General features: G+C 40.2%; 3 protein-coding genes and 2 long non-coding RNA genes across 5 annotated transcripts; 1 reads left to right on the top strand and 4 right to left on the bottom strand.

The window, feature by feature from the left end:
* Window positions 1–25793: 25793 nt before the first annotated feature.
* LOC308610317 lies at window positions 25794–55881 on the top strand. Its single transcript, XR_014014508.1, has 3 exons — window positions 25794–26341; window positions 39640–39723; window positions 55486–55881. It is a non-coding gene; the product is annotated as an uncharacterized lncRNA (long non-coding RNA).
* LOC308610316 (spermatogenesis-associated protein 31A6-like) lies at window positions 46726–65288 on the bottom strand. The gene is made up of 4 exons (XM_081259497.1): window positions 65277–65288; window positions 50108–50165; window positions 49705–49765; window positions 46726–49476 (listed from the first exon to the last, which is right to left on the bottom strand). The coding sequence occupies exon 4, from the start codon at window positions 49344–49346 to the stop codon at window positions 47457–47459; it is 1890 nt and encodes a 629-aa protein (XP_081115623.1). The 5' UTR covers window positions 49347–49476; window positions 49705–49765; window positions 50108–50165; window positions 65277–65288; the 3' UTR covers window positions 46726–47456.
* Window positions 65289–73377: 8089 nt separating this feature from the next.
* Window positions 73378–80881, bottom strand: LOC308610318. The gene is made up of 3 exons (XR_014014509.1): window positions 80438–80881; window positions 77345–77389; window positions 73378–73442 (listed from the first exon to the last, which is right to left on the bottom strand). It is a non-coding gene; the product is annotated as an uncharacterized lncRNA (long non-coding RNA).
* A 6240-nt stretch (window positions 80882–87121) lies between these two features.
* LOC308610313 (uncharacterized protein) lies at window positions 87122–120516 on the bottom strand (the record flags this gene model as incomplete). Its single annotated transcript, XM_081259495.1, has 3 exons — window positions 87122–87207; window positions 119779–120310; window positions 120421–120516. 2 exons carry the CDS (start codon window positions 120514–120516, stop codon window positions 119957–119959), a joined length of 450 nt encoding a protein of 149 aa, XP_081115621.1. The 3' UTR covers window positions 87122–87207; window positions 119779–119956.
* On the bottom strand, window positions 104858–129010 carry LOC308610314 (uncharacterized protein; the record flags this gene model as incomplete). The annotated part of the gene is made up of 4 exons (XM_081259496.1): window positions 104858–104968; window positions 105435–105512; window positions 121234–122155; window positions 128970–129010. The coding sequence occupies 3 exons, from the start codon at window positions 129008–129010 to the stop codon at window positions 105453–105455; spliced, it is 1023 nt and encodes a 340-aa protein (XP_081115622.1). The 3' UTR covers window positions 104858–104968; window positions 105435–105452.
* Between the last annotated feature and the right edge of the window lie 15169 nt (window positions 129011–144179).

Genomic DNA, 144179 nt, shown 5'->3' with positions numbered 1-144179 from the left:
CTTCTCAGAAAATAGTCCTTAGGGAGAATTAGAAAGAACATACTGTAAGTCAGAGCAATATTTCCAGTCTTGAAAATCCATTTGAAGTTGGTGATTATTAATTTATTGGAATACCAATTTGCCCTGCCACATGATTTTCTCCAGCTACCTGGATATAAGTTACACAGAGGCAGAAAAGAGTGAGAGATAACAATCGAGGGAAAATACAATTAGTATTTTTTTTACATTTTTCCACTTCCCTGCTCCAAATCTGGGGAGCCTTCATGGACATGGCTGCCCTCCCAGCCTCCAGCAGCACTCTGTTATCAAAGAATTCAAAGAAATGGAACATAAGTTTCCAACTTATTAATTTAGCAAAATCAAAAATTATATATAATGTCTTCTGTTGGCAAAGATTTTTGCAACATAATTTGGTTCCATCTTTTGACAAGTAATTTGGCAATGTCTAGCAAGATAAAAATGTTAATAGCTTTTTACACATTAATTCTAATCCTGGAAGCTTATGCCAATATATAATCCAGAAAATTATTATATAAAGATGGTCATTGTCATGTCATTTGTAATAACAAAAAATTGGAAACACCTTTAATTGTTAACAATAGGAAAATATTTAAGGAAATTATATCCACTTAGTAGAAAGCTACACAGTTACTATATTATAATTACAAGATTATGGAGCAAAATAGAATAATGCTTAATAAAGAAAGAATGAAGAAAGCTGACCTAAAATTGTGTCTTCCTTATGACAGTAATTATGTAAACATATAAATATTTGTTAAAACTTAAAACCAAAATAAGGTTTTAAAAGCTCTGTACCAGTAATGGGGATTTTATGTTTGTTTCAAAATATTTTTTAACATAACTCTTATAATTTTGTTTTTTCTACTCCTTTTCTTAAGAATTTCTTATTATTACCTCATTTTTCATTTCATAGTTTCAAATAAAGTCAGCATTTTTATCATCAGAGGAGATTAGACTTATTTGACAGTTCATAATTCCAAGTATTTTGGTATAAAAAGACCATATACACTTGTAGGTGCTTTCAAAATAAAATTTCGAGAATTTTTTTTTTTTTGCTTAGTCTTTCCTAGTATGGAGATTAAGCAAACTACCTAAAATTGCTAGCCATCCTTTTTTCATTTTTCTCATTTTATTCATTTATCTTGCCCTTCACAGGAATGATAACAAATGAGTCTGCAGTTGCATCTGCCAATTTCTTAAATCCTCTATTATCCACAATATGAAACCATACTAATATGAATGTTTCCAATATTTTCAGAGCTCTTTAGTTATTATACTTTAGCATTCTGTATGAAGTATCTTATGTAAGTGTAAAATTTAGACTCAACTTCTGGAAGCCTTTGATTTCTTAGTTCAAAAGTGAGAGATCCTTAGTTCAGCCATATGATTAACAATTACTTGTATAGTAGGAAGCTCCTAAATTATTGTCTTATGGATACCTGGTAGTTTTCTTTCCATTTCTCAGAAGTTCTCTATTAAACACATTCTCCCTCTCTCTCTCTCTCTCTCTCTCTCTCTCTCTCACACACACACACACACACACACACACACACACATTGTGATTAAAAGCACAGACTTTGGCATTATGAAGTCTAAGGTTCAATTTCCAGTTCTTTGATTTCTGGGCCACCTCACTTTAAGCAAGTAACCTAATGTCTCTGAACCTTGTTATTTTCATCTGTAAAATGGAGATTACAATTATATCAGATAATCCTCAAAACATCCATAATGATTTTAGAGTTTCAGAGTCAGGTACAAGCAGGCACTCAGTAAATGGCTAGTGCTTTTATTACTTTATTATTATTTAGGTTTTGGTTTTCCTTGAGTCTGTGAGTCCCCATAATGAAATGTAATTTCCAGTAGATTGAGTAACACCTGTTTTCACCAAAAATTGTAACTGAGTTCATTACTTTCTGTGCAACCCAGATTAGTTTTCTGCCTTCTTTTCTGTGCCATATGTAGGTGTTCAATAGATTTATTTAATAAATGTATGAATGCATGAGTGCGTAGATGAATTTTTAAATGCTTCTTTTTGAGAAGGTAGAACAAATGTGACACAGTAGAACAGATAAGAAAATAGTGCATGGAAAAAATGGCAAAGTCACGTATGTGCCCAGGGCCAGCCTAAAGAGAATTACTTTTTTTTTTAAGGGGAAATGTGTTGAATAGCTTATTTTAATTATTTTTAAAAGTTAAGTACAGGGACTTCCCTGGCGGTCCAGTGGTTAAGACTTCGCCTTCCAATGCAGTGAGTGTGGGTTCAATCTCTAGTCAGGGAGCTATGGTCCCACATGCCTCACAGCCAAAAAACCAAAACATAAAACAGAAGCACTATTGTAACAAATTCAACAAAGACTTTAAAAAGTGGTCCACATCAAAGAAAAAAAGTTAAGTACAAAAATTTGCTGATGATTTACATATTTAGCACCAATAAGATAATGTGAGATTAGCTGTACTAAAACAGAATGTTGAGCTACATTCACATTAAGTGACATTATATAGTCTAAATTTGTGGAAAACTTCTGAGATGGCTGATAAAAAGTAAGGTGGTGAGTGACCTTTGAGCAGAAAAAGACAGAAAGAGAAATGGCCTTTTCTACATCCTATTGCGCCTCTAAGTAAAATGCTTGGTAATCTAGCTACAAAGCTATATGTTATTTGGCTTTAGGCACCTACTGTGATTTACCTTGTGAAGATCAGATTTTGCCATGGAGAGGATTTGTAAAAGTGTCACACATTCCAGTACCATTGGCAACCACAGCTACCAAAAACTCCAATTTAAATTGATGAACCTAATATCAGATGATAGTATCATTTCCTTGTGGGTGTTTTGGGAAAAGGCGGGTAGGAAATGTATAAAAGTGAATACTTTATCAACTGAAAAAACAATTCATCATTTTGAAAACATCAAATACGTTAAAGTTGTTATAGCATCAGGCATTAATATTTCACTGTACTTTAGTCATTGCCTACACTCAACATTTTCTGCCCTTGGAAACAGAATCATGCTTGTGGTATGCATTAATCATATAAAAGATTAAGCACTGAAAAGAAATTCAGCCTTTAAAGACAATTTGCTTTGATTTATTCAGTGGGTTCTTCCAAAAAGTTAATACCAAGAATTATTGCTTGTTGAATTGGAGTTACAAATTCTTTCAGAGTTACTTAGTATTTTCTGTAATATCAGTATCAAGGAAGGTAAAGCAAATTTACATATTTATTAGGAAATACAGGCACATAATCATAAAACAAGAAAACACCTCGTTTTTATAGACTTTATTTTTTAGAAGTGTTTTAATTTTACAGAAAAATTGAGGAGATAGTATAAAGTGTTTCCATATACACTATACCCATTTCCCTCTATGATGATCCACTTACATTAGTATGTTACATTGTTACAATCAATTAACAAATATTGATACATTATCATTTACTATAGTCCAGTTCCTTAGTTTTTACCTATTGTCCTTTTTCTATTCCAGGATTTCATCCAAAACATCACATTACATTTAGTTGCCGTGTTTCCTTAGGCTCCTCTTGGGTTTGATAGCTTCTCAGATTTTCCTTGGATGACCTTGACAATTTTGAGTAGTTAGGTTTTTGTAGGATGCCCACTACTAGAATTTGTTTGATGCATTTTTCATGATAATATTGGGATTATGTGTTTTGGGGAGGAAGACCACAGAGTGGAAGGGTTATCTTGTCAGATCACATCAAGTGTATAAAGTATCAATATGCATTATGAATGCTGAGGTGGACCTTGATCACCAGGCTGAGGTAGTGTTTTTCAGGTTTCTGCATCGTAAGATTACTGTTTTCCCTTTTTCATACTGTACTTGTTTGGAAGGAAGTCAATATGCTCAGCCCACAACTAAGGAATAGGGAGTTATGCTTAAGATGGAGTACTACATAAACTATTTGGAATTCCTTTGCACTGGAGATTTATCTATTCTCCTGCATTTATGTATCCAATTATTTATTTATATCAGAAGAACTCATGGATTTTTATTTTATACTTTGGGTTATAATCGAATTCTACTTTAGTTACTTTGTTCCTCAAATTGCTCTAGTCCTGACCCTTGTGAACTCTTTTCAGTTGGCTCTTGTCCCACTCTGAGGTATCCCCATCCTATATATTTTTTGGAACTTCCTTAGTTTCTGACACTATAAGATGGTCTTGTATATAAATCTTGTATATTTACTGCCCCAGTCCTAGAATCAGCTATTTCTTCAAGGATAACTAGGTCTTTTTAGTGGAGAACGGTATTAGACAGCAGGATCTGGGTGTGGGGTGTGCTAATTGCTGCTAGGATGTCATTGCTTCTAGATCTTTTCAGCTGACAGAGCAAAGAGATAATATGTGTGTACATTACCCATGTATATGCACATATCTCTAAGTATCTCTCTACATGACCATGTGTATTAAGGTAATATGAAGCAATATTAAGCTAAACATGAATGTATATTGATGTTTCCAACTTTAATCTGTTACCACATAGATCATCTTAGCCTCATCTCTTGCTTATCTTTAAATTTCAACTCCAGCAAAACACTTGGCTTCTAGAAGTATGAAAATCAAATTGTAGCAACTTTGGGAATTCCGCCACATCATCTAGCAGAATAATTCTTAAAGGGCAAGGTGTGTATCATCAAATTTTAATTTACAGTCAGCAGTACTTTTTAACATCAAAAGGCCTCCAGACCTCTGCTTCCAAGAAGATGAAGTAGCCCATTTCTCCCAGGTTCTCCCACTTAAAACTAAAACCCTGAACATAACAACAAACAAACATAGGAAGACGCTGAAAGGTGGAAATGAGAAGGCAGACTTAACTAAGGACTTTGGGACTTGAGGAATGACATGGTGATGAGTCCCCTGTGTTTCCTGTTGCTTCCCATACATCCTGGAGAGGGTATTACAGGACCCCCAATCAATAACCACCAACAGAACAACAGACAAAAAAGCTTCAAAGAAAAACCCTACAAAACCCTGTTCCCCCTAGCCAAAGTATGAGGAAAGGGGTTGCTAAAGACAGAAGACCATTTGGGCAATAATATACACACCACTCGAGCCAAGTGCCAGTGGAATATACACACTACTCGAGCCAAGTGCCAGTGGAATATTGCACCCATCCCCTATGTCCTGTCGTTTCAGTTGGGCCAAGGTAGGATTTGATCTTCCACACCACCCCACTCCTGCCCTCAAGAAGAGCCAGCGCTCTGATTCCCCACCAGGGTTGTTTCAGTGTGGTCCAGTGGTGAGCTGAGCCTCCAACCCTTTCCATGAGCAAACAGACTTTAAAAGGTGGTGCCTGACAGGCTAGTTAACACTGGGCTGCCCTCACACAGTCGTGGGGTCCACTGGTGGGACTTAGCCTCCATCTCTCCCTGACATCAATAAGAATAGGGTGTTACAGATTGGAGGGAGTAGGCACCCCACTAACCCCCAACACATGATGTCAGTGAGACCCACTGGGATGCTGAATCCCCATAACCATCCTGAGGCAGTAAGACAGAATGAGATGGCACAAGCAGGGCTAGTTGGCACTTCTCTTCCTCTTACCCTGGTGTCAGTGGGGCCAGCAGGTACCTGACCCTCTACCCACACCCGGCATCAACAAGAAGGAATGAAGTGGGAGGAAGGACAGCAAACAGTTCACTTCTCCCCTCCCCTGGTGTCAAGAAAACTACTGGGGAGATGAACTTCCACTCCTACTAAAAGGCAACACAATGATATTAATGTTCCCACTTTTGGGGGGAAGGTGTCAGAAGGGCCATAGGCTAGCTGAACTTCTACTTGATCTGTCTGCAGTGAGACAATGTAAGTGCCCACTTTTGCTGGGGTATTGTCAGTAGGGCCCAATGGAAATCTGTACGTCACCCCCCAGTCCTCATACTACGCCTCAAATAGGATGACTTCCTTCTAAAAAGTAATAATAAAATTAAATGGGATACAGAGTCATATAATAACTCCCAATGTTTAGAATACAATGGAAAAATACTCATGACACCAAGAACCAGGAAATCACAGAATAAATGAGAAAAGACAATAAACATACACCAACACTGAGATAAAACATCTATTGATATGATCAGACAAGGATTTTAAATAAGCTGTCACTTAAATGCTTCAATTAGCAATTATGCGTTCCTTGACAGAAATGGGAAAAATAGAAAATGTAAACAAAAAACTAGAAGTTATAACAATAAAAACAAATGAGAACAGTAGAACTGAAAAATAAAACAATGAAAAAACTTTGCTCAAGAGTAGAGTGGAGATTACAAAGCATAGAATCATGAACTTAGAAGAGATCAGTACAATGTACCATATGTACAGAGAAAAATAGACTGAGCGGTAGAGATGGGAGAAAGAACAGGATCTCAAGAATGTGTAAACAGTAACAAAACCACTAACATTTATATCATCAAAGTTCCAGAATGAAAAAAGAGAGCAAGTAGGACTGACAAAGTATTCAAAGAAATCATGACTAAAAAGTTCCCAGTTTTTTAGAAGACATAAACACAAATTCAAGAATCTGAACAAACCCAAAGAGGAAAAACGCAAAGATAGCCTTGCCAAGACGCATCATAATTAAACTTCTGAAAAGTGGAGACAAAAAAATCTCGCAAGTGGACAGGCAGAAACAATGCATCACTTATTGAGAAACACCAATTCCAACGACAGCATATTTCTTGTCTAAAACTCTGGAGTCAGAAGCATTGACATAACATTTTTCAAGTGCTCACAGAAAAGAACGCTCAGCCACAAATTCACACTTTTATCTCCACTTTCCTGTTTGACTTACATTAATGGACTACTAACTCATCTTTCTATATCCGGGACTGCCGTCACCCTTCTCCAAAAATCTAGTCACAGTATTTCCAGAGTGATCGTTCTGAAAATGAAACAAAAGTTTCTTATAAAAATACCTGATTGTGTTATGAAACTTGTCTCTCTTCTAAGTTACCAGTTAAAATCCTTCAGTGGATTCCCATCTTTCTTGGAGTAAAATCTCACATCCAAACTCTCTTTGTCCTTTTGGGCTGCTGTAAGATTATACTGCAGGTTGGGTGGCTCATAAACAACAGGCATTTTTTTCTCACAGTTCTGGAGGCTGCAAGTGCAAGAATAGGGTGCCAGTACGGTCAGATGAGGGCCCTCTTGAGTTCCAGACTTCTCACTGCAACCTCACACGGCAGAAGAGCTTCAGGAGCTCTGTGGGGTCTCCTGTGTAAGAGCACTAATACCGTAATCATTTCCCAAAGGCCCCACCTGCTAATACTATCACCTCCGGAAATTAAGATTGCAACGTATACATTTGGAGGGGAACACAAAGACTAGACCGTAGCACTTAGTGTACATGCATGGACCATTCATGGTCTGGCTTCTACCACCCTCTCCATTGTCTTCTTTTCTTACACTCCAGTGAGCATTTCTTTTTTTTTTTTTTTGCGGTACGCGGGCCTCTCACTGTTGGGGCCTCTCCCGTTGCGGAGCACAGGCTCCGAACGCGCAGGCTCAGCGGCCGTGGCTCACGGGCCCAGCCACTCTGTGGCATGTGGGATCTTCCCAGACCGGGGCACGAACCCGTGTCCCCTGCATCGGCAGGCGGACTCTCAACCACTGCGCCACCAGGGAAGCCCCAGTGAGCATTTCTTATACTGATTATGAATGGAACTCCTTTCTGGACTGATCCTTAACCATTCATTTTCTGGCAAACATGAATTTATCTTCTCTTTTCCTCAAAAATTCACCCTTCCTTCATGTTACATATCCATTTCAATTGCCTTCTACAGGAAGCCCTACTGATATCCCCCATATACTACTCTCCACAGAATGCATTAAGGTCTTACCATGTCTTCCTATAGCATTCTTTAATAATTTTTATGGTAACTATGGATTTTCTTATTTGAGTGTCACAATACATTGACTTCTAGGTGGCACGATAATGATTTTACTAACAATAACACTGGTGCCTACTTTAACCCATGGCATACTTTAGGTGTTCAATAAATGTTTGTTGAATGAGTGAATGAATGAATGAATGGTCAATTTGAAATCTTAATCATGTTACTTTTCAAAAATCTGTTAAAAGATACCCACAGTTTTCCAGAAGATTAGGGACTTAGGATCTTCAACTTGATTTAATAGAAGAATTTTTACTCATACATCATGTTTAAATACCTCAAAGTAAAACCATTATCCCAGGAATTTAAGGTTATCCATTTGGACTTGCAAGCCAATAATTAATATATTCTGCCCCAACTGTATTAGATGGTTTCACTGTTCCACTCATATCTCCCCAGCACTCATCATTCCACTATATGCTGATAGACTCATGCTACCACCTGCAATTATCCACCTTAAGGCAGGCCAGAAATGTACAGGAGTTAATGTATCTGGGTGTAGCTTTCAACCAAGGACAGAGGGGACTGGAAGATAAGTACTTCAAGTTTCTCACCGATTCTTGGGATAACTCTGAGACATGTTCTGTAGAGTTTCGCAGAACTCCCCTGAACTACTGGCAGCAGTTCCCTGCAGGAGTAATTTATTCAGCAATGCACCTCTGTTGTCTTCCTTCCATGCCTCCATTCTCAATTCCCACTCCACTTCTGAGTTTTCTGGAAGCACCACCCAGATGAACAGTTTGCATTCAAATTATTGCCTCAGGTTCTGCTTCTAGGGGAATTCAATTTATAGCCTCCTAACAATCCGGTGCTCCTTACAGAGCCATCACTGGTACAGGTACCAAGGCATGGCACATTATGTATCACTCCTCCTAAATCCTAATATTTTTAAACAGATAGGAAAGAGCATGACCTTGAAGAGAAAAATCGTTTATGAGAATGGCCAATGGATAAAGGGAAGGAGAGACAGTGCCATTTGTTTTCCATTAATGATAGTGTGAAATTTATGGGCAGATGGTCTAACAGGTGTGACTATAATTTGAGGAGCCTGCTCCCTTGGTTACAGAAGACTGCTATTGTTATTATTATGGAGGCACAACCTCATGACTTTATTGCTTCGCTTGATGTAGCCTTTTCCTTTACCCTTAAATCTTTCTACATCACTGAATTGCAGCCAATAGCTTTATTTTCTCCCTATGGCTCCATCACAAAAAAAGACGCACATGTGCGCACACACACACACACACACACACACACAGAGTTTTGTGTATGCCAGTGCTTGAAAAGACAGGCTAATGGTGCATGTATGCAATGGATATTGTACATTACAGGTCTCTGTGAAATAGTCTTCTGCAGGTTCCTATGTTTATTTTATGAATAATTAACTTTAGTAAAGTTAATTTCCTGAAGATCTTGATGAAGACTGAAGAAAGGAAGTAAATTTTAAAGAAAAAGACTTAGAAACTTGCCCTTTTTGCCCTCTCTTTGTATCTTAATGAACAAAGGATAACTGGGCCTTTTTTGAAGTCTTTGCTTGAGTTGAAGACACAAAATGCAACCTGTACTCTTATCATAATATGTACAGTTTATGAGTACACAAACTTATAAACCGTGAATTTCCCTAAAGTTATTATACCATTTAGAAGATGTTTGCTTGGACGTTTACTTAAAACCAAACAATTGAGGTCTATATGTCCAAATAATTTCCTTCTCTCTTGCTGTCTCCATTTCAGTTTCCTGAGTTTCTGGGAAGGCCTGGTTTCCCCAAAGGAACGATTTCTGGTAGAAGTCTGAAGGTCTGACCCAAGAAAAATAATCCAGTATAGCCAATGAACTGAGGACAAGAAGGTTTCCAATCAGGTAGGAACATTTAATCTCTTACATTACAATCACCTTAAGTAAGGTGTGCTGATAGCTGGATATGATTTAACTGCTTGGAAAAAGATGCATATATAACCTACCCCACAAGGAAGCTGTTCTCAATTCCCTTAGTGGTTGTGGTGTTTATCGGAGAGTGCCTTGGGGGAAGATGAATACAATAACAGTATGATGCTTTTTTTTTCATTTTTAGCTCATTGTTGCCAAGTACACATGGTGATCTTGGTGCCTGTGGTTTAATCCCAGGAGGTTAGATATGTGGAACAGCACATTAACCCTTTTTAGTGTTTTCTCCCAAGACAAATCATTTTTATAGGTTGTCTCCATGGTCTTCTAGTTCCTTATCAAAATTAAGCATCAAGTCTTCTAAGTGAGCAATAGCCCCAGTCAGTGTGCGGAAATCAGCTTGGTTCTTACTGGGGCACATCTTCTTGGTCTTGGCACAAAGTGAGTTCACATAGGGAGTTAGAAGGAGGAGAATGGGGCATGCGAAAGGGGAGTTCTCTGTTCTCATTTACCTATGCATGTTGAACCTCCACTAACAGTTTTATTTTCATTAGCAATTTGTGCTAAAAACCTAGGGTAGGGCTTCCCTGGTGGCGCAGTGGTTGAGAGTCCGCCTGCCGATGCAGGGGACACGGGTTCGTGCCCCGGTCTGGGAAGATCCCATATGCCGTGGAGCAGCTGGGCCCGTGAGCCATGGCCGCTGAGCCTGCGTGTCTGGAGCCTGTGCTCCGCAACGGGAGAGGCCATAACTGTGAGAGGCCCGCGTACCGCAAAAAAAAAAAAAAAAAAAACTTAAGGTAAAGGGAATAATGAAGCTGTCCCATTATATGGCAGGACAAAAGATAGTAGTGACATCAAAATCAGGGCCTATCCATCTCATTTGCAGTTATATACTCAGTGTTTAGCATAGCATTTGACCCCTCATCAGTATTCAATAAGAAGATGCGTGTTGAATGACTTAAGGATGAATTAATGAATGAAAAAAGTTAATATGGTAGAAAATGTGTTTTATCCTTGTATTTTCGTGTGTTGACTTCTGTATTTCAAGACCCAGCACTGTAACTGACACATAGAATATAAGCAATAAAATTTGTTGAAAGAATGAATGAGTCCCCACAATTCTAAGAATAATTTTAAGACCAACACAGACCCCATATCTGCCAAGGTCTATGAGAGAAGTATCCAGAGAAGAAAGCCTGATCTCAGCTAGTGGTAGAGCTGACAGAATTTATCTAGTTTTAATAATTTACAGCTCATCCCATTACATTTAGGCATAGTACCTACATGAGCCATACAATTAAATGTTGACTGAAAAAAATGCACAACCTAAAAGTTGAGAATTGTTTTATTTAAAAAAAAAAGAATTATGTTTTATTTGGAGGACATACTGAGGACTTAAGTCAGGAGACAGCCTCTCAGATAGCTCTGAGGGACCGTTCTGAAAAGGTAAGGGAGGGCACAGGATATTTAGGGGGTTTTGCAAAAAAACCCAAAAAACCAGGTAGTTGGAACATCAACATCTAGCTCCCCCAAGGTAGACTGCAGTGTGTTACCCTTTCCTCGGCCTACCTTGGGGCACCCTGAAGGGCCTACGGGTCTGAGTGTGGCCCAGCAAGCCCAGGGGAGCCGGCGGGTCCTCAGAGTTCTTGTCCTGAAACTGGCGCTGACGCGACGGGGCCACGAATCTCTAGACGCTTACTGCCGTTAAACGAATGCAGAACTGCGACTAAGGCCTCAGGGAACCTGCTTCACGCCTGCCCTTCTGGATGGCAAATCAAGACCTTACGTCGAGGCTAGGGCCCACGTTGAGATTCCCCTTAGCTCTAGAGCAGGGCAGGAAGAGCTCCCACCCAGGACCTGGAAGCACCCTCTTTCTTTCGAGAAAACTCTTTTTCTTCTCAGAGCCATGCCTACACGGATGAGCATCCGGGCCACATCAGTGTTTTTCACGTAGCTTCAAGGCCGCATAAATGCAGCTTTCAAGGTGGGAAAACAAGGCCTGTCTCAAACGGCCGACATTTCCAGGTTGACATGGGGCAGAATCTTCAGTGGCTTGTACCAAACCAAAAAGACCAAGCTTCTCACTGAGTCCTTCCACAATCAACTTTTCTAGGCAGCGTGTTCTTCCTGAGGTGAACTGCCTAAACGAAAGAATGCGCTAGGGCTCCTAGGGTCCTGCGAATCTTCCAAAAGCCTGCAGCGTTACAGTAGACACTGTGCTCTAGATGCACTTGGACCGCAAGCCGACTTTCTCCTTGAGGCAGGTTGACTTCAGGTATGAAGTACTGGGAGGAATTGTAAGCAAAGTGTTTTTCTCAGTATAGCTCCGACTGTGGCAACGGGGCCAGCGATGACAATGAAGCAGACTTCCATGGCCTGCTGCAGCTGCTACAGTCATCTTCCTGAGGCTGCTGGTGAGCTGAGGAAATCTAGCTCCCCCGAGGACGTGTGCAACATGCTGCCGTTCACTCGGCACACACACGGGTGCTCCGAAGTGTCTCCGTGTCTGAATGTCGCTCCTCAACTGAGGAGAGCCTGGGGGTACTCAGGGCCCTGGCACGGAAACGGGTGCTTTCGCGAGGAGTCTAGGAGTCCTGAAAATCTTACTACAGTTCGACTAAAGCAGAACGGCGACTACTGCCTAATGGAAACTGCTGCACGCCTTTCATTCAGCATGCAGTTCAGGGCCTTATTTCGGGGCTGCTGCTCAGTTGAATTTCCCTTTAGCTATAGAGCAGGGAGGATGAGCTCCCAACCAGGAACAGGAAGCACTGTGTTTCTTTCTTTAAAACTCTTTTTTTTCTTAGAGCCACGCCTGCAGGGACTAGAAACACGGCAACAACAGTGTTTTTCAGTTTCTTTCTGGCCGCAAGAATGGAACTTTCAAAATGGGAAAACCAGGCTTTTCGCTATAGACGCCATGTCTAGATTGACACACAGCCTAAATACGTGTGTTTTCTAACAAGTAAAAGAGACACAAGCTACCCACTGTGCCCTAAACTGAATCAACTTTTTAAAGCAGGGTGTTCTGCGACTAGCGAACTGCCTCAATGAAGGGATGCCTTCGGTCGGCCGAGGGGCCTGTGTATCTTCCAATATCCGGCAGTGTTACACGAAGAACTGTTGTTTAGTTGAAGTTGCAGTGCAAGCTGAATTTCCCCTTGAGGTATGGTGACTTCATGTATGAGGTCCGAGGAAGAATTGCCTTCCTCCCCTTTGAAGTCCCAAACCACTACACCCAACATCTTTGTCTTTAGTTGAAAGTGGTATTTAAGGTGAGGATTTCAGCCATTTGGGAGATTTACTGAGTTCTCCTGGGTCTCTTCCATGTATACATATTATTAAATTTTGTTTGATTTTCTCCTGTTCATCTTAATCGGTCTCATATCAATTTAATTCCTAGACTAACCAGAAAAACCTAGAAGGGTACAGGAAACTTTCTTCCTGCCCAACAGGCATTATAGCGCAGGGCACATTGCCTGCCTTTGAAAGCATCTGAACTTATACACATTGAGAACCCTCTCCTTTCCATGCCCCTTTACCATAGGCATAAAGATTTCTGTGCACATCGAGGCTGAGCAGAACTCCTGAGTCCATCATTGTTTCTCAAGGCAGTCATGAAGACTGTCAGAGAGGAAGAACTTTTCCTCTGCCCTTCTGTAGGCAAAGGGAGTAGGGGGTCCCCAAAGAAAAAGAATCAAATATAACTTTTTGACATAAGAGAAGCCATTTTAAGCCTAAATCATTTGTGATCTCAGCCTGGTCATGATGCTTGCTCTTGAACAGGTCTCAGTAATTAATGATCTTGTGAAATAAAATTGTCCCTTACCATCTGGTTCTATAAGAACTGTAGTCTCTGACCTTGACAAAAAGTAATCACTTGATCTAAAAGAGAACTGGAAATTTTTCTTTGAGCCAAATTTGAGGATTATAACCTGGGAAGAGCATCTCAGAAAACTCTGAAAACTGTTCTGCCCATTAGAAATCCAGGGAGGTGTATAAGTTTTTTTTTTGAGACAGAGGGCTGTACATCAAATGACATTTTATTGAACGTTTACATAATTCAGATCTAAGTGCCATCCTGCTGGTCATGTAACCCCTTACAAGGTCAAGAAGAAATGTTATCTCTTAAGGAGGGAGTTGTCTTGTTGATGTTAGGAGAATGTTGCTCTTTATGGTTGAGCAAGTGTTCCTGCCTATGGGGGAGTTTTGGTCAATGTGTAATGCAGATGCACATGCACAGTGGAGAGAGGAGACCAAAGGGCAGAGAAGAATTTATGTTTAAATTTCTCTTGTCTTGCCATAAAATATAAATTTTGTTTCACAACCTTCAACACACCCTGAATGGAATTCAGGACAGAGATCAGGAATGAGGCAGTCTATGCTCTGGGAAAACCCGGCAGAACAGGCCTTCAGATAGTTAGATATTTTCAGAAGAATTTTTTTTTTTTTTTTTTTGCGGTATGCAGGCCTCTCACTGTTGTGGCCCCTCCCATTGCGGAGCACAGGCTCCGGACGCGCAGGCCCAGCGGCCATGGCTCACGGGCCCAACCGCTCCACGGCATGTGGGATCTTCCCAGACCGGGGCACGAACCCGTGTCCCCTGCATCGGCAGGCGGACTCTCAACCACTGCGCCACCAGGGAAGCCCCACAGAGAGGATTTTGATCAAATGGGCTTTTCAATGTTCCTCCTGTTCTATCACACCTAGTATTATACTACATTTATCTCTAGTGATAGCTTCTTCCTGGGACAGGCCTCCTGTCTTAAATTATTTTAGGGAATAAGGGGGAAGTTCAAAGGCTCTTCCTGTGTCTTTTGGGCCTTGATTGTTTTCAGCTCAAAATAATCCACATGCCATAGTGGCACATCTTGTGGTGGCCTGCACTTAGACCCATTGGCTCCCACGTGCAAATGAGAACCATGCAATGACTCAGGGAGAGCCCTGAGCACATTATTCAGATAGACACCAACATGATGCAATTTTTCTTCGGTGTGTTCAGTGAGAGAAAGCAATACAATAGGCACTGCCCTTTTACTTTGGGGGAGGTTGAAAGTCCCTTCTTGGAAAGGAAAAATAAGTCCTTTTAGAGCATTTAGAAAACCTAAAACCTGTGACTCAATTTTTTTAAGTGCAGAGTTAATTTTACCCAAATGTGTTTTCTTAAAAATTGCAACCAGTCAAGATCAGTATCTTCAAGGGGTGCACCAGTTGTGATATTTGCTGACTTTACACTGTTCTGAAATTGAGGATACCTTCCCTCTACTCAGTTAATGTTTATTTTTATTAAGTTTTAAAACTGTTTTAAGTAGGAGATCTTTTACTGGAGCCTGCGGTTTGATAATGTTAACCACTGTGACACTGCTCTGTTACCTCACATCAACCAATCAAAGAATGGTGCAGGAGCTGATCACATACCCTGTGATTCCCCTCTCTCACCTGGTATTTAAAAATGCTTTCATGAAACCCATCAGGAAAGGGAGTTCAGGGGTTTTGAGCACTAGCTGACCTGAACTCCCTGCCTGGCACCTGCAGTAAACGCTGCACTTTCCTTTGCCATAACCTGGTGTCAGTAGATTTGCTTTACTGCACATGGGAGAGCAGACCCACGTTTTTTTCATCAGCATATTTATATATATATTATTATATATTGTAGGCAATGGAGATATTTTACTTCTTTCCTATTGTGCTGTTTTATTTTCTAACTGAGTTAACCATGAAAGTCAATTTTTGTTGATAGGAAAGAAAAGGTACAAATTAATTAGCTATAGTTAAAAATTTAAAGCTTTCAAAATGCTTGTTATTTATAATGAGATTTATATAACAGAGAATTAGGAAATAATTCTGTATTTAAATGGTTAGATTGTGATTGTGGAACATGAAATTGGTAGTCCACAGGACATATACTAAATTTTCACGCTTAGTGATACTATACTTGTACTGTCCATGTCAAGCTAAAATGTTGTTTTTCAACAATCTTTAGCAAACATATCTTAGTTTTATTATTCAGAGGGAATATAGGAGCTCAATTTGTTATAGGGAACTTGAGCATTCCATCAACAGGAATTTGAAGAATACACTAAGAATATCTTCTACATTACATTGGAGTAGTGAATTACTGATAATTATTTAGGGAATTCTTTTGAAAAATATAGTCATCAGGGGCCGATAATTGAATTCTATTGAAATATAGAGATAGATATTAATAAGAATGGAAAATCATATTTTCATTTTATATTGCCCATATCTTCATTTTATTTGTAGTTTTTGAAAGTTTGCAAGAGAAAGATATCAGAATTTATACTTCATTCAGCAGAATCCCTTGGACCAAATGATCACACACTCAGAATACATAAGTGGAGACATTGCTGACTGTGGCCCAGGAGACAAGGACAAGACCTAGAAAAGACACAGTAAATAATGGAGGGAAAAAAAGATTGGAATAGACAGGCATTTCTCTTAATGAAAAATGTTAACAGTAGAATCCTTGAGGGAGAATCTTTGAAAACATTGGATTTCTATAACAATAAAAAATTGAGTCCCAAAGTACAATGAGAAATAACAATAATGAATAAATAGGATAAAGAAATTATATGTTAACTGGCATACATTCCAGGAGATTATCAGACTCCTGCAGAAACCAGGGCGTTCTGGCCTTTAATTCCCCTTGGGCAGAACTGCAGCGCCCCTGTCCCCAGCCTTCAGCCATCAACTCCAGGACTACAGAGGCAGAGTCCTAGCCCTCAAGTCAGGCTGCCTCACTGACTTGAATGCCCATGGAAAAGGGAACTTTGATCCTGACCTGAGACACAGCCCTCAGATGTTTGTAAGCTGGAAAGTCTGCGTCAGACTTCCTCCTTGCATCTCTCTAGGGTGAACTAGGGAAAACAAGACATCACAAAACCCTTTCCCACAGAAGAAGTCTGGGAAAAAACACATGACGATGTTGGCCTTGGTGCCAGGTGAGGCTGATATAACTAGAGCACACCTTCTCCTGGGTTTGGTACCAGAATCCAGGGCCCTGGTGGGAGGACCTGGGCTCTGCCCTGGGTTCCATGGACACAGACAAGCAAGTATGATCTCAGCAACCTTCAAGGACCCAGATGTAAGAAAGAGGCAATGAAGACACGATGGTTGCTTCAGGGTGGCTTGGTGTCAGCCTAGAACAGCTGGACTTCATAAGGAGTAACACACTGTGGAGGGAAATAATAAAGAATTTATAATAGGAACAGAAAACAGTTTCATTTGAGCCAAGCTGAGGGCTATAATCTAGGAGGCAGCCCCTCAAAAGGCTCTAAGGAACTTCTCCGCTGAAGCATGGTAGTCTTATACTTTATCAGAACAAAGAACATACATCAAACATGACAGGGGTCTATTCCTTAAAGATTTCAAAAGAGACAGATTGAGGACATATCTAGTGAGACAGTAGGATCCTGGTACCTGGGAAAGGAAGCTCGTCTTCGAGAGGGTGTTAACATGGACATCGTAAGAAGGGAGTCATTTCTCCTTATTTTTGAATCACACATTTCTTTTCCTTAATGGTTAAAGCAGATGTGCTGTGTGTGTTTGACAGGCTCTTTCAGTTCACACAAAGTTTAGACTGAACCATGTATAAGCCTAAATGACTTCCCCATACCTCACTACGTGAAAAATTTCTCCCTCAACACTCTAATTTGGGGCTTGACTAATCTTGGCGATAAACCAGACACATAATACCCTCAGCTCTCTAGGCCTCTCCACCTGCAGATCCTGCTGTCTCCTCCCTCCAGGACCCAGCACCACAAGAGGCTGTCAGGTGAGGGGTTTGGGACTCAGAGAATTGACTCCCGAAAGTGTTTCTGTTTTCCAAGATAAATAACAATACAGTTTGGATTCTAAAAATCATCCAAATAAGTGAAAAAAAAATGCTAGACCAACAGTGAATCACAGCGTTTTTCATAAGATAAATGAATGTTATATAATGAAAGAGTAAATAGAGCCCAGAGGCTTTAATATGTAGAATTAAAATGGAGTTCAGTAGTGTTTAAAACACATCCAAAGGTCATATTTATGAGCTGCAAGTCCAACTGTATTCCACAAGAATTTAGGCAAATGCATGAAAGATGAGTTATGAGTAAAGCAGTATCCCCAAACTGTGGGTGTGGGGAAACTCATCCTAGCACTTTGTGCAGAACTAATACATTGCAACCATATCTGGTTTCAAAATTGATATTTTCTGCAACTAAAAAGGCAGAAATAAGCTAAATAAGCTACCTATCCCCCTCTGTCCTTCAGTTATTAATTAAGACTCCTATTTCTTCCTCTCTTATCTATTTTTTAAATTCCAATTTCAAATGCCAAAATATTCAGCTATTATATCTGTTATTGTTCTCTTAATTTAGTCTCTACACAGCCTGAAATTTCTTTTTAATTTCCCTATTATATAATTAGTGTTATATTCATCAATTATGTGATATTTCCAGCAGGTCCTGAGCTTTTATGCTCCAAATGTATGCCCTTCCATACTTTAATGCACATAAATATACTTTATACTTTTACATCAATTTAAAAAGTAATCTGTTGAGTGCAAATTCTGTCTTCAGCATTTTGTTGGGGTCAGCAGTGGGGAGAGAAAATGTAGAAGAAGGAAAAGACATGGCTTATTGTTCTCAAAAGAAGTTACAGAGAAACCTCTGACTTCCTTATCAAAAGGAGGCCCATTTCTTTTTCAATGTCTTTTCTATTGACTTCAAGTCTATCGGGCTTTAAAATATTTGTGTGTGTGTGCTCATATTCTGACTGTCTCTCCCAGCAGATTGTGAGTTTTGTGAAAGTGAGGCAGGAGATAGATGGGCCCCAGGGTAAGCAGCAGGAGTTCATTCCCTCTGGACAGAAACTCCAAAATATCAATAACAGGACAATCGAGAAAGGAGGCTGTGCCCTGCCCAGATAAGAGATAAAAGACTAGATATTCCTCATTCTCAAGTCAAGGAGACCTTCCCAGCTACACATGTGCAGAAGGGTTCCTTGGAGGTCAAAAAGGGAGAGGGCACCACCCCATAGTAAGTGATGTCAACTACCCATAGGCCTCTTCGCTAGAATCCATCTTGGTTAAGAGATGCACATGAACAGGGGAGGACCCTGAGGTATACCAAATATGAACTCAGAACCAGGCAAAGCAAGATGATTGGGCAAAGGAAACCTGGAAGAAATTCCCCATAAAAGTGATTCAAACTACCATGCGAGCGCAACTCTCTCTCTGAGCCCGCCCATGTGTCTATCCACATGTATTCTTTGTCCTCCTAATAAACACTTTACTTGTTTCACTACTTTCCATCTCTGTGGAAATTCATTTCTACACAGCAGACAGGCCAGGACCTTGTCACTGGCCACTAGTTCCTAGTGGTCTAGTGGCTAGGATTTAGTGCTTTCACTGCCCCGGCCTGACTTCAATCTCTGGTCAGGAACCAAAATCCTGCTTCAAGCAGCTGCAGGCTGAGGCCACCTGAGATGAAAACAGGGGCAATGTTTGTCTTGTTTAAGGTCATGTCTTGTTAAAAAACAAAATTCAACTGAGTCAATTTGAAAATCTGATTGGCCTTATTTGATGCTTTATGAATTGGGCAGCATCCCATCTAGTAAATAGAAGGGCACTTTGAGAAGTTATACAGAATGGAAGGTTTTTATAGAAAGGAGGGTGGGCAAGAAAGTCATTAGCAAAAGAAAAAAGGTTATTTGGGACCAGTACTATCTTCTCTTTGTAGGGAAGGGAAGCCTTGAGTTTTATCATGCAGATTGCCTCTTCTTCTTGGGTTGGGGGAGATGGAGAGGGCCCCTGTGACAGATTACCACATTGGTGCTGACCAGAAAATTCCAGATTTCAGAATTAAGATAACATTTCTGGTGAAGGTCGAAATTGCAAGTAGGTTAAGTATTAAATATATGCGTGGTGTCGTGGGCTTTAGCACAAATGAAACCATTTTGTGTCAGTGGTTTTCCTCCTTAATAGTCCCTAATGTAGAACTAGCAGAAGCACAACAAAGATTTGTGGAAAAGTAAATGAGTGCCTAACTCAATTGATCAACTGGTGTAAAGAATGTGGCATAAGAATAAAAAGATCTAGAGAGCAGATGAAAGAAGCTTTTGTGTATATTTTTAAAAGGAATGTCTTCTGTGTTTTCAAATTACTGCAAACCTAATCAGCAATGTTGATGTGACTATTAAAAATGATGCTTTTTGAAAGGTTAGGGAAAGGAAAAACAAGAAAAAAATAAGGATGTTTGGCATTCTGGATGTTGGCTAAATGGCAATTTAATCACTAAGAACATATTTTATTCTATTGTCATGATATATATGTAATATATGTAAACATTTATTTATATGTCATACATAATATATATTTCTTTTTAATCACCCCTATTGGGGTACAATTTACATACAACTAATAGTACTCATGTTAAGTGTATAGCACAGTTAGATGAATTTTGACAAATATATACAGTTGTGTAATCACTACCACAGTCATGCTACAGAAAATTTCCATTACCCAGAAAGTTTCCTTAGGCTCCTTTGTGGTCAATCCTCACCTTCCTACAAAAGTGATATGATGATTTGCTTCCAGTGACTGTAGTTTTCCCATTCTCAAATTTACATAAATAGAATCTAACAGTATGTATTTGGTTCCTGTTTTCTTTCACTCAGCATGTTTTGAGATTCATCCATGTTATGTATATTAATATTTCATTGCCCTTTACTGCGGTTGTGAATTACTCATTCACTTGATGATGAACATTTGAGCTGTTTACAGTTTGCAGCCTTAACCTTTATGAAACCACTGGGATTTCCATTAGAATTCTTTAATTTCTTACCCAATTCAACAGTATGATTTGAAAGTTATCAGAAACCTGCACTTGTCAGAAAGTCTTTAGTATGAATCTTCCTGAAGATGAAGCATTTTTGCAAAAGCATCTATGAATGATAAAAAGATTTAAAAAGACACAGTTAAAGATCTGGTTAAAATGCAATTGACAAAAAAAAATTTGTTTACTGCTGTAACATACAAATTTGACATATTCAAATTTTAGAAATTTTATTTAATTTCATATAACTTATAAGAATATCTATATTAATGATATTTAGTATAATCTAAGTGTATAACCTAAGAAGGTTGGAGATACATTTATCTCTAATCAATTGACAGTGCCTCCTATAACATACCAAATAATCCTAATTAGTTTAATATCTCTCTTTGAGATGACTTAGGGGTCCTCTGAAACATCCCAAAGCTATCTAGAGGTCAAACTAACTTTAATTAGGATTCTATCCTTGAGAAGTTTATCCAAAATGTTAAAAAGTTTCAAAACACTTGGTCAAATAGGATTACAGATCACTGTGAAACAATGCTTATCCATTTAACCAAAGTGACAATGAAAGATGTTAAAAGCAAATACAGAAAGTTATAACAGATTATTTAAAAGGTAAAGAAAATTTACAATCTGTAATCAAAAGCAAATCAGTACTCCAAGAAAACTTTTTTCTCTTAACAGAGAGAGAAAAAAATTTCAAGTTTTTGTACCACTTTACTTTTAATCTTAAAATTCATTTACTCAATTAAATTCATTCTAATCTTAGTGAGTCCTGACAACACATAGAATTTCTTTCTAAAGATTACTTTTTCCCCAGAAATCTACAACTTTCTATATTCATATTAACTTGCCCTTTATTTTATTTCCTATTTAGAAATAACCAGCATTAAGACAAAATTACTTCCTTTTTCTTTAACAAAATAAATTTCTATTCTTCATACCTTCTTTTAATGAAAACACACATCCTAATACCCTGTATACTAAAATGTTCTCTTTATTTCTAGTAGCTTTAATTACATATTTAATTAGAATTCTCAAGTCTTAAAAACCTAAATTCCTAGTGAAAATTAAGAAGTAAGCAATTATGAGCTGTTCTTTACATTAGCATTCTGTAGATGGGCAAATTTATAAATAAATGCTATTTATAATTTCTAAAAATATGTGCTTTCTTATGGAAAATGTCTCAGTGTGACAGCAAACATATTTATTAATAGTCTTAAATATCTTTACTTCCTCTGTAAAAGGAAGCCAATGTTTAGTAATTAATATTTCAGTATATTATTTTATTTGGAAATGACCTCGATATTCAATGAATTCTCGTCATTTAGCTTAATTTAGTTAAACTCTAAAATTTCAAGTTACTAAAACTTCCAGAAAAGCTATTTTTAAGTAGACATTCCTAAAACATAATTATTCCCAGAGTTCACCTAAAAACTCTTGTCTCATTTACCTCTGTTTTATTCACTTGTTCTCAAAAATTATGTTTAGATTACCCAAGAAAACTTTATGAGACATTAGACCAAGTCAGCCATTATCCCACATTTAATATTGAATATTTTTCAGATCACATGAATCTGAAATTCATTCAAGTTAGTTTCTTTTATATTTCTGAGAATTTCTATAAGTGCTTAATTTCCTTTAAGTCAATTAAATAGAGCTCATTTACAAACTAACTTTAATAATACCATCCAAAGGAAAAGAGACATATTTGTAATGTACACATGGACATACATACATCCAGACAAACAGAGATCTCACAGTTTTCCTGCCTGAGTTTAAAAAGGACTCTTCTCCCCTTTTTTCCCCCCTCAGTCTCAGGAATTGGCGATGGTATAGACAAGAGTGAGTGAGAGTACATTAGAGCCCAGGGTAGAACATTTACATTTCAAAGGCACAGGGAGAAAAATGTAAGTTCCTCCTAGTAAGATTCGTTTCCTTCTGGTCAGAATAGTGAAGAGATACTTTTAACAAGCCAGCTTTTTCATATGCAAAAACAAGTTTTAGAATGTCAAAAAGTGCCCCATCTGGGTCATTATTCTCCAGAGCCTAAAGAATACTGTGACCACATGATTTTAGAAAAATATCACCTTCTCCTTTTCATGGGTATGAGCCCATGAAACGAAGAGCTAAGAATTTCCCAATTCTGCAAAATACACTGTAGGGAATATAAGATGAAACAGAGCTCTGATTACCCATTCTCAGTTGTTTATGGCTGGTAATCTTAAAATCTCAAACAAACAAACAAATGTAGTCTCTCAGTGTTGCAAACTCCTCAGCCCAAAAGGGAAAATCCCAAAAATGTTTAGCCACTGACAGACCCAAATGGCTAAGAGAATGAATACCCTGGTATTATCACACACAAGTTCCACTACTTACTAGAGAAATCTCAACCAGCAAAGCATGTGTCTTTTTCCCTTTACCACAGAAATGAAAAGTGCCATGGGCCAATGATGCCTGGTCAGTGGCAAGTGTTCAGGGCCATCTCTGAGACAAAGGTGCTCAAGCAGCTGCTGAGTAGTATCCATGAGCTGCCACTGGTCAGGGGCCAGTGTGCTATGGTTGAGATGCCCACTAGGGATGGTGGCCCCTTCATGGTTGCCAAAATTATTGCCAAACCAAACACAGATTCACTCACCCAATACAGAGCAAAGCCAATCTACTGATGCCAGTTGTGGTGAAGGGTTTTATTTGCAGGATGCCAAGCAAGGATAACAAGCAGCTAATGCTCAAAAGACCCAAACTCCCTGAAGACTTTTGGGCAAGTGTTTCTAAAGGCAACATTAGGAGTGAGGGTCTCAGGGTGAATTATCAGTTCATGGACATTCTTTTGATTAGTTGGTGGAGAGGTGACAGGGTGATGTTTTGGGAACCTTAACCATCAGCCTTCTTGTTCCAACCAGTCTGGGACCTACATGCTTGTGATCAGCATGTAGTCAAATCCTCCATCAGGTGGAGAGCCTTAGTGTCTACAAAAAACGCTCAAGTGTCGTGGTCCAAACGTGGGTTGGAAAAGAATTTCCAGACACAAGGCAGAATGTAAAGAAGATAGAATTTATTAGAGGAAAGTGTCTCTGCCAGAACAGCAGGCTGACTTCCTAGTAGTCTGGGGGAGTCGACCCCAAACATGTGCTATTGATCAGTTTTTATAGCCAGAAAACAAAGGAATGGTCCAAGGGGAAAATTTTGTTTACTAATTGGTGGAGGCACATATACTTTCCTTCTGTAGGGTGGCAGTGGGACAGGGAAGATGCCTTTTCTTATTTGGGACAGGTCTCATGGCCCAGCTGGGCTCAGGAATTTCATAACCATCACAACATGGTGGGGAGGGCAATTAAGGGTCTGATAAGGGGTGTAACGCTGACACTTTTTCAGAGAGGGTTGTCCTTTGTCCTTGAAGCACCATTGTCCTTGGAGCACCACATCAAGGATATGTGTCAGACTGTTATCTATATCCCTTGAGGAGAAAGGGATATAAATAACACTGTTTTTCAATCTATTGTTACTTTTCTTGCTTGACTGCTTTTCCTTTGTTTCTGAGTTTTGTCAGTTCTATAATCATTAACTGCTCTTTGGAAATCAAGGGAGGCCTAGGAGACTAAAGCTTTTTTCTACAAACAAGAAGCAGGGAACACTGGGAGTCTGTCACTGGGAAGGCCCCACAGGATTCTACTCAGTTTCACAATCATGAATAAAGTTGTTTCTATGAACGTTCATGTACAAATTTTGTGTGGACATATTTTTCTCATTTAAATTCCTAGGGGGTGAAATTAGGGGGTTGTATTAATGCTAAACTGTTTTCGAAAATAGTACATTATTTCACGTTTTCTTCAGGAACGTATGGGACTTCTGGTTGTTCTCCATCCTTACTAACATTTGATGCTATCAATCTTTTTAATTTTAGTCATTCTAGTAGATGTGAAGTTATTTGCATTGTGGTTTTAATTTTTCTTTGATGACTAATAATGCTGAACATTTAAAAAAGTTGCTTATTTACCATTCATGTATCTTCTTTGGTTAAGTGTCTTATTAAATTTTTTGCCCAATTTAAATTAAATTGTTTGTCTACTAAGTAGTGTTTTAGTGAAAGCTGGAGAAGAAGCAAGTTTGGCTGGATTACAGAAAACAAGGGGGAGAGTGGTAGGAATGAGGCCAAGAGAGACATGGGAGAAGGGGAGAACAGATCAAAAAGGACTTTGAGGCCTTGGTGCGAACTTTGGATTTATTGTAATTAAATTGAATTCACTAGATGATTTTGAGTATAGAGTGGCACAATCAGGCTTAAATTTTAAGGGACCACTTTGGCAGCTCTGTGAACAGGCCAGAGGAATGGGAGTAAACACAGGATAGACTAGGAGGTTATTGCAGCAGTCAGAAAGAGAGAAACTGGTTAGTTGCAGTTCTGAATGACCTTTCCCCTCACTCTTGTTCCTGACATTCCAAACTGTATAATTTCAGATGTGGAAGACTGAGAAATTTCCTGGATTTTCTCAACAGAATATTGACTTACTCAAGGCCTTTAAGTGGAACACACTCTACTGAGGGTTGCGAGAAAGCTGACAATAGTGGCTTGCTTAGCTTAACTCAGTGGTTATGGTTGTTAGTTGTGGTTGCAATATTATGGTTGTGTGACTCTTTGGTTAGTATTCACTTTCTCCATCTTGGAATATAAGTTTGATGAGGATGGAAAAATTATCTCTTTTTTTAACTCACCACTGTAGCCTCAGTTTGAGCACAGTGCCTGCCAATTAGCATTTAGTCAATGGGTTTTTTTGTAGGGGAGTGAATGTGTGTATGTGTGAGGGAGAGAGAGAAGAGGGGCAGAAACAGAGAGGGGAAGAGACAGACATAGGGACAGGGGAACAAGTCCATATTGCAAAAGAACAGGACAATATTTTCTGTGAGTAGAATGCTCAGAGCCTGTGTACTGTGTTCTTTTCTACTTTCTCAGGTTAGATTTATCACTTCATAAATTTTCTTTATCTTATCCAAAATGAATCTACATTTTTTTTTCTTATAAGTATAAAGAAAAAGATTTTTTGGGGGGAAATTTTTAATGTCTCACTACAATTCAAGTACCATAGATGTCTCTTTCTATTATTTGTATATCCTGAAAATATACCAGCATTATTGTCTAACACAAAGGAAGTTGGTACTATAAATTATAAGAGACAGGAGCTATGTTTTCACAGCTCTGTTTCTTGAGCACCCAGCCCAATGGTATTGTGGAGATGGAATAACAATCACCATGAGCACAGGTCACTGCTGACATAGGGACTTGCTTTCTCTCTAAACCATTTGACTTTGTTGGTGCCCAGGGCAGGATGCTCCAAAGTATGCCTCAGTGGAATATTACTTTGAATTAAAGTTACTGAAGAAATGACTGATGCAAGAGAGACACACTGACCTTCCTATCTGTCTCCATGAAAGCAGGAAATTAATATCTCATGTGAATGGTGCCCTCCCTGTACCAGGAGGTAGAAAGACATCATTAGCACCAGAGATAGGGAATGCAGGGTCAAGAAGACTGTATAAACCTTGTTACTTCTTTAACTCAAGAAGGTTGGCAGGGACATTTCTTCCTCCTCAACAGCTGACAAGACAACCAGAAGGCTGGCTAAACCCTGCTTCCCACCACAAGACTGCTGCAGCTGAGAGATCCTAGGACACATGACAAAGGCCAGCAGAAGGTAAAATTTCTTATCTCCTCAACTTCCCAGGCCTTTAAGGTCTGGTGGGAGGGAAAGTGCTTAAGAGTCTCCTTTTCTCTATCTCTAAATTTAGATTAGCAGAAGAAAATACTTATGGAGCAAGATCCTTGTGACATAGAAAATCTGGTATTTGGAAGTGAGTAATCTCATCTCAGTTTTTCTTAATCCTTTCCTCCCAGAGACAGTCACTGTTTTTCTTTGTCTCTGTCTCCTGAGTCATGTTTCATAAGAAGAAAGAACCATAGGGCAGAAGACAGGCATAGGCCCTATAAGCCTGCTGTTTGAGACAGCCTCACAGACTGGTGAGTTAACAGTTCTCTCCAGTCCAGTGCCTATTAAGACAAACTTTGCTGTCAGTCCTCTGTATAAAAACTGGATGAGATTTTTCCTTCTGTATTTTTCTATGTCCTGAGAGTTTGGCTTTTTGTCCAGTGAGAATATTATCTCTGGTCTCCACCATCTGGATGGTGTATTTACTGGGGTGCATCTGGTAACCCGTTGAATTGACTGGGGTTCTGAGACACAAAGTCATAAACAGCACACTCTAGTCTTGTTGTGCCAGCTGTCAGAGGAGTTTGTCCTAAGGGGACCCAGTCCATAAGGGGCCTTTGTTGTTTCAACCTTCATTGCCTTGTTAGTGTTGGAAAAGTCCCATTCCAGTAGCATATGCCTGATGTCACAGATTAGTAGGTTTGGGATCAGAGGTGCCTCAAATTCCCAGGAGAGACCAGGGACACAGTTTGCATTATACCACCCTTACTGCCTGTGCAATGAAGGCCTTTGCTTTCTTAGATTATCCTTGGAAATGAATTTTCACATTATAGGGGCTATATCATCTGTGCCCTCTCCATCTGAAAGTCTGCTTATTTTATCCATGGTAAGGATTTATTCTAAGCCTGAAAAGTTACCTCTGGGTCGTTCCATAAAAAGGCTTACTGATTTGAGTCACTATTTGAAATTAATGTAAGGTCTTACTCCTCAATGGCCAGATGATGGATCCTTTAAATTTGCTGTATTTAAAAGATTGCCTTTTTGAGAGCTCTCATCATAAACAGCTGTCATATTGATATTTATGGAAGGATCAAATTGAAAGGAAAAATAATGTATAACAGCTAGCCTTAGGGAATCGTTATTAAGATGAAATAACAGAAATTAGACTTAAAGATCCAACATGAATTCCTCTTTTTAAGAAAAATTTTAAAAATTGCCCCATCTCCTCAGCAATTCCTTAGGTCCTCCTACAAATAATTAGGAAAAGATCAGTTGGAAGCCAATATTCAAGAGCTAATAGAAACAATTATCTTTGTCTTCCAAATCTCTACAAAACCAGAAATGCAACTTAGGAACGAGTCAAGGCCCATTTATCTTCACCAACCCTGAAACCTATTCCTCTCAAATTCTTGTAGATATTATAAAAGTTGAGGATAATTGGAACAAAATTGTCCTGTACTTAAGAAGAAAAAGTTTTTTAAGTAATAATTACCCTGAGACTTATGATAATAGAAAAATACACTCCAAAACTCATAGAAGAAAATTTGCATTTTTTTCCTCTGTCCCTTAAAGTTATAAATCTTACCATGTCTTTGAAATGTAAACACAGCCACATTGCCTGAGACTGAGCCCAGATTAGCTCAATTGTTAGAACCTGAAACTAAAATTTAAAGAAAAAAAGAAAGAGGTTTTTTTTTTAAACAAAAACCCTCTCTTGCTCAAACTCTAAATGACAGTCTCCTTAAAATTGTTTATCAAGGGCAAGTACACTTAAAGGGCAAGAAGACTTAAAAGTCTTCTCCATAAATAATAAAAGACTGTAGCTATCTGAGTGAGTAAACTTAATTTATTCCAACAAGCAATATAAAAATTCTCAAAAATATAACAAAAACAAATACAAATATTTTTCAAATTCACATGATCTAGGATAATTTTTGGTAAGTAAAATCTAGTTCAGGTTTAGGTTTAATTAATATAGACATATCTTAAGAGTTATCAGCATTAAGTATAATAGCTTTATTCTATGTAGTTTTACTAAAAGTCAAATAAGCTCATGTTATCTCTTTTACAAAATTTCTCAGAAAAAAGTAATAATAATAATAATTTAAGATGATGGCTAACACTACTTTAACATCTTATGAAATTGTCATGAGTAATCTGAGTGATTGTTAAGAACAAATTAATTAAATAGACATAAGATAAGAATTCTTTTAGGTAAACTTTTTTTAGCAATAATTGTTTTTGCTATGTCAACTTAAATAGTTTTCTAAATGTCTTTGATAAATTGTACCCTTAGAGTTTTGCTAAGTTAAATTAAATGAATTGAATGTCTAGATCATTTCCAACTAAGACAAAATACTGAAATATTAATTGCTGAACGAGTCTAAGTTTACCTACTTTTGACCTCTTATTACACACTAAATATGTTTGGTTCTATTAGTAAACATGTCTTGTGCTTCATTAAAAGCTTGTACTATGAAGTAGAATATGTTTCTAGAAATTATGAAATGTATTTATAAGTTTGCCAAGCCACAAAATACTTACACAGTTAATAATTTTAACTTTATCTTTACAAAAAAATTAAAGCTTCAAAGGATTAAGAATTGTAAATAATATATGTGGTTCAAGCTGCTAGGAATTATAAGGAAATTAGAATGTGTTTTGGGGTAAGAAAAAGTGTAAGGTATGGAGATGTTTTTGTTAATGTAAAAACTTTGTTAAGTGATTTTTGTCCTAAAGCCGGTTACTTCTAAATGGGAAAGAGAACAAGGGACAAACCAAAATGGACATAGAAAGTTGTAAGAGGTTTGTTAAAAAGGAATCTTTAGAAAGGAATTTTATGTGTAGTCAGGTCTAAGATTGGAATGAATTTAATAAAGTGATTGATTGAGTTTTAATATCCAATGTAAGCTGGTAGAAAATTAAAATTTGTTTTTTCTCTCTTTTTGCAAAATTTTCTTAATTATTAGTCTGCTCTTAATGAGAAATTGTAAACAAAGACTTTTTTTTACATTTAATGTAATCTGTCTAGCAAAACAAATATTGTTCATTTTGTCTTTATGAGTCTTTGATAATTTTGAAGAAAAACTGAGTGCTTTCAATATTAAAAGAGCTAAGTCTTTGTACAACTATTTAACTATCTGTATTTACATGTGAATCTTTGTCACTTTGATTAAATTGATAACTAAATATTAATTCACAGTGACATATGATCGTATTTGACAAAGTGTTTTAAAACATTTTTATTTTTGAAAAAGTAGATTTTCCCCCAAACCAAATTCTAAATGAAATCTTATTGACCTGGAAATAACGTTCAGGTTTTCCAGAGGCCCCCTGGAACACCTTAAAAGATTTGTTTTGGGCTTCCCTGGTGGCGCAGTGGTTGAGAGTCCGCCTGCCGATGCAGGGGACACGGGTTCGTGCCCCTGTCCCGGAGGATCCCACATGCCGCGCAGCGGCTGGGCCTGCGAGCCATGGCCGCGGAGCCTGTGTGTCCGGAGCCTGTGCTCCGCAACGGGAGAGGCCACAGCAGTGAGAGGCCCGCGTACAGCAAAAAAAAAAAAAAAAAAAGATTTGTTTTATCTTATTAGAAAAGAGAGCTATGAAACTCATTAGGCTTATTTGGTATGTTACTTACATGGGAAGCATTGCTAAATAAATGATCATAAACTCTAGGTTATATCATAAGGGTGAATGTTATTAATATAAATGTTCTAGAAAGTATATGAAATTCCTAAAATTGGATATGTCCTAGTATAATGTTATCAGTCATAATTCTAGTTATTATCTTAAATGTTTTGTGTCACAGATAAATTTTCTTGTCAATTCCATTAGAATGAATCAAATTTTTAGTAATGGATATTTGTCTTTTATTACTTAGACAATGGTTTCACTCAGATGCTTTTACAAAAGCTTCCTGAAAATGTGTTTCATGTTCAGAGAAATTCTTGGAAAAGGATCTAACAAGTATTCTAGAGCACAAGTTTCTGATGAATTTCAAATCATTACACTGAACTGAGTAAGAATTTACAAAACCCTAACGGAGAAATTGATGGTTTCATAAAACTTCTAACAAAAGATCAAACAAAACAAGAATTAATTACATGGGACTAAGTAAACTGAAGAAGATGGTTATAATGTTTTATGATTTTAAAAATAAATTTATTTATTTTATTTATCTTTGGTTGCGTTGGGTCTTTGTTGCTGTGTGTGGGCTTTCTCTAGTTGCGGCGAACGGCAGCTACTCTTCGTTGTGGTGCGTGGCCTTCTCATGTTGTGGAGCGTGGGCTCTACGTGCATGGGCTTCAGTAGTTGTGGCTCGTGGACTTCAGTAGTTGTGGCTCATGGGCTCTAGAACACAGGCTCAGTAGTTGTGGCGTGTGGGCTTAGTTGCTCTGGGGCTTGTGGGATCTTCCTGGACCATGGCTCGAACCCATGTCCCCTGCACTGGCAGGCAGATTCTTAACCACTGTGCCACCAGGAAAGCCCCATTTTATGATTTCTTTTTCGTAGTACACGGGCCTCTCACTGTTGTGGCCTCTCCTGTTGCGGAGCATAGGCTCTGCACGAGCAGGCTCAGCGGCCATGGCTCACGGGCCCAGCCACTCAGCGGCATGTGGGATCTTCCCGGACCAGGGCACGAACCCGTGTCCCCTGCACCAGCAGGCAGACTCTCAACCACTGCACCACCAGGGAAGCCCTATGATTTTTAAATTTGAAACATTGCTGGTTCTTTTTTTTTAAGTTTTGTTTCTCCAAATTTAGGAAAATTTGTTTTTCTCTTTTTTTTTTTTTTTTTTTTTTTTGCGGTATGTGGGCCTCTCACTGTTGTGGCCTCTCCTGTTGCGGAGCACAGGCTCCGGACACGCAGGCTCAGCAGCCATGGCTCACAGGCCTAGCCACTCCGCGGCATGTGGGATCTTCCTGGACCGGGGCACGAACCCGTGTCCCCTTCATCAGCAGGTGGACTCTCCACCAGTGCGCCACAAGGGAAGCCCTGTTTTTCTCTCGGAAGCTTAGAGCAATTTGGTAAATTATACCCTTGTAAGCAAAATTGAATCATTTGTCTTTTTCTCCCTACCCGATTCCTCCAGAATTCAGAGGCTTTCAGTGAACATTCTTATTTTCTTGGCAATATAGTTATTTGCATAATTTCAATAAGAATCTGTTCTCCTTATAATAGCACATAATTGCAAACATTGATTATATTACTAAAGTTTTGCCTAGAATGTCATATTTGAGAGAGATATACATAAACTTAGATTTGACCAAACAGCTTTAAGAAACTAAGGTTGACTTCATGGAGCCAATAAAGCCCCTTGGGAAAATAGTGTGGTACCTTGCTTACAGAGTTCCCAGCAGCCTTACTAGCTGAGTAAGGAAGGTCACTTCCTGGCAAATGCAAGAACCTCAGAATATTTGGGGGACATTGAGGAGAAAAATTCCCCCAAATCTATGGATGTCAAATGATTGGCTTGGCTTCTTAGCCTCAAGGGACTATTAAAAGTTTAATCTGGAGATTCCTTATAAAAAGTTCCAGCAAAGCAGATTTAAAAGAGCCTATATGGGAGATTTCCCTCTAACCCTGGAGATATTCTGCATAGACAGTGGTTGACCAGAGGTCAAGCCTGAAGTCCTTCATGAATTTCAATCAAAATTGGACTTTAAGAAGCCAGAACTCCTCACAGTGACATTCAGGAGAGAGGGTAGAGACAAAGATGGCAGAGTAGAAGGACGTGAGCTCACCTCCTCTCATGAAACCACCCAAATCACAACTAACTGCTGAACAACCATCAACAAAAAAGACTTGAACATACAAAAAAGACATTCTACATCCAAAGACAAAGAAGAAGCTACAACTAGATGGTAGGAGGGGTGCTTTCGTGATATAATCAAATCTCATACCTACTGGGTGGGCGACCCAGAAAGTGGAAAATAATCATCATATCACAGAGGTTCTCCCACAGGAGTGAGAGTTCTGAGACCCACGTGAGGCTCCTCAGCCTGGGGACATGGCAATGAGAGGAGGAGATCCCAGAGCATTTGATCTTGAAGGCCAGTGGGACTTGAGGGCAGGAGCTCCACAGGATTGGGGGAAACAGAGACTCCACTTTCGGAGGGTGCACACAAGGTTTCATGTGTACTGGGACCCAGGGCAAAGCAGTAACTCTGTAAAAGCCTGGGTCAGACCTACCTGAGGGTCTTGGAGGGTCTCCTGGGGAGGAAGAAGTTGGCTGTGGCTCACTGTGGGGGCAAGGACACTGGTGGCAGAGGACCCAGGGAATATTTTTTGTTGTGAGCTCTCCTGGAGGTCACCATTTGGGCACTGAGACCCGGCCCCACCCAATAGCCTGCAGTCTCCAGTTCTGGGATGCCTCAGGGCAAACAACCAACAGGGTGGGAACACAGACCCTCCCATGAGCAGACAGGCTGCCTAAAGTTATTCTGATCCCACAGCCGCCTCTAAACACCACTTGACACAGCCCTGCCCACAAGAGGGAGAAGACCCAGCTCCACCCACCAGTGGGCAGGCACCAGTCCCTACCACCAGGAAGACTTCACAAGCTCCTGAACCAACCTCACCCATCAGGGGGCAGGCACCAGAAGTGAGAGGAGCCATGATCCTGCAGCCTGAGGAAAGGAGGCTACAAACACGGAAGGCAGAGAAATGTGTTCCAGATGAAGGAACATCATCAAACTCCAGAAGAACAACTAAGTGGAGTGGAGATAGGCAATCTTCCAGAAAAAGAATTCAGAGTAATGATAGTAAAGATGATACAAGTAACTGGAAAAAGAATGGAGGCACAGACCAAGAACATAGATGAAATTTTTAACAAAGAGCTAGAAGTTTTAAAAAACAGAGATAAACAATAACTGAAATGAAAAATAGCCTACAAGTAATCAACAGCAGAATAAATGAGGCAGAAGAATAAATAAGTGAGCTGGTAGACAGATTGGTGAAAATCACTGCTTTGGAACTGAATAAAGAAAAAAAATGAAAACAAATGAGGACAGTCTAAGAGACCTCTGGGACAACATTAAATGTGCCAACATTCACATTATAGGGGTCCCAGAAGGAGAAGAGAGAGACAGAGGGGCTGAAAAAATATTTGAAGAGATAATAGCCATAAACTTCCCTAACATGGAAAAGGAACAGTCACTCAAGTCCAGGAAGCACCGAGAGTCAAATACAGGACAAACCCAAAGAGGAACATGCCAACACACATGAATCAAATTGACAAAAATTAAAGACAAAGAAAACATTAAAAGCAACAAGAGAGAAACAACAAATAACATACAAGGAAACCCCAGTAAGGTTATCAGCTGATTTTTTCAGCAGAAACTCTGCAGGCCAGAAGGGAGTGGCCCACTATATTTACAGTGATGAAAGGCAAAAACCTACGACCAAAAATACTCTACCCAGCAAGGCTCTTATTCAGACCTGACAGAGAAATCAAAAGCTTTATAGACAAACAAAAGCTAAGAGAATTCAGCACCATCAAACCAGCTTTACAACAAATGCTAAAGGAACTTCTCTAGATGAAAAAGAAAATGCCACAACTAGAAAAAAAGAAAATTATGAATGGGAAAGCTCACCATTAAAGGCAAACATACAGTAAAGGTAGGAAATCATCTACTCACAAATATGATATCAAAACAAGCAATCATGAGAAGAGGAGAGTACAAATGCAGGATATTGGAAATGCATTTGAAATTAAGAGACCAGCAGCTTAAAACAACTTTTCGTGTGTGTATATATATATATATATATATATATATATATATATATATATATATACTCTGCTATATCAAAACCTCATGGGAAATGCAAACCAGATATCTACAATAGATACACAAAGAAAAAGCAACCCAAATGCAACACTAAAGATGGTCATCAAACCACAAGGGAAGAGAACAAAAGAGGAAGGGAAGAAAAAAGAGCTACAAAAACAAACCCAAAACAATGAACAAAATAACAATAAGAACATGCATATTGATAATTACATTAAAAGTAAATAGACTAAATGCTCCAACCAAAAGACATAGACTGGCTGAATAGATACAAAAGCAAGAACCATATATATGCTGCCTACTAGAAACTCACTTTAGATCTAGACACCCACACAGACTGAAAGTGGGAGGGTAAAAGAAAGGTATTCCATACAAATGGAAATCAAAGGAAAGCCAGAGTAGCAATAGTCATATCAGACAAAATAGACTCTAAAATAAAGACTGTAACAAGGACCAAGAAGGACACTGCATAATGATCAAGGAATCAATCCAAGAAGAAGATACAACAATTGTAAATATATATTCACCCAACACAGGAACGCCTCAATATATAAGGCTAATGCTAATAGCCATAAAAGGAGAAATTGACAGTAACACAATAGTATTGGGGGATGTTAACACCCCACTTTCATCAATGGACGGATCATCCAGACAGAAAATCAATATGAAAACACAGGCCTTGAATGACACATTAGACCAGAAGGACTTAATTGATATTTATAGAGCATTCCATCTGAAAGCAGCAGAATACACATTCTTCTCAAGTGCACACGAAACATTCTCCAGGATAGATCACACACTGGGCCACAAAGTGAGCCTTGGTAAATTTAAGAAAATTGAAATCATATGAAGCACCTATTCCAAACACAATGCTATGAGATTAGAAATCAACTACAAGAAAAAAACTGTAAAAAACACAAATACATGGAGGCTAAACAATATGCTATAAGCAACCAATGTATCACTGAAGAAATCAAAGCAAAAATGAAAAATATACCTACAAATGAAAACAAAAACACGAAGATCCAAAACCTATGGGATGCAGCAGAAGCATTTCTAAAAGGGAAGTTTATAGTGATAAAATCTTACCTCAGGAAACAAGAAAAATCTCAAATAAACAACCTAACCTTATAAGTAAAGCAACTAGAGAAAGGAGAACAAACAAAACCCAAATTTAGTAGAAGGAAAGAAATCATATAGATCAGAGCAGAAATAAATGAGAGACAAAGAAAACAGTAGGAAAGATCAATGAAACTAGTAGCTGGTTCTTTGAAAAGATAAAATTGATAAACCATTAGCCAGCATCATCAAGAAAAAAATGGGGAGAGCTCAAATCAATAAAATTAGAAATAAAAAAGAAGTTACAATGGACACCACAGAAATACAAAAGCTCATAAGAGACTACTACAAGAAACTATATGCCTGTAAAATGCACAACCTAGAAGAAATGGACAAATTCTTAGAAAGGTACAAGCTTCGAAGACTGAAGCAGGAAGAAATAGAAAATATGAACAGACAAATCACAAGTACTGAAATTGAAACTGTGATTAAGAAACTCCAACAGGGCATCCCTGGTGGCGCAGTTGTTAAGAAACCACCTGCCAAGGCAGGGGACATGGGTTTGAACCCTGGTCCAGGAAGATCCCACATGTCACAGAGCAACTAAGCCCATGGGTCACAACTACTAAGCCTGCTCTCTAGAGCCCACGAACCACAGCTGCTGAGCCTGCATGCCACAACTACTGAAGCTCACGTGCCTAGATCCCATGCTCTGCAACAAGAGAAGCCACCGCAATGAGAAGCCCATGCACCGCAATGAAGAGTAGCCCCCGCTTGCCACAACTAAAAAAAGAAAGCCTACATACAGCAACAAACACCCAATGCAGCCAAAAATAAAATAAATAAATAAATTTATTTTTAAAAAATTATTTAAAAAAAAGAAACTCCCAACAAACAGAAGTCCAAGATCAGATGGCTTCCCAGGTGAATTCTCTCAAGCATTTAGAGAACACTAAACACCTGTTCTTCTGAAACTATTCCATAAAATTTCAGAAGAAGAAACATTCCCAAACTCATCCTATGAGGCCATAATCACCCTGATACCAAAACCAAACAAAGGTACTGCAAAAAAAGAAAAAGAAGTCAATATCACTGATGAACATAGACTCAAAAATCATTTACAAAATACTAGCAAAGTGAATCCAACAACACATTAAAAGGATCAGACACCATGATCAAGTGGGATTCATCCCAAGGATGCAAGGATTTTTCAATATCCACATATCAATCAGTGTGATACACCACATCAATGAATTCAGTAAAGTCACAGAATACAAAATTAATACACAGAAATCTCTTTCATTCCTATACACTAAAAACAAAAGATCAGAAAGAGAAATTATGGAAGGAATCCCATTTACCATCACATCAAAAAGAAAAAAATACCTATGAATAAATCTACCTAAGGAGACAAAAGACCTGTACTCTGAAAACTCTAAGATGCTGATGAAAGAAATCGAAAGTGACACAAACAGATGGAGAGATATACCATGTGCTTGGATTGGAAGAATCAATACTGTCAAAATGACTATACTACTTAAGGCAATCTACAGATTCAATGCAATCCCTGTTAAATTACCAGTGGAATTTTTTTTTTAGACTTTTTTCATGTGGACCATTTTTAAAGTCTTTATTGAATTTGTTACAATATTGCTTCTGTTTTATGCTTTGATTTTTGGTTTTTGTTTTTTGGTTTTTTTTGTTTTTTTTTTTGGTTGCATGGCATGTGGGATCCCAACTCCCTGACCAGGGATCGAAGCCGCATCCTCCTCATTGGAAGGTGAAGTCCCAAACACCGGACCGCCAGGGAAGCCCCCACCAATGGCATTTTTCACAGAACTAGAACAGAAAAATTTAAAATTTGTATAGAAACACAAACCGCCAAATAGCCAAAGCATACTATGAAAGCAAAATGGAGCTGGAGGAATCAGGCTCACTGTCTTCAGACTATATTACAAAGCTACAGTAATCAGTATGGTACTTGCACAAAAACAGAAATATAGATCAATGGAACAGAATAGAGAGCCCAGAAATAAACCCACACAACTATGGTCAATTAATCTATGACAAAGGAGGCAAGAATATACAATGTAGAAAAGACAGTCTCTTCAATAAGTGGTGCTGGGAAAACTGGACAGCTACATGTAAAAAAAATGAAATTAGAACAATTTTCTAACACCACAGACAAAAATAAACTCAAAATGCATTAAAGACCTAAATGTAAGATGGGATATTATAAAACTCTTAGAGGAAAATCCAAGCAGAACACTCTTTCACAGCAGCAATATCTTTTTGGATCCACCTCCTAGAGGAAAGAAAACAAAAACTAAAATAAACAAATGGGACCTAATAAAACTTAAAAGCTTTTGCCCAGCAAAGGAAACCATAAACAAAACAAAAAGACAACCTACAGAATGGGAGAAAATATTTGCAAATGATGGGACTGACAATGGAATAATCTCCAAAGTATACAAATAGCTTATGCAGCTCAATATCAAAAAAGCAAACAACCCAATCAAAAAATGGACAGAAGATCTAAACAGACATTTCTCCAAAGAAGACATACTGATGGGCAAAAAGCACATGAAAATCTGCTCAACATCGCTAATTATTAGAGAAATGCAAATCAAAACTACAATGAGGTATCACCTCACACCAGTCAGGGTAACCATCATCAAAAAGTCTACAAACTGTAGACTACAAAAATGTTGGAGAGGGTGTGGAGAAAAGGAGTCCTCCTACACTGTTGGTGGGAATGTAAATTGATTCAACCACTATGGAGAATATTATGGGATTCCTTAAAAAACTAAAAATAGAACTACCATATGATCTAGCAATCCTACTCTTAGGCATGTATCTGGAGAAAATTATACTTCCAAAAGATACATGCACCCCAGTGTTCAGTGCAGCACTATTCACAATAACCAGGATATGAAAGCAATTTAAATGTCCACTGACAGATGAATGGATAAAGAAGACGTGGAACATATATACAATGGAATATTACTCAGCCATAAAAATGAATGAAATCATGCCATTTGCAGTAACATGAGTTGATGTAGAGATTATCATACTAAGTGAAGTAATTCAGAGAAAGACAAATATCATATGATATCACTTATCTGTGGAATCTAAACAAATGATACAAATGAACTTAATTACAAAAGAGAAACAGACTCACAGACTTAAAAAACAAACTTATGGTTACTAAAGGGAAAAGGTATGGGGAGGGATAAATTAGGAGTTTGGATTCACATATACACACTACTATATATAAAATAGATAATCCACAAGACCCTACTGTATAGCAAAGGGAACTCTACTCAATATTCTGTAATAACCTATATGGCAAAAGAATCTGAAAAAGAATGGATATATGTATATGTATAACTGAATCATTTTGCTGTACACCTGAAACTAATTCAACATTGTAAATCAACTATACTTCAATATAAAATAAAAATTAAATTTAAAAAAGAGATTAAAAAAAGAAGTGTCTTCCAATGCAAGGATCAGATCAAAGAACATGAATGGAATATTCCTACTGGGACGATTAGGAGGATAACACATCCTTGGTAGGTGCAGAGCCTGTTCACTTATCCTCTGACTTTCCTTGCCTTTCTCCACTACATCCAATTAAGCAGATAAAAACTTCGAGAAAGCTGCCTCTTCCTTCACCAGTGCCAAGAAGGACAAACTCAAAGAGCCATTTGTCTGTCTGTCTTCCTCTGATGTTGCTTCTTCACGTTTGAGCTATTGGGAGGAGAGAGAGGCAATAAATTCTCTTAATAAAAGCAAAAAATAAAAATAAAAAACAAGCCTATATGGTCAGTCACAATCCTTGCTATACTTATATAAATAAGACCAAGTTTATTGAATCTAGACTTATTTTGCAAACAAATTTGTCTTAATTTGGCTATCTTTGATAGAAATGAGGGTGATTTTAGAGGGAAAAATTATCTTTCAATAGAAACCAAAATACGTATTGTGGATATTAGATTCTAGTGCTATTAATTTTCCTTGAAGTTTTGTTAATTACCTGAAAACTGAACTGTATCCTGAATTTTTCTAGTTTCCTCCACTACCTGACTACAACTCTCCAAACTAGTGTTTCCAAATTTTCTCCCACCCTTTTGACTTGGAATCATTGCAACTAAAACTGCCTTTTTTTCTGAAGTCCTGCATACTGAAGGTAGTTACCGTTAATATAAACTTCAGAGAAATCTCCACAGCAGCTCATGTTTAGACAATCTTCTTCGTTCCTGTTGCTATATGGACCACTCAGAAAGTTTACCTGAACATCTGATGGACATTCAAACTACAAAAGATGCTTTAACCCTGACATTTAGAGATCTTCTCAACTGTCTACCCTCAGAACTCAAAAACTGATCCAAAATTTGCCTCAATTATTAACCATTGTTTTTTTGTCTCCATAGCAATGCCTCTTATTAAATACCTGATTGCTTGTACAGTAAGCTTAACTTCTACTTGGAAATACTGCTTTGGAAGAGAAAATTAAGGTAAAATGATCATATGGATGGACTCTAATCCAATATGACTTGTATCTTTATAAGGGGGGAATTTTAGAACACAGACATGCACAGACTGAGGGGCAACCATGTGAGGACACAGCGAGAAGGTAGCCATCAAAGGAGAGAGACCTCAAGGAAACTAAACTTGATACTTTGATCTTGGACTTCTAGCCTCTAGAACTATGAGAAAATATACTTTTGTTGTTTAAGCCACCTAGTAGCCAGTGTGGTATTTTGTTATGGCAGCCCTAGCAAACAAATACAATCACTATTAGGGGAAAAAAATCATGTGCTTTGTTATTCCAGTAGAATGATTTTAACACTGATTACTTCTTACCTTGAGATTATAAAAGACAGGGATAAACATTACTGTAGAGTATATATGAGTTGTGTCCTATGAAACAAAGCTAGTTAACAAACACCTCTCAGCTGTAGATGATGCCATGTGTTCATCTGATCAGCAAGAGGACATGAGTGGAAGGGAGAACCTTTTCTGCTTCAGACAAGCAACTTCCTGGGTTACCCTGAGTATGACAAAGAGGGCCATTGCTTGGGGACCAGGTCTCCAAGCAGTCACAACAGGCCTCAGGAACCCACAAGAAAATTGTGAAGGAAGAATATTACTAGCCAGGCCCATATGTATCTTTTCCTCCCATCACTGCTCTTCTGTGAAAAATTCTTCCAAATACATATTTTTGTCCCAAAATATCATGTTGGACGCTCGCTACTAGGAGCAAAATTTTCTAGCATCTCTGTTGGATGAATTTTCACACTTGCAAAATCACTCAGAAAAGAGTTCATCCTCCCAACACCTCCCCTGCACCAGTGTCCCCCTAAACAGCATCTGACCACAATATGAAGGAACTTACCTCCCAGGTAAACAGATGCTTGAATGTGATTTAATTATCTCTGCATCCTCTCCCTGGTCTCCCTGTGAAATCTAGTCACCTCTTTGCATTAAAGCATTTCTGTGAGAAGCCCTGTAAGGTGCTGGATATTCTCAATTCTGTCCTGCTGGTTTCTCTGAAGTGCCTAGAAGCTGTCCTCTCCACACACAAACTATTCTGACAAACTTCATTTGAATGAGTTGGATTTTAATTCTCAATTTGCTTCTGTTCCTAAGCTCTTAAGGCTTTTTTTTTTTTAACAATTCAGAAAAAAACATTAAAAAAAAGACAAGGTTGGGCTTCCCTGGTGGGACAGTGGTTGAGAGTCCGCCTGCCGATGCAGGGGACACGGGTTCGTGCCGCGGTCCGGGAAGATCCCACGTGCCGCAGAGTGGCTGGGCCCATGAGCCATGGCCGCTGAGCCTGTGCGTCCGGAGCCTGTGCTCCGCAACGGGAGAGGCCACAACAGTGAGAGGCCCACGTACTGCAAAAAAAAAAAAAAAAAAGGCAAGGCTACTCGCAGATCTAACATGCTAAGCTTTAACTTAGTACGTTCTTAAGACTGATGTTTTCCAAGGAACAAACTTTCATGTTTCCTGTGCAATAATAAAGGTTTGTTATAAAAGTTAAGTACGAAAAGTGAAAAAAAATAAAAATAGTGGTATCTTCACAGTTGAGTTCTTAACATATTTTCTGATATATGTAAAAAGAGAAAAATTGGCAAAATGAGTACCAACATTTTTAAAAATAATAATTAAGCCTAAATCCCTAGATTTACCAATTTTATAAAATAAGAAAATAACATTTTATAAAATACAATTTTATGAAATATGATTTTATAAAATTTGTTTAGGTAAGTAACAAATGATTTGCCCAAAAAACAGATTTAGCAGGTGGAGTCCAGGGGGCACATTCTACAAAATAAGTTTATTGACACTGTAAAGGGTTACTAGCATAAAATTGTGGTGGGAATAAAAAGGGCAGTGACCTTCCTCCTGAAGTTTAGGAGTGATCCCTGATTTGAGAGATATCTGAGTTGAAGTGGTCATTGGAAACAAATGGTAGAGAGAAATCACAGAGAGCAGACTGTATCAATTCCAGCTTCTGGACTCAGAGAAGGAAGGAAGAGCTTCAGATTTCACTGCAGAGAATGAGGCTGAGAAACTTTAAAATCAGATGCTGTTTCCCAGATCCAGGGGGCCAGCTAATGCACAAAAATGCTTAAAGCCACATAGGTATGTCACCTTTATTTCCTAGAGAAGATGTTAGCATTTTCTAAATCCTCATCTACCATGCCTGGCATGCATTATTTTATAGCTTTCTGGAAGTTTCATCAGCACCACTTGTATATTTGTAGTACGATGTGTCTGTGGAGAGTACAGAATGCAGGTCCGGGGTGGGGGCAACGGACTCTTCTAGCTACCACAGTGAGTGGTGCCCCTGCAAACCTGAGTAAGGAAGACAACTTGCCTTTGGGTGGGTAGTGTTACAATCTGCATGTCTAGGGGCACAAATGTAAAGACCGACCCTGTTCTGGGAATGATTGTGATTCTGACTGACCTCAAAGGGGTAATTATGAAACCCCTGGATCATCAGGATCTGGATGTTCCCTACTTTTTCCATGGTGTGATCATGACAGAAAGTGTGGCTGTAGATATCTGGGAACATTTCCAGAAATGTCCTCCTGTAGGAGTTAATTATAAAGTAAATGTGTATAAAACAGAAAATAATATTGAAACCTATCAAGGGGAGTAGATCTTAAGGGTTAATATTGTAGATGGACTACTTTGGAAAAACTCTTTTTCCCTTGGAGTATTAAAAAGTCATCGCATAATTGCCATCTCCACATTTTGTTCTAGAGTGCCTGGTTTATTGATATCAGTGTGAGACCTGTTTTAAATAAAAATCTATTTGTAAAAATCCAGATCTGTAATATGTTCTAAATATCATTAGAGTGTCTTTTAACTATAGATTAAAAATCACTTCATTTTCAACAAAATATTTTGATGTAAACATCAAATGTTTTGAAAACAAAGGGGATCTGTTTTTGTTGTTTTCTCTTTTATCTAATTTTTGTATCCATTTTGTCTGGGCATATTAAATGGTAAAAATATTTATAAGATTTGCAGTAGGTGAATCTTCTTAAAAAGAAAATACTGAAGGCCACAGAGTCTGGGAATATTAATATCTTTTTAATAGATTGATCCCCCTTGATTTCTTATTCTGGAGTAAAAGTACAAGTTTTTCCATGAAAATTAGACACACAAATCATCTGACACAATGTATGGCAGATGGAAAATGATTGATGGGAATTTTGCTTTAATGCACATTGCTCATTGTGATTTTGCCCAGCTTAATGAACTGTGAATTAATAATGAGGAGAAACACATTCAACGTATTATAGTAATAAAGTGCTTTTATGGACATTTTTCATGTTTCCAGACTTTCTTGGCCACCCTGAACAATTTTAACTCAAAGGATTAAAAAATAATCGCTTATTTAACTGTGTTAAAATAGTCAACTTTGAAAAGGATATTTTCCTGTGTGAACTTTTTCCTAATTGATTCCATTTTGTTCGGATCAGTAAAGTTACCTGAGTAAGCTGCACTATTAAAAAAAAGTGATCTGATAGAGTATTAGATGACATACGTGACCACAGCCCATTGTTTTCTGATTCAACGACGTAAGGGAGTAAAGTGAAAAATTAATACTTATACACTTGTTAATTAGGAGAATAGAAAAACTAAATTTCTTGTAGAAATAAGCCCAAAGAGTCCTCGTGTCAGCCCTGCTCCTCTTAAAAGACCGTGATGCTGTAATACCAATGGAAAATCTGGGAGAGAACCAGCTGTCATTAAAATAGATTTTACCAAGGCAAGGACAATAGGTTGCTTATTAGCAATGAGAAATCAGTAGTCTTTTAGAAGTGTACCCTTTGGAAAGTGTGAGATATATAATAAATGAAAGCCTTTCATTATTCATTGTTATAAGCCAAATGTAGATTAAATGTAGACTACCTTCAATTCAGATATTCAGGTATCCTTCCCTCAGTAATTTTATGAGGTAACATGTATAATGTCAAGCATAGGCTAAGTCATATATTTTATAATCCTTCAAAAATTTTTAAAGCAATGTGTTAACCCTATAATGAATATAAAATGGATCCTAACTGCATGTCTTAGAAAATGTGCATTTCATAGAACTATTTAAGAATGAAGCCTTAATAGCCCATCTTTTTAAGTATGTTAGCTGAACGTTATGATTGTGTAATATCATTTTAGGGCATTACCACATTTTAAGAAATAAAATAATATTCAGAAGCATAATTTTGCCAGAATGTAAAATTTAAAACTAGAAATTTGACTTGTGAAAAATCCTCACATGATTATTGGCCTGTTAAAAAATAAAGCAAACCCCACAAACCTGATGCAAGCTATTATGTGCAAAATAATGTGCTAGTTACACAGCCCTCTGGGAAGTGAATGTGAGTCCGGATGCTTCTTTCTTGGTTTATTTCATTCCTAGAGTACCTTTGTTGCAGGTTTTTCTTATGTTTCCAAAGAAAACAAGTAAGCCATCTCAAGTTTAAGTTTTGTCCTCAATAAAGTAAAAAATGTGCCAGATACCATTTGACTGGATGATAACTAAAACTGGACAAATATTTTCCCTCACTGGAGACTGACAGTGTTCTAGTTGTGCTTAAAATTTGTGATTCTCCTAAAAAAAAAGGGTACAAATGAAAACTTATGGTTACCAGGAGATAAGGGGGGAAGGATAAATTGGGAGATTGGGATTGACATATACACACTACTGTATATAAAATAGATAATAATAACCTACTGTATAGCACAGGGAACTCTACTCAATACTCTGTAATGGCCTATATGGGAAAAGAATCTTTAAAAAAAGTGGACATATGTATATGTATAACTGGCTCACTTTGCTGTACACCTGAAACTAACACAAATTTGTAAATCAACTATACTCCAATAAAAATTTTTAAAAATAAAAAAATAGAGTACTACATGCATTTCTAAGAAATAAACATTATTTTCTTCATTCTTCTAAAATAAATAAAAATAAAAAAATGTAATTTGTGATTTTCAAGCTAATGAACACCTAACAATGAAATTTGCAAATCTACATTTGGAATGTATAATTCTTTTGTTCAGAGGCAGTGACATTACAAAAGAACAAAACTTCTCAAACATTTCCCCATTTAGAGTAATGCTGACAGTGAGTGTCTGGTGGATCTCAGAGGGGCACAACTGATGATATATTTATCATGCTGCCAGTTTGCTAAGTGGTTTCCTATTCACTAAGAAAGACTTGTCAATGGATACTGAAGAATAGATGTGAGGTCTCTGTGAGGTCTTTGTGCCAAGTCTCTGTGTGTTGTCTCTGGGTGAGATCTCTGTGTGAAGTCTCTGTATGAGGTCCCTTTGGAAGGTATCTCTGGGAAATCTGTTAAATCTGTGCTAGGTTTCTGTCTGAGGGTCTGTGAAGCAACATGAGGTCCCTGTGTGAGGTCTCAGTATGTGATCTCTGAGAAAGGTGTTTGCGTGAGAAGTCTCTCTTGAGAGGTGTGTCTGTGAAGTCTTTGTGTATTGTCTCTGGGTCTCTCCATTTCTTTTTTTCTTTTGGTCTCTCAATTTCTTGTCTTACTGTACCTTATGGAAGATGGAGCAGCAAGAGAAGGGCAAAGGGACTTGCTTCTTTCTGTTTTCTTGCTGTTCCATCAGCATCACCTGTCTGTGGCACTCTCCCAGCAGGAGCCGAGGGGTCCAAGTCCAGCTTCCCCATATTCCCAGAACTCACTTCTGGGTGCCCCTGAGAGGACCCAGCAGCAGCCAGGCTCAGGTCCCAGCCCTGTCAACTCTCTCCTCTGGGTACCGACCTCTCCCACAAGTCCTGGCTCCACTCTCACTGCTGTGCCCATTCTGGAGGCTGCCTTGGGAATTGGGGCCCAGAGGTAGGGCCTGGCTCCAGGGAGAAACCAGGGGTGTGAGCAGTCCTGTGCTCACTCTGCCCCCTCCACCCCAGGTCACAGCATTTCCACGTGTTGAGGGGCCTGACAGGGATGGGGGATGGGGTCCATTTCTGTTGTCATCTGGATCAGGGGCATCAGCTGGAACAGAAATCTCCACACTGAGAAAGACACCACCTGGAGCTGTGTCCACCATGCGCCCTGCACATGGCAGAAAGCACCAAATCACTCTAGAGAAATTCTTCCTCATCTCCCTGCTTTTCCATATGGATGGGGGTCAGGAGACAAGAAAAGCTGTGCCAGAAGCAGATCAGTGGAACACTCCTGGATTGCACCCGGCCCCATCCACTTTGCACAGGTCACCCCCACACCACCACAAATCCTGTCTGATTGCTTCTTCACCTGCCAGGCTCTGGGGTGATCAAGGACTGGGAGACAGGCAAGGCTTACTACACAATCACAAGCCAGTCCCCACCTCTCCCCTGGAGCAGTCCTTGGGCCATGTGTTTATGTGAAGGTCACCAGACTAGGAGTCACATCCCAAGTTCCCTAGTCCTGGCTTTTACACCTATTGTTAAGTTATCCTTTCTAAAAGTCAAGAGGAGATGATGTGTAAGCTTATTAAATATAGTATTAAGAGATTAACCTTCCCTGATTTGCTTTACTTCTATAAGTTTGACTTTCTGTTTTGACCTAAAGGTGGTTTCTCTAGGTCTGTGATCTTAGAGTTGGAATAGGGTAGAGACCCTGGGGTGGGGCCATGATGAGCTACTGGACCCTTAACTTTTCCTCCCCTTTAGGCCTTTAGATGGTGGTTGTATGTCAGGGGGCTGCTCTTTCAGAACTGCACATTTATGGGAATCTGGTACCACTTTGCCTCCTTCCTTGGATCCAGTGATTTTTCTACACCTACATCCCACCCTAAATTCACAGTGTTTGACCATCAGGTAGTTACTACCCACAGTCACACCCCTATTCCATTCATCCAAAACTCCTTCTCTGGGGTTAACATAGAGTGGAAGGTAGGTGACCCATGAACATAGCCATTCATTTATATGGGACTGGACTCAACACAGCCCTCAGCAGCCTCCCTGATACTCCCCTCACCTACACACACAGAGCTGGAAATGCCATCCTTGCTGCTGCTCTAAAGTATAGGAAAAACAGAGGTGGGGGAGGGTGATGCTGTACATTTTATTATGGCTAAGCTAAAAGGGGTTCATAGGGCATATCTCAATCCCAGCCTTCATCAGAGAGAGAAGGAACTCTTAAGAGCAGATGTTGTATATTCCCTACCAAGAGATCCAGGGGCAAGCTTTCTCCTGTTTCTGAACTCAGAGCCCATACTCTATTCCCCCCAAACTTCCATCCACTTGGCTCTGACACTTCCTGGAGACTGAATTGGAATCTCCAGCCCTATCGTGTAAACCTATCCACTACAGTTGCATAAAGTTCAAAGTAGCATAGAAGAAGGAGAAAGATTGGTTGAACCAGATCCTTGGGTGTGGGTTTCATAGGTTTTTCCCGTCTCATTGTTAGAGTAATTTTGGTTTGTGTAATGACAGTATTATAAGGTGCAATGAAGGGACACGAGACAAGGAGCAAGCTTGTGATGCTACTGTCCACCTCCCTCCATGCCCATCCCTTCTAGAAGACAAAGTGCACAGCACAGACAGCAGCCATTACACTATGCTTTTATTAGGAAAAAAAAAAAATATATATATATACATGTATTGGGGAACACTAAATATCTTGGATGTGCTAATGAGAAAATCATTTTCTCTACATGGACTGAATTTTTACTTGGAGACATGTTTTCCTACTAAAGGGAAGACTAAAGAAGGATTTTACTGTCGACCAGGCAAGACACCTCCCCAAAGATGACAATGCCTTGGACAGTGTTGATGGCGGGCTGGGGCACCTGGAATCCTTGGCCCATACTGGCAGGTACTAACTGGAAACAAACCCTTCTTGGGGGGCAAGGATGGGAGGCACCTTAGGCCCAGCTGCTCATCTTCGAACCTTACACTTTTCAAACTATGTTGGTGTCTGACTTTCCTTTCCCTCATAGAACAACTCTGGCCCTTGGAGGTGGCTTTATGACTACAGGCTGTATAACCCATCATTCTCCCTTGCTCTGGGTAGGAGGTAAGCCTATGGTAGCAGAAACACCCACATACTGGGACTTGGAATTCCAGTTTGTGTTCATTTAACTTTGTGGCATGAAGTCCATGGTGAATTGCTCTTTTTTCTTCTAGGATCTGTCCAACAGCTGCCATGCGTGCCTGACCCTCAGCAGTCTCACTCTTCAAGATTGATCTGCTTTTGACTGATCCGTGACTCCGGGCAGTGGCTGATATGGGCTTTTTTTTTTGCAGAGCATCTCGACCATTGACTTTTTTCTTGGGGAAAATCCACTTTAAAAATAGCCTCATCCTTTTTCTGAAGAGGCTTTCTGGAGGGCTATGTTTCTTCTCTGGCATGCGCTGGAGACATCTGCTCCCAATAGAGTCCGTTATTCCCCTGACCTGGGCAGGGTGGCGCATACTTCCAGCTTGAGAGGTCCCTAATTCTTTAAACCTTTCTTCATGCTCTCCTGGTTTATGCCCCCTACAGTCCTCTCTTTTGTAAGTAGGGGCAATCATCTTGCTCTGGCTCTTCCGTGAGTCTTGGAGTTTTGAAGTTTTGGGCTCCTGCTGCCCTAGGTTGCTCCTTTGGGCTTCCATAAGGCCACTTGGCTCCTGGGAAGCTAACCTGTCTCTGGTGGGGACTCTCTGGGGATGGCACTGAGGCACCTGAGAAGCCAAGTTGTCTGCAGCAGGGAACCTGTGTTTGGGAAAGTCCTGAAGCTGGTTGTCTGACTGTACCTTTACTTTGGAGTTAAACTCACTAGCAACCTCCATGTTAAGGCATGGCTCACCTGGATGTTGGAAAACAGACATTCTAGGTAGTAGGAAACTTTTACTGGCCCCTGGCACCTCTAAACTCCTCATATGTACATTTGTGGTTTGGGATTTTGTCAACACTTTGGTTTCCAAGATAACACGAGACTGTGGTTGAAGAGCAGGAGACTCCTTGGCCTCCACAGCCTCCCTGGCCTCTTCACCTCTCAAAGACTGGGATCCTAAGTTCACCTCCATCACTGTTACCCTATGGCAGGGGTCTCCTGAGGCCTGACCACCACTCTCCTCTCTTGGCTCATTCCTGACCATTGCTGAACTTGGACCTGGCTCTAGGCTGTCCCTCTTGACCCATTCCACAGTCTCACTCTTCCAGGTTCTGCCCACAAGGCTGAGTGTGAGGGACTGAGAAGGTGGCCTGCCCTCCTGTCCAGTCAGAGAAGCCTTTGAGGGCCCATGGCAGTCACCAGATGGAATCGCTCCCAGGGCACTCTGGATTTCCTTACACACAGTTGAGGGGACAAGGAGAGGCCTCTTCAGGGTAGGAACTGACTCTTCTGTTATCACCTTCTCTCCTGAATGAGCCTGAGGAGGTTTCTCCAGGAACTCAGCAAACTGGACTGTTGAGTGGGACCCAGACACACAGGTAGCTGCAGGGGAAGAGGCAAACTGCAGAACGGTGGAGGGTTGGAACTTTTTCAACTTAAAGACATTTATGGCCTTGAGGACCTTGAGGGGTAGGGTCCACCTGTGCTTTACCCCAAACCGTATAATATGTGCTTCCAGCACCTCTCGAGTGTCTGGATCAAGGAAGGAAACCCTACAGGAGGTGTTCATGCAGGGTTCCCGACCCTTCAAGCAGTGTCTTCCACAGGCTCCAGCAGGCACTGCTTTGCACGCCTCACCAGGAGGGTCTTGACATGAGAGCTGATGAAAGTTGTCCTTGCCAGGAAGCCTCCCCAGGCAGCTGTAGGAGAGCAGATGGGGCCAGGATGGCTGGACAGGACAGGCAGGGGTGGGCACCTGCAGCCCAAGAACCCTCCTCTGCCCCCACACTGACTTCATAAAGCTCCTGCTCTCCCTCACTCTAGGGCCTTAGCCACGCCCTCCCATGGCTCCCCCTCCCAGGGCTGGGGTCACATTATAGGCTCTGGGAGGAAGGACGACCCAGGAGAGAAGGGGAAAGATTCTTTACCTTTGCAGAAGTGAAACCAGGTTGTGAGTCCCCTCCAGTTCTTCCAGGCAATCTCTGCAAGCTGGAAATCAGGAGACTGGGTCATGGTGGTGAAGGCAGAGGCCTAAGAGTCTTTCAGGAGGCTGAGTGCAATGGCCCTTTAAGGGAAATCTTTGGAGGATTAGACTCTGGAGCCCAAGTATCAGTGTCCAAGGCCACATGTCCCTGACAGTGATGGTAAGTCTCACTTGAAAAGGGTTTGTCCTTTGCAAAGTGCTTCCACGTTAATTAGGCTCAGGCTCTGTTTCCTGAGGAATAAGCTCTGCCACTGGCATCCTCAGAGACCGTGAAGCTGGGCCCTCAGGGTTAGGAGAGATGGAAGCTAACTCTCGGGGGCGCGCAGGGCTGAATGGCAAAGGCTTACCTTTCAAAGATCCACTTTTCTTCCTACTCCTGCTCCTCCCCTTCAGCTCTACTTGATGCTGAGAGAGAAGAAAAAATGAGGGGCGAACACCCAACTCTCACTGTCCTCTATCTAGGCAAGCTGTGTTCATGAACAACATGACTTTCTACATTTAACTAAAACTCTGTGGGTTTTCTTCCCCTTTTACTTATTTTTAAAGTGGATAACAATATTTTCAGTTTTTCTTCTTTGAAGCGTGCAAAGGTTTGTTTTTTTTTTTTGCGGTACGCGGGCCTCTCACTGCTGTGGCCTCTCCCGTTGCGGAGCACAGGCTCCGGACGCATAGGCCCAACGGCCATGGCTCACAGACCCAGCCGCTCCGTGGCACGTGGGATCTTCCCGGACCGGGGCACGAACCCGCGTCCCCTGCATTGGCAGGGGGACTCTCAACCACTGCACCACCAGGGAAGCCCAAGAAGGATTTTTTTTTTTTTTTTTTTTTCCATTTTTTTTTAAGTTTATTTATTCATTTTTTTAATTAGTTTCTGCTTTATAACAAAGTGAATCAGTCATACATATACATCTGTTCCCACATCCCTTCCCTCATGCATCTCCCTCCCTCCCACCCTCCCCATCCCACCCCTCCAGGCGGTCACAAAGCACCGAGCTGATCTCCCTGTGCTCTGCGGCTGCTTCCCACTATCTATCTACCTGACGTTTGGTAGTGTATACACGTCCATGCCTCTCTTTCGCCTTGTCACAGCCCACCCTTCCCCCTCCCCATATCCTCAAGTCCATTCTCAAGTAGGTCTGCGTCTTCATTCCCGTTTTGCCCCTAGGTTCCAAGAAGGATTTTTTAAGTTTTAATCACCATAGATTTCTTCTGTCACTGTTCCTCTGATCAAGAAACACACACATTCTCAGACCTAAATGTCCACGTGAGCTTTGTCAGATAGGATTCTGCTTCCCAAGGCCAGACCTCCACTCCAGCCTCTTCTCTCAGGCTCTCAGGGGCTCAGCCCCAACACAGAGGAAGGTCTCACTTGTGACACCCGCTGTGGGTAGGTGGCTGGTGAACCAGGGCTCAGGGGTCAGCCTTCCTGCAGAGATTGAACTCTTAGTAATCCAGTCCTTGACCATTATTAGTCACTGCATTTGGGACTTGCCCTGGAGCCCTCTACCATACCTGAACTCCTGGTCTACGATCTTAGGCTAGAAATCCTCATGCCCACTCTAACCCCTCTCTGGCCTGGCTTTTCCCTAGAAGGATGATGTTCTATACTTTTCTGAGAGTTCCCATCTCAGGAGTCTCTCTAGGTGGTTTAGAAAAGTGGAAACAAGAATAAGAAAAAAAGAGATAATCTCTGCTGGGATTAAGCCAAAGGTTTCTTACCTTCCTGATGTTTCTATGTTTCCCAGGTGGTGCTAAGAATGGATTACTCTGGAAGCAGGGGAGTAACATTAGGAAGAGCACCAGTCCACACAGGAACCCAAGGATGATATTAATCACCCAGGAAGTTGGGCTGCATCTCAGCCAGATAGCAACAATGTTTTTCGAAGAAAAGAGATTCTCCATCTTCTGAATTGCATTGCTGCCCTCAGGCAACAGAGCACTGGGAGTTCACTTGATGGCAGAACCCCAGGCCTGCATCACAGAGCTGTGGCCTTGTCACAAAGGGCTCCTGAGTGTGGGGGAGGGGCAATAAGAGAAACAGGCTGAATCACTGCCCCGCCTTCCCATCCAGACCCACAGACACCTGCACCCTCCTGGGGCTTCCAGATCCCTCCTTCCAACTACTCTCATCCTGTCAGAGAGACCTTAGCCAATTTTCTGTTCATTGCATCTGGAACCTGGTTCCTTCATCCATTAGAGACCTTTACTTGAGGCCCACCAATTTGATAACTCTTGAACATCTTAAGCTGACCCTGGAAGACTGGCTGTTTCACAGACATTTTTACTCAGGATTTCCTTTGTCCTCAGCTCCAACTTTCCCACATCATGTTTGTGTCTTGTGTAAACCCAGGGATAGAACTTGAATTTCTTTTACACTTATTTAGTTTTGTGAATTTTGAATAGTGTATGTTTTGCCTCATTTTCTATCAGAGGGAACTACACACAAAAATTAAAATAATTTATTTTTGAAAATTCATAAGTATGAAAGAATGATAAATAGTTATGTAATAGGGAAGAACAAATCTGACTCCACATTAGATCTTTTTTACTTTAATCTTTATGCTTTGTTGCCGGAGCTAACTCTGTCCATCCCTGTGACCCAGGCTGGCTCTGCACTTTTTGGAAAACAATGTTGCCTATAGCCTGAAATATACAGGATAGCCTATTGCTAAGGCTCTGACTTTTAAGAGCCCATTCATGGAGATAAAAAGTTGCAGAACAGAGAATAATAATTGTTTTGTTGGAGGTTTACAGGAACACGTGACCTGACCAGGATCTGACCCATCTGGCCAGCTGCTAGAACAAAGGATCCAACACCAAGATATTTGCAACAATTAGCCATGCCCCTCCCTCACCTTGCCTTTAAAAAGGCTTTGCTGAAAGCCTTCAGGAAGTTTGGGGTTTTTCCTGGGCATGAGCCACGTGTCTTCTTGCATGGCACTGTGTAAACCTTTCTCTGCTCCAAATTCTGATGTTTCAGTATTTAGCCTCACTGTGCATCAGGCACACAGACTTGCATCTGGTAACAGTTAAACCTTCAAATGATGTTTTTGTAAGTTTATAGTGTTTATAATTCTGGAGTTAGTAAATCTTTAAACTGCACAAAAACTTTTGGGACACACTGCAAACACGCACACACACACGTACTCATTTTCCTTAACCAATCTAGTACTTTCAAATCCAATAATCCATAATTTTCTACTTTAAAAAAAATCTTTCATATGTTGTCTCAACCCAACTTCTTAGTTTGCAACGATAAGACAGTCCCCACTCTCCAGATAAATTTTGAAATATGTGGTCTTAATCCATTAGGGCTGCTATAACAATATACCATAGACTGGGTAGATTAAAAACAACAGACATTTATTATTACAGTTCTGGAGGCTGGGAAGCCCAAGATCAAGTCACCAGTATGGCCACCTCGTAGTGAGAGCTCTCTTCCTGGTTCACAGCTGGAGCCTTCTCTCTGTATCCTCATATGATGGGAGGAGGCTAGAGATATCTCTGGAGTCTCTTTTATAAGGCACTAATCCCATTCATGAAAGCTCATAAGCACTTTTGCATGGCCCCGCCTCCTATCTTTAAGAGGTAGGATTTCAACATGTAAATTTTGAGAGAACATTAACATTCAGACGTGCACTCATTCTATACCCGGAAGCTAGGAATGGGTTAGGGGAGCCAAGGTCCTGACCCTAACGGGCTGTAGGGTGAAGAGTAGGACTAGGAGTCAAACCCTTGGGGCTGAGCCAGGTCTTGAGCAGCCTCTTCAGATATTCCTAGTGTGTTATGTATGTATTCTCTTTTCTGAGTGTGCCTTGCCTTTCCTGCCCCATCCTCCCAGGCCCCTGAAGCTTCAAGTCCAGCCTGAACCATATAGAAAGGGAGCTTTGAGTCTTACACAAAATTCCCTTATGACACCACTTTCTATCCCTTAGCAGTAACACAAGATTCACTGAAGGATTCACATGGTAAATATGTCTTAATGCCCCATGAGGGCTTTACAATAATGTGTATTCTCTGCTTCTTGGTCATAATTTTATACAGTTTTAGTGGGAACGTGAGCATGTGAGTTTATTTGGCTATATTGCCATGAATGTGCACTTTCACAAACATATCTCCTACATCTACTATTTTTCCTACAGTCTTTTCCTCCCATATGATATTCTCACCTTAATTCAACCTTTTATCAAAATTTAGACTTAGGTCTGTCACCATGTGGACATGCTTTGTAACAAAATAGCTTCAACCGAGGAGGTCAGTGGAAGGCCTGGACCAGCTATCTTGGTTCCATGATAGTAAGCAAAGGATCGCAAACTACCATGTTAAGCTTAAGCACAAAGCAAAGTTTATTTAAGCATAGGTACACTCTCAGAGAGGGAGAGAGAGAAGGAGAGAGAAAGAGCAGGCTGTTTCTGAGAACAGGCTATTTCAGCGAAGTGAAGCAGGCCCAAAGCAAAGTATATCGAAGCAAAGGTACACTCTCAGGGTGGGGGGGGGGATGGGTGTACTGTTTCTGCAAATTGAAAGCACATTCCTAGAAAGGCTTACGAGTGCTTTTAAGGAGCATTTTGCAGAGAGGTGGGGGTGAGTGACAAGGATCATTATTTGATTGACAGTCCTGAGCTATGTAACAAGCTTTCTGCTGCACATGCTCTCATCCTTGAATCCCCAAGAGATTCCTACTGGGTGGGGTGAGGGGCAAAACCACATGTAATTTATTGTAATTATGGTATAATGAGTTTGGATTTACTATAGGTTATGCGCCTGTCTGGTCTGGGCATGCACAGCCTGGAGAAGTCCCCTGGTGTTACTGTGCCTCTCTTTATCAGGATAAGCTGCCCACCACCCGACCATAGTTTCTCCCGTTCTGGGTGGAGTCAAGGGAGGGTCCCCAGGTGGCTGCGTGTGACTCAATTTCTTCTTGTCTTTCTCACCACTGTCACCTCCTTGCTGCTAACGTCTCACTAACTACCTAACAGGTCTTCTTTGCATTCATATTTGCTCTCTAAATTTTCTCTATGACTTTATTTTCAATATGTTTTGTTTGATGGGGTTTTTTTTTTGAAATTTAAAAATCTTACGATAACATTTACCTTGATTTATTTAATTATTGTTCTACTGTTATTGATTTCTGCCATCTTATTTTATGCTTTATTTTCTACATTTTCTTTAGTGTTTCTTTTTTCCCCTTCTTTGGCATCTTCCATTTTACAGGTCAAGGGTACTTATGTTTGTTTGACATTTGGGAATTTTTAATATTGTAATGGTTTTATATCTTGAATTATGTTAATTTTCTCCTCAATTTCTTACCCGTGGATGAAAAATATTCCCTGCCATATCCGTAGACAAAGGATGTTGCAGTCATCAAGTCAGACGTCAAAGCAGGAACCCTCAACTGAGCACCTTGAGGGGATTCGGGATGGAGAAAAACAGGGTACTGATTCTAGAGTTAAGGTGCATCTCAAAGGAATGATTTCACGGAGCCCAGATTCTTTCATCTTCTCATACATAGAAAAGTGCTAAAGTCCTTAACTTGAGATGTCTAGTTTTCTTTAATTAATAGTAATCTTTTGATGTTCTGACTACCTGGTTTTTGTTGACTCCTCCCTTAGGTCTTCTGAGCAGTTCCTCAGAGTGATCTGACGGGCTGTGTTCTGGGCTTAAGTCCTCAGAAAATCTGCCAAATAAAACATAATCCTCCTTTTGGGTTGTGCATATTTTTCAGTCAGCAGTCTTGGCAACCAATGAAGGGGCCCAGAGCAGACTTTTCTTCTTTGCCTGAACTCTATGAGGATCCAGAGTCCTGGCGCCAGCAGAGGCTTCTTGGGCCTGTCCGCTTTCTCAGAGTGTCCAGACGAATTTGGGTGAGTATCTCCTGGTTCTTGGATCTCCAGTTTTGGTTGATGATCCTAAGTTTTATTCAGTGGTGTTAAACTCTTCTCTTGAGTAGTAGGTTATCCTTGAAACTTGGTTTCAAGAAGAAGTACCTGGGTCACCCTCAGTGAAAGACACTGGGAAGATTTTTACTCAGTTTAAACACTGAGAGCTTATCCTCAGTAGAAAAACACTGGGAAGACTTTTGCTCAAGTGGGTTAGCCTCACTTAAAAGACACTGGGAAGATCTTGCCCAGTTTAGACACTGTGTGGTTTATCCTCAGTTGAAAGACTGGGGAGACTTTGCTCAGGTGAAAGACACTGAGTAAAGTTGGACTGGGTAATTAGGTGGAAGACTAACCTGTCTTCCTTGAATTGGCTACTTTAATAGAGTTTGTCAAAATAAAAGTGATCTTCACAAATTGAACTCAGAATGGGGAACTTAGCTTTCAATACAAAAGAAAAAGGAACAACAGATTTCCAGCCTCCAACGGATATCCTGGCCAGGTTTATGTACATACAAAATTTACATTTACAAGTGCTTACTTACTTGGGACTTAAAGAAAATCTTGCCCTAAAAATGACTAAGATAGGACTCTTTTATTGCATATGCAGTTAAGTTAGAAAAAGCTGGCTTGATAAAAACATCTTTTCAGAATTCTGACTTCAAAAAAACAAAAGGCTTTCTAGGGGAAACTTGCATTTCTCTTCCTGTGTCTTTGAAATGTAAGTGTTCTGATATTCTTCAGAGTGTGTGTGTGTGTGTGTGTGTGTGTGTGTGTTTTGAGAACTTGGTCACTACCATCCAAAAGTACTTATATGGTGTACATTTGGCAGCCAGTCAAATAGACTGGGATTCTGAGCAGTCTTTTGTCTGACTGTACGACTCTCAGGGGCTTTTTGCCATCTTAACCTTCATTGTGTCAGCCTGTACAACAAAGACCATTACTTTCTTAAACTACTTTTGGGAGTAAACTTTCTGGATCTTATTTAGACAGCATCCTTTACACTCTTTTGTGGGGAAGCCTCTTGCGTCTTATTGGTTTGAGTCACTATTAAGGTATACCTCATTTATGGGCAGATCATGGATCCTTCAAATTGGAGAAACTTCTAAATTGGTAAATTTTTAGAGAGCTCTCATTATAAACAGCTGTTTCATTGGCTCCTATGGGGGGAAATGTGGGAAATTAGACATATAATGGTTAACCTAAAAACTCCTTTAGTTTCAAACAAACCCAAAAAATTGGTTTGGGAAACCTTATTTGTGGTCTCTGCTTCCCCTAAATGGGTCTTACAGATGCTAATAAAAACATTAGAATAATTATTGTTAATTAGGTTAAGTAACAGGGAAAAAACTGAAGGAAAAGTCTAAAAACTTTTTCCCAACAAGGTGAAAATTTTAAAGGGACTTCTAAATGAATAAGAAATCTTTAGATGGTTATTTTAAAGTGGGATAAATAAAACAGACATTAATGAGATAAATCAAAGATTGGATACAATACTACCTAAGATTGGATGGGCCAAAGGGATCTCCTACTTGTCATCAACATTAAAGGGCCAGACCCAAACAAGTCTGCCCTATTTACCCCAGTTTAAAATACGTATATTTTATTACATATAAATTTTATACATGTAAAATTACACTGAGATACCTGACCAACAATTACTTGGGGCAAAAGTTAGACCAATTAATCAAGTTAAAAGATTGACAAAAGTGCCTGAGTCCCTTGGCTCAACCACTCTCTGGGGACCCCAGAGTCTTTATAAAAATTGGTATGTTTAAATGGGCATTGTATAAGATAATTACCTCTCTTTTGCCTAATTATATTGTGTGGGATAGACATGTTTCACTGGCAAATTCTTCCCCTGCTTGATATTACAAGACGGCATATGAAGGAAATATTAATTAAACATACTAAAGGAAACCAGTGGGATTACCTGAGCCTATACAATATAAAGTAAAAACTGACAGCTAATATTTAAGGGATAATAAAAATAAAGAATGGAGACTTTACTCTGGGTCTAATCTGTGCACTCAGAAAGAGGGTCTTTGTTGAATGCCTTATGCAAGTTTTGAAGGTATGATAAATTAAACCATAAAGTTCTAGACTATAGAATTCTGAAATTTCAGTCTAGTTGGAAATCTTCTCACTGATACAGAAAAGCAAATTAAAGAAAACGTAGTTGGGCAAATCAATCTTTCAATATTATTTAGGTGACAGGCCAGTTCTTTGGGGAATTAAAAGCAACTGTCTTTGTCTTGCAAATCGGTACAAATCAGAAATGTAAATACAGACCACAATGACCTGAGACTGAGCCTAATTAGCTAAATTAGGTAGAACCTGAAACCAAGGTTAAAAAAGGGGGAAAAGTGGCCTTTTAAAACTCAAACTGCTGATTAGTCAGTCAAGAAGACGGAGGAGTAGGAAGATGTGGAGTTCATATCTCCCCACAAATGCATCAAGAAAACATCTACAATGGAACAATTCTCCCAGAGCGCCTGATAAACACTAGCAGAGGACCTCAGGCACCTGAAAGGACAAGAAAGATCCCCACGTAACCAGGTAGGACGAAAGAAAGAAGAAGGGAAAAGGAAGAGCAGATGAAGTGGGACGTGACCTGTGACCCTGGGCAGGGGAGCGGAGCTGAAGGTGAGAAGAGGTTCCCGCATCTGGGGAAGCAGCGGGGAGAGAAGCTGGGGCAGAAGGAGAAATTTGGTGGCTCAGAGAACAGTGCAGCAGCCAGTCTGTGGCAGGCAGGAGAGAGTGAGGCCTACACAGATGGTCTGGCCACAGCTCTGCATGCCCCAGCCACTGGTGACCACTGGTGCACACGGGGGCTGAGTGTTGGAATGTGGGGTTTGAAGAGCAGACCCAGGAAGGGGAATGATGTTGGCTGTGAGGAGACAGCTCAAGGGGATAGGAGTGAGGAGCTCCACAACAAGGAATGCTCCTGGAGGAAGCCCAGACCAGCATAGAAGCAAAGTGCCACTGCTGAGTGATGCACAAAGGGCGGGGCCCCCATTGCAGCCTCTCTCCTCACACACCGGCCCCTGCCTCCACAGGCACTAGGAAGGGCTCCTGCCAGAGTGGCTCACATGCCCCCAGCCATCATCACCTCAGCACTCTCCTGCTTGGGTGGCCCATTTGCCCAGCTTGCCACCTTGACTCCCTCCTGCCTGACAGGCTCATACATCCCATAGCCACCCAGCACCCTCTCACCTGGGCAGCCTGCCTGCCCTGATTGCCGCTTCTACATCCTCCTGCCTGACAAGCTCGTGTGCTCCAGCACCCTTGGGAGCAGACGCCAGTGGGTGGCCCACATGCAGAGATGGGGCTGAAACCACAGCTGAGTTCCAGGGAACATGCAACTAAGGAAGAAGAGCTGAAATCTCTCCTCATGGCTGTGCAAATCATGGCATTACACTTCCTCTGATGGCTTCCTAAATTCAGCACTTGGGAACATCCCAATGGACAAGTGCTCCTGCAGCTGAGACAGGTCTGGCTTTAGCAGCTGTGGGTTTTGTGGGCACATACATGCTGGGGTTTGGCCAGGCCAGAGTCTGAGCTGCCTCCATATCTCACATAGTGGGTCCAGGTACATAACTACTGCAGTCCTGGGACCTGACCTCAGTGGATCTGGGCCAGTGGCCTGGTGAAAATGATGCCTGAGTCACCAGGGCCAGTTGCCGGCATAACCATGGTTAAGGTGGGACTGAGAGCAGTACCAACAGCCGTGTACTTTGTAAGCCCACACAATGGGCGAAAGGAGACAAAACAGAGCATACCCACAGGTGAACACCTCCAGAGGAGGAATACTCAATGGCTTCTATCCCAGTGGGAGTGCTCCAGTCCTCCCGACCTCACACCGCAGATCAGAAACACAGCTAAGAAACAGATCTGACGGCCTCTACTCCAACGACTAGGGGTCAGAACCCAACCCTGACAAGGCAGTGACAACCACAGAGGAAAGGGAAATTTCTGCTGAATAAAAATCAAAATTAAGAAAATCAACAGGAAAGATCAAACTTGGAAAATGTTTGCAATATCAATATCTGGCAAAGAACTTATATACAGATTAAAGAATTTTTACACTTCAAAAATAAAAAGACAATCCAATGGGAGAAAATGGCAAAAATATATTTATGGATATGTTATATATATAAATGTAAAGTATATGTATCTATGAATATATGCCTATTGGCTATTTGCATGTCTTCCTTTTATTTTTAAGTGCCTAATTATATTTTTTATATGTATACACACTATTACATATAAAATAGATAACTAATAAGAACCTACTGTATAGCACAGGGAACTCTATTCAGTACTCTGTAATGACCTATATGGGAACAGAAACTAAAAAAGAGTGGATATATGTATAGTATAACAGACTCACTTTGCTGTACAGCAGAAACTAACACAACATTGTAAATCAACTATACTCCAATAAAAATTAATTAAAATATTTACATATATTGTATACAACATATATATTAAGTATATATAATTTATATATATTTAGAGATTGCTCCATCAAAGACGTATAAATTATAATTATAATGAGATACCACTACATACCACTATAATGTCTAAAATTTAAAAAACTGTTAATGTCAAGTTTTGGTGTGGACCTAGAGAAACATGAATACATTGTTAATGGGCTTGTAGCATGAAAGCTTTAAAGTTAAATATACATTTACATATGACCAAGCAATTACCTAATAGTTCATACTTATCCAAGAGATATGAAGTCTTATGTCACACAAATTTGTTCACAAAAATGTGTAACACCATTATTCATAATAGGTAAAACTGGATATGACCAAAATATCCAAGATTTTTTTTTAAACATCTTTATTGGAGTATAATTGCTTTACAGTGGTGTGTTAGTTTCTGCTTTATAACAAAGTGAATCAGTTATACATATACATATGTTCCCATATCTCTTCCCTCTTGCATCTCCCTCCCTCCCACCCTCCCTATCCCACCCCTCTAGGTGGTCACAAAGCACCGAGCTGATTTCCCTGTGCTATGCGGCTGCTTCCCACTAGCTATCTATTTTACGTTTGGTAGTGTATATATGTCCATGCCACTCTCTCAGTTTGTCGCAGCTTCCCCTTCCCCCTCCCCATATCCTCAAGTCCATTCTCTAGTAGGTCTGTGTCTTTATTCCCGTCTTACCCCTAGGTTCTTCATGACCTTTTTTTTTTCTTCTTAGATTCCATATATATGTGTTAGCATACGGTATTTGTTTTTCTCTTTCTGACTTACTTCACTCTGTATGACAGACTCTAGGTCCATCCACCTCACTACAAATACATCAATTTCGTTTCTCTTTATGGCTGAGTAATATTCCATTGTATATATGTGCCAAATCTTCTTTATCCATTCATCCGATGATGGACACTTATGTTGCTTCCATGTCCTGGCTATTGTAAATAGAGCTGCAGTGAACATTTTGGTACATGACTCTTTGAATTATGGTTTTCTCAGGGTATAGGCCCAGTACTGGGATTGTGGGGTCGTATGGTAGTTCTATTTTTAGTTTTTCAAGGAACCTCCATACAGTTCTCCATGGTGGCTGTATCAATTTACATTCCCACCAACAGTGCAATAGGGTTCCCTTTTCTCCACACCCTCTCCAGCATTTATATGGTACTGGCACAAAAACAGAAATATAGATCAATGGAACAGGATAGAAAGCCCAGAGATAACCCCACACACATATGGTCACCTTATCTTTGATAAAGGAGGCAAGAATATACAGTGGAGAAAAGACAGCCTCTTCAATAAGTGGTGCTGGGAAAACTGGACAGGTACATGTAAAAGTATGAAATTAGAACACTCCCTGACACCATACACAAAAATAAACTCTAAATAGATTAAAGTCCTAAATGTAAAGCCAGACACTATCAAACTCCTAGAGGAAAACATAGGCAGAACACTCTATGACATAAATCACAGAAAGATCCTTTTGGACCCACCTCCTAGAGAAATGGAAATGAAAACAAAAATAAACAAATGGGATCTAATGAAACTTAAAAACTTTTGCACAGCAAAGGAAACCATAAACAAGATGAAAAGACAACCCTCAGAATGGGAGAAAATATTTGCAAATGAAGCAACTGACAAAGGGTTTATCTCCCAAATTTAGAAGCAGCTCATGCAGCTCAATATCAAAGAAACAAACAACCCAATCTAAAAATGGACAAAAGACCTAAATAGACATTTCTCCAAAGAAGATATACAGACTGCCAACAAACACATGAAAGGATGCTCAACATAACTAATCATTAGAGAAATGCAAATCAAAACTACATTGAGGTATCACCTCACACCGGTCAGAATGGCCATCATCAGAAAATCTCCAACAAGATTTATATGGGTGAACCAGTTTGGTATATCCATACAATGTCATATCATACAGCAGTAGAAGGATAGAATTATGAGGAATGCAACAAGGATGAATCTCAGAAACGCTATGCTGAGAAAAAAGCTAGACACACAAGAGTATGTACTTTATGTTTCTGTTTATATGACTTTCTAGAAAAGGAAAAATGAATCTATGGTGACAGAAAACATATCAGCAGTTGCCTGTATCAAAGATGGAGTAGAGAGTGACTGCAAAGAGGAAAGGGAAAACTGCAAAGGGGGGTAATAGGAAAATTGTCTACCTTGATGGAAACAGAGTTACAAAATATTTACATTTGTCAAAATTCATTAAAGTGTACATTCAAGTTAGTATATTTTTTATATTATACCACAATATATTTCTTTTAATAAAAATAATTATGAAGAGTAGGTAAGTGGGCAAAGGACCTGAACGCCAGCTTTAGCTATGTTAGAGCTGTAAAATCAAAAAAAGATCAAGTTGCCCCTAATTTAAAAACCAAGAAAATGCATAGAAGTTGAGGAATAGAGATTTTAACTTATTTTAAGAGTGAGTTTTCTAACAATTAGAGCTTCCTAAAAATGAAATAAACTTATTTTGAGTTGCAATTTCTTTCTCAGTGAGGACACTCAAGTACAAGATGACGATCATTTTTCAGGTATGTTGTAGAAGTGCCTTAGAGATTGAAATTTGCATTAACCAATACTTAAGATGATTCAATAACATCAGAAAATATGCTATATTTATATATGCTCTTTTATGGTAGAGTTCTGTCTATAATGTTTTCTAAAATATCCTTTGAATTAATATTTCCATAGTAGTCTCCAGTGCTGCAAATATAGGCCAGAAAGTTAGATCTGTGCACAGTCTATTTTTTAAGAAGCTTGTAATCTGGAAGAGAAGATAGATAAAAATGTTGTAGCAAAATGCAGTAAGTTTCATAAGAGATATCCTCATGCTCTTATACGACATGGAAGCAGTGTCACATTCTTAATATGTCATCTTTTTCTGAAATACTTCAGTATTAATTTCTAACAATGATAATAATTAATTAAGGCATGAATTATTTACGGAGAGATACTAGTTATTCCTAAAATATTTGGAGATTGTTTTAACATGAAGATATTTCTTAGAATACCTCCAGTAAAGTTCCAAAACGTGTCTTTCAAAGCCTAAATGTGTTTGTACAAGCCTGAAAACTCAAGGAAAAATGTGAATGTTGCTGATTATCCACCATTTAAAGTTTTCTAGGCTTTGGCATTTTTCTGTAAGTATAAATAATTGACTATGAACTATGCAGAGAGTTGTTTTACCTGAATTTCTTTGAGATCCATCAGATGTGGCCATTAAAATGAGCCAATCTCCTCCATTACAACTACTCACTGTGCAGGCTTCTAGTCAAGCATTGGTGGAGATAGCGCAGCTCAATTTAAATTTAAAATTCAAGGTAATGTAACTAAACAAGTTAGTCCTATCCTTTTCCCCTTACTTTCCCTTAGAGAGTCTTTGAAGTTAGGGATTTGTAAAATGAAAATATTAAACCAAATTTAATAGCAAAATGTCATTGATATCATTAGTGAAACCAAGCCCAGTTTCCATTTACCCCAAAGTATAAATCGCCTATCTGAGAAGCAGTTCAAATTTAAGTCATGTCAGATTGGTGGTCTTTCTGAGTTTCAGTTTGGAGCTCTTATTTGAAGTCATTGTTTCATTCAAGAGCATCTCAATATCAATAGCAGGTTTTCTACTTCAGCAAAAGCCTTGATGTACATCAGTGCCATTGGGTCCAGAGGATAGCCTCTTTGTACGTTTTTTTCTCCCAGTCTCACTGCAATGTTAAAGTCACTGATATCACAGAGCACATTTCTAATCCTAACTATATGCCCTAATTTTGGCAGAAATCCACTCCTCCACTTTTATGCAATGTATTAACAACCAGAAATTTAATTGTATTTGTTGAGACTGTAATATCAACGTGAAGCATTCCTTTTTTGAAGCTCAAATTCTTAATACTTGCTTTCCCCTTTGCAAGAAATACTTACTCCTTTACTCCCTTGTCCCCTTAGGCTACCTACGTCAGACATCAGTTAAGAAGACATTTCACAAGGGATGCCTTTCCTCATCCTTCCAGGTGAGAAAGGCTCCCTGTTCCATGGCTCATAGTACCCTGTCTATATTTACTACAATTAGTAATTATTCTTTAGACTGCAGGCTCTAAGAAATATGGACAATGCTTGCTTTTCCACACCTTGTATTACCAGCACCTAATGCAGTGCCTGGGACATAGTAGAAGTTCTATAAATATGTAATGATTGATGAATGAATGAATGAACGAATGTGTTAGTAACAAGATAAATGCATAAATCGTATTTGTAAAGCACAATACAAAGTAATTTCATAATATTCACCCACTTATTTGTACCTTTATACCCTTCTCTTCATTTATATATCTTAGAATTACTTTTAATTTTATCAGCAGGGATACAGGATTAAATGATGAAATTTTGATGAAATGTGTTAGAAATATTTGTGAGTGAGTAAGCACTATGCCATGGTGAGAGAGAGAAAAAAAAAAGCTATTGCTATATTCTTGACTCAAGTCATACTCAATATTATTTGTTACATATTATATTACACACACAAATGCATTCTCACTGGCATGGTATCACCTACATTATTATAAATTCCATTTCCTTCCCAATCCCTTTAAAGCCCATATCTGACCCTTAGACTTATTAAATTGCATTGTTTTAAACCACTTCTCCAATTTGTCAAGGTCATATTATGGTCATGTTGAATTTTGATCTTGACAAAGTATTCATCAGTCTTATCAACTAAAGAGAACTGTAAATTACTAAATCCACATGCGTTTCTATCATCCTAGACTTGATGAAAATACTAAATAGCCTCTGGCCCAGGATTGACCTCTACATATAAAACTTCTGTCCACTTTGGTTGAGAAGGAACTATAAGTGAGTTTAATTGTTCTACCTACTTTGTTTCCAATAAATAGGTCTCTGGTGCTGATCTCTTTTTATAAATTTGTGAATGAATTCAATTAGTAACATTTTTTATAATATTAATATTTAATGTCTGATTTCAAGTCGTGGATGAAAAAATGCTAACATCAATGAAAACTACTACTTGCCCAAATAGATTAATAATAGTAAGAACAGTTAAAGTAGATTTTAAATCTACTGTCATGTTTATTTACTTTCCTCAATTGTTCCCACTGTGCCACTTCCTTACTTTCTGAATATGACAGGTCCATGCATGACGTCCTCCTCTAGATGCTGTGCCATTAAGAAATCTCACTGATTATAATAGGTGATCATCTATGATGGATAATAAGATAAATATGCTTGTGCATTTTCAATCACAAATCCATGTCTTGCACAATGAAATGATTTTACTTGTTGCTTGATCATGGGGACTTCTTCCTCTGAATAAATAAGACTTGACTTTGCCTCTTTATGCAGTCATCTGTTCACAGTTCTGCCTCTCTCCAGTAGACTGTGTCTCCTTAAAGACAAATGAATATTCATTCATCTTTGATCCCCATTGCTTAGCATGCATAGTAATTGTTCAACAAATATTTGTTTAATAAGTTAAACACCAATATGCCGTGAAGTAGGAAAATCTGGAGATGTGAGTGGTCAAGATGGGGGGTGTGATTAAAGGACCCCTCTGAATTCTAAGAACAACATACTTAGGAGGGAATGCATGAGTAATCAACGGGGCTGACTACTTGACAACTAGCATGTATTCAACTTTCAAATTCTATATTATAAGCATCCCTGAGTGTAATTTGAAATGGATAGACAGGAATTTTTATTTTATTTTTTCTAATGAGGAAGCAGTGTAGGTCTCTATTCTCATGGCCTCTGTTGCTTCCTATGAATATTTCTCCAATATCTTGACATAATCATTTTCAGGAAGCCAAGAGAGTCCAAAAGAAAATGATAAACAACAGAAATTGCTTTCATTTTCTAGTGTTTGGAAAAACATAAAAATAGGTTTAAGTTTTTCAAACATACTTAGATTTCATGAGCTTTTACTTGGTTTATAATCAATATGATAAGATGCATCTATATGTATATAGAATCGTCATTCATTTTAAATTGCAAATAATGTGTATCCCCATGGCTGATTTGCAAACTGTCAATAATAAGAACCAAGCTTATGTCCTCCTAAGTCTTTTGTAGCCCCATTTTAACACATTTTCTGAAAGTTATTTCACTTCAACCACTCTAGAGATTTTCTAAAAAAACAATAGATGACTTTTTAAAATTTTCATTTCAAAATGAAAATATTAAAATATGCTACAAATTGGTGCAATAATGGAAGCTACAACTTACCATGTAAGTTTGTTTGTAATTGAGCAAAATATGTTCCAATAATTTTTGCATTGTATTTGCCTTTCTCTCTGTAATTACTAACCCTTTTTCTTTCACTATGGAATGTGAATGTTGATTTCTCATCTTCAAATTTGCCTTTAAATACATTTCTGCCCCTATTTTTCTTCCATCTGGAAGCTAAGTTTTCAAGAGAAAATTTGTTTCCACAAATATTGAATGTCTTCATATTAGGAATAATTCTAATGCAACTACTTTGTATTTGGAAATGTGCCACTGTGTTTAGGAAGGCTAAACACATACTTTTGGGTAAGTTCAAGAAAGATTACTCCAATGATTCAACCAAATATATTTCAAGCATATTGATAAGAAATTTCAAACTAATTGTGTGTGATAGCCATCAATTAAAGATGTAAAATGAATGCCTGCTATTTTAAAACATAATTAAGCCAAGGAAAAGCTATGCATAACTAGCATGTTCCGTAAAGATAATTGGCTCACTAACTAAATTCTAACAGCCCATTCACATTTCTAGATTTTAATTGAAGAATGGATGGAAATAGTAAGGTGAGCTCATTGCCCAATACACATAAGCATGTGACAATTTTAATTTCTGCAGAGATGCCCATATCGTATGAAATCTTATTAATATTGTGATGGAATACAGTGAATCATGCTGTGAAAGAAGCACATATTTGACTGTTGTACATGTGTTCACACACACGCACACACACAAACACACAGATACACACACATTTCTTTTCTCTCCTCTCTATTCTCATTTCAGTCCCATTTTTCCTTTTCTTAGGTAACTGGTATCATGAATTTAATATAAATACTTTGAATCCATGCTTGAAGTTTTTACTATATGCAAATGAATCCATGAAAAATACATGATTGCTTTGAGTTTTAAAAATTTGTATACATGTCATCATGCCAAACATGTAATCTTGAAAATCATTTATCATGTATATAATTAATTATTTCGAGTGAAGTATTGCATTGCATCTTAAAAATAGTTTATATATGTCTTTTGTAAGCAGCAAAAACTGGAATTTTTGAATTTATTTTTATTGTCTCTGTGATCAAATGTATTGTGATTATTGATCTATTTCTCCTTTATTTTTCCATGTTTTATCCCTCCCGGTACTAACTTCGTTTAAACACATTTTTCATTCTCTTTTTATGGTCTACCTTTTTATGAATCATATATGAAGTATTCATTTTTAGTGTTTTCTGAAAAATTTGACATATATTTCTAACTTTAAAAAGTCTAAAACTAATTATCTCATCTTCCTCCTAAGCGGTTCATGGACCCCTCAAATTTTAAATCTGATCTCCAGTATTTCAGTATATTATCTAGTGTTTTAGTTTGACTTTGTATATACCCCCATTGGCTATTATTTTTTACACTCAACCGTTATTCAGATTCATTCCAACATTACAAATTTCTTTGCTGGTCACTGTTCAGTGCACCTTCCTACTTCTTTTTATGCTTATTTTCTTTCTTACTGAAGGACATTCTTTGTACAATGGTCTCCAATCTTGCCTAAAACACATGAGAATTATGTGAGAACTTTTTAAAGCTCCCATTATTGAAACACCGCCTAGATCACTTTGGTTAAAAAAAAAAAATCTCAAAGTATTGGCTTTAGGCATCAGAATATTTTTTAATGCCTTCAGACAATTCCAATAGCTGCTGCTACTGCTTTAATCATTTTTTGTTGTTGTTGTTACAGTTTGTGGGTGGTAATTCCTCTTTGTCTATGAATGAAAATTTCTTTACTTCTTGTTCTTGAGTAGTTTTTTAAAATGAGGTGTAGAGGTGTAGAATTTTAATTTGGACAGCTATATGTCTTCAGTACTTTGAAGATATTATTCTATTGTTTTCCAGCACCTACCTGTTTTCTGATAAGACAACGAATATTTAAAGCCAGCCCTCAAAAACAAGGCTTATTATTTCCAGGGCCCCCTTGAATTTCTTGGTTTCAACTCCTCCTCACTATTCTAATGTTGAATTTGTTTTTTCCCCTTAAATCCTGAGACTGGGGATCCTCCCCCTTTTTTGTAAGCTTGTTCATTTGCTTTTTATGTGTTCCTACATGTAAAAGCAACATATAAAAGAAAACACAAGTATAACAAACTGTGTGTTCAGATTGGAAGAAAGGATTCTCAATATCAGTTCAGCCTATCGTATTGACTGAAAGCATTTACCTTGTTTCTTTTACAACTAACTTGAATATTATGAGTGTTACATCTAATATACAGTACTCTTCACCCTTCTTGGAATGTCTATGCTCAATAAGGACATTAGTTGATTTGTCACTAATATTGCTTTCCCTACATGTGACCTCATTCAGAGTTCTATCCTGTCCCATATACATAGCATAATCTTATATTTTGTATCTAACTGGCATCAGTTTTCCGGTTTTTTTTTCGATTTACTTCTAAGCTTTACTTTTAGCAGGACTGTACTGAAACACTCTTACACCTTAATAGATCTAATTGTCTGGACTTAAAATAATAGATTTCTCTATCACAGGGGAATTTGTCTTTACAGATACTGATTTCTGTTCTCTGCACATGTTTTCATGTTATATGCCCAGTGTAATATGAAGCGAGTTAATTTATTGTGTTACATATAGTAAAGAATCCAGCAGAATAATGTTATTTAGGTTTTTTTTCATTATTTCTATGAATAACAACAACATCAACAATAATAGTAATAGAAAAGATAATTTTTACCTATAGCAAGTGTCAGTTTTTTCTTAAATGCAGTAGAAGGCCCTTCACACTCTATTTGTCAGCTTGGCTTCAGGTTTTCATTTTGTTGGCTAGAAGACAGATAAAGGGGATTATGGACAGAACTGAGCCTGGTTTCTGCTAATCTCCTACTTGAATTCTTTCAAGGGTTGCAAAATATGATTCAAGTATTTCACAGGCCTTTATAACCTTTGTCATCTGTCTGGTATATGTGCCATCATGGGTGGATTTGGAACTGACATTTTATATCTCTGATCTCAACTGTATAAATATTTGTTTAGACTGACTATCAACATAGAACACAGACATTCTCTTCTGATGTATGGATGATACAATAGTCCTTAACTGGGCCCCTAAGGATGGGGCAGGCACAAACTAACAGAGGGCAATGAGGCAAATTTACAATGAACTCAGATTTTATATTTTCCTTTAGGTAAAAGAGTGGTTGCTTCTATACCAAAAAACTATTTCTTATAATTTGGGTTACATTAAAAATATCTCATATATACAGCCATTTATCTGAATCTATAATAGTGACTTGGTTTTCTCAAATACATTATATATGGAGTCCTTTAGACTGGAATTAAATTAATCATGGTTGTATTTTTTTTCTATTGACTTCCCAGCTATTTACCCCTAGGAAAACTCTCTTAAATAATCAAGAGAAATATTTTAGGCAACATTATGTAAATCATCACCCTTATTAGATGAATTAATATTCTTGAAGTTACAGCTCATTTCATGGAAATCAGATTAACCTGGTGTTATGGGCATTGTCATTTATCAGTAAGTTATTTGTTAATATGCTCAGTATGTGCCATAAAATATGTAACTTTAATAAGAGAATGGATCACCTCAAATAATTTAGCAAATCTTGAAAATGATAAGGATTAAAATTGTGGATGTATAAAGGACACAGAAGCTTGGAGAACTTTAAAACCATCTATTTCTATCCTGTTTCTCTCAGACAAGGAAATGAAGGCTGACACTTTAGCATGGTTTGGAAATCCTTCTAAAAATTATCTGACTTTCTCTTAGAATTAACAAGTAATTTAAAGTTTTAAGAACTGCAGAACTGATCACATGAATTACCATAATTTAGTCAAGAATTTTTTTGAATATCCACCTTTTGACAAACATTGTACATATATGTACCAGGCTGTAGAGATGAATAAAATCATCCTTAGTCTCAAATAACTGAAAGAAAAATCCCCCAATATTAGTGAATACTGAGGAATTAAGGATGCTGCTATGAGAAAATTTTTATAATGTGAAATTTATTAAGTTAAATAAAATATTTTGCTTTTGAGATTAGAATGCCTTGTTTTTGTTCTAATGATACTGATGATAGTGGTTGTATTTTGCAGAAGTTTTATGGGAGCAAATTAAAAACTTGGTAATGTGATATAAATTTGGTCCCCCAAGGCGATTTTTATTGTGATTTCTATTGGTGTTGTTAATGAGAGAAATTTCTGTGAGCTATTAGAAAAGAACATGTGGATATCAATATCTAATCAAAAAGAAGGACAAAATAATGGATAATTAGAGAATATATATAACCAGTAAATTAAAAATATACTCACATGTTAAGGAAGCACAGTGGTGGAAGTTTTGCTCATCATAAAGCTTTAACAGTGAGTAGAAGTTATCTTGGTGTCTTGGGTGTGGGAAGATATGCTAACAACCAGTGATAGATCCGTTGTAAAATTTGGAACTGTTTCTTTGGTATTCAATTTCACTTAAGACCTGTGCTTCTGGACAGGATGGAGTAATAGGAACTGGATTTACTCTCCTGGCTTAAACTGCTAAAAGTAAAATATATATATATATTAAACAATAATTTTAGACATTGAACAACAAACAGCACAAGACAACGGTTGTATAAAGCTGTTAATTATAATGATAACCCATAAAAACCAGTGGCATAATGTTTTGTGTAATACAGTTAAATGTTGGTGTTTGAACAAGTCCCTGGTCACCTGTAAAAAATAAAGGTGGATTCTCTTTTCATATTTATTAACAAAATGAATTTCATAGGGATACAGTATTTAAATATGTTAAAATACTACAGTTACTAGAAGAAAACATTTTTGTTTTATTTAATAAAAGTTAATTAAAAAATTTTTTTAATATTTGTATGTGTTGCATTTATTGCTTTAAGATTATACAAATATGTTTTGATATAATTTAATACATGCAGCGTCAACTAGAGTATTCAATACACAGAGTATTCAATGGGTATAGCCTTAGTAGTGGGACCAAATTAGCCCTAGACTAAATTGTTTCAGTTGCAACCTAATAAGGCTTACAAGGAAGCCTCAAAATGATCAAACTATTTCTTAACTACCTCTTTGAGCAAAGTTACAAATATTTTAAAAAATACAAAAACGCCCTGCAACCAGTAAAGTAAAATTCACAATATCTGACATGCAATCTAGAATTACCAGGGATGCAAAGACAAAGGAAAATATAACCCATAACAAGGAGAAAAATTAATTAATGAAAAGACACTGAAAAATGGTACAATCAGTAAACAAAGACATTCAAACAGTTATTATAACTAATTTTCATAGGTTCAAAAAGGTTAAAGGAAAGCATCAACATCTTAAATAGACATATAGAGGATATAAAAATAACCCAAATTGAGTTCCTAGAGATGAAAAATATAGTTTCTGAGATGAAAAATAAACTGGATGGGATTAAAAGAGATGAGGCAATGCAGAAGCAAAGACTGACCTCCCTGCAAAAGCAAAATTTTGTTATTATAATCTGTCCCACTGAGTAGTCCAAATATAAAGTCTGAAATGAAAAATGCCAGCTTGGTCACCTTTTTTCATTTCGAATTTGCTTTACCCTTGCTTTACCCTTTCAAAAATAATTAAAGTATAAAATTATGAAAATTGTATTCAATGGTATTACTATTAAGCATCTATCCATCTTATGGATTGCCCTGCATAATGCAAATATCTAAAATCTAAATATTATGTGTATATATACATATATGTATATATATCTCACTAGCAGAATGAAAAGAAGATATGAAAGTACACCACAAGTTGTGAGGAATATAGTAAAGGAAAGTAAAATAGTATTTTTGTTTTTAGATATAGTTGCTCTACGCAGTGGAAAAATGATATACGGATTAGCATATTTTATTTTCTGAGAAGCATGAATCAATTTAAAAGGCGAATGGGCAGATGAATTTAAAGAATGATTAATTTAAATACATTATCAGTCTTCAATTTTTCTGTTACTGACAACATCCCCTTTAAGATTTTCAAAATGCTGAAAGGTGGGATTCCAAGATTTTTAGTTGCTATAGAAGCAATTATTAGCAAATCCTTTCTTCTAATCTCATTACAGAAAATACTGCTCTTTGTGCCCAGAGAACTCCCATTAGAACAGATAGCTAGTGGGAAGCAGCCACATAGCACAGTGAGATCAGCTGGGTGCTTTGTGACCACCTAGAGGGGTGGGATAGGGAGGGTGGGAGGGAGGGAGACGCAAGAGGGAAGTGATATGGGAACATGTGTATATGTATAACTGATTCACTTTGTTATAAAGCAGAAACTAACACACCATTGTAAAGCAATTATACTCCAATAAAGATGTTAAGGAAAAAAAAAAAGGAACTGCATTTCGGAGCAGCTCAGAACATAGGGTGTAGCAGTCTGGAGCTATCCCACATTTCCTGTGTCTTATTAAATATTGTGTATATGTGCTATGTATTTATATCTCCATCTAAATATACATCTATATCTCCTAAAATACTGTCTCACATATAATGAAGGCACAGTTTCCAGATAGTTGTTCTGGTAGTCATTAGACAAAATATAGTCTCATTTATTTAAAAAATGTGAAATGAGAGAAATGTATGAAAAACTTGATCCATCTTCTGACTGAATTTGTGTTATTAGTACCTTAAGAAGAGGAAATAATTAATTTATTGTAAATTATTTTATTCCTCATTTATTAGAGAGGAAATTTATAAACTGAATCTGTTAGGGCTTAAAGGGTTTTTTTCCAGAAGATAATATCTGTGGTTCTCACCTTACACTGAGCAGTATATCACTAGTGAACAATCTGACAAATATGTACATTATTAAGTTATTTTATTTTAACCTGGCTTTTTAATACTATCATCTGATATACATTATATTAATTGACACTGCAATTTCTTCCTTGATTTGTATATTTTTTCTACAAACACTTTGCATTCCATCTTCCACGTATCTTATTTACTCAACCATGTGATGGTCTTCATCTTCAGACATCTTGCTGTCTGAGCTGTTCAACCCTGTGACAGTAAAAGCACACTCACTAGGGACTAGGAGTTTGAGAAGGACTTAGAAAATTGTTTGACACCTGAAAAAAATGGCTCCAGAATATGAAAAAAAATCTGCAAAATTGAGATCAAAACTTGTGTAATTAATATTTTCAACTAATATTACTACAACAGCAATGTTACTCAGCTTTCATATAGTTATCTATAAATTATATTGGATATGTGACTTGGGCACATATTAATGCATTTGATAACATTTAGGGTAAAGCTTCTAAAAGGGCAATTGCCTAGGACTGAGGAAGGTTTAAAAATGGCCCTGCACAGAATGAACTAGAAGTGACTTGAATGGGAGGCTGAGGCAGAGATGCTGGACCCAGAGAGTTACAGAGCAGACGTACATTGGAGAGAGCTTTCCTATATAGGAGAGCCAAGAATTTGTTACTTATTGAGTGGGGAGCATGAAGGTAGTGGACCCTATAATGAGAATCCTAGGATTGCTCCTAGATTTCTAACTTGGATAAATGACAGGACGGTACTCTTTGGTGAATACTAAAGGAACAGCAACAGCAGCAAAAGTCTAAGAATGGAACTTTAACATATCACAATGCCACCTTTAAAGTAAATTTGGCATTCTTCTTTTTGAATGAATGAAAATGCGTTAATTAAAGACATACACGTTCACACACCTGCTAATATCTGCTCTTCTGCAATCATGTGTTTTCTGTATAGTGTCTAAATATCTATTCCAGTTGAAGTAGTGCTTAAACACTGCAATATGCCTCTTTTCAGCCAAAAAGAAAAACTGTCTATGACTGCTTCAACATATTTTAAATATATGTATAATCATTGCCAACTTATCTGCTTTGCACATACTCGTTTCCTATACAATATTTAATATCTCTTTATTGAAAATGTCATTGCTCAGTATTATGATTATTTTTCATTTTTATTATATGTCTGAATGTTAGAATTATTGATTAATCTCTTTATGAATGGAATGATCTCAGCACAATGTTAAATACTCTTCTTCTCTACCATTATTATATGTTATTTTAACGATTTTCCATACAGTTACTTCAAATGGGATTTTCAGATTTTTCAGGCTTTTTGAAGTCAGTAGGATAGGCTCCACTGAGTAAAAGAAATGCTGAAGAACAATATGAATTAAACAAAATTAAGTAGTTAAGAAAGCACTAATCTAGTCATTGAGAAATATATAATATTTACATAGTATGTATATATAAATCAATAGTTTCAAAATGAGATAATCTATTGAACAAAATATCTTAAAATGAGAATGAAAAGATGTTGTAAAATCTCTATATGATTAAAGTACAAAAATTTTTATAAGCTTGGAATATAAATAATAAGTGCATTTTTGTCTGGGAGACAAGTTGTTATCTGGGAAACCTCAAGACATTTTGTAGATTATCGAAATCACTTTACTATCAATCTTGAGCATTTCTCCTATCAACTCTATAATTAATATTGGAAATTAGCATAATGACTATTTCACTATCAGGAACATTGAAGAAACTAAAGTGCTAAACATTGGTTTTAACAAAAAACAATTCATCTGAAGAAGATGTTACAATGAACTGAGGAATTAAAAGATCTCAAAGTAGAGAAATTTCACTGACTGCAGTATAAACAACTTGAGGGTAGAGAGTGTCTGTTTTTCCTGTTTGCCCTCCAAATTTGGAAATAGTGTTATATGCACGGTGCAGGGTAATAAGCAAATATTTAACAAATGAAAAGTACTGAATTCATTACCTTGTGGTACAAATTAGGATTTCTTTTGTACTGTAACAAGAAGATTTTAACTTCAGCATTATGAATTATTAATGTCTTTATCTGATTCCCAGTTCTGTGTCAACCAAACTTATTTGAGTGATAATTAGAGGACTTCATGTTTATCCTATCTTCTAGGATTTCACTTTTGCATATCTGTTAATTCATAATTTTGACATTTTTATAGCACAACCAAAGACTATAAAAACACATAGAGCAAGCACTTGCCAAAGAACTCTAAATAAAACAGGTCTCAGATATGAAATTAGAGCCAAGCTTGGTTATACTTCTAAGTGCTTCATCTAAAGAGAGACGTGCAACACTGCTGCATGAATTAATCACCCAGGGTGACTTTTAAACCTACCAACAGCTGGCCCCTCTATCATATCTGATTTTATTCAATAGTCTAAGTGATAATAATTTTTTGATCAAGAACTTTATTTTACTGGTTGTAAAGGTGCGTGCATGCACGCGCACACAATCCCCAGTGCTTTTAAAAATTGTGGGACAGAATTAATCATAACTATTGAGTTTAAATGTCATTTATCAACTTATTAAAGTGCAAGCATGCAGGGAAAATAAGCTAAAGACAAGACTTTCATTTTTCAATTTATTTTTAAAAAGTCTTGTAGAAATCTTTATGAAATTAACACAAAATGGTGGTACCAAAAATCTTTTGGCTTTGTTTATTCCCTAGTCTGTGGCAATGTAAACAGTGGAAGTTAACCCGGAATTTAAGTTAAGGAAAGCTATATTGTATTAGGTTTAGCCAAACATTGTCTAACTTGCCATCATATTTTTTCAAATAAATAAAATTTCTATTCTCTTCCCTCTCTCCTCATCGCCCTTAAGGTATGTCAACTCTAACCCCGACCCCCCCATACATACACCTTGTTGCCTCTGACATTATCTCCTCTACTAGATGCCCTTTTGTACTTATTGCTACACAATAGTTCAACAATAAAATGTGATAAATGCAGGCAAAGGTGTTTCAAGAAAGAAGGTAAATGTCCTTACACATTTTCAACATAGAAACAGAATTTTTCAAAAATGAGTTACAAAACAGCAAAATTAAAAAGAAAATAGTTATAAAGTTTGCAGATAATGTTGTCATCCCTCTTAAAAGAAGAGGGATAAGGCACAGAAGAAATGTAGTGTTGAGGACAATGAAAATAAGCAGTTATTGCAATCTATTTATGCTGCATTTGATGGATTTAGAAGACAGAGGCTTGAGTGCTGTCGTTATTACTTGTTTGCCATTTGATGGTGGGCAAAATATTTAATTTCATTGGGTTTCTCTTTCTATGCCTCTAAAATGTGGATTCCCAGGCTAAGAAAATATTTCAAATCTTTTCCAGGTCTAAAAGTCACAGACCTTAGTGTACCCTTTATAAAGGCCACATTTTCACAAAAAATAGCATTCTTGTAAAACACCTTTATAGAAAGAAAAAGCTATATTTAGAAGGTTCACTCAGTGTCCAAGGTTTTCTGAAGTCGTACTGCTGTTTATAACCAGGTGTAGGCCAGTAGGACAACACATTTGCTTTAATAACTGTCCAGATTTCTTGGAGTTAAAGATAAGTTTTTCATTATTCTAAGTGTTGACCTAAGAAATTATTGAAAGTAAGAATTGTTCTAATTTACTTCTTGAATTGCCCAGTTCTTACATGGCCTGACATGAAAGGTGATTTAAAAGATTGCATTTAAGTTTGGACATATAGCCTTCATCCTGCTGTTTCATCACAGACCTCTTACAAGATAAACATGTGCAACCATTTTGAGTTTCTGAATGGGAGTGCTCCTTATAGTATTTTCCCCTTATAAATTTCTTGCCAACTTACTCCAATTTGAATGCAGGTAGAAATTTATAAATTTCTCCAAGAACTTATTTTTATTTTTATGAATCTTTCTGATTTTGTGTTAATACCGAGGACTTTATCAAATTCATAGACATTTGATAGAATAAAAAGCAAAAGCATAATTAGGAAAAATCCAAAAACCTCAAAGAGAAAATAAGATGCTATGTTGTTAGTAACAGAAATTAGCACAAATAGACTGAAAAACTGACCACCATTGTAAACTGAGCTTTTAACTATGGGAGTCGCCAGGAAAAGGAGGGTTACCTGACTCAGGGGTCTTCTCCTCTTTCTTTGCCTTCTTTTAACGATCTCGAAAATTAAAGAAAGATTGAAATGACAATAAAAATAATTTATTTCCCAAACCATTTGAGAGTAGTTGCCAACGCAATGCAATGTCTCCTCCAAATCCTCTAGTATTTCCTACAAACATATATCCAAATATAATCATGAAAATCAGGAAATTAACACTGACACATGACCACAGAGCTACTAATCCTCAGACCCCTTTCAAGTTTTGTCAATTATCCCCATCATGTCCTTCATAATAAAAGGATCAGCCCAGTGTCACATGTTGCATTTAGCTGTCCTGTCTCTTTAGTTTTTTAATCTGGAAAATTTTCTCAGGCTTCCCTTGAATTTCATGAACTAGAAAATTTTAAAGAATACGGATCAGTTATTTTGTAGGATTTAGCTGTTTGCATTTGTCTCATGATTATTCAGGATATGTGTCGTTGGCAGGAATAACACAGTGGTGAAGCTCTGCTCTTCTCACTGCTTCCTATCAAACAATTTCGGCAAACTTTTAACTTGTAACCTTACTGGAATATTATGTTACTCATTTGATTAAGGTGTATCACCCAGTCTTCTCCATTGTAAAGTTATTTTTTTCTCCTTCATTATTAATAATTTTTGTGGTAAGGCACTTTGTAATTATGTAAATATCCTGTTCCTCATCAAACATAATTTATTCAATTTAATTATTTAAATCAGTATGAACTCATAGACTCCTATTTTATTCAATTGACTATAATACGTTTCTACCATTATTTATTTTGAGGCTTAGATTGTTCAAGATTTGTCCAGTGGAAACCCCTTCAGTTTGGCTTCTATATCCTTTGATGTTTCCCAATTATTCTGTGATATCTCCCTTCTTTTTTTTTTAACATCTTTATTGGAGTATAATTGCTTTACAATGGTGTGTTAGTTTCTGCTTTATAACAAAGTGAATCAGTTATACATGTATCCTCATACCTCTTCCCTCTTGCATCGCTCTCCTTCCCACCCTCCCAATCCCACCCCTCTAGGTCACAAAGCACCGAACTGATCTCCCTGTGCTATGTGGCTTCTTCCCACTAGCTATCTATTTTACATTTGGTAGTGTATATATGTCCATGCCACTTTCTCACTTTGTCACAGCTTACCCTTCCCCCTGCCCATATCCTCAAGTCCATTCTCTAGTAGGTCTGTGTCTTTATTCTTGTCTTACCCTTAGGTTCTTCATGACAATTTTTTGTTTTTAGATTCCATATATATGTGTTAGCATACGGTATTTGTCTTTCTCTTTCTGACTTACTTCACTCTGTATGACAGACTCTAGGTCCATCCACCTCACTACAAATAACTCAATTTCGTTTCTTTTTATGGCTGATCCCTTACTTCTCGAAACAATAATATGTTCTAGGGTCATCTTATATTTTCCCTGTAGTGGTTCTAGAATCAGCCATTTCTCCAAAGAGCTTTTGTTCCTTCAGTTGGAGAGCTGTATTTAGAAACCAAGATCTGGACACTAGGTGTATTCATTGCTCTTGGGAAGTAGTGGTCCCAGGTACTCTCAATAGGCAGAGCTAGGGGATTTAGGTACATATATACATACACACATATGAAAACACATATTCATAACCACTTACACATATTCACAAACACATTCATAAACATATGCAAACATATTGTCTATGTTTATTTCTATAATGTCTCTATATTGAAAATCATGTGTTCACATTAACATCCTCCATTCCCTTTCAACACCCTTTCATTCTAGTTTTTGCCCTTTTCATATTTTAACTCCCTCCACAGATATTAAAATAACACTGATTACCATATCCTTAATATCCTTACTTATTTGATCAATCTTCCTGTATTTAAGTAAATTCTTGTAGCTGCCACTTTCCCATCCACACATTTTCTCCACCTGGCACGGGTTATGACTATCTGTACAGAGTGGTTGCCAAGGCCACTTCCTCACGTGGATGCCCTTTCACACGAATCAGACTTCAGCAGTCAACTCCAGGCTCCCTTATGCAGACATCCTCTCCCCTTTCTCAGACTCTGAGACCCAATGCCAAGTCATGTGGTTCCTTGAATGCCCACCTACCCCATGTTGACAAAGGTTATTTTACCTCACTTAATGGACTAATTTGTTCAAGAAGGGAAGGGATCACAACACTATAAAGCAATTATACTCCAATAAAGATATAAAAAAAAGAAGGGAAGGGACAAGGAAGGGGATGAAGGGAGGTGGACAGGGATGAACAGGTATCTTTTTTTTCTAAACAATATTTGAAGAGGTCCTTCATTTAGAAGTTACAAAGACATTATGAAGTATCAGCTGAAGAACTGAAACGACATATATTTACACATCTATATGCCTAAATCTATGACACACAATGTACACCTAATTTTATAGCAACCAAAATATAATTTAACGAAACTTATGATGCTTAGCCATACACTTTAATACTCAGCAACTTAAAAAAATATGCAGTGCCATTTGGCTGTTAACTATCAGTCCATTTACATGAATGGATTTGTAAAACTCCTGGCCAAGAGTGCTTGGGATAGCGTCTCTACTGGTCCTACTGGATCCTCTTCTTCTTTTGTCACTCTTTTCGGTCATTTGTTGATTCTCCATTGTATCTCATTGGTGACTTGCATGACCTTTGCTAATCATATCTGGGCAAATACCCCAGCTTGGTGTCTCTCAGAGGGCTGACTGAAAACCATCTGCAACAGAATCAACTGTGGTACTAGATAAAATTCAGGTCCACAGGCCCTGTTCTGATTTCCTGCTCAGAAGCTCTTTAGAGAGTAATGAGTATTTGGAAAATACCTTAGCTAATTCTCACACATTAACACTGAAACCATGGTGTAGTTTGCATGTCTACAATTCCTCAAAGTTCACGGTTTAAAACACATAGGTCTCACCAACTACAGTTCTTTTATTTTAGCTTCATCAATTCACATTTGTTATTTAACCAACTTGGAAATCGCTAGATGTGTGATAGCCACCAAAGTAAAATTTATCTATCTTCTGCAAAAATGTCTTCTACCAAATATCTCTACAAAATGAAATGTAAATACCTTCTAAGATCTTGCTTGGAGGAATCTTACAGATTTTTAAAATCTTCCAGGTTGTAGGGAATAGCAAGTGCAAAGGCGCTGATGTTGGGAAAGCCACTGCAGAAAGAAAATCTGGATGTGTGTGTGAGAGAATAGTAGTAGTAAACGAGCTTGGAGAGTAGGGCAGAAGAAATACTGAATAAAGCATGTAGGACACGTAAGAAGTTTAATTTTTATTCTAAAGTGATGGGAACGGGTTTTGCAAAATAATGTGATATGATTTATGTTTTTTTTTATTATTCTGGCTATTGTATTGCTTATAGACTATAAGGATTGGGGCAAGAGGGGAAGAAGCAAGGAGGTTGTGGAAGAGGCTGCCTATTGCATTAGATGAGGCAAGCAATGATGGCTTGGAGTAAGTAAAGATGGCAAGAGTAAGGTGAGAGGTAGGTGGATTCAGGATATATTTTCAAGTTAGACTGGCAAGATTTTCTGATGGACTGGACATAGGAATTGTGGGAAAGTGAGAGTTTAAGGATGAATCTAACATTTTTGGCCTGAGCAACTGGATGAGTTATGGAGCCAGGAAAAACTGGAGTGCAATGGATGGATCAAAGCAAAATATTTAGTTTTATTTGCTAAGTTTGAAATGTCTATTATGCATAGATTGGAGATGTTTAGTGGGAAATTGGAATTAGGAGTCTGGAGGTTAGGTGAGTGGTTAGGGCTAGAAGTATGAATTGGGGAGTCATAAGCCATCTTCCCATTAAAGTAATGGGACTAGATTAAAACTCATGAGTAGTTAAGGTAGATGGAGAGTGAAGGGGGCCAGGAATGAGCCTTAGGGCATTCTAACAGACTTTGAGGGATGAGAGGCATCACCAAGGGAGACTTCCAAGGAATGGTGAGTGAGGAGGGGAGAAATCTAGGAGAGGATGGTGTCCTGGTAGCCAGTGAAACAAAATATTCATTCTGGAAATTATGAAGTTCATTTTCCAAAGTTTCTTGAATTGATGATCATTTGAAACTTGGTATTTTAAAAAGAGCTTTAGCAAACAGAAAAGAGAATAATTTTCTATCATGAGTGATTGATTGCAGTAGCATGGGGAATGGAAAAGTTGTGAAAAGGGAATCAAGAATTTATGTAAAAGACAATTTTAAACAAAAGTCTTCATTTAAAAAACAAGTACACAGTATTTAGACATTATATTTTGTCTTTGTGTCAACAGCAGCTACAGCATGCTGTAAGTGAAAGATGAAGGATTACAGTTGAATAGCAAATCAGGGAAAAAGGTGAAATAGTTGAATTCTTTGTAGATTTTTAATAGATTTCAAACCTCTATTGGTTTTGAATAATGTCATATTTCAAACATAATTTTCTAAATAATCATAACAATTTTAGAATCAGAATAAAACTTATACAAGCCTTATTTAAATGCACATATAGTTCATTTTTATGGGTAAAACTAGGACTCTAGTCTTCTGATTACCAGTACTATTTCTTATTGCAACACACTGTTTAAATGTATAGATGATTGAAAAAAAGAGCATACCAGTGATCTCTTAAATGGTTTACAAAATATTAAGTAATTAAAATTAGGGGAAATAAAGCTCATGAGGATTAAATTACAGGAAGAGTTTAAAGGGGGCAAAGAAGTAGGAGATGTATTTCCACATGGATAAATATGATATTTTAGGAGAAAATGACCCAAACTGCATTTATAAGGTCATGATACTAGCTAAATGAAATAAAGACAACCATCATGTGAATAACATATGATTTTGATGGTGAATTTTGAATATGGAGACTGATACAGATTAACATCTGATTATAATAAAAACCAGATAGGCAGGGTAACAAGGTCTTCTTCATCCAATCACAGCTTATCAGGAATAAGGGAACCTCTTGTGCCATTTTAGGACAATGAACTTGCTACAAAGTGAACACTTGACACAAGAAATAGCTTAGAAACATAAATATGATTCAAGAAATTCATGGATGGTGAAAGCTATGTTGGATTATTTCAAAAAGTTAGGGATGACTAGGTTAAGTAACTTCTCTTTTTAATAACAGAATAACTGTCACATGAAAGATCTCACTATGCCATTGACAAAGATAAAATCCCGGGACGCCATGGCTTCACAGTCTAATATAGTCTAGAGATACAATGTCCAGTATAGTGTCCATTAGTCACAAGTGGCTATTAAATACTTGAAATGTGGGCAAGTTTGACTTAGGAACTTAAATTTTAATTTTATTGAACTTACATTTAAAAATTTAAAAACATATGTGACTAATGGCTATAGTTTTTGACAGCACTAAGAACATTTCCATTATCATGGAAAGTTCTATTGACCAGAGCTGACCCATAACATTTTTATTTAATTTTACATTTATTCCTCTTTGCTAAGAAAATCCTCTCTCTTACTAAAAAACAATATTAGCAAGATGGCTAGATATAAGCTCAAGATGCAAAAGTCTATTGGATTTCTATAATCCAGGAACAAAGAGAGAGCTTAAAAATTATTTAAAATGGAAAAAAAAAACTACCTAGGAATAAATCTAAATAAAAATGTGCAAGACATTTATGGAGAAAATAAAACCTTATTGAAAGATATTAAAGAAGTCTTAAATAAATGGAGAGGTACATCTTGTTTATGGAGAGAAAAGACTCATCATAATGATGTAAATTTTCCCCAACTTAATTTATATAGTCAATACAATTACAATAAAAATACTTAATAGAGGTTTTACAGCATTGCCAATTCTGAAATTTATGTGAATGGTCAAGAACAGCTCAGACACACCTAAAAAAATCCATTCATTCCAAAATGGTCCTGGAAAACTTAATTATTCATAAGAAAACAAAGAAATTGGATAATACAGACAAGTCGATTGTAAGTGAATTAATGGCTTGAATATAAAACAAAGATACACTAGAACTTTCAGAAGAAAATATACTATATCTGGGTAGCATTAAACTAGGGAAGGACATTTTAAGTAGAACAAAAAGACACTAAGCTAAAAGATAAATTTGATTTCATTAAAATTGAGAGCCGCTATTTATCACAAGACAACATTGAAAAAGTGAGAAGGCATGAAGTAACTTATTTGTGTCATATATAGCTGACCAAGGATTATTTGCTTGTATTTACAAAACAATAGAAATAAGAAAGAAAAAGATAAACAGTAGAAAAATGGACAAAAGATATTCTCTGGACTTTCATAGAATAGGAAACATAGGCAACTATTAAACAAATGAAAGGATTCTCAACCTATCGGTAATTAGGGAAATACAAATACAAATTGTTATGGACTGAATTGTGTTCCCTAAAATTCGTATGTTGATGCCCCATCTCCCAATGTGGCTGTTTGGAGACAGGGACTTGAAAAACATAATTATGGTTAAATGAGGTCATAATGGTGGGGCCCTAACTGATATGACTGGTGTCCTTGTAAGAAGAGGAAGAGATACGAGGGATGTATACACACAGAGAAAAGGCCATGTGAGGACATAGCAAGAAAGCAGTGGTCACCTGCAAGTCAAGGAAAGAGGCCTCAGGAGGACCCAAAACTGCCAACATCTTGATCCTGGACTTCCAGCCTCCAGAACTGTGAGAAGATAAATCTCGTTTTTTAACCCACTGAATCTGAGGTATTTTGCTAGGACAACCTGAGCAGACTAATACAAGGAACAAAAGACTAGAATGGCCATTCTAACTGGTGAAGCTATAGAGCAAAAGGGCTGAAAATTGATTCCATATCTTTGGAAAACATTTTGACGTTATTTTTTAAAGTTGAATATTTGAATTCCCTACAACTCAGCAATTCTACTCTTAGTATGTCTACTCTTTTACTTATGTTAAATCTTGCACATGTCTACCAGGAAACATTAAAATAAATGTTCATGGAAGTACCGTCCGTAATAGGCCCAAAACAACCCAAATATCATTAATAGAATAATAAAGACATTTTCTTGTATTTATACAATAAAATATTATACAGTAGTACAAATGAATGAACACTAGTTAAAGTAAAGTGGGTGAACCTTAGAAATATAATGTTGAGTAAAAAAAGCAAGCACAGAAGACTAAAGTATGATATCAATTTTATTAATCTCAATAATAAGCAAAATCAGATAAAAATTATGTGGATGTTGAACATAAAGCCAAGATCAGAGTGATTTCTTGGGTGAAAGCAGGAAGGTGGGATCAGGGTAGAGAACAGAGAGAAGACTCAGCAGTTTTGATTGTAGTTCTTAGTTTCGGTGGTGTGTTTGCAGGTGTTTTTTATTATTTATCATAACTTACATACAATTAAATATATTCTTTTGTATATTATCTAATAATATTTAAAAAATCAAAATCCATTGTATACCAAAGATAACCCTTAGACATTAATTATAGCGAGTCCACTTTGAAACAACATACATAGTTACTCATAAATCTTCTGTAGTTGAAAGCTTTTAGCTATGAAATTCTTCCCCCTTCATATGAGGACCTTATGTTCCATAATGAAGGAAAATTGTTCCTACTTTGGGACAATTTGCCTTCTTTATTTAAGTGATAGTAGTCCTTTGGCTGCCTAGAAATTTTAAAAACAACCGATAACTACATCTACTGCCTGCAAGAGAATAAAGGAAAAGGAGCATAGGAGGCAATCTCATACATTATTGATAAACACATACAAAGACAATATTGGTACAGAGCTATTTCTCCATATAGCAACTCTGAATTTTATTAATAAATACATATATGTATATATATCTAACATTAATAAAAGAATAAAATTATCCAATATGAGTACATTTGCTCTTTTTTTGCAATTAGTTCCAGGATTCTATTTTAGATTATTACTTCATATCTGCGAGAGTTGGGTGTGTGTTTGTGTGTTTGGTTTTGTGGAAGTTGCATTGTGCTAAATTTTACATTTCTTTCTTGAATTAAATGGCTTTTGTTATCCCTTGGGAATACTGAAGATAGCAACAGCAGATTACTACCTACCGGTGGAAAAGTATAAACAGCAATTTTAGCTGCTAGTGATTCTGAAATTGCCCTTAACTTTGCCCTTCTAAAAATGCTCCAAGAATTACGTTTTGCAAATCCACAGATTTACTATCCATATTCAAGTCATTTACGTGGACAAAGAATGTAGCCTGCGGTATCAGTAACAAAGGATGTTACAGCCATCAAGCCATCAGCACCCTGAGGGGATTCAGGATGGAGAAAACAGGATACTGGCCCTAGATAATTAAAGTGCATATCAAGGGAAAGATTTCCATGAGACCAGATTCCTGCATCTCACCATATATAGGAAAGTGCTAAATTTATTAACTTAACTTAGTTTCTTTAATTAACAGTAATCTTTTGATGTTCCAACTACCTGGGGTTTTTTTTGCAACAACCCCTAAATATCCTGTGCCCTCCCTTACCTTTTCAGAAGGGTCCCTCAGAGCTATCTGAGAGGCTGTCTCCTGATTTAAGTCCTCAGTATGTCCTCCAAATAAAACATAATTCTCAACTTTCAGGTTGTGCATTTTTTTTCAGTCAACATTTAATTGTATGGCTCACGTAGGTACTATGCCTAGATGTAATGGGATGAGATGTAAATTATTAAAACTAGATAAATTCTGTCAGCTCTACCACTAGCTGAGATCCAGGCTTTCATCTCTGGATACTTCTGTCATAGACCTTGGCAGATATGGGGTCTGTGTTGGTCTTAAAATTATTCTTAGAATTGTGGGGACTCATTCATTCTTTCAACAAAATTTTATTGATTATATGCTATGTGTCACTTACAGTTCTGGGTCTTGGAATATAGAAGTCAACACACGAAAATACAAGGATAAAACACATTTTCTACCATATTAACTTTCTTCATTCATTAATTCATCCCTAAGTCATTCAACACGCATCTTCTTATTGAATACTGATGAGGGGTCAAATGCCATGCTAAACACTGAGTATATAGCTGCAAATGAGATGGATAGGCCCTGATTTTGATGTCACTACTATCTTTTGTCCTGCCATATAATGGGACAGCTTCATTATTCCCTTTACCCTAAGTTTTTATCACAAATTGCTAATGAAAATAAAACTGTTAGTGGAGTTTCAACATGCATAGGTAAATGAGAACAGAGAACTCCCCTTTCGCATGCCCCATTCTCCTCCTTCTAACTCCCTATGTGAACTCACTTTGTGCCAAGACCAAGAAGATGTGCCCCAATAAGAACTAAGCTGATTTCCTCACACTGACTGGGGCTTTGCTCACTTAGAAGACTTGATGCTTAATTTTGATAAGGAACTAGAAGACCATGGAGACAACCTATAAAAATGATTTGTCTTGGGAGAAAATACTAAAAAGGGTTAATGTGCTGTTCCACATGTCTAACCAACCTCCTGGGATTAAACCACAGGCACCAAGATCACCAAGTGAATGTGGCAACAATGAGCTAAAAATGAAAAAAAAAAGCATCATACTGTTATTGTATTCGTCTTCCCCCAAGGCACTCTCTGATAAACACCACAACCTCTAAGGGAATTGAGACCAGCTTCCTTGTGAGGTAGGTTATATATGCATCTTTTTCCAAGCAGTTAAATCATATCCAGCTATCAGCACACCTTACTTAAGGTGATTGTAATGTATGAGATTAAATGTTCCTACCTGATTGGAAACCTTCTTGTCCTCAATTCATTGGCTATACTGGATTATTTTTCTTGGGTCAGACCTTCAGACTTCTACCAGAAATCGTTCCTTTGGGGAAACAAGGCCTTCCCAGAAACTCAGGAAACTGAAATGGAAACAGCAAGAGAGAAGGAAATTATTTGGACATATAGACCTCAATTGTTTGGTTTTAAGTAAACGTCCAAGCAAACATCTTCTAAATGGTATAATAACTTTAGGGAAATTCACGGTTTATAAGTTTGTGTACTCATAAACTGTACATATTATGATAAGAGTACAGGTTGCATTTTGTGTCTTCAACTCAAGCAAAGACTTCAAAAAAGGCCCAGTTATCCTTTGTTCATTAAGATACAAAGAGAGGGCAAAAAGGGCAAGTTTCTAAGTCTTTTTCTTTAAAATTTACTTCCTTTCTTCAGTCTTCATCAAGATCTTCAGGAAATTAACTTTACTAAAGTTAATTATTCATAAAATAAACATAGGAACCTGCAGAAGACTATTTCACAGAGACCTGTAATGTACAATATCCATTGCATACATGCACCATGAGCTTGTCTTTTCAAGCACTGGCATACACAAAACTCTGTGTGTGTGTGTGTGTGTGTGTGCACATGTGTGTCTTTTTTGTGATGGAGCCATAGGGAGAAAATAAAGCTATTGGCTGCAATTCAGTGATGTAGAAAGATTTAAGGGTAAAGGAAAAGGCTACATCAAGCGAAGCAATAAAGTCATGAGGTTGTGCCTCCATAATAATAACAATAGCAGTCTTCTGTAACCAAGGGAGCAGGCTCCTCAAATTATAGTCAAACCTGTTAGACCATCTGCCCATAAATTTCACACTATCATTAATGGAAAACAAATGGCACTGTCTCTCCTTCCCTTTATCCATTGGCCATTCTCATAAACGATTTTTCTCTTCAAGGTCATGCTCTTTCCTATCTGTTTAAAAATATTAGGATTTAGGAGGAGTGATACAAATGTGCCATGCCTTGGTACTTGTACCAGTGATGGCTCTGTAAGGAGCACTGGATTGGTAGGAGGCTATAAATTGAATTCCCCTAGAAGCAGAGCCTGAGGCAATAATTTGAATGCAAACTGTTCATCTGGGAGGTGCTTCCAGAAAACTCAGAAGTGGAGCGGGAATTAAGAATGGAGGCATGGAAGGAAGACAACAGAGGTGCATTGCTGAATAAATTACTCCTGCAGGGAACTGCTGCCAGTACTTCAGGGGAGTTCTGTGAAACTCTACAGAACATGCCTCAGAGTTATCCCAAGAATCGGTGAGAACCTTGAAGTACTTATCTTCCAGTCCCCTCTGTCCTTGGTTGAAAGCTACACCCAGATACATTAACTCTTGTACACTTCTGGCCTGCCCTAAGGTGGATAATTGCAGGTGGTAGCATGAGTCTATCAGCATATAGTGGAATGATGAGTGCTGGGGAGATATGAGTGGAGCAATGAAACCATCTAATACAGTTGGGGCAGAATATATTAATTATTGGCTTGCAAGTCCAAATGGATAACCTTAAATTCCTGGGATAATGGTTTTACTTTGAGGTATTTAAACATGATGTATGAGTAAAAATTCTTCTATTAAATCAAGTTGAAGATCCTAAGTCCCTAATCTTCTGGAAAACTGTGGGTATCTTTTAACAGATTTTTGAAAAGTAACATGATTAAGATTTCAAATTGACCATTCATTCATTCATTCACTCATTCAACAAACATTTATTGAACACCTAAAGTATGCCATGGGTTAAAGTAGGCACCAGTGTTATTGTTAGTAAAATCATTATCGTGCCACCTAGAAGTCAATGTATTGTGACACTCAAATAAGAAAATCCATAGTTACCATAAAAATTATTAAAGAATGCTATAGGAAGACACGGTAAGACCTTAATGCATTCTGTGGAGAGTAGTATATGGGGGATATCAGTAGGGCTTCCTGTAGAAGGCAATTGAAATGGATATGTAACATGAAGGAAGGGTGAATTTTTGAGGAAAAGAGAAGATAAATTCATGTTTGCCAGAAAATGAATGGTTAAGGATCAGTCCAGAAAGGAGTTCCATTCATAATCAGTATAAGAAATGCTCACTGGGGCTTCCCTGGTGGCGCAGTGGTTGAGAGTCCGCCTGCCGATGCAGGGGACACGGGTTTGTGCCCCGGTCTGGGAAGACCCCACATGCCACAGAGCGGCTGGGCCCGTGAGCCACGGCCGCTGAGCCTGCGTGTCCGGAGCCTGTGCTCCGCAACGGGAGAGGCCCCAACAGTGAGAGGCCCGCGTACCGCAAAAAAAAAAAAAAAGAAATGCTCACTGGAGTGTAAGAAAAGAAGACAATGGAGAGGGTGGTAGAAGCCAGACCATGAATGGTCCCTGCATGTACACTAAGTGCTACGGTCTAGTCTTTGTGTTCCCCTCCAAATGTATACGTTGCAACCTTAATTTCCGGAGGTGATAGTATTAGCAGGTGGGGCCTTTGGGAAATGATTACGGTATTAGTGCTCTTACACAGGAGACCCCACAGAGCTCCTGAAGCTCTTCTGCCGTGTGAGGTTGCAGTGAGAAGTCTGGAACTCAAAAGAGGGCCCTCATCTGACCGTACTGGCACCCTATTCTTGCACTTGCAGCCTCCAGAACTGTGAGAAAAAAATGCCTGTTGTTTATGAGCCACCCAACCTGCAGTATAATCTTACAGCAGCCCAAAAGGACAAAGAGAGTTTGGATGTGAGATTTTACTCCAAGAAAGATGGGAATCCACTGAAGGATTTTAACTGGTAACTTAGAAGGGAGACAAGTTTCATAACACAATCAGGTATTTTTATAAGAAACATTTGTTTCATTTTCAGAACGATCACTCTGGAAATACTGTGACTAGATTTTTGGAGAAGGGTGACGGCAGTCCCGGATATAGAAAGATGAGTTAGTAATCCATTAATGTAAGTCAAACAGGAAAGTGGAGATAAAAGTGTGAATTTGTGGCTGAGCGTTCTTTTCTCTGAGCACTTGAAAAATGTTATGTCAATGCTTCTGACTCCAGAGTTTTAGACAAGAAATATGCTGTCATTGGAATTGGTGTTTCTCAATAAGTGATGCATTGTTTCTGCCTGTCCACTTGCGAGATTTTTTTTGTCTCCACTTTTCAGAAGTTTAATTATGATGCGTCTTGGCAAGGATATCTTTGCGTTTTTCCTCTTTGGGTTTGTTCAGATTCTTGAATTTGTGTTTATGTCTTCTAAAAAACTGGGAACTTTTTAGTCATGATTTCTTTGAATACTTTGTCAGTCCTACTTGCTCTCTTTTTTCTTTCTGGAACTTTGATGATATAAATGTTAGTGGTTTTGTTACTGTTTACACATTCTTGAGATCCTGTTCTTTCTCCCATCTCTACCGCTCAGTCTATTTTTCTCTGTACATATGGTACACTGTACTGATCTCTTCTAAGTTCATGATTCTATGCTTTGTAATCTCCACTCTACTCTTGAGCAAAGTTTTTTCATTGTTGTATTTTGCAGTTCTACTGTTCTCATTTGTTTTTATTGTTATAACTTCGTCTTTTGTTTACATTTTCTATTTTTCCCATTTCTGTCAAGGAACGCATAATTGCTAATTGAAGCATTTAAGTGACAGCTTATTTAAAATCCTTGTCTGATCATATCAATAGACGTTTTATCTCAGTGTTGGTGTATGTTTATTGTCTTTTCTCATTTATTCTGTGATTTCCTGGTTCTTGGTGTCATGAGTATTTTTCCATTGTATTCTAAACATTGGGAGTTATTATATGACTCTGTATCCCATTTAATTTTATTATTACTTTTTAGAAGGAAGTCATCCTATTTGAGGCGTAGTATGAGGACTGGGGGGTGACGTACAGATTTCCATTGGGCCCTACTGACAATACCCCAGCAAAAGTGGGCACTTACATTGTCTCACTGCAGACAGATCAAGTAGAAGTTCAGCTAGCCTATGGCCCTTCTGACACCTTCCCCCCAAAAGTGGGAACATTAATATCATTGTGTTGCCTTTTAGTAGGAGTGGAAGTTCATCTCCCCAGTAGTTTTCTTGACACCAGGGGAGGGGAGAAGTGAACTGTTTGCTGTCCTTCCTCCCACTTCATTCCTTCTTGTTGATGCCGGGTGTGGGTAGAGGGTCAGCTACCTGCTGGCCCCACTGACACCAGGGTAAGAGGAAGAGAAGTGCCAACTAGCCCTGCTTGTGCCATCTCATTCTGTCTTACTGCCTCAGGATGGTTATGGGGATTCAGCACCCCAGTGGGTCTCACTGACATCATGTGTTGGGGGTTAGTGGGGTGCCTACTCCCTCCAATCTGTAACACCCTATTCTTATTGATGTCAGGGAGAGATGAATGCTAAGTCCCACCAGTGGACCCCACGACTGTGTGAGGGCAGCCCAGTGTTAACTAGCCTGTCAGGCACCACCTTTTAAAGTCTGTTTGCTCATGGAAAGGGTTGGAGGCTCAGCTCACCACTGGACCACACTGAAACAACCCTGGTGGGGAATCAGAGCGCTGGCTCTTCTGGAAGGCAGGAGTGGGGTGGTGTGGAAGATCAAATCCTACCTTGGCCCAACTGAAACAACAGGACGTAGGGGATGGGTGCAATATTCCACTGGCACTTGGCTCGAGTAGTGTGTATATTCCACTGGCACTTGGCTCGAGTGGTGTGTATATTATTGCCCAAATGGTCTTCTGTCTTTAGCAACCCCTTTCCTCATACTTTGGCTAGGGGGAACAGGGTTTTGTAGGGGTTTTTTTGAAGCTTTTTTGTCTGTTGTTCTGTTGGTGGTTATTGATTGGGGGTCCTGTAATACCCTCTCAAGGATGTATGGGAAGCAACAGGAAACACAGGGGACTCATCACCATGTCATTCCTCAAGTCCCAAAGTCCTTAGTTAAGTCTGCCTTCTCATTTCCACCTTTCAGCGTCTTCCTGTTTGTTTGTTGTTATGTTCAGGGTTTTAGTTTTAAGTGGGAGAACCTGGGAGAAATGGGCTACTTCATCTTCTTGGAAGCAGAGGTCTGGAGGCCTTTTGATGTTAAAAAGTACTGCTGACTGTAAATTAAAATTTGATGATATACACCTTGCCCTTTAAGAATTATTTTGCTAGATGATGTGGCTTCCCAAAGTTGCTACAATTTGATTTTCATACTTCTAAAAGCCAAGTGTTGTGCTGGAGTTGAAATTTAAAGATAAGCAAGAGATGAGGCTAAGATGATCTATGTGGTAACAGATTAAAGTTGGAAACATCAATATACATTCATGTTTAGCTTAATATTGCTTCATATTACCTTAATACACATGGTCATGTAGAGAGATACTTACAGATATGTGCATATACATGGGTAATGTGCACACATATTATCTCTTTGCTCTGTCAGCTGAGAAGATCTAGAAGCAATGACATCCTAGCAGCAATTAGCACACCCCACACCCAGATCCTGCTGTCTAATACCGTTCTCCACTAAAAAGACCTAGTTATCCTTGAAGAAATAGCTGATTCTAGGACTGGGGCAGTAAATATACAAGATTTATATGCAAGACCATCTTATAGTGTCAGAAAGTAAGGAAGTTCCAAAAAAAATATAGGATGGGGATACCTCAGAGTGGCACAAGAGCCAACTGAAAAGAGTTCACAAGGGTCAGGACTAGAGCAATTTGAGGAACAAAGTAACTAAAGTAGAATTCGATTATAACCCAAAGTATAAAATAAAAATCCATGAGTTCTTCTGATATAAATAAATAATTGGATACATAAACGCAGGAGAATAGATAAATCTCCAGTGCAAAGGAATTCCAAATAGTTTATGTAGTACTCCATCTTAAGCATAACTCCCTATTCCTTAGTTGTGGGCTGAGCATATTGACTTCCTTCCAAACAAGTACAGTATGAAAAAGGGAAAACAGTAATCTTACGATGCAGAAACCTGAAAAACACTACCTCAGCCTGGTGATCAAGGTCCACCTCAGCATTCATAATGCATATTGATACTTTGTACACTTGATGTGATCTGACAAAATAACCCTTCTACTCTGTGGTCTTCCTCCCCAAAACACATAATCCCAATATTATCATGAAAAATGCATCAAACAAATTCTAGTAGTAGGCATCCTACAAAAACCTAACGACTCAAAATTGTCAAGGTCATCCAAGGAAAATCTGAGAAGCTATCAAACCCAAGAGGAGCCTAAGGAAACACGGCAACTAAATGTAATGTGATGTTTTGGATGAAATCCTGGAATAGAAAAAGGACATTAGGTAAAAACTAAGGAACTGGACTAATGGATGGGCTATAGTAAATGATAATGTATCAATATTTGTTAATTGATTGTAACAATGTAACATACTAATGTAAGTGGATCATCATAGAGGGAAATGGGTAGAGTGTATATGGAAACACTTTATACTATCTTCTCAATTTTTCTGTACAATTAAAACACTTCTAAAAAATAAAGTCTATAAAAACGGCTGTGTTTTCTTGTTTTATGATTATGTGCCTGTATTTCCTAATAAATACGTAAATTTGATTAACCTTCCTTGATACTGATATTACAGAAAATACTAAGTAACTCTGAAAGAATTTGTAACTCCAATGCAACAAGCAATAATTCTTGGTATAAACTTTTTGGAAGAACCCACTGAATAAATCAAAGCAAATTGTCTTTAAAGGCTGAATTTCTTTTCAGTGTTTAATCTTTTATATGATTAATGCATACCACAAGCATGATTCTGTTTCAAAGAGCAGAAAATGTTGATTGTAGGCAATGTCTAAAGTACAGTGAAATATTAATGCCTGATGCTATAACAACTTTAATGTATTTGATGTTTTCAAAATGATGAATTGTTTTTTCAGTTGATAAAGTATTCACTTTTATACATTTCCTACCCGCCTTTTCCCAAAACACCCACAAGGAAATGATACTATCATCTGATATTAGGTTCATCAATTTAAATTGGAGTTTTTGGTAGCTGTGGTTGCCAATGGTACTGGAATGTGTGATACTTTTACAGATCCTATCCATGGCAAAATCTGATCTTCACAAGGTAAATCACAGTAGGTGCCTAAAGCCAAATGACATATAGCTTTGTAGCTAGATTACCAAGCATTTTACTTAGAGGCACAATAGGATGTAGAAAAGGCCATTTCTCTTTCTGTCTTTTTCTGCTTAAAGATCACTCACCATCTTCCTTTTTATCAGCCATTTCAGAAGTTTTCCACAAATTTAGACTATATAATGTCACTTAATGTGAATGTAGCTCAACATTCTGTTTTAGTACAGCTAATCTCACATTATTTTATTGGTGCTAAATATGTTAATCATCAGCAAATTTTTGTACTTAACTTTTTTTTTGATGTGGACCACTTTTTAAAGTCTTTATTGAATTTGTTACAATACTGCTTCTGTTTTATGTTTTGGTTTTTTGGCTGTGAGGCATGCGGGACCATAGCTCCCCGACTAGAGATTGAACCCACACTCACTGCATTGGAAGGCAAAGTCTTAACCACTGGACCGCCAGGGAAGTCCCTGTACTTAACTTTTAAAAATAATTAAAATAAGCTATTCAACACATTTCCCCTTAAAAAAAAAAAAAGTAATTCTCCTTAGGCTGGCCCTGGGCACATACGTGACTTTGCCATTTTTTCCATGGACTATTTTCTTATCTGTTCAACTGTGTCACATCTGTTCTACCTTCTCAAAAAGAAACATTTAAAGATTCATCTACGCACGCATGCATTCACACATTTATTAAATAAATCGATTGAACACCTACATACAGCACAGAAAAAAAGGCAGAAAACTAATCTGGGTTGCACAGAAAGTAATGAACTCAGTTACAATTTTTGGTGAACACAGGTGTTACTCAATCTACTGGAAATTACATTTCATTATGGGGACTCACAGACTCAAGGAAAATCAAGACCTAAATAATAATAAAGTAATAAAAGCACTAGCCATTTACTGAGTGCCTGCTTGTACCTGACTCTGAAACTCTAAAATCATTACGGATGTTTTGAGCATTGTCGGATATAATTGTAATCTCCATTTTACAGATGAAAATAACAAGGTTAAGAGATATTAGGTTACTTGCCTAAAGTGAGGTGGCCCAGAAACTACAGAACTAGAAATTGAACCTTAGACTTCATAATGCCAAAGTCTGTGCTTTTAATCACAATGTGTGTGTGTGTGTGTATGAGAGAGAGAGAGAGAGAGAGAGAGAGAGAGAGAGAGAGAGAGAGAGAATGTGTTTAATAGAGAACTTCTGAGAAATGGCAAGAAAACTGCCAGGTATCCATAAAACAATAATTTAGGAGATTCCTACTATACAAGTAATTGTTAATCATATGGCTGAACTAAGGATCTCTCACTTTTGAACCAAGAAATCAAAAGCTTCCAGAAGTTGAGTCTAAATTTTACACTTACATAAGATACTTCATACAGAATGCTAAAGTATAATAACTAAAGAGCTCTGAAAATACTGGAAGCATTCATATTAGTATGATTTCATAATGTGGATAATAGAGGATTTAAGAAATTGGCAGAGGCAACTGCAGACTCATTTGTTATCATTTCTGTAAATAAAATGAGAAAAACGAAAAAAGAATGGCTGGCAATTTTAGGTAGTTTGCTTAATCTCCATACTAGGAAAGACTAAGCAAAAAAAAAAAAAAAATTCTCAAAATCTTATTTTTTGAAAGTACCTACAAGTGTATATGGTCTTTTTATACCAAAAAACTTGGAATTATGAACTGTCAAATAAGTCTAATCTTCTCTGATGATAAAATTGCTGACTTTATTTGAAACTATGAAATGAAAAATGAGGTAATAATCAGAAATTCTTAAGAAAAGGAGTAGAAAAAATATAATTATAAGAGTTATGTTAAAAAATATTTTGAAACAAACATAAAATCCCCATTACTGGTACAGAGCTTTTAAAACTTTACTTTGGTTTAAGTTTTAATAAATATGTTTACATAATTACTGTCATAAGGAAGACACAAATTTAGGTCAGCTTTCTTCATTCTTTCTTTATTAAGCATTATTCTATTTTGCTCCATCATCTTGTAATTATAATATAGTAACTGTGTAATTTTCTACTAAGTGGATATAATTTCCTAAACTGTTTTCCTACTGTTAACAATTAAAGGTGTTTCCAATTTTTTGTTATTACAAATGACATAACAATGAGCATCTTTATATAATAATTTTCTGGATTATAAATTATTTATTGGCATAGGCTTCCAGAATTAGAATTAATGTGTAAAAAGCTATTAACATTTTTATCTTGCTAGACATTGCCAAATTACTTGTCAAAAGATGGAACCAAATTATATTGCAAGAAACTTTGCCAACAGAAGACATTATATATAATTTTCGATTTTGCTAAATTAATAAGTTGAAAACCTATGTTCCATTTCTTTGAATTCTTTGATAACAGAGTGCCGCTGGAGGCTGGGAGGGCAGCCATGTCCGGGAAGGCTCCCCAGAGTTGGAGCGGGGAAGTGGAAAAAGGTAAAAAAAATACTAATTGTATTTTCCCTCGATTGTTATCTCTCACTCTTTTCTGCCTCTGTGTAACTTATATCCAGGTAGCTGGAGAAAAATCATGTGGCAGGGCAAATTGGTATTCCAATAAATTAATAATCACCAACTTCAAATGGATTTTCAAGACTGGAAATACTGCTCTGACTTACAGTACGTTCTTTCTAATTCTCCTTAAGGACTATTTTTTGAGAAGCTTTACCTGCCCTCCTCAAATGTCCCTCCATCCTCTCTACTTCCTTCATTCTGAGCTGGTGAGGTGCTTCACAGCTCATTAAGAACTCAGAAGTCAGTAAATAGTCCACTGCCAAATCCATTAATTCATTAGCATTTGCGTTGATCTTTGTATTCCCTTTTACTACACGAGTGAAAGTTAAAAGGCCATGTGCACTACAGAGAGCATTTCATTTTCTCTCATCTTCTCAAGTACTTCACAGCACTGCATTTTCTACAACCCATCTACTCCTTAGGAATGATTCTTGCCAAAATTCAACCTCATTCTAGACTAGTAACTCCAACTTAAAATGTTAAAAACTATACCTGTAACATGAAAGCCTCCCTCCTCCCCTAATCCCTGCATATCTTCTTTAGCCAATTCCTGTCTGAACTTTTCAAAATTGTTATCTTCATATACTGTTTCCATGTCCTCACGTCCCATTTACTCTAGAATTTACATCCATCTGACTTCTCTCACCGTAAGCTCTTTGCCCACTGTCCTGAAATTTTACTTATGAAGGTCACCAGCGATCTCCATGTCAGTATAGCCAATGAATAGTTTTTGTCCTATTTCTAGGCTTTTTCCTTCTTTACAAAAGAAAAAGAAAAACAAAAACCGTTTTTTTTCTTCTATGCTTTTACACTCTCATCATCTTCTGTCTTGGTATATTTTACTGGCTTTCTGTATTTAATCAGATTTCTAATATTCTATTAGTTTCCTTTATCTTCAGTGGAATAAACCAGTATATGAAGGATTATTCTCAACAGTTAGTTCTCATAATAACAGTACTAGTAGCAGCAGTCAATACTCTATAAAGCTTATCATGTGCCAGACACTATTCTAAGACACTGTTTAAATACATATATATATACACACACACACATATATATATATATATATATATATGAGGTTTTCCTCCTCATAGGCCTATGAAATAAGCCTATTATTATACCCATGTTACAAATGAGAAAACTGAGGCAATGAAAGGCCAAGGTCACATGATCAGTACTTGGTGGAGCCCCACCTAAGTTAATGCTGGGTTAATGCTGGACAAGTTAAATAATGTCTCACAGATTGGCCTTAAATGTGAGCAACATTTAATTAATGACTTGTGAAGTATCAGAAAAAAATGGAACATTTTAAATTGAATGGGAACTACTAAGCCATGTATCAGTAACTAAGAATAATTCTTATTGAATGAAATTATTTTTCATTATTCTTTTGAAAGAAGAATATTCTTGTGTTAGTGTTTTACAGTTTTCTTCCATTCACATATTTATTCATTTATTAGACACACATTTCCTACACACCTTCTATGTGCCAGTGTCTGCTGCAAGTCTTGGAAGATTCAGTGGTGAGCAAAAAATTACAAAGTCCTTGCTCTTAAGCAAATGTCCAGTGGTGGAGGAAGACAGAGTCAACATGTAAATAAATTTTGTACAGCGACAGAAATACGACTGGACAATGGGACGGAGAGGCAGTGAGGAGGCAGGTCTCTTTGGTCAAGATAGTAGTGGTGGCGTTTGAACCGAGGCCTTAGTGATCAGAGGGAAATTGGTCTGGGTAGAAGGATTAGCCAATCTAAAGCTGGGAGAGCAAGAAGTAGAGCTTGTTGCATCTGAGGGACTGAAAAAGATAACTGTGCCTCGAACCCCATGAAGGTCAGGGAAAGATGTAGTAAGTGACCAGACCACATGGTCCCTGTGAGCCTGGCTAAGTAGTTGAAATTTTAATCTCTTTACAATAGACAGCCTTTAGAGGTTAGAAGCAGTGCAATAATAGCATCTGATTTGTGCTTTTTAAAAGACTACTTTGACTGTTGAGTGTCCTACAAAAGCAAACTACTTGTGTCTCTATGAAGTGCAGATAGTAAATTTTAAAAAGCCCAATGAGCTCATAAGTAGTTGGTTTACTAACTGTAATCATTTCTCTTAACTAGACTTCATTAATATAAGCTTGGTGAGCTTGGGGTCCTGGGGCATATTAGATTAGGGAAACCCAACTATTTTCAAATAGTGATTTGGAAAATTCTCGAAATTGTTGGGGTTCAGGAAGATTATTTTATTGCTGGGCCTGGATGGGAAGTTTAGAATAAGAAAAGAAAGTATGATGGCTGGCTTCCATCTATTCTCCCTTTCTGTGGGAGAAATGATGGTGGGGTGACTACTTTGCTGTTGACCCAATGCTTAAATTTCAGAGCTCGTTCAATCCAGTAAATATTTGCTGAACAACTATTATATGTTAGGCACCTTGCTGAACCTGGGAATATAGAGAATAATTAATAATAAAAGCAGGTATTCCTAATAAGAGACAGGCACTGTGCTAATGCTTAACATGCACCATCTCAAGTTAGATTAATTTACACACTGACCATATAGGGTAGATGCATTTATTATACCATTTTCCGGGTGAGAAATCTAATCCGTTTAAGGGGCTTAAGTTACTTCTCCAAGGTTACACAGCTAGTTAGGGGCATAGGCAGTATTTGGACTCAGGTCTGGTATCAGCACCAATTCTCTTAGCCATTATGCTCTATAAGGACCTTACTCGAGAAGTTCAGGATTATCCATATATGGGTACAACCAACCCTAAGACCATCTGGCAAAACTGGCTGCTTGAGAAGTCCTGGATTTATGTAAGATGCTCTTGGAATGGAGAAGATCGTGAAGGAGGGTCCCCAAAACACACTCTCTATACTAAGGGGTAACAAGAGAGAATTAGCCTACAGCAGTATGATATTGAGGACCAAGAAACAGTGTTTCTCTCTTTTGTGAATAGTTATTAAATTATTTCTACTTCAAAATATCAGAAAGAAATCACAGTACTATGGACAGTTTGTGGAGCCACCCTATCTTAGCGTGAATCCTGGCAGGTGTAGAGTTCATAGTATGACTCTGGCACCTAAGTGTAGTTAAGTAAGCTTTCATTTTTCTTTAGCCTTAAAGCAAAGTAGCTTTCTGATAGGTATAATTTAGGAAAGTCTTCAAAGAAAATATTTGAAGTCCACTATCTCAGAGAAAAGCAATTTTGCAAAAGATCTATCAGCAAAAGCAAGGCCAAACACACTAATTATTTAGTGAGACTTGTATTGTTATATCATTGCTCATGTTGTTTCTTTATGCATTTACCTGGAAGAAGGTTTTTAATGTTCAACAATTCTCAAAGAGATAAAGACCCACACTGATGTGTCAGAAGGAGCTTTGCCCCGGAATTAGATCAGTTTAGGTTTGGCTACTTACTAGAATTAGGTAACATTCTTAATCTTTCTGAGCCTGTTTCCTATCTGCAAATAGGGATAACACTATCTATTACAGAGGGATGGGGTTAAATTAAATGACACATGTAAATGAAATATATCCTTCCAGACTAACATACCTAGTAAATGTTAAGTGATCTGCAAATATTCTGCTTTCTTGAAATGGATGAAACCTGTTATCATGTTCTTAACCAATGGTCTAAATATCAAGACAATATTTAGTTAAAAGTTATATTTGTTCTTTCACTGTCCATCTGCATTTTAACATATTCTAACATATTCTCCTTGATCAATTGTGTCAATATTAGTAACATTTGTCATTTAAGCTATTACTGTTCATATGTTTAAAATATTTCAACATGATATAAGTCATTACTCAAAGGGATGCCTAGCTGGCTTTGTCAAAGATTTATTTGAAGTAAAAATAAAAGACACAATTTTCATTTTTACCTAGTTTTATTGAACAGTGTATTCATTAACTGTATGAACTTTCTGGCCAACCCAATACAGTAGCCAAGACATGGAAACATCCTCAGTGTTTTTTTGTGGATGAATGGATGAAGACAATGGGGTGCATACAACCTACTATTATTCAGCCATGATAAAGAAGGAAATCTGGCTATTTGTCACCACATGGGTGGATTTAGGAGGCATTATGCTAAATGAAATGTCAGACAGAGAAAGATAAATACTTTAGGATCTCATATGTGAAATCTAAAATACTGAACTCATGATAGAAAGGATGGAATGATGGTTGCCAGAGCTGGGGGTTGGAGGTGAGGAAAATGAGTGAAGATGATCAAAAGATAAAAACTTCTAGTTATAAGATAAGTGAGTAATGGTGATGTCATGTACAGCTTGGTCACTACAGTTAACAATACCGTATTTTACGTTTGAATGTTTCTAAGAGAGTAGATCTTGAAAGTTCTCATCACAAAAATAAAATTTGTAATTATGTGAATTAAGGTTAACTAAACTTATTGTGGTTGTCATTTCACACTATATATATATATATATATATATATATATATATATATCAATCATCACATTGTACACCTTGGACAGATAGAATATTATATATCAATTCAATCTCAATAAAACTGGAAAAATCTCATTTATATTTTAGCATAAATATATCAAATTGGGTTTCTTGACAAGATTAATAATAACTATAGATAAAAGGAAGTAAGATATTGTTGTTGCTGTTGTTTGCTTTTCCAGAGTGCAAAACACTAAAAAGGGGGGAGGTGAGTATGGGCTTGCAAATGCTGCTTCATAGGCCCTGATGCTGTGATACAGACATTTAGTCCAGATCTGAAAGAGAACTTGAGTCATTTCAACCAATCTGCAAAACAGTCGTGTTCAAACGTGAAGAGATGAAGAGATATCAGTAAATTCTTTTTCACACTGCAAGAAATCTGCCTTCAGCTTTCAGCAAAACCTCAGTTTTGGGGTTATGAGGGTAACAGTTCTTAAGCAAGCAGTACAATGCTTCCACCAGTGCTTTCTCCCTACGATGAATAAGTTTTCAGTCTCCCCACCAGTGCTCATCCCTTCTCCCCTTAATGTCTTGGCCAAAATTCAACCATCAGCCCAGAAAACTCTTTCCCAGTTTCATTGCCTGTACGTGACCACGTTATTTCAATCACCTTGGCAACATTTATATTACCTACTTCCTAAGGTAGGTATTATATATATGAGATTTTAAATAAAAGAATGCCTGTAAAGTACTTAATGGTCAACTCCTAGCACAATATGAATATTCCATAACTGCTGACTAGCATTATTATTATATCATTTACATTAAAACTGATCTGTACTTTCTTTCACACACCCATGTTCTTTGTCCCCAACTGGGGTAAAGGAAATAAATGAACATTTATTGATTATCTACAGTAAGAGTATAGAATGCAGTGTAGGCTACAGAATTAGGGGTGTTCAAGACTGAAACTGACCTGGATTTGAATTCCAGACCTCTCACTTACTTAGACTTTACGACGCCTCAGTTCCCTTACTGATAATTAGAGATAATAGACATTTCAGGCACCACGGTAAGGATTAAAAATATTATAATGTTTGGATCCAGAAAGGGCATTCATTACCTCATTTAATGTACACTGTTAGATAATCTGATTGAGTTTTGAGAATCTGATAACGGCTCTGCATCCTTTTGCTAAAAATAATTAGATAGGTAGATAACTATTCATAGCATTTTGCATAGAATTCCAGGGCTTTGCTAATACGAAAATCAATCAAAGGCTTTAGTTGGCACAAAGAACTCAGAGAAATTGTTATGGGGCAAGAATTAGAATTCTTCTTGAAATACAGACTATCATCCTGGAGAAGAAAGGACAACATTTTAATGTGGTTAAATTTGGGTCAAAACTATGCACTTCCTTAATGGTGTTTCTACCAGCTCTTGATTTGACTGGGATTGAAATTTCTGACATTACTGTCCCCATCACAGACTTGAAAACCTGGCAGACAATCAAGTGCAACCTACAGTTAAAGGTCGCTCATCTAAAAACATGGGTATGTTACTACCATTCTGACAAGAGCGTTATGAAGATTAAGAAGAAGCACAAATAAACTCTCCTAACACCTGACAGCCAAGTAATACATCTTTCAGCTCTTTCAATTCTTTTTCCTGCTTACCTGACTTATTTCCTTCCCTGCTCTGAGTTCTCACTGTGTTTCATGTCCCACAATGCTGAAGTCATTGTAATGCTTTTACTCAGGAATCTCATTTAACATTTAGCATAGTAAATAAGAAAGCCTAAGAAGTGACTGAGGTAAACTGTCATTATTGCATCATTCTGATAACCTGATTTGTCCAGAAATGTAACTATGTGATTCTCCTTTACTTCCAGTTGCTCACCATTCATGGGCACAAATTGAGTGTATATCAGATATATTAAATTCCTGGAAAATTATCTGTGGTGTGATTTGGGGTTCTATTTGTGTACTACAGCTTTCCTAAAACTAAACTATTATCATTTCTACCCCTCTTCTGTCTGAAAATCCTCAAAACATAAGTTCTAATTAATAGTTATACTAGTTGGCATTATAGTCATTCTTTTTTGCTTTTTCTCTGATTGTAAGTCTCTTCTGACTCTTAAGTCAATCAAATGGGTTCTCTACATTTGAGGAAGCTCAAAGAGGAAAATAGGATGAGTAGGGTAAGAAGACATTCACACATAGAATTAGTGGAAGCCTTACCAGTAACAAAACTAGTGAAATTAGAGCTAATTAATTAGCAGCCAGGAAAATTTCATTATGTGTTGTCATTAACTGGTCAACTAGGGTAACTAGGCTTACACACAATAGAAAGAAAGAGTAGAAAATCTATTGTTTCTGCCAGCTTCTCCTGCTCGTTATCAGCTCAATTTTCTCCTAGTTTATGAAACAATAACAGTTTGGTATTAGAATTTAAGTGCCATCAATATAAGATATGGAGATATGTGAAGCCTACTCCACTTTCTTTGTAAACTAGTACTATAGCATCATAAATTCCACATTAGAATGATTCAGTTGAAAGACAAAATTCATGCAGAGTACACTATTTGTTTAAACTTCAAAAAAATCAAAAAAGATTGCTATATCTTGTTAGATATGTTATGATCCCAAAGATATGTTATGAATCCCAAAGCCAGCCAGGCTATCCCTCTGCATTTCTTTGTCCTAACACAGGCTTTTGTCCACCAGCATCCCCATCGGCCCCTATACAGAAGAGAACACCGTCTGTTCATCAAGAGCCCCACGCCGCAGACACACGGCGCGGAGTTAGAGCTCAACGATGAAGCTGGAGGAGAGGCAGGGATCTCCCAGTTGTGTCCGGCCTGGTGGGATTTTAGAGAAGCTATTTATTTAGGAAGCGTCCCTTTCTTCAGACAGACTGGGGCATTTCCAGTGGCTGGCCACAGTGCCCCGAAAAGGTGGACTCAGATGGACTTGGGCATCAAGGAAGGTTCTGTGTGGGGCTCACGGGCTGTTCTTCCGTGTTTCGAACATACAAATCAAGTTGGGGGCAGGCCACCACTAGTGCAGGGCCGACCAGAAGGCACGTTCAACAAAGTTTCCCCTCCCTAACCCCTGCAGCCCCTTCTAACAAAAGGAAGACCAAAAGGAAGATGTCCAGGGAAGCCTCATCTAAAAGGTGGAGGAGCAACATTCCTCGGTGCAAGTGTCCTGGCCGTGGCTGCAGTGGGAGGACCACACCATGCCACCCCCTGGCTGGGTGTCATGATGAAATTTGGACATTATACCAGAAGCCAAAGGGTCACTCCACCAAACCCTTAAGAAAAGGATGAGGGACGAAGCATGTGTGCCCTCGAAGCCCCAATCTTCTGGTGCTCCAGTCTTCAAAACTTACACAAGCTGCCTCTTACATGTCTCCTTTAGTTGTCACCTTGGGACAAGGACCTCTGAGCACCTGACTGAGGAAACAGAAAGGCCGCTGCCACAATCATCCTACTGAGCCCTCTCCCCTCCCCTCAAAAAGGGCCAGCAGCCCCCTTCCCTTGAAAGGGCTTTTCTTTAGAAAGGGCGGCCTGGACTTAGCATGAGAGGGGAATGCAGTTTAGAGACACCTGGGACCACGGGGTGCTTTCAAAGCCTCTCCCCGCCCTTCCAGGTCTTGTCTGGTGGGGTTTTCAATATTAACGCCGCACAGATAAATAACACCCAGTGTCAGGATGAAGTGTTCTTACGTGCACAGGGTCAGATGGAGGGTTGAGGCCCCGAGCGTGGTCCAGTGTCACGGGAGTGGGGGCGGGGCGGGGGGCTGGCCGTGAAGAAACAAGAGGAGGAGGGGCAAGGCTCAGTACTGGATCCTGCTGACTACACACACCCACACACACCCACACACACACTTATAATCTTTAGCTGCCCCATGAACTTTTTGTGAACTGTTTAAAACTGGAGGTCTGTTGAACAAACAGCGGCGCCACTGCCAGCCATAATTTCATTGCAACGAGCTAAAGACTCTTTAACTCTTCAGGTTCCAGGCCAAAGATGGACCTGAGCGGAAAGGGACAAGGAGCCGGGGGCCCTGCCTGGCGTGAGGCCCTTCTCCAGAATGACAGCCCAAATCCTGGGCAGGAACACCCTCATCCTGGGCAAAGGCCGTACTGCGTACACCCCACCATCACTGAGAAACGGGCCCACCCCCCATCTCTCTGGGATGTAGAACTAACTAAGGGGATCTTGGGCACAAGGGACACACAGATAGGGTCAGAGACACCGCCACGCTCACCCCATTCCTCTTCTAGAAGCGGCTATTGAAATAGTTGGGGGTCTTTCTTACTTTCTTCTTCTTCTTTTTTTAACCTCCAAGGAAAAGTTCTTCAAAAGTGACTTCCCTCACCCTTGGCTGTGGGTCATGCTGCAGGGGGCAGATGACGTGATTTAGATGACAGACAGAGCAGGCGCTTTGCTGCTGTATATAAGAGGCTCATCTGCCCTTATTTCTCAACGACCCCCCCCCTTTTCTTCCACAGGTGGGTGATGCTTCTGGAAGTGCCAAGATGTGTGAAGTCCATGAAAAGCACTTTACAAGCACCAACCTGTTTCCAGTGGGAGCTGCTAAGCTACACCTTGGCTCTGGGTTTTAACCCTTTTTTCCAGCAGTGGAGAGAAGGGGGCAAGGATGTGGGATAGGGATGAAGAGGGAAGGTGGCCAAGAGAAGGGGTCAGCCGGGGAGACGGAGGAGGGTCTGGTTTCTGAAGAACAGACCAGGAATTGTGGTGGCTGCCCGCTGAACACCCAGTTCTGGGAGAGACCCGGCTTGCAAAACGCAGACTCGCTGCGTGGTCTCCGGCTTTCGGTCTGGCCCTAGGGGCAAGCACAGGAGAGCTTGAGTCTCCCTCGACAGACTTGGGCAGTCATCTGGTCCGGGAGCCAAGAGTTATGATTAGCATCCGAGCTTGGCCTGGACGCTGGGGAGAAGAGCCTGATTGGCAGAAAGAGGTCAGAGGGACCAAGATTAGGAGCTGTCCCCCCAACCTCGGCATCCCTGAGTGAGGGCACCTTGGCCCTCTGTGAAAAGACACGAGGGGGCACACGGGTCCCCAGCTGTACCCACCACCGTTCTGCCGATTCCTGCTATGAAGACACCATTATGGAATGAGGAGAAGGAGAGAACATTTGTTTTGTTTTTTTTCTTTAAAGGCGACTTCCCTTGCCAGGCAACAAACAGATTGCAAAGGAAGGAGCAGTGGCCGTGAGAGGCTGGCGTGAGCGCAGGGAGGAAGGCAGCACCAGGCCACTCCTGCCACCTCTCCTTTCTCTCCACCCCAGCTCCTCCTGGCACCGGGCCACTTTCCACTGCCTCCGCCCTTGAGGCGCTGATGGATTGGTTCAAGTCTGCACAGCACGCTTGTCAAGTGACAGCGACGGAATGGGAAGCAGCGCCACCAAACCATCCCAACTCCACTCCAATACTAACGGTGCCCCTTCCTAGGGCCTCACTCTCTAGGCACCCCATGCCGCATCAGGCACTTATCCAGTTAGTGACCAAGAACACCTGGACGGGTTTTGGGGAGCTTCTGGCTCAGAAGGCCGGGCAGACGGCAGGGCTCCCAGCCAGCATGCCATGTGCCACGGCCCTCCGTAGGCTGGGGACCTCTTCGGGGAAGGGGTGTCTCTCACTGCACGGGCATGGCTGGTTCTCTGTGGAGGACACGCGTGCGCGGTCACCACAGCCTCCCAGCTCCCACTCTCATCAACGGCGTGTCTCTGGGCAGGTGGCCGGACCTCTTCAACTTTGGCCCCCTCATCTGTAAATCTTTGGCACCGTGTTTTCCAGAGGATTAAACTGCACTATGGACTTGAGTTCTGCCTGGCAATAGCTGGTGCAGGCCACATCTAACCCATTAAACAGCATCTGACTCCACTAAACATTCTACGTAACAAACAAACCCCAGAATGGCTATATAGTTTCCTTGCGGCAGAGGGAAGGCTGAGGCAGGGACACAGAGGGGGCCAGGGAGGGGTGACCTTCTGCAGAGTGTGTGGCTTTCATGGAAGCCCAAAACTGATGGCACGGGAGCCCTTCCTGGGACTGCTCCAAGCGCAGACTGAGTCACAGACAGGCACTTCTCTACTGGCGTCAAGGAAGGGAGGGATGAAGAAGTTCCTATTTTAGCATTGGGGGCCGCGAGGAGGTGGGAGATGAGAAAAAGCGGTCCAGGGTGTGCAGCGTTGGGGCAAGTCCTCCTGGGATGTTTTCCCCAGTATGTGTAGCAGTGGGGAGAGGGGAACCCCAAGGATGCCCCCAGGTCGGGGGGAGGGTCGCAGGCTTCCTGGGGTGTGGCTGAAGGAGGTCGCCCGACTGGGTCCTGCAGCCGGGCATGGGTGCTGGGGGGGAGTGGGGGGTGGGAGGAGTGATCCAGCCTGTCCAGGCGCTGTCTCTTGGCACACTCCAAGTCATGGCTGTCGCCGCCTCCAGAGGCGTCCCCACTCACGACCCAAGTTTTGCATTAGTAACACAGCTGCGGAGCAGGAGTGCGGGTGTGACGGGGTGGGGGACGGGAAACTCACGTGGCTGGCCCTGACCTTTTGAGCAACCAGAACCTTCCCTGCCTCCTCCCAGGGCGCCAGGATAGCGCCGCGAGCCACTCCGGTCAGTCGGGAGTGAACTTGGCCGGCAGCTGCGGCGGCGAGTGGGGGAAGGGCGCCCCCTCCCCCGCCTCAGCCCTGAGCACGGATTGGTCGGCAACAAAGGGATTTTCTCTCCCACCACACACACCCGCGCTGCCGCAGGCTCCTCGCCCCTCCTCCGCCAGGTCCCCGCGCGGGGCCGACCCCGCACACGCACCCCCCGCCCGACCTTCCAGGACCCACGGATCTCTCGGCTAGCCCGACCCCAGCTCACCCCGCCCGCGCGCTCCTCTGGGCTCCCCCTTCCCAGGCGCCTGCCGCTGAATCTCTGACAAAAAGCAACTTTGGGTGGGCGCACGGAGAACCCAGGATGTGCGGCGGCGCGCCCCAGGGGAGTGGGCACTGACTGGAGACCGCTCCAGCCCATCGTCCTGCGCTCCCTTCGGCCAGTCTGGAGTGTTCTCTCCGTGGACGCCTCCCCCACCTTCCCCGATTCAAAGATGCAAGCCAGGTGTAGCCAACTGTAAAAGGGGGCTCGGGGGCTTGGGGAGGGGGGCACCAGCAAGGATCGACCGGGAGAGCCGCTGCCAAACCGGGGCTGCCCGCCACACACCCCCTTCCCCCAAAACAGAGCCGTGGCCCCCCGTCAGTTCTTGGACCAACCTCAGACACTTCCCCTTCCCCCTTCCAACCCCCCCCCCCACGCCAGGCCTCGGCTTTTTGTTCCTTTCACTTTCTTTCACGGTTGTGCCACACACAACCACGCGTGTATGCAAGAGGGGGCCCCATTTGGAAGCTGGTGTCCCTCAACAGGAGGCAGCAGCCCAGGACAGGAAACCTCGGTTGAATGCAATTAATCGACCTTACTCCACTCCTCCCCGCCCACCCACCCTCCACACCCCCCCGGGTCTGGTCCCTACAGGCTGGGATCCCACTTGGAGTCTACACAACCTGGAAACAAATCCAGAATAAACGATCCATAGACCACGACTCTAGAGGGGGTGTCACTGCACTGCAGCCTCCATCAGGGCTTTGTAGAAATAAAGTGAACTCACTGCAAACTCCTCCCCCCACAAGGAACAAGCTATACCAGAAAGCTATTAACGACAGCTATCATTAGTACACACAGGAAGCACAAAGGAACTTTTTACGAATGAAAGATGCATAAAACACAGGGTCCTGTGATCTGCACCCGGCTTCCCTGCTGACTGTGTGCAGCCTGGGAGTCCTGGGAAGGCTGGGGGTGAGGGTCAGAGGAGGACAGGGGCTCCCACTTTCTTTACGAGGAACAATAGGAACCCCACGTCTGTTCATCTTGGAACCCGGAACACCCCCAAACAAAGCTGTGGGAAAACTGCGGTAGACGTGGGGGCCCGTGAATTTTTCTAGCTGTTCAGAGCTTAATTACTCCTCCTTGATCCGTGGGACCAGACACGACACCACCAAGGTTAAAATGCCCCAAACAGCGCCGAGCAGATGTGAGCGAGCTGGCAGACGCGCAAATGAGGCCTGCCTCGGAGCACGATAACAAGAGACTAATACGTTGCATATCGTTGAAAGAAAATTATTTTTCTCTGATTTGCGTTTGCTTCGGGGGGAAAAAAAAGCCAACCAGAGTCCCTCTTCACAAGCACGAGTCTTATCCTGGAAATGCAGCCCGGCTGCATTAAGAGAGCTGGAAGGAGGGAAAGACTGCCAGCGCTTTGGCGTTGCAGGCTTGTTTATCTTTCCCCTTTTCCTCCAAGGCGAAACTCGTTTTGCAAGCAACATTCCTACAGAAAATGGCACACGTCATAAAAAGAGACCAGTTTACAGAACTGGCACCGAAGTTCATGTATCATTCCAGAAGCATCTCCCAGCTCCCCACTAGGGAACCCAACTAGATGTAGAAGTCCACATTATAACCCAGAGAGTAGATCTGGGGGCAGGGTGGGGCGGAGGTGGACCCATAATTTGCAGATATCCTGCAAGCTGTACACTCAGGGGCCGAAGTCACACAGAAGGGCAGGATATAGAGTTAAGTCAGCTCTAAATGATCCTCCAAAGCCCGGGGGCCAGGGCTGCGGAAGCCTTCAACCTTGAGGTTGGGGGGAGTGGTGTTTACACCCAGCTTGCCCCAGGACAGCCCAGGGGCAGGCCCATCTTCTGGACCATCCTGAGCCCCGCCAGCTTGGACCGGCCCAGCGGGGTATTGCTGCCACCCACCAACTGTTCTCCCTCCCACCCTGGCACCTCCCCGCAGTGCCTGGCAGAGGACCAGGAACTCAGAGAAGGCCGGGCTCTGGGCATTTAGTTGATTAAGTCACAGAGTGGGTGGCGCTGTGGGCAGACCTCAAGACAGCACCGTTGGTCCTGCAGCTGAAAGGCAAGCGCGCTCTTAAAAACCGGGAAGGCAAAGGGAGGCGGGTGATCAAAAGCCGACTTGCACCCCTCCCCACCCCCATTCACCCCCCTTCGGGTCCTGAACCTACACACTTGTGTTTCCAATCCAGGAAACAGGGCCGAGGGCATAGAACACAGCGGCCGCCCGTCTCTTGAACTTGTCTGAATAACAGGGCCATTTCAGAGGAAGAACAACGGCCTTCAGAGCCTCTGCAATTTCCAGAAAGCCTTCAGTTAATAATACATTCTTTCCAACAGGCTTGCTTTAGGGCGGAAAGTTATTTTCCCAAATCTTAACAACCCGGTCACAAGCCACTGAGGCCCCAGGTCAACAGATCCCGGCCAAACCCCTCCAGACAGTTGACACTCATGACCCCGCAGGCCCTCTCCTGCCACCTCTGCCTAACAAGTTCCCTAAACCACAACACACCAACCAGCGCGCACGTCCACCACGATCCCAGGAGCCAGAAAGATGCGTGTCGCGGGGTGCGGGGGGGCGGGTGCCGCCGCCCAGGGCTCTCTCGCAGCGCATCCGAGGGCTCCCGGGCCAGCAAGGGGCGGCCACCTCTGCAGCTCTCCGCGGGCCTGCATAGTGCGCGCTTTGTGTGAGCGCCGAGGAGGCACAGCGCTGCTCGTGCACCAACAGCTGTCACATTATTTGCACTCGCTGTAAACAGCCTTCACATTCCCCCCTTACCACACAGTTAAAGCCAGACTAACAATCCAGTTAGAGATCAAACCAACAACAGCAGCATTGTGTCTGCCTTCGCACCAAGCCCAGCAGCTGGCAGGTTTCTCCGGAACAAGAGACCCCCCTCCCCCCACCCCTCCAGGCTCCAGCCAAGGCTAGCCGAGGCAGCAATGCGTGTGTCGCTGCTGATTGTTAAAGCAAGAGAACACAGCCATTTCGCGCAGAGTTCTGTGCGGTTCATCAGCTCTCCCAGAGTTTCCTCCTCCCAGGCCCCCTCCCCCATTTCCTCAGCTGGGAATAAAGGTTGTTCAGACTCCCAGGGTCGGTTTCTCTGCTCAGCAAAGTGTGGGTCGGCCTGCCCCGGCCAGGCCTGGGGTCCTGCAGCCCTCTCTACCGTGGTCCCAGAGGCTAGGCAGCCCGGCACTTTCTGCAGCCCAAAGCCTCGTGCGTTTCGGAAAACCGTCCAACTCCCTGAATCCTTCCTGGTCGCCCCACTGACCAAAATGTCTCCTTTTATGATTTTTGGTTAAGTCGAACATTTCCATAATCGTCATTATTAGCGCAAATTACATGCCTGATCGGTCCTTAAATAGATTTTAATTAAATAATCATACAAGGCTCATTTTATGACTTAAGAAAGGCATTAGTTTTCGTTATAAACTTTCCACCAGGATATAGAATAATGATAGCAGACAAATACTTATTCTTTGAAAAGCACCAATAACTGATGGGCAGAGTGTTGGGAAAGAAGACCCTGCTTCACACCTTCTGGAATCCAAGTGGAGACTAGACAGACCACATCTGCACAACTTTCCTCCGGAAAAGGGAGAGGGGATTTCTTCCTCCAAAGCATTACTTTTGTCTTCTCTTTGGGGCCAGGAGAAAGGAACCCCAAATGTTCCTTTTCCTTGCCCATCTGAAGAGATCTCTCCAGCTTAGAAGTCTCTTCTAGAGACCACTCCTCGCCACCCCCATCTGTTTTCCACCCCTCAGTCTGCTGAGAGCCGTGGTGGAAAGCAGGCAGGCTGTGCTTGTTAAATGCTGTGTAAAATGCTGTTAATAAAATAATAAATACAAAGGATGGAGGCTGCTGGTTCCATGGGTGTTTTGACTGGAAATGCCTTGGCACTTGTCATGTGTTTATGGGAGGGCAGACAACTCTAGGATTTACATAGTTTGGACATCTCTGTACTTCATTTATTCTTTCCTAGTTGACGTAGGCCTAGAGCTATTTCAAGTTTGCATTTGTACAGAACTGTTAAATGCCTAAGAGTTTCTCCAATTAAACCAAGTTTTAAATCAGACCCAAGGCTGGAACGTACTCTCGGCCTCGCCCCACTCCACCCCTCTGCCTCTGTGGCTGGAGAAAACAAACAGACACTCAGCAACGATCCCCTGTCCTTGCTCTCCCCACCTTCACCACCCCCACCCCCGGGGGGGGCACCTAGGGCAAAGGTTAAGGTGTCTTCAGATTACAGGCAAGGCCCTGGCTACACACACTGGAAAGCACTGCAGTTGGGCGCATCCTGCGCATACTCGAACCTCTAAAATAGTGAGCTAAGATGGGGGGAAAACTGCTGGCCTGGTAAAACCCACTGTTCACAAAACAATGTCAGCAAAGGCTGAAAGGCATTCTTTAGAGAGGTACCAGGGACTCATGCCTACTGAAGCTCTTTCAGCACAAAGGCTTTTAGGGGAAGAAGGGAAAAGGGGGATGGGGTGGGGGAGGAGAGAAAGGGAGCGCTCCTGTTTCAGAGCAGGCATCCCCAGAGAGTCAAGAACCAAGTGTAGCTTCAATCAAACGCTGACTTCCCCTCTGGGAGTCTAGTAGGAAACCTGATCACAGTAGCTCACTACCGGCCTGGATCCATACAGGTCTGGTTTTCTTCTCATGCTAGTAATTTTTTAAAATACATATCGATAGAAAAGAAGCAATCCCTGACAGACTTTTATTGAAAACCACACTGAGACCTCATAACATCCAGACTTAATCCCTATCAGACAAACCACAGCACCTCTGGCCCCTGCAGTGGGCCAGACCCTTTCACCTCTTCCCACCAGGTCTCTCCCCTCCAGCCGCTGCTGTTCCCTCTCCCCGAAAGAATGACGGGAGGACTTGCCAAAGAGCACCTAGATACCGGTTCTGGAATCAATTCCTAACCATATAAATGATCCCACTTAGGGGGAGAAAAAAAAAATCCCAGCCTTTTCATATGGATTCCTTTAAAGCCCAGAATGCAAAGAACTGTAACAAAGGGAAAGAGGAACCCACGGAGGCAGACCTGGAGGAATAGCCTCAGGAATACCCTTGGAGGGGAGCTTAACCTGCAGGTTGGCCCCCAGACACTGGCCTACGCAGGTCTTGCGGCGGGGGGGGGGGGGCTCGGGCATCTCATGGGCAGCAGGGGATGGAGAAGCAACCTATAGGAATCTGACCAGTCATTCAAAGCAATTACTAATCCTCCGGGCCTACTATGTGCCAAGTATTCTTTGATCCTAAAGGTGGAAAATTATTCCCAGTCTTACAAATGAAGAAACTTACTGAGGCTCAGAGGCCATAAATAACCTGCCCCCAAGGTCACACAGCTAGTAAAAATGGGCCACGGTCAAACTCAGTCCTGGAGTTGAGGAGAGGAGCCAATTATTGGTCAAATTGTGCCATCCAGAATCCACAAGAAGTTCGGAAGCCTTCCTTGGCCCTTGTACTCCAATACAGAGTAAAAGGATAGCACTTAACACCTATGAAATTCGGTCCACAAGGAGCCCGCACCCTAGTTTCTCCTACACCCAGAAATCTCTTGGTCCATGTGAAGTCTTTCGAAATTTCTGCCAACATCCTACCCATCTCCCTACACTGGAACACCCTGGTGTGAGGCCAGGGGTTCCCAACAAGGCTCCACTTTCCCCTCCTCCAGGAGCCCAGAACAGGCAGTGGGAGGTGGGTGCTACTCTTAGGTCTCTATAAAAAGTGCTGACACCTGGAACTAGAAGAAGGCTTGCCACATAAAGCAATAAATCAAATTATCTAGACAGAGCAAAAGCCCTTTGGAAAGACTGCCTACATCTACCTTTCCTAGGACTTGAATGAAAAACTCAGGGACCAAAGTGGGCTGGGGAGGCAACTGAGGGGGAAGCGGCTTGCAAGATGCTGGACCCTCCTGGACTCCTGGGGGTCCCCCCAAAAAGCCAAGTCCCGAGACAAGCCGGAGGTTGGGGTTATCTCTCCTCTCCCCAACTTCTCATCCCAGCAGCGCAGGGTCAGCGCTCAACATCCCCTCCCCACCCCATCTTCAATTTCCTGGTCTGCCCCGGGCTTTCAGAAGCTCCGGGAACCATCCACACCCGATGCCACAGACGCCACAGGCTCCACGACCGAGGGCCGTCTCCAGCTCAGCTCGGTGGGAAGGGGAACGGGCAGGAGCGCCGGACACTCAGCCGCCCCTGCGGCTTCCCGGCCCCGGGCGGGTGGCTCCTCCAGTGGCCGAGGCTCCGGATGTGTGAAATGGCTCCAGGAGCGCCTGGGGCAGGCCAGGGCCTCCGCAGCGGGAGGGACCGAGGCGATGGCGGAGCCGGGTCCTCACCCCTCTAGTCAGCCAAACACGCCCCGGCGGCCCGGCAGCCCCTGGCTCGCAGCCAGTGGCTTTCTCTCTTTTTTAAACTTTCCGGCCTTGGCCATCACCGCCGATTGGGACAGGATTTCCAGCCCCCGCCTTCCCGCCTCCACACCCTCCGTGCAGGCCCTTCCAACCTCCAGGGAGGTGACCCCCGCCCCCGGGCACCGTGAGTCCCTGGCCCCGGCAGACCCTCCCCCGCCCCCGCCACTTGGGCCACCTGGAGCGAGCCGCTTCCCAAAGCGATCGGCGTGCGGCCGAGTCTGGGGCTGCTGCTGCGTCCGGGGAGGAACTCCCGCAGCCTCCAAAGGTCCAGGCCTGCCCGCAGCGGCATGCAGAACCGCCCCCTACTCTCGCTCTCTTCGAAAGACCAGACGCGGGGGGAGGGGGGGCGGGGGAAGTTTAAGGCCTGTCTTTAAAAAAAAATTTAACTCTTCAGATGCAAGAATTTGGGTGCTCTTGGCACGGTTATGAGCGCTCGGGTAGAACAATAGAAATGGGGGGTGCCGGAAATGGTGCAGGAAGACCCCTATAACCCTATAAACCTCTCCTCCCCCCTCGCAGTTACTATTAGCATTAAAAGATCCCAGTGCCTTCAATGCAATAGTGCCTGTTTATAACTTTCCCCTGCTGGGTCCCCATACCCTATACAAGCCCCCTCCTCACGTTTTGAAATCACCAGGGCAAAGATCGCTCCCAAATCTGTGACCTCCCGGAGCTCTTGGGCCTCTCACCTGCTCTTGCCCCTGGCACCCTGACCTGACTCACCCTCTTCCCCCCAGTAGTTCCTCTGGTTTGCACCTAGACAAGAAATTTAGTTTCATTTAGCTTCCGGTCTTTAATTTTAGCAGGTCTCCTTTTTGCATGCAAATCAATATGGCAATTACCATCTAAAAGCTCGCCCAGCCCCGGGTCAATGTAAATTGATCATTGTCCGCCTTCCACAAAATAACACCGGGAGTCTGTGATGCATAATGAGATTATACTGGAAACTGTCTTTTAGATCAAATTCTATTTTATGCTGTCAGGATCTTCTCCTAGCGGACTTCCCCGCTAGTCTAATCACGGGGCGCCAGAGCCCATGGGTGCTGAGGGGCGATGGCTGGCCGGGGAGACATGGTTCTAAGAAATAACAAAGTGCGGGGACGCGCCCCCCCCCATTTCCAACACCCTCGACTAGGGGCCGGCGGAAATGAGCCTGCGCTGGGAAAGGGGGCCTTCTACAGAAACGTTGCGGGGGGGAAAAGTTCGTTGGTTAATTCCCATCCAACAGAAAGTCAGCTATCCCTTCCGGAGGAACACATGGGGGGCAACCAGCGAAAGCCGTCGGGCCGGGCTGGAGGTTGGGAGACGTCCACGGCCAAGTGCTCGGGGCACAGGCGGCTTGGCTGCCACGGGGGTGGCCTGAGAAGACCTTCCACTCCTGCCCCGGCTGCTTCTCAAGCCAGCGCCACCATCTAGGCCCCGGCAGCGCAGCCAGCCTTGCAAACAGACGGAATCCTGCCGGCCGTACACTCGGGCGAGGCAGCCCGGTCGGGCCGGGCTCCTCCAGCCAGGAGAAGGTCCTCCCGCCCCCGCGCGGCCCCCGGGGCACGGGTGTGACCCTGGAGCTTAACAAAGGGCCTTCAGAGCTCCTCGGGCGGGCGGGGGAGCGGTGGGGCCAGCGGGGAGAGGGGCGGTACGGCGGCCCAAGTGAGGCCCCCCGCCCCGCCGGGCTGGGTCTGCCGGGCCCGCCGCCCTCGAGGAAACCACCGAGGTGGCATTGCCGGGGCTGCTGGGCACTCCCGAGGACCGTCCTGGGGTTCGGGCGGCTCGGAGGCCGGCGAGCCTCCTGCCCAGCCCCGCGGGCCCGGCTGTCGTGCCCGACCCAGCGCGGGCTCCACCCGAGTGCGGTCTTCCCAATAAAAGCTGGAATTCCCGGCTGGGCTCAGACAAAGAGGGACCGCGGCAAATCGACGCCGCGGGCAAATCAAACCCAAGCCGAGTTTACGCGCGCGTCTGGGGTCACAGAGGCGCCTGCTAATCCTCCCTACGCTGGCCGTCCCCGCACGGTCTCCTCAAGGGGGTAAAAAAAAGGGAAAGAAAGCATACCTCCCCCCTTGATTCCGCCCAGAGGCCGAGCTTCGCACTTCTTTCGGTTCAGTCTCTCTCAGTTCACTAGGCCCTGCGCCACCTTAGCAAACAGGGCTTAGAGGAGCGCAACATCCCTTGCTTCCGACCCAGAATGCAAAGCTACTCCTCTTTTTCCTCCACCATCCATCCTCTCAGGGTCCAGAACTCAAAAATCTTTCAGAAATCCTCCTACCTGCTCAAGACATACTCTCTTCCCCACTCTAGATGCGAAGAAACTATAACCAGAAGCAATCTTAGTAACCAAGGGCCATCCACCCTTAGCTAGGCACCGTCGCCCTCAGTTTCCCTCTAGCCGAAGACACAGTATTTCCCAGTGAATGAGTGTGCGAATGTGGTCGTGTGGCCCACACTTCCGTGCCCTGCTCTGTCTCACCGGGCAGGAAAATCTTCATCAGGCATTGAGGAGTTTTTGTCATTCAGCCTGTGTATCTAAGCATGGATGTATGCATGTGAATGCTTTTTGTGTTTCCAAGTGACCCTCTTCACACCTTTAAATGGGCTTTTGTCTCTCGAAGGAACTTACAGAAATTCTGCTCCAGTTTCCAGCTCAACAAACTCTGGGATTTTCTCCTAGAATCTCGCTCTAGGTCTCAGTATTTGCATACCCATGTTTACATTCCTCGCGGCCAGTTCTTTCTCTCTTCTGTATCTCTTGTTCCATGTGGGCACCAGAGCCCAAGTGTCTTGATTTGTCTCAGCACATGTCATTCAGGCGCACATCTTAATCTGTGCATTCCTGTCTAATACGTACACCTCCCCACGACTTACATTCTTGCTTTGCCTATAATGGGGCTCGTTCCCAGACCAATATGGGTTTGCAGTTTAATGTAACTAGAGGATCCCCTAAGACTCCAAACCCTAAAAGGAAGAGGAGGGGGAAGGAGAGAGGAGTGTGACTAATGATTCATTTCTCTATAGGGTAACCCACCCACCAATTTCTACCTCAGGGAAAGAACGAGACCAATGCCTGCGGAGTTGTATTAAATTTTTAGACCCATTCAATGTTGACCCCATGGATGTGTATACAAATGATCGATCTTGTACACATCACTGTCCAACTCCTGTTTGGAGGCTGCCTCCCTGCACATATCTTATTTGAACTCTCCACAAGTTCATGGTTAAAAGTGTTTTTATTTACATAGACAACTCAAGGACCCCTTTGCTCTCTCCGACGCATACCTGTATGCACTGGCCAGGCATTTCAGGCTTGGGTCTTTGGTAGGCAACACTCTCGGTCAGAGGCCCCACTGACTAAAGCTCTGAGCAGACCTTCACATACTGGGCCGCTGGGAACGGTAAGGTCTAACCTCTGCATCTCCCCAACTCAGTTCCTTAAGTGAGGGTGCCCACCGTGTGTGTTCACACCTTCCCCATTGAGAAGTATCGGGTCAAATTAGATCACCTAGCAGCTGCGTTTGGTTCGTCGAAGAATCGAGCCCAATGTACCAGGATGTGAGACTGCATACACAGAAGAGAAAGGAAAACCCTAAGCCCAGACTCCCGCCTCCTCTCCCCAGGGGGCTACTTTGCCTCCAGGAATTTCTACTACACTCCACACCCCCACTCTCCCTATCGTCTTTAAAGGGTTAAGAGAAAGCCTCGCAGCCTTCCCTCCACCCTGGTCGCTGGGCCCGAAGGCTCGCTCGCTCACGGGAGTCTGCCGCCGCCTCCGCGGCCCGCCCCCCGCTTCCCGTCCTTCAGCCGGGAGGGAGCCTGCATGCCTGTCTAGACCCATCTATCACAGGCACACCAACAACACCCGCGAGAGCGCGGAGACCCTACCCAGGACCCCCTGCCCGCACGGTTCCCGGCGGACAGAACGCTGGAGCGTGACCGCGCCTGCAGGGTCGGGGTGGGACTCTACGGGCTCGGGCTGCCCCGAGCGCACAGCGGGTCTGCCCCGGCCCCGGCCCACAGCGCTCCCGCCAGCCCGGCTGCCGGGGCACAGTCACAGCTCTGTGCGCTGGGCAGTCCTATTTTTATCTTGTCTAATCCCAAACTGGGCGGGGAGCACAGGCGTCGTGCTTAGAGAACAAGAGATAGGCGAGGGAGGCGGGGAGGAGCAGCCAGGCAGCGACGCGAGCGGGAGCGAGTTAAAGACACAGTCGAGGCGACCGAGAGCAGGAAGAAAGAGCGGGCTGTGCGGGCCTCGAGGCGCCGCACGCAACGCGCCGCCCGGCCAAGTTACACTCGCCTCCCGGTCGCCCCTCGCCGCCCATCCCTCCCCACTTCCCAGAGGCGCTCTCCGCAGCCCGGGCCGCGGGGCCCCGGCCTCTGTGGGAGGCACAGGCCCGGCCGGCCCTGCAAAGGGCTGGAGAGAATCGCTAATGAGCTGTGCGGCCCATTGATCCGGAGAAAACTTCCTAATTAACTCTCAGTCACCTACTGGTGACAGCGCCTCAAAGGACAGCGCTGGGGCCGTCCGAGCCCCAACCCCGACCTGCCCGCGGAGCGCCTGGCGCCCGAACCCCGCGCGCGCGCCCCCCCCCCACTACCCCAGGCAATCCCGGTGAGTGGCGGCGTAAACCCGCACACTAAAGGCCAGCCTCGGGTTAAACCTGGACGGCATATTAATCACCGCCATCTCCCCCCTTCCTCCTCGCGGTGAAATCATGCCCAAAATAAACACGGGAACCAACACTGCAAAGCCCAGACCAGATAACAGGTCGGGGGTGGAGTGGGAAGGGTCGAGAAGCAAATGTATTTTCCAAGTGTCCACGTACAGGAGTCTCGGAGGCCGACAATTAAAATGACCTCCACACAAGCAATTCTGTTGGCCAAACCGAATCCAACACCTCGTAAGGATTGATTTCGGCCCGCGGTGTCCGTTTCCAGTGCCACAGGAAGTGTCAGATGGCTACAAATACCCAAGTCTGTCTGCGTTCACCACCCACCACCTTCTGGGGTGGGCCATTTCCTCCTCGTTTTTATTCCCAAGTCATTTTAAGGATTTTTCTCCAGAGACTACCCCTAGAATCAAATACCACTACCCCTCCTCTGGCCTTCTCTCAAAAAAGAAACAAACAAACCAAAAAACCCAGCTAAAACCCTGAGCTGTCTACTCTAGACACAAGAGGCTGTACGAATACCTATTTGAAGCGCGCTGGTTTCTTTTTTTAAGGTTTGTTTTTAAATACACATAACCCTCCCCCCTCCTTCGCTCTTCCATCCCCGCAACCCCCCAACCCTTTAGACGCCGGCGGCGCGCGCCCTCGTGCGCGCGGGCACTCACAGCCTCTGGCTGGAGATCGCGGACTTTCTGGAAAAGATTCATTAACTGCAAATTAAGCCTCGCCCCGGCTTCGGCCTACACGCGGCCAGGCTCAGCCGTCTCAGGGACCCGGGGACGTGCCCACTCGAGAGTGCAGGCGGCGGGAAGCCCGTCGGGACCACGCGTGCCTCGAGCCGCCCTACTCCGCACACGGCGCCCCGGGGCTTGCTTGGTCAACAGCAGGAGCACGTCGCCGCCGCCCCGAGCCCCCTAGTTGGCGGAGGCTCTGCAGCGCAGCCGCCCACCTGCTCCGAGCGCGGGCCCCGCGGCGCAGCGGCGCCTCGCTCTCCCCGCCTCGGCCGAGGATCGCGCCCGGGTGCGCAAGTTCCTCTTCGCCCTCAGCCTCTGCGCCGCACGCCCTCCGAGTGGGACCAACTTCCTCCGGCCGCAGACTCGCACACGCCCTACAGGGCTTTCCACCAGACTCCACGCTACCCAGAGGAGGACCCAGGTCTCGCCCCCGCGCCCGCCGCCGCCCCCGCCCCCGCACGATCTACCCCAACCCCTGGGGGTAGATCTTAAACTTAAAACCAACCCCACGACGTCGCGGGGAAGGTGCGGGTGGACCAGGGTGGCAGATTAAAATTTTTAAAGAACATTTACAAAACAAAGCGTCTGACCTGACTGGCTGGTGGGCGGGCGGGCCTTGTCGGAACCCCTCGCTCTGCTCGATTTCCTAGTATTTTTTTTTAAATCCATGTGATTCACGCTTTGGAGCAATCCAAAACAAAAAACAAAAAACCGGGATTCCCCTCCCGAGTCGCGCGGCAGCGGCGGCAGGTCGAGCTCGGCTCGGCCCGGGGCGCCCGCCACACACACCCTCGCGCACGCACACGCCGTCGTTCCACGAGCAAGAACGAGCTGCCCCCGGAGAGGTGAGACGAGGCAGCGGCGGCTGGAGGTTTTTACAGTTCTTTCCCGAGTCGAAAAAGAAAGCAGACGGGAACCCGCCGCCCTCCCCTTCCTGCTAGCGAGCTAACGCCGAGCCGAGCTTCCCAGCTTCCAGCCCAGCTCACGCCCCCGCCCGACTCGCGGCACTCAGCGACGACCGCGCTCCCGCGCACACAGACACACACTGCCTGCAAACTTCCAATCCGCGAACTCCCTGCTCTCCTCTCAGCCCCCAGCGGGGCGGCAGCCCCCCCACCCCCGCCGCGCCCCTCCCTCCCCGAAGCCCACGCCGGGCCGCTTAGGTTGGCTGCATTTTTAATAACTTACAGCTAGGAAATAAAAACGAAAGCGAGCAAAGCAGCCAAAGTGAAGCGCGAGGCACAAGCTTCGAGGGGTACGCCAGAGAGTCAGAGGAGCCACCCGCCGCTAGTCTGGGCCCCGAGGGAGGGGGCCGACTGCAGCCCGCCGCACGCACGCCCGCCAGCCCGCGCGGCCTCCGCGGGGAAAGGTGTTCCGGGCACTGACCTGAAATCCCCAGCCGGGGAGTAAGCAGGGAGCCTGCGATCCGGCGCTTTGAAGTTTTCCCCGGAGCAGAGTCGAGGCGGCGAGGAGGAGCGACGGGAGGTGGGGTGGGTGGGGAGAGGTGTGCGGGGTTGGAGGAAAGTGGGGTGGCGACGTTGGCGATGGGAGAAGGGGCCGGGCCGGGGAAGCGCGGCGAACAGCAAAGTTTGCCGTCCCCCGCTGCCCGCAACCCGCTCGCGGCGCCGCGCTCGCTCGCCTCCCTCGCCGTCTGCTGCCAGCCGGCTGCCCTCGGGGTCGGCCACGCCGAGGGGTGGGCTCTGGGCCGGGTGGGGGCGGGGGCGGGCTCAAAGCCTCCGGGCAGGTGGCGACAGCCCCGCGCGATCCTCCGGGCTCCGGCGGCTGGGCCGGGCTCAGCAGCTCTCGCGTCGCCGCTGCTGCCGCCCGCGCTCGGGCAGGAGCCCCAGCGCCATGCTGACGATTAGCCGCGAGCGCCCGCTCGGGCTGGGTGTGTATGTGTGTGTGAGTGTGTTGGCCAAGTCTTCCCTGCGCGGCGACAGCGCGGCTTGGGCTCACCGCCCGGCAGCTCGCGGGCTCCCCCTCCGCCGCCGCTGCCGCCTCGCTCCCGCTCTCGGTCGCGGTCTGGGCTCCGGCGCGTCTTCCCCGCTGCCGCCGAGCTCGGTCCGCGTTCAGCAAGGAGCGTAGCTCTGCCTCCCCTCGCCGCTGGGAGCCCAGGCTCCGTCTGCCGCCGCACGCCGCGATCCCAACGCGTCCCCCCTCCCTGGTTCCCTCCTCTTCCTCCTCCCCCTCCCTCCGCCCTCTCGCCCGCCCGCCCGGCCTCCCTCCCTCCCAGCAGCCGCCTCCCCTCCCCCCGCAGGCGCAGCGCTCGGGCGACAGCCAGCCGCCCACCCGCCGCCGCCTACTCCAGCTGTCGCAAGTTTGAGCTCCCCCAGCCTCCGCTCAGCCTCCGCTCAGCCTCCGCTCACCCTCCGTTGCAGCGCCTGGGCGGTGGGGTGTCGGAGCGGTGATTCCCCAAAAAGGTTTGCCCGAGTTTCCCCAGCCGATTCCCGGCGCGTTTCGCCTATCTGGGTTCGAACCCCAGACCACTTGGGTGGCGTCCCCCTCGCCCCTTGTCCTCCCCTCCCCAGCTTGGACCGAGTTTCCTTCCTCCTTTCCATACTTCCTTTCTATTTCCTTTTTTTTCTTTTAGATTCACTTTAGAAGAAATTTTACATCTTCTTAAAACATAGTTCCTTTAGCTTTCTCTTTTATAGGCTAAATCGTCAACATTCAATTTTCTTCATCATTTATATTCGCCAATAAAATACTACTTTTTATGGATTCTCATTTATAGCTCTTTGTGTTATACAGAGTTAGATATTATTAACATATCTTATTTTACATGATTAGAGTATGAGAAAGAGGAGAACAAAAAGAAAAAAAATGTGTGATGTGATGTGTGTATGTGGGAGGGGGGAGATTTATCACACACACATACACACAAACATATTCATATCAAAATAAGGAAGAAGTACTCATAACTATTACAGCCTGCGTTTCTCCAGCTGATCACATGATCATAGCTGGTATGTATAACAAGCTTCTTCCACTACCATCCTGTACACCCTATACCCTCAGCAAGCACTCCTGTTGGTCATAGATTCTTGCCTGCTAAACTTACCCAAACCTTTATTCCTGAAGGAACTGGACCATAGCAGCCCAACCTGAATTATGATAGTTTTCCACTGACTTTAATCATAGGAAATGAAAGTATTAAAAGGCACCCTGGAGGATCTTTTGCATTCCATACAGACCCTCCTTTACCCACATTATTTGGTAGCAACCCAATTTCATCTTGATAGAAGGATCTCTCCAACTAGTGCAGAAACCCCAGTCTTTGCCTGTTAATTCAGAAGTCCCATCTGGCTAGGTCAAACTCTCAACTTCTATTTCAATGAAAGTATTGTCAGGTTCCCTGGCAGAAGCATTATTTTCCTTGGTACTAAGATCTCACTGGACTTAACGTCATGGAGATGAGAAGCAAATATTTTGCTAGTGGATCACTTGCAGTGATAGTGGAGGAGCCTCTCCCATTTTCCTCCCTTGATTCCCTGACCCAGGAACTCTGACTGTGGGAGATATAGCACTATATGTGAAGGAATGGTGATCATACAGAACACTCTGGAGATATCACCTCAGCCCTGAAAGGTATTGCCATCTAGCTGGCACCATAACTGAGTCTCCCTTAGACCATTCCACCATTACATCTGTGGCTCTGTAAGGAAAACCATGGTTAGACTAATTAATTCCATGAGAATGGACCCATTGCCACATAACTATATCTCTGTATTTAAGCTGCAGGATATCAATGAGAGAGTATGAACGAATTAATAGAAAATGACTATCATGCAAAGACAAACAAGGGACTTTGTATCTCTTCTGAGGAAGGGATTCATCTGTTTTCAGTTGGACCTGGGATATTTGTACCATGTTAGGTGGAAGCACGACTTGGCTGTTTTCAATATTTGGAGATGAATACAGTTTAAGGAGATTTGCATGGGTTGACAAGGGGTGAGCTATGGTGGCCTTTTGATGTGGCCACTTGGCTAGGCCTTACCACACTTTCCAGCATTCCTTTTCTGTATGTCTCTGGGTAGGGTGGGATATAGCAGAGTTTCTTACAGGGGACTGGAGGGGAAGTGAAGCAGCAGTCATTTTATGTCCTCACTGGTCTGCTGGCTCATCTCATTGGTGAGAGACAGTGGCCAGGCCTGCCATTGCCCACCTTCCACTGGGCCTTCCTTCAGCTTCTTCTACTCTGGGACCAGTGTGGGTATTTAGTTCCATGAGGAAGGGGCTTGACTTCTGCAGGAAAACTACACAGTCAAGGTCAGAGGCAATAAGGGCTCACATAGGTTTCATTCTGTTTTCGTGGCCTCTAGCTTTTTTTTTTTTTTTGGTGTATGGGTTCCGGATTGTTGCTACTTTACTTTACATCCATATTCTCTCCCTCGTGGCCTACTTTGTGACCCCCAAGCTCCAGGATCAGACACAGTCCTAAGAATTCAGCCTTACACAATTGTCTAGGTCAGACTGTTGCCTGTGTCTGATACTGGAGCTTGGAGTCCACAGGACATGAAGTCAGGGAGAGAAGACAGACAGATGGGCCTCATTTCTTAGTAGTTCTGCTTCTTCTGGGGGACCTATACTGAAATATTCCCTTTGTATTCTGGAAACGAATATTAAGACATTCTTTCTTAGAAATATAGAAGAAAGAAATATGATGTCATTAACTTATCCTTAACTTTCCTAAAGATCCAGAATTATGCTGTGCCTTTTTCTTTGAAAGTCAGAAGTAGCATAACACCCTAAATGTTACTTATTTGCTAGCAATACTTAACAGAGAAAAAGAGGGATAACTTTGCAGTCAGGAGAAAGACAAACGGCTTGGAAAAGACACAAAATAATTGTCAGCTCCTGAAAAAGTCTTTTTTAAAAACGTTTTTCTCTTTTTAAAACGGTAATAACTTCCCACCACAGAGAGGTGCTCTCACACTTACTTCTCCAATATTTGCAAAGCATTCAAGTCCTAAAATGTGCCAACATTTTTCAAACACAGGATTAAAAATAGAGTATTTTTGTTTAAAAATAATTATATGCCATAACATGGAAACAAATAATTCTGTAGTCTTTGGAAAACAATGGTTTGCCTGTGGATAAAGTCACCCTCCCGCCCTACCCTCAGCCATCATGTCAAAGGAACAATAACCTCCTAATGTGTTAAGTTCTCCATGCATTGTGTTTTAAAACAATGCTTTATGAGCACACCATTGGTGAGCTTTCGGCATTATCTCAGTATATGGTACATCTACAGAAATTTTTTATTTATACTCCTGTCCTTTTTTTTTTCCTAAGGTACTTGAAACATTTTGCTTTGTAGTAATTTTTACTTATTTATGTTAAATAATATCATCTTTTGTAAGCCGCTGGTGATTTTGCCTGAAAGGCTGACTGTTGATAAGAAACATTCTTCTCCTTTTATTTGGCTGAGTATTTTGTAACAGAGGAAACATGACACTGTGGTCAGGCATCAGGCTTCAGAGAAAACTACTAACTTCAAAGTCTAGCTCTGCTCCCAGCCTGCTCTGCAACCAACAGCATGCCTTAACCTCTCTGTGCCTTATTTCTTTTCATTGGAAAAACTAAGATGATAACAAAATATCTACTTCCAAGATTTGTTTTGTAGATTAAATAAGCTAGTTCATGTAAAGTCCTTCACATAGCACCTGGCAAATGCTCAATAGATATTACCCATAATAATATTGTCTTCTGTGCTTGCCAATAAACTATGAAACTATATGGATCTAAAGGACAAGGCTTATAATTAACCAAAAAGAAGGAGTAAAGACCTTAGTTAATAAAAGTAAAATAATGTATCTTTTAAATATAGAGATATTGCTTCTACACAGAAATATTGCTAAAATAATAAATGTCAGACAAATAGATGCACATAACTGTTTTATAACTAGCAGCTGGATCCTTAACTCTCTATAACTTTGAAATGGAGCTGCAAAGTACAATGCATTTCCCTCAGTAGTTTCTCCAGATTCCCTTTGAATTTGTGCAGGGTCGATTGATACATACAAGCACTATTTGATAAAACATATTTTTCAAAAAGTGAGAACAGCACGTAATTACCTCTACATGATATTTCTTTGGTAATTGCAGATAAATTGGTAAAAATATTTCAATTAGGCAAGCAGACTATTGATTGCAACTTACTAGGCTGTAAGAAAAAGTGATTTTTCTCTCAAGTTTTAATATAAGTACTTACTTGTTTTATTTACAACAAATACAAACCTTCTCATTTCAGCAGCTCAAAGTCTTCATGGAAAAATCACATGATTACTAATCCTCAAGACTGACTCTCTGTATTTTTTGCAAGTTTTCGCCTACTTATTATGTTCCTGCTGGGAAGTTCCTAAAAATTACATTTCCTATAACTGGGAGTATTACTAGTTCTTTCTATCAATCTATTTTTAAAGTGCAGAACCTTCAGAACGTTCTGAATATATTCTTTTTAGAAAGGAAAACAAGAAGGTCACAGATTCTTCTTTTTCCTTTAATATTTCTCAACCACACACTCACACACACATTCCCTTTATATCTTACAAATTCATGAGAAAGCTCATTCTGTTTGCAATTTTAATTTTTGCTTTTGTTGACATGCAGTCTTCCTTAAGGGAACTTGATTATCCTTTTATACGGAAGGTAAGCTATGTACTATATTCATTTTAATTGAGGATGCACTGTTTGGAGATTACATCATCTGGTTATTTACATTTTTCCTTTCTTCCTTGAGTTGATCTCAAAGGAAACATGTGTGCATTTATAGTTCATGTATTACTGATAGCTATCCTGAGTATAACAGCATTTATACTCAGCTCTAGTTATAACTTGTTTCACCCAACCAAAACCACACTTTTCTACTGATTATAAGGTGTTAAATTCATCACAGATATCAAAGCGAGAGAGTACAGTGAGACTCAGTAAGCTTATGGAGGGGAGCTGGGGGTTTTATACTTAACTGAGGGAAACTTGATCATTGATGACACTGGTTTATGACAACGTCAGGATGGCATTAGGCAGCTCTGACGTGATAACTCCAGGGCACAATTTTTCACCTATTGGGAGGTAGTGTGAACATCTGAGCAGCTTAGCCAGTCAACTGTGTCTCCCTACAGCCATCATTCTTCCTCGAAAATCTAATGATTCTCTTAGTTCCATGGCAGAATCAGGTCACTCTAGGTAGTTCTATGTTATGTGAACAAAAGAATCACTGAGGATAGTAAAAACTAATTTTAATTTATCAAGGATCATACGTTAAGTATAATATTTTATAAATCATTTATTTTACTCTAAAATTAGTTGACAATTTTTTCCCCATAATTTGATTGGCACATTTGATAATTTGCACAGAAATGTACATGATAAGTGAACATAATGATGTTAAATAGTGGAAGATTGGAGCTGATGCAAAAAGAAAAGGTAATTAAATATATAGAAATTATAACATTATTCAAATTCCTACCCAATCTGCAATCCTTCCTCCAATTATATTTTTTCTGGAATATAGTCTTTTAAGCCAAAAGCACTTAGAATGGTCATTTTAGAGATTATGAGAGAGGAATTATAGCCCAGAGAAAACCTACATGCAATAGGTAGATAGGGGCAGGCTTATTGAATGACATTATTCAGCCAACAAGTTGATACATCATCTTAAATCTGAAATTTTGAACAACTGCAGATAAAATGTCCTAAAACATACGAGGCAGGATGGTGTCTTCAGTTTCCCTCACTTACTTTATCTTTCTTTCCTTTTCTCACTCTTACAGGAAGAGAATCTCCCTTTAACTCATTATGGTTATGCTATAAAAGACTGAGTGATAAAAAAATAAGTTTATTTCAAAGGTGCCTCACTCTGAATCATCTGAATGACAGGAATCATTATACTGAAGAATGGGACTCACTGAGAGCATATATAAAGGAGCCTTATTTTTATCCTCCACTGTCCATTCCCCCTGTGCTGTGAGACTTGTTTTGCCTTTGCTTCCTTGGGTGAAAAGCAGTGCACATCCCATACCTGCCATGGTCACTTTCAGATAACAAGAATCCACCAGTAACTTCCAGTTCCACACACAGTCTCAGTTCAATAATTATTTTGTTCAATCCACTGTATTAATTTCAACATTATGAATTTCATTTAAAGTTGAAATTCCACCCATCCCCCATCAAGGGAGAAGTTTTCAATCCACACTAGTTGTTGGAGTGTGGCATGAAAGCTCTTACTAGATTAATAATGTTGTGTGTGCCTGGTAGATGCTTAAAGCTGACACTTTCTCTTATGGTGCGTGGGTTCTTCCGAGCCCACTGCCCCATCACTGGGAATTTCTCACACGTGGTTCCCTTTAGGGTTACCAAGAGCAACTCTATTCTGGATGGTTAGTTTTAGCCATTGCCTATATCTTGTCCTATGCAAACAGCCTACCCAATCCATTGCCAGGAAACCCTATAGAAATTTAGGTCTTATAATGTCAGTAATTTATTTAAAAATAACTCATCATCACATGTGTGACATTTATGGAATACATATTTGTATTATACCCTCTAGGTATTTGGTTGACACTTGAAATACTTTAATCAGGAATATTCACCCTAAGGGTAGTGAGTCAGCATTTGAAAATTAGGAACTTTCGATTTCTACTGAGAGAAATAAGGAACCCCTGGAAAAATCATAAAGAGGTAGATTTCAACTAAAAACGATTGAACTATCATTGCCTCAATCTGCAACAGAGGACTTGTTAAACAGCCTAAGGGAATTTACAAATATGTACGTATTTGCTAAACGGGTAGTGGTTGAGATATGTTTATTGACTAGCAAATTTGTACAGATACTTGGCCTTTGGACAAGTTCTAGAGAACTCAAGGTGTAACATTTTCCCAAGTGGGGGTTTTAGCCCAGGTGTTTATTCCTTCGGTGCCACCATGATATGAAGGAATCTGTCATCGTACTAGAGGAAAAGGTACTAAATGTAGAACTGAATACCGATGAACTTATGGGATATAGGACTGAATATGGCTGCAACAGTACAGCTCAGGACTGTCTGGGGTCTATTTGCCAATTCATTTTTCTATGAGTGATAGAATTTGGTCTAAGCCTTGCTTTCACTGTAACATCTCACCTGGTTGTGCGATTTTGAGAGAGGATAAGTACAGCGCTCATGTTGCTCTAATCATTGGAAGCCTCTAGCCTCCAGAGTGGCAGTGTGAAGAAACTGTCAGAAGGCTGATTTCAACTCAGACACCTCTGTCCTTGATCTGACCTAATACCACCTAGCTATCCAGTCTTTTGTTCCTTAGGAGGATATGAGTCAGACAAGAATACACTGTGCGCCTCAAGCTCAAGGGGGGGCCATGGTAAGCTATCTGAGTGGTCTTCTTAAACTTGTTATTTTTTCACATTATATGAAGAGGGAAGTACCTTCCACTTTGTTTCCTTGAGGACTGCGATTGGGACTCACAGCACTTCAAGAACTCTCCCTTAAAATCTTCTCTTAATCTCTAAATCCTGACACTTTTGTTGTCTCTATGTAGTTGAGAAGCTTTAGATTTAAAAAAAAAAAAAAGTTTGCTCTTTACTCCATTTCAAATAGTCGAATCACAATTCAACTTGGGATGTGGGAACAACTGGCATTTATTGTGCTACAGTCTCAGTCTGAGAAGGAAATAGTTCGATTTTGTTATCCTACTATGCATAATAAAATGTAACTTCTAGAAAAATATTTTCAGGTAAGTTTTTTTATTTTTTATTTTTTTATTTTTTTGCGGTACGCGGGCCTCTCACTGCTGTGGCCTCTCCCGTTGCGGAGCACAGGCTCCAGACGCGCAGGCTCAGCGGCCATGGCTCCCGGGACCAGCCGCTCTGCGGCATGTGGGATCTTCCCGGACTGGGGCACGAACCCGTGTCCCCTGCATCGGCAGGTGGACTCCCAACCACTGCGCCACCAGGGAAGCCCTCAGGTAAGCTTTTTTTGATATTTCATCACATAATCTGTAGTGAACCAATAATTTTCAGGCTACCACTGGGCTATTTGCTACAGTAAAACAGTGATTTAATCTAGTAAACCAATTGATTATGCGAAAGTATAACTTAAAAATTATCTTACTTATACAAATATAAATGTAACTAAAAATTATTTCATTGTTGGGGGGGGCAGAGAGATAGTAGAGCTGGTTCAAAGAACATTTTAAGGCATTTATAAATAGTGGAATAAGAAATAATAAAAATAATACCATGAAAGACATGACACTAATTAAAATTCTCTGGGGCAATAAAATCATAAATTTGGGTTTATGTTGTTTTTTTTTCTTTTCTTTTTTGCTGGTGAGAAACCTGTAAACTAAGACGTGGCTTTACAGTGGTGTCTGGGCACTAATCAAATAGTAAAGAGCTAAATCTAACTCAAGTACATTTTCCTGGAGAATTACATAATCTTTGGGTGATTCTTTTAAGCAATGCCCCTGCATGACATTGAAAGGACATACCACATTCCCTTTGTCTTATTTGCAAATTGTGGATAATTTTTCCTAATAAAGGACAATATATGCCTCCTGATGTGATTATGTAAGCACTTTAACTGTTTTAGATAATTAAATGAGAAAATAATGATGGCCACTATGTATAACATGGTATAAAATACATATTTCATATTCCTCAATTTCTTTGGATCTCACTAACAACAATAAATTTGGAATAACTGGTTTTTAAGGTCATATCTGACACCAAGAGCCATTCGTTTATTTTTCTAACTGCTTGAACTGTTAGCAACTTTCAACACTGTGGCCTTTCTTTTCAAACAATCTCTTCTTGGTTTCACTGACAGCTCTTCATCCTGCTTTCTATCCTAAGTATCTGGTTATGTTCATCTTTGTACTCTTCTCAGCACTATTTATAGTGTTTTCTCATATTCTTCTTTGCTGGGGATCTACCTCTTCTTCGCTAAAATCCTACCTCTTCTCCTGAGCTGTTACATGTCGGAGCAATTAAGACCTGGTCTGAGACCCCATTTTTTTTTCACTCTGCATTCTCTGTCCTGGTAATCTAATCCACGTTTACTGCTGTAAATGTCATCTCTAGAAAAATAGGCTCCAAATTAGTAGCTCTAGTGAGAACCAGACATCACCAAAAGTTGCTTAATCAGTATCTACATATGGATAAATAAAAGCCAACTCGAAGTCAGCCAGTCCTAAACCAAACTCATCTCTCTCTTTTGCTGTTTTTTTTCTTCACTATTTTCATTTTAATGAACAACCCCATAGTAAATCCAGTTGAATAAGACAGTAACATAGGCATTGTCCTTAATGCTTGTCCTTATTCCTCTCTTCTGTATATAATTCACATTGGGATCTTTCAAGTTTACTCTCTAAATCTGTCTCAAAGGCATTCATATTTTTCAACATCAGTACCACTTTCACTCTAAGCCAAAAACCACCATTTCTTGCTTAGACTAATACTGATTCTATCTAAATAGTTTCACTAACGTGTACCTTTTGCTCTCCATCCAGTTCTCCACACTACAAAAAGAATAGCCATTTTAGAAATCACATATGTTCAGGTTATCCTTTAAAACCCTACAGTGGATTCCTATTTCTCTTAGGAGGAAGGGAAAAAGAAATCCTTCATTTGCCACACAAGTCTTGCACGATCTTTCACCCAGCTGTGTGAGCGGGTGTAGTGTAGTTGTTATAGACAAGAGTTGTGGAGCTACACTGCCTGGGTTCAAACCTAAACACCTTCACACTTTAACCGGCTGAACTATACAAGATGTTTCCCTCTCTGAGCCTCAGTTCTCAGAGAAGTTATTACTTGTACCTACTTCATATAATCATTTAAAAACTCGAATAAGCTAACACAGATCAAGTACTTTGAGCAGTGGCTTTCACTCAATTAGACATGAATTTACCATAGTTTAGTATTACTTTTCTTTCTCATTTCATGATTATCTCACACTCAATCTCTGTAGTTTTTTAATTTGCTTTAGTGCTGAAAACCCATGCTCAGTGCCCCCTCTCCCTTTCATTTGTACCTGCTACCTCCTCTACTTGGAATGTTCTTCCCCCCCCCCCTTACCTCTGGGGGCCTTGACATTTATGGTGATTCCCCTTAACCCTGGCCCCGCTTCTCCAAGTCGTACCTTCATTACATTATCTTCTTTGAACCAAGTGAGTTGAATTTTCTTTCCTGCCAGAAGCCTGACTGATGCAGAAGCTCTGCCCGTTGTAGACACTTAGGATTTACGCTGGTGGAGACTCATCTTCACACACATGCATCTAAGATCCTTATGGCACAGGGAGAGGGTATAAATATTAATTCACTAGGTCTTACATCTCCTTCCTGCAATTGACTTCTGCTCATGTTTAACTGGTCAAGCTATATCATATTTCCACATCACTCTTCAAATGGAGCAGAAAAGTACAGTGTTACCATTTTCTTGGAGAAGAAGGGGAACTAGAACACATATTACCCTGTTATGACTACAAAGCAAAGCATAAGTAAGGGCATTAGAATGTGAAAGTACATAGACTGTTGGAGGTTGTTGATCTAGTGTGAGATGAGCTTGACACATATTCTAGGATTCGATGGAAACACCTGTGAGGTCAGCTCAGTGAGGACTCTACGTGTCATGCAAAATTTGTGTGGTGTCCTTTTCTTAGAATTGAAAAGGAGACATAGGAAAAGAAATCTGGGAAGGAGAAGACAGGAGCATATCTATATTTTGGAATATCATAATTTAATCATTCTATCCTGCTCGTAGCTTCTTTAACTAAGGGAGATTATATAAACTGTTTTCAGATAAATTTGAAATATCCTGAGCTCATTATTTCAGCATCTGGAATGTAGAGTCAACCAAGATAACAAATTGTATGATTTCTCTATTAGGCAGAGGCTTCTACAGCATGAATCAAGGAAATTAGAAGGATCAAGTTACTAGTTTATTAAATTAGCACTGACATTATCACAGTCTCAGAGGAAAAAATATAACAAGATTGTTTGCAATAGAAAACGTTTTGTAAAATAGCCCTTAATCAGAATAGTCATTTGGAAATATTCTAGCAAAAACGTATATGTAAAGCAGCACTGCACCTCAGACTTGAAATTTTCCAAATAATTAATAGCAAGTAAAAATTTTAGGGCTTCCCTGGTGGCGCAGTGGTTGAGAGTCCGCCTGCCGATTCAGGGGACACGGGTTCGTGCCCCGGTCTGGGAAGATCCCACATGCCGCGGAGCGGTTGGGCCCGTGAGCCATGGCCGTTGGGCCTGCGCGTCCGGAGCCTGTGCTCCGCAACGGGAGAGGCCACAACAGTGAGAGGCCCGCATACAGCAAAAAAAAAAAAAAAAAAAAAAAATTTTATATAAATCCATGGAAATAAAATTGGAGTGGCCAAAACATTACTGAAGAATTCTGAGATAAGGACAGTAAATTCATAAAGCACGAATAAAATGACATAAATACCTCTATGTTCTGAATGTAATTTAATTATTGACTCTCACATACATAGCTAGAGTATCATCAATCACCATAGATAATATTTTTTTCTGAGCCATCAAAGCTAATTATAGTCAGAAATCTCACTCACTGAGACTAAACATTACACTACATTAAAAATCAATCTAGGGCCTCCCTGGTGGCGCAGTGGTTGAGAGTCCGCCTGCCGATGCAGGGGATACGGGTTCGTGCCCCGGTCTGGGAGGATCCCATATGCCGCGGAGCGGCTGGGCCCGTGAGCCATGGCCGCTGGGCCTGCGCATCCGGAGCCTGTGCTCCGCAACGGGAGAGGCCACAACAGTGAGAGGCCCGCATACCGCAAAAAAAAAAAAAAAAAAAAAAAAAAAAAAAAAAAAAAAAAAAAAAAATCAATCTATTATGTGATGTCAGGAAGTTCTGTTGAGTGTAGTGATTTTTTATGAGCCTCAAAATTCTATGTTAATTACCTGAATATTTTACATAGATGTCTCAAATAGTCCTTGTAAGTAATAAAAACAGTGGTGATTTGTATTTCACCATTGCTAAGATAATTTTCAAATTAGAATATTGACAGAGGGGAATAAACCGAAATACAATAGGAAAATGCAAGAAAAAGGCAGAAGTAGAACTAAATGAACCACCTTTTCACTGAGGGCTTCTTCACTTTTCCCTAAAATATGTCCCACTGATTCTAAGGTTGTGTCTACACTATGCTAAAAGATATTTTAAGTTTCCAATAATTGAGTCTTCCCAAGTACTTGTATGAATCAATTCAAATCTGATACTTCATGTTCAAAGAATTTTAGAGACAAAAATTCTTAGGAGATTGGAGATTATGTAATTCATTATAAACACGGAAGCTGGAAAATAGGGTAAGTAGAAAGGTTTCACCATGAGTGGCATAGTTAGACTCTGTGTTTCCCAACTAGTTAAGAGAAATATTTTTACCAAATCACAAATAAACAGTGAATGCTTACAATTATATTTATAACTAAAATAATTTCTCTCCACTTAAAACAGTAGTGTATCTATTCAACTAATGATATTGCAGCAACTGGACATTCTCATGCAAGAAAATGAATATAGACACAAAACTTACACCCTTAACGAAACAACCCAAAGTAGATCATAGACCTAAATATGAAATGCAAAACCATTAAACTTCTAGAATACGAATAGGAGAAAACCAAGATGACCTTGGTTATGGCGATGGCTTTTTAGATACAGCACCAAAGGCACAATCCATGGACTTCATTAAAATTAAATTTTTTGCAAAATTGTTGTTTCTGACAACACTAAACATATTCTTACCATTAAATCCTGCAATTGCACTGCTTGGTATTTATCCAAAAGAGATGAAAATGTATGTCCACACAAAAACCTGCACACAGATGTTTATAGTAACTTTATTCATAATAGCTAAAATTTGAAAGCAGCCAAGATGTCCTTCAGTAGGTGACTAGATAAATAAACTGTGGTATATCTAAACAATGGAATATTGTTCAGCACTAAAGGGAAATAAGCTATCAAGCCATAAAAAGACATGCATTTTAAGACATTTAAAAAAATTAAAATAACTACTGGGTATACAGAAAAATACCTAAAATGAAAAAGGGTCTTTTATTTTCATACAGTAATAATGAAGTAAGAATTTTAGTTTAAGATCAGTTATACATTTAAAAGCCTTTACATTTTCCAAAAGAAATTAATGTATTCCTATTGAACATTTTGTTAAAAATGCCACAGACAAGACTATGAGACTCTCTAAGTATTACTTCTATCATCTTACTAAAATCAGTAAAAATAAGTTTGCGTTAACACATTCCAGCTTCCTCTCTCTAGAAATAGAATGAGAAAAAAAGCAATAATAATAAGAGACAGTAGCTTCAAATCTTTTTAAAAAGTTATTCCCAACTGCACATCCATTATCAGTCATAGAAAATGTAGGGCTGCGGTAGAAGTCATGGTTTCCAGCACTCTGAAAAGCACATTATTTTAAAGATGGATCAATATAAAAGAAGAAAAATACTCAAATCATCTGAAGATGATGTAGTATTAAAAAGCTTTGGGGGAAAATGAGGCTGCAATTTGAACAAAATTATCTACTTACAAAGAAAGGAGGACATGAGTTATTGTCTAAGAGTTACCATAAAGACACTAAAAAGAAAAGAAATACACACACACACACACACACACACATAATCCTTATATAACTAGTAACTTAAAATTAACAAATAATATGTCTTCGATTTACTTGTGATGAATAAACCTCACTTGAATTAACAGAGGAAAGCATTTAAACATAAGAAACAGAAAAAGAGTTTCAACAGTTTTAAAATATACCTAGTTTATGTTGTAAAGAAACGCTATTGACAACAAAATGCTCCTAAAAGGAACTTTGGTAATAGAGTCCAGTTGAAAACCACTGTCTATTTACAAGGTAGACTTGGGGTGCTGCACTGAACAGTGTGCCCCCAAACTTCATGTCCGTGCAGGATCTGTGAATGTGACCTTGTTTGCAAGGGTCTTTGCAGATGTGATTAGTTAAGATGAGGTCATACTGAATTAGCATGGGCCCTAAGTCTAATGGCTGGTGTCTTTATAAGAAGAGGGAAATTTGAACACAGAGATACAGACACAAACAGAGGCAAATAGGCCGTGTGATGTCAGAGGCAGTGACTGGAGTGATACAGATAGAAATGCCAAGAATTGTCAGCAACAACCAGAAGCTGGGAGAGAGGCGTAGAACAGATTGTCCCTAGAGCCTTCGGAAGAAGCATGGCTCTGCTGACACCTTGATTTCGGACTTCTAGGCTCCAGACCATGAGGGAATACAATTTCTGTCATTTGTGGCATTTTTTTACAGCCACCTTAGAAATTAATATACTTGGTAAAAATTCAACCCAACAGTCATTTTTATTTTGATATATATCACGAAACTAAACCCTAACTAATGCGTTTCCCATTTTGCCTCCATCTCTGATTTTTTTTAAGCTAGCAAGTATTTGTTTCTTGCTTATACCTTCAAAATAAAAGTTATGATTTTGATGACATGATAGCTAAAATCTTTACTCATTATTCTGGTCCATATACATTTATTCATGACATCAAAATTCATTTATTGAGCATCTAATATATATTTTATTCTAAATCTCATCTTTGATTTCTCTAGTAGTCCAAACCTTCTCATTTGTGATAGAGTTTCAAAAATCACTTGGCTAAATGGATAATTTATTGAGTGTCCAAAGTATTTTCTTGAGTTAATAATTTTCAAAAATTGTATTACTCCACTTCAGAAGAGGATGACAGGGCTTTTCAAGAAATTATCATTTATTATATAGAAAAGATTCCAAGTATTCTTCTGGATCACCTGCCGGTTCAGTTTCTAGTTGCAAAAAGGCACCACATGACATACTTAGCCACAGTCTTGGATGATTGCTGTTGGCATCAGGAAATTTCTGCTCACTAGGACCTATGGACCTGTGATTATTGCTACTACTTATCAACACCATCCTCTTAGAAAATTATCACCTTAGAAATATTTCGACTATCATGAATACTACTGTACAAGTACTAATTCTGCGAGTATTGATTGCTGTAAAAATGTAGCAAATGATCTGGAAATGATCTACCAGTCACAATCTGGACAATCACAAATCTAATTACAGAGTGCAACATTGAAAATATACTAGAGGAAAGGTATGGAACCCTGCAGAACACATTACTAACGTGTATAACTTTGTTGTAGGAGATGGGGATGCTATTTGTATTTTACATATATATATATATATATATATAGTCTATATTTTCAGACTTATTACAATGAACATGTGGTTCTTTTGCCATTTAAAACATAGATTTAAGAAATTGGAAAAGTTCTTTTTCAAAGAGAAGTTGTTCTTTTTAATCCTATGATTGCAGGCAAGTTTTCTATATTAAAGTCTTGAGAATTGCTTTTCTTCAGGAAATCTGTCTTTGCCTTCAACTGATGGGATGAATCCCACCCAGGCTATGGAGGATAAACTGCTTTACTCAAAGTCTCCTGATTTAGATGTTAAACACATCTTTAAGTAGACATTCACAGCAAGATCTAGATTATTGTTTGACTAAACAGTTGAGCACTATATCCTAGAAGGCTGACATATACAATTAACTGTCATGTTGAATTTCTAATCAGGAGAGTGGCAAGATGAGTCCTGTGTTTCAGAAGATATCTTTGGAGAATGGAAGGACATCGGAAAGAGAGCACGGATGAAGGTGGACATGTCACTAGGAGGAGGATGAATGAATAAAGATCAGAGATGATAGAGATAAACTGGGTTGTTCTTGTTTTGGTGGAGAGGACTATGTGGATGGTTTGAAGGATGAAAAGCAGTAAGATTAACAAGGGTTGGTAAATGATTGTATATTGGATGTAGGGGAAAAAAAGGAAGACATAAAACTCTACCATCCTCCCATAATTAATTGGATTTTAAAATAGAAGCTTTACCATTCTTTCACTTTAAAGCAAAGACAACCTATTGCTAATTCCCACTTATAATTATCTCCCAGAACTCTTAATCTGCAGTATTCATCCTCTTCTGAATAACATTCTTCTGAAGACTATTTTAGTTAATTTATTTCTCTTGGTTGTTATTTTTTTTATAACCAGGCTTCAGTTACTTGTGAGGTAAAATTTAAAATTGGCAGTGAGTTCCAGACGAGTTATACAGGGCTTTGTAGCTCTGAAAGCCTTTCACATATATAAAACAGTAAAATATTCCTTTGTTACGAGGATATGACCCAGTTAAGTTTTACAAGTGATGCTTAGTGTAAGAAAAGTATAATACTCCAACATATTCCAAACAGGACAGGTAACTTTGGTAACATAGACAATGTAATAACTTGACAAGAAATAAGGGAAAAGTGATGAAAAGGACAGCTCGCTTTTTGTAAATAATTTCTTTTTCTCTAAAGAAAAATTAAAATAATACTTCTGACATGTCATTTTCTTGTTCTTATTACCAATCTCTTTAATAATTACTAAAAGAGAATTTTCATTCCCTGTCAGGCAAAATATAATTTAGCATCAGAATGATTCCACCTCCTCAGCATCATTAGGCTACTTGATAGAGGATGTGATTAATGCCTGTGTAGAATCATTAACTGCAGGAGGCCTATTCCAAACAGTAGGAACAGAATCCTGTTCACTCGTAGATAGAACTGTGATAATGTGCTTTTCATCTAGGAGTGGTGTGTGGATACTTAGAAATATGATTTCACTTGATCTAGAATAATATGGGATAACTCTCTGAGTTCAAAATGCTATTAGGTCAGCTAATACTGCAACCTGTAGTCACCTTATAGGAAATATATATTTGTCAATAATATTACTTATTAAAACAATTATGATGAATGAAGCAAAAATTTAAAAAATATATATATAAAGCTAACTTCTTGAATGTAACTATGGTTATGGTAAAGAAGTGTTTTCACAATTTATTCATGTTTCCAGACCAGAGAATTATAGTTTTGTTTTAAAAACTGTAACCATGCTAAAATTGTAGGAATAATACATCTTACATCTATTTAATATTAAACGGAGGTAAAGATATCTCTAAGAAGGTTAAAAATGAAGATTTAACCTATTCATAAAGACATATCAGGAGGTGAACAATTCAGTTCAGATAGTCGGTTCTTTTCTTTTACAAATATTCTAAGAATTGACATGAAACTTCTTTAGACATCTAAATAATTTATTTAAGAACATTTCCTATTTGGTGTTCAGTATGGCGAAAAGACTGCAATTTTAAAACTGTAAGGTAAATGAACCCTGTGAATTGAATCCTGATAAACTAGTGTGGTTCTTCATCATACACTCCTAAATAGGAAAGCACAATATTTAAGGCTTAGGATTATTACTCAGGTTTAAATAAGCAATTACTGTCCACTCGGTTAGTCAAAGTCATTTAAAATCAAATAACACAATGGCAAATAGGAGTCTGTTGTAGGCAAAAATTGTTTTATCGTACAAAAACATTTGACATATATATTTAATATTACAGTGAGCTTGTGGAATGGCTGTTTTAATTCCCATTTTATGACGGAGTAAAATTTGACAGGTAAGGCATCCCAATTAATATTACACAGCTCAGTGTGAAGACAAAGAAAACCTAAATCCAGGGTATTTTTTTCCAAATTTCATTTACTTCATATTAAGAAGAAATTTCAGTAAGGTTGACTTTACATCAACAAATACTCGAGGCATTTTTAGACCAAATTGTACTTGCAGGAGAAGAGATAGGACAGAGTCAGTGGCTTCCAACAGGGGAGACAGAGAGTTCAGTGAAAAATAAAATGTAAAAGTTACCATTAACAGGGAAAAAAGAAAAAAATGTGAGAACTAGCTATAGAAATACTCTGATTGCTTGTGACTTTTGAAGTTAGACTTTAATTCAATAATTACAGGCTCATTTGAACAATTCTAATATTTAATATCCTATTTTAAATAAAATTTGTGATATTAAATAACTCCATTCTTTGATAAGCATCTGAAATTACTCTATAGGGACTGATTTGCTAATATGGATGTTAGTATCATCAGAGTTTGATATATTTTGGGTTTCACCATCTTGTCCTTTCTGTTTTCCAGAATTTCCACTCTTCACTAGAATGGCTATGGTTACTGAAAAGTATTTTCAGGCAATTTATAAAAATCTTGTGAAGAGTTTTTAGGTGTTATATTTGGAGAAATGATTTTCACATAGTCATAATGGTAGTAAAATCCCTGTTCATTGAACTGGTTCTACAGAAATTCTTTGATATTACTTTTCTAAAACTGTCACACTTTGGGGAGAAAAGTGGGGAGTTGCTGTTACATCTGATTATTTGGAGACTAGATGTTGCTGTTAATACTGTGTCGCCAGAGTGAAATATCTATTCTCTCTCTCCATAATTAGCTTTAAAAATGTTAGATATTTGGATATAATATCTAGGGCAGGGCATCTGATAACGTGAGCCTAAGTTCGGTGCAACTGTCTACCTCCAGGTGGGTGCTAAGAAATTAAGTATCTGAAATATTTGTCTCTCAACAAGCCCTGGATAGTGGGACATTTTCATGCATCTAAGTAGTAGTTCCTGTGATGGGCGTCTACAAAATTATCAGTTTTCTCTTGCTACACAGGAATAATAAGGTTTTGTTCATTTAAATGCCCAATTAAAAATTATACAAAGTAAGACCAAACTCTGTTCCAAAACAAGAATTTGTGTTTTTTTTTATTAGAAGATAAATATGTTGATTATAGAAAGTTTGAGAAATGCAGAAAATTATTTTAAAATGCAGAAATAAAAGGTACCAGATATTCAGGTTGATGTAATCTAATCACATGGGCTCTTTAAAAGCAAGGAGTTTCCTTTGGCTGGTAACAGAAGGAGAAATCAAAGAGATTGGAAGTGTGAGAAAATTTTGGCATGAGAGGATATTCCATTGTCAGCTTTTCAGATGCAAGAGGTAAGATGGGAAGGACCTGAGCGCTGGTCCTATGAGCAGAGAGGAACCCTCAGCCAACAGCCTGCAGCAGAATGAGGACCTCAGGCTGTAGGAAACGAACAGCAAGGAATTGGATTTTGTTAAAAACCCAACTGAATTTGGAATCAGATACCTGCCCCCAACCCACAGATCCTCCACATAAGATGCTGGCCTGGTTCACACCTTCATTGTGGCCTTTTGAATCCCATAGAAAAGAAAACAGTTAAGTCCACCTAGACTTCTGACCTGTGGAGCATCAGATATTGAATAGGTGTTGTTATAAGCTGTTAAATTGGTGGTAATTTGTTATAGAGAAATAAATAGGAAATTAGCACAGGAGACTTCCTCTATTCAATGGTTCTCAAACTTTAACATCTCAGAATCACCTGTCTAACTTGTTAAAATACAGATTGCTGGGGCTTCCCTGGTGGCGCAGTGGTTGAGAGTACGTCTGCCGATGCAGGGGACACGGGTTCGTGCCCCGGTCTGGGAGGATCCCACATGCCGCTGAGCGGCTGGGCCTGTGAGCCATGGCTGCTGAGCCTGCGCGTCCGGAGCCTGTGCTCCGCAACAGGAGAGGCCACAGCAGTGTGAGACCCGCGTACCGCAAAAAAACAAACAAACAAACCAACAAAAAACAGATTGCTGGGTTCTGTATCCTGAGTCTCTAATTCCATAGGTTTGAGGCAGGACCTGAGAAATTCCCTTTCCATTAAGTTCCCAGTGATGTTGATGCTGCTTATCTGGGGACCACATTTCGAGAACTATTGCTTTACTATAATACTCTTTGCCTCAGTTCACACCTCTCGGAAACTCCTTCCTAAGGAAAGAAAAATAACTTACCTGGTTGCAGAAACTGGTAGAAGGAATTGACCTTTCTAAAGCCGTTCTCTGCTCTCAGTCCTGTGGCTCTGCCAGCCTGCAGACTGGGAACATTCTGGTCTGCTCATGGCCTTGAAGTCGGCTGTTTGCCGTTGTGAGAAGTGGTCGGTGATTTCCCAGGACTGCCAGTGACTCCGTGAGCAAGTCTAATTCTGAGAGAATGATGCGGAAGCCCGTTGGGACTCCTTATCTTCACCACATCCTCCAATCCTGTTTTTGAGTAATAACACTGATATTTAGTTTACTACTGTGTTTATCTCAGTGTGTTTGGGCTTCGGTAAGCCTATATGATATTATTTTTTGGCCCCATGAAATCTCAACAAACTATAGAATAATTGGAACTCATTTTAGCAGCCTGCAGCTCACTTCAGTTGCCAAGAACTACTCTTTCCCTAGTCAGAAGAGAGAGAACTTTTCGGCCAGTAGTCAGTTTGGAAGACAAGCAACTTTGTGAGGCAAACTCGGTAAAGCTGTGGATTTTATCAGCTGCCTCTAAACAGGCCAAGCTAATTCACTGCTTTATACCACAACCAATCAATCACACTTATTCAAAGGTCAAACCAACCTTACATATTCATAGCAAAATTAAGGCCCTAGAATCTTCTATTGTAAATCTGATAACCATCTGAAGGAAAACTCATTATATGGGGTATAAAAGACCCAACATTTATTTCCCCAGCCTTTTGTCCAGCAACACCATCTTTCCTCCTAGAGAGATGGAAACAAAGTGAAACTTACATATACTGAATATTCACAATATATGGCTCTGATGTTTATTATCAGGACATTTATTTCTATTTCCATTTTACAATGAGGATCAGAAAGTGAAATAAGTTTCCTAACATCATACATCCTGAAGTGGGGTGACCTGGGGCTCAAACATATGGTATGTTTGATTCCAAAGCTCATGCTATTTCTACTCTGCCACTTTACCGATAAAGAATGCTGTTTTAAAGCAATGTAGGTTATTGTGGTGGGAAAAAATGGACTTCCTAGATATACTCCTCTAGCTGAGGCCAAGTTAAAAGAAAAAGGACAATTTTACATAAAATGCTTACCAGATGTTTTTGAAAAAACATATTTCAAATATTTTAATGATGCACGTTTATAAATCACACTGTAAGTCTCATATCCTCTGTCTTTAAATAGATTCCTATAGGAAAAATTACTAAGAATGATTTGTCATGTCATACATTATTTAATGACAGTCAGTTCATGTTATTTTTTTATTACAAAGACATTTAAAATGTGGAAATAAAAAACGATGGAAAAGGTAATATAAATCCACTATTAATATCATATGGGCAAAAATAATGATATTTATTGTAACCTAACACTTCCTAACTGTCAAGCTGATTTTCCAGTTCTTTTGGCTATTTCCATCATAGATTTCCTGTGTCACATTTGAGAAAATTAATATAATAGTATAATAGGATTCATAAAGTCTGTTTCTGGCTCCAGAAACACACTGCATACATTTTCTAGTTGTCTGACTCCAGGAAAGTAATCCATTTTATATTTCTTTGCTCAATATGAAGTGGAAAATAGTACTTGCCCACATGAAAAGTTTGTTGTGAGAATCAAATTTATTGATTGAATAGTATATCAGTCAGATGATTATTTAATTAAAAAAATTATTTGATGTCAACCATGGGCCAGGCATTGTGCTGGTCCCAGGCGCTACAAAGAGAGATATGATCATCATTCTTAAGTGAGACACAAATACGCACAGATACACAAGTCTTACTTTGGGATATGCACAGACTATTATGAGAGTCAATAAAGACCATCTCGCCCAGCCTGGGGATGTTAAGTAAAGTTTTCTGGAGTAACTCTTGAATTAAATTTTGATTATTGAATAAAATTTAAGGAGGGAAAAATCCAAAGAAAAAACATAGCAAGATATATGGGAAACTTATAAGCATTTTACTGTTGTATCATGAAATGTGAGAAAGGAAACAGTGTTCAGTGTGGCACAAACAATAGGAATAACTTGAAATTATTCTTACAATACCTACCAAAGCTTTTAAAGTTACACTTTTAACCCAATATATTATCGTAGACAAAACTAGGAAATAATCAGAACTGTGGACAAAGATAGGTGCAAAGGTTTTTATATAAAAATTGTAATAAAATTTGGACAGATGCACTTAGAGTACAGGACACTAGTATTATGGTGATAATGAAATCTTTTCAAAGAATGTTTAGTGAATTGGAAAGTGCTCACAATCATTATATTATTATATCATATATACTATATATTATAATAACATTATATATTAATTATATTATTATAATGTTAATACTAAGACGTAGACATCAGATTATCTACATGTAAGAGGATGCCAATTTTTAATTTTATATATATATGCTTATTTATGGGTAGTGAAATTCTCATAAAGGGATGCATCTAAATGTTCACTGTTTTGCCTGGCAGAATAAATTTTTATGAGTAAGCAAAATACTAACATATGCTG

This window comes from Mesoplodon bidens (genome assembly GCF_964165515.1).
Source record: "Mesoplodon bidens genome assembly, contig: HAP1_SCAFFOLD_342, whole genome shotgun sequence".
Lineage (NCBI taxonomy): Eukaryota > Metazoa > Chordata > Mammalia > Artiodactyla > Ziphiidae > Mesoplodon > Mesoplodon bidens.
Note: the sequence above shows the minus strand (reverse complement) of the source record. Positions and strands in the feature narration are given on the sequence as shown.

Coding starts and splice junctions, on each gene's coding strand:
- LOC308610316 (XM_081259497.1), bottom strand. CDS start 49,346: ATGAACACCTCCTGTAGGGTTTCCTTCCTTGATCCAGACACTCGAGAG.